At 39.6% G+C, this 144,179-nt stretch overlaps 1 protein-coding gene across 2 annotated transcripts; it reads right to left on the reverse strand.

Moving 5' to 3' along the window:
- Positions 1 to 5,964: 5,964 nt before the first annotated feature.
- LOC137502853 (gastrula zinc finger protein XlCGF57.1-like) lies at positions 5,965 to 73,584 on the reverse strand. 2 transcript variants are annotated; one of them, XM_068229984.1, is made up of 5 exons: positions 73,451 to 73,584; positions 69,316 to 69,443; positions 43,580 to 43,660; positions 37,420 to 37,502; positions 5,965 to 6,168 (listed from the first exon to the last, which is right to left on the reverse strand). In XM_068229984.1, the coding sequence occupies exons 2-5, from the start codon at positions 69,379 to 69,381 to the stop codon at positions 6,129 to 6,131; spliced, it is 270 nt and encodes an 89-aa protein (XP_068086085.1). In that variant the 5' UTR covers positions 69,382 to 69,443; positions 73,451 to 73,584; the 3' UTR covers positions 5,965 to 6,128. The 2 variants fall into 2 exon arrangements, with proteins under 2 accessions (XP_068086085.1, XP_068086084.1); XM_068229983.1 differs by lacking the exon at positions 5,965 to 6,168 and adding an exon at positions 9,264 to 13,523.
- Between the last annotated feature and the right edge of the window lie 70,595 nt (positions 73,585 to 144,179).

Raw genomic sequence — 144,179 nt, forward strand, 5'->3', positions numbered from 1 at the left:
TTTTCTGGTATCTGGGAGTCTATTTCTTCTGCAAGCCTGATTGTTAAGATTTTCATGAAGATTTTGAATGATGTATTTTCGAGGGCTATACCTCGATATGAATCAGGACTGTCAATTTCTCCTTTCTTAAATATCATTTTGATTGTTGACAATCTCCATTGCTCTGGAATTTCCCCGGTGTGCATGCATGTGTTGAATCGTTCTACCCAGTAGTCTAGCATGACAGGTAGAGAGTCTTTCAGGTGTTCTGTGCAAATGCTGTCTGGGCCGGGGGCCTTTCCATTTTTTGCTGCTGTTATTGTATTATATATTTCCTGCCTCGTTATGGGGATGTGATTTCCCGTCATTGTTACTGGAGTTAATTCAAAAGCTGTTGATCGGTGTTGGAGGTTGAGAATGCTTTTGAAATGGTTTTCCCATGACTCCATTGAGATATTATTTGTTACTGAAGTTTTTGGTTTCCTAAGCACTAGGAACGGGTCATTTTGGGCGTTTGCAGCACGTCTCCTGGAGTCTTCCTCAATGTACTCCGTTCTTGTTTTCTTGATTAGTGATTTATATTTCCTTCTTTGTTCGGCATATTGGGCCAGGTGACTCGGGTTCGATGTGTTCTTCGCTCGATGTAGTGCCAGGAGGGTCTTTTTCCGTTCATTGTAACAGTCTTTATTGAACCATGGTTGTGATCTCCTTACTTTCGTGTGAGTTTGGCATGATTGAAGGGTTCTTGTACACATTTCCACTGCTTCAGTTAGTTCATGTCGTTGAACTAATAGCCTTGCTTTATCTATCTCATCACCGATATGTCTTAGTTTCTCTGGATCTAATTTCCTGGATATTTTCTTACTTGGTTGTATTGGCAATTGATCTTTATGAGTAATTTCAAAGACTGTCGAGATTGGTATATGTTTCCTAATCGGAACTATGGCTGAAGTCCATAATGCTTTTTGACTGAATATTTTAATGTCTGCACCTCTGTAAAAGACTAAATCTATGGCGCTGCTTCCATTCGAGGCTATGTACGTTTTCATGTAGGGACTGTTAACAGAGCCTCTTTAATCAATTCTGTTCTGACGGTCGGTTTGTCTATTCTTGCATTTAGGTCGCCTGCGAAGATTACTCTATCATCTGTTTGCGTTTGTGACAAGGCCTCTGTTATTCTTTCGATTGTGTCCTCTGTTGACATATGTGGTTGAACATACATGCCAATGATTGATAGTAGGCTGGTCTTTACGGTAATTGTGTTTTCTTCTTTTATTATTTGTTTTATTTTTCCTAAGTTCGGTTTGAGAAAGATGGAGACCCCTCCTGATGGTCTTCCTGTGGTCTGACGAGCGAAAGAATGAATTCTGTAATATCCTTGAATGTTGAAATCCTGTGTTAAGAATGTTTCTGTCAGTATAATGGCGTTGTAGTTGCTTAATGTCTCTATTGGAAAGAGAGGCAGAGCGTTTTTTATGCCTTCAATGTTCCATAGGAGCATATGTGTATGTTTATTGTAGTTCTCCTCCTTCAGCACGGTTTACTCTCCGAAAACGAAATCTTCTTACGATTGTTCTATTTGGCCAGAATTCCGGTCGTACAGCATCTTCAAGGAATTTGAAAGGGAAACCTATTTTGAAGGCCTTGTTTTCACTTCGTGTGTGAAGTTCTTCGCAATGGATATTATCTTTAATTCCATTTTTCTCTAGGTACTTCTTAACCTTCTCTTCTGTTGCGTTTCCCTTCAGATTGCCTAGGTAAAGCCATGCCATTTTGTCAGCAGCTTGTAGATCATCTTCTTGAACCCTTGTCCCTCTGATGGTTTGTGTGTTTCTTTTATTTATTACAGTTGTCCATTCTGGTTCTCCTCTATAGTTATGATCGTTATCCCTTCCGTCTGTTTTGTTATTGAGTACCGCTACTTCATTATCCTTGTGAGTAAGCACTGCATTCCTATTGAGGGTCTGCGTAACTTTTTCTTCAATAATTATATTTATTTTATTCGTTATGAAGTCCATCATATATCTTACGGTTTCTTTTAAATCCGCTAGATCTGTAGATTCATTGTTCACGGCTTTCTTTTGCTGAATGAGCTGGGTTGTCCGTTCAAGTAAATGCGAGCTTTGCATTCCGCCGTCAGATGGTTGAAGTTTCTTGTTGTTGCTGTTTGTAGGTTCTTGGTTGTGGCCGGGAGATGAAGCTATTTGTTCCGAGGTCGAGCTACCTTCTCCTGCTTGGGTGTGGCCGCTAGATGGAAGTAGCTGCCAGTTGGAGTTACTTACAGGTTCTTGGTTGTGGCCATCAGATGGCGCTAGTTGTCTCGGAATCAAACTGTCTTCTCCCTCTGATACGTCTTCTCTTTGGTATTCCATAACCTCGCTTTCAGAAACGATCATTTCGTTGTTCTTGTCTTTCACTACATTAGTTAATATATCAAAGCAGTTTCTCAGATCACTTACCGCTTTTAGTATCTCTTCTTTCTTCTCATTTTTAAGGTAACCACCTGTTTCTGTAATATTAACTAATCGTTTTGAGAGCGTTCTCAATCCGTGTTTTCATCTGGTCCGCCATTTTCACATATCAATCAATGTTCTGATCACATGTTGAAGTTAACGACATCGAGTGCAATGTTCGATTCTAGTCTTGACCACTTATTTAGTGTTCTGAACAAATCAATCAATGTTCTGATCACCATGTTGAAGTTAACGACATCGAGTACAGTGTTCGATTCTAGCTTTGTTATGTTTCAGTCACTTCTTTTGTAATCAGATCTTCTTAGAAAAAAGGTATCCCCTGACATGTTGTATCGAGTACAGTATTCGATTCTAGTCTTGATCACTTATTTAGTGTTCTGAACACATCAATCAATGTTCTGATCACATGTTGAAGTTAACAACATCGAGTACAGTGTTCGATTCTAGTCTTCAATTACTTCTTTGTAATCCGCAAGTCTAAACATGCACAATAATGTTATTGCTGCACACTCATATCTTGGCGATGCATGCTAGATAAAGCTATGCCTTGACAGAGGTGGAGGAGGTAGAGAAGGCGGAGGAGGCAGAGGAGGAGGAGGCTATAACAACCACGGCCATCTTGTGTAGTAGCCTCTAAGCGCTATCTTGTTTAATTAGCGTCGGGAAGGGCATCTTGTCTTAAACTAAGTATAATCCCCTTCAAGATGGTAGATGAGAGGTTAGGATCGCGAATGCACTGAAGTTTTACAGTTTAATGATAATAGCTAATGGAATTTTTTAAATAACCCGCCCCCACATCTCAAAGGTAGTAGCTGAATATAGCAGCATGGTGCTCTGTTGATTAAAGAAGGCAGCTTGTCAAAAAGCACACAGAATTTCAAATTCCCGCCACCACATGTCAAATGTATGTTGCTAAAGATAGCAGCACGATGCTTTGTTGATTAAGGATGGTCACAGCCACACGTAATTTTTTTAAATTACCCGCTACTACGATAAATATAGCAGCACGATGCTCTGTTGATTAAAGATGGCGGATGACTGCTGACGGATTTTATCAAATTGCCCGCTACCACATGTAGCCGTAAAGATAGCAGCACTGTGGTATGTTGATTAAAGATGACGAATGTCAGCTGTAGAAAAGCACGTGGATTTCAAATTACCCACCACCACCACATTTCAATGGTAGTAGTTAAAGAGGGCAGCACTGAGGTTTGCGATGCAAGATGGAGGATGACAGCTGTCAAAAAGCAAGTGGATTGTAAATTACCCCCTTGTAAAATTTAGTACCGTAAATATAGCAGCACTGAGGTAAGCGATGCAGGATGGCAGATGACAGCTGTCAAAAAATCGCGTGGGAATTACCGCCACCACATATCAACGGTAGTGGCTAAAGATGGTTGATTAAAGATGGTTGCTGTCAAAAAAGCACGTAGAATTTTTCAAATTTCCCGCGGTGCCGTAAAGAGTGTAGCACTAAGGTAAGCGATTCGAGATGGTGGATCACAGCTATCAAAAAAGCAAGCGGTTTTGTAAAGCATGTGGAATTTTTAAAAATTGGCCGCCACTACGTGTCTAATTTTGTAACTATAAGGTTTAGCCCCGTCAAGATAGCGTCATTGAGGTTAGGGATGCAAGATGGAGGATGACAGCTGTCACAATGCACGTGGCTGTCAAGAAAGCACGTGGCTTTGTTTACAAATTCAAATCTCGCGACAAAATTAAAATTTCCCGCCCGTGAGGAGGAGGCCTCTCTCGAGAGCGTGAGAAGGAGGAGGAGGAGGCCTCTGTGGAGGGCCCGGGGAGTAGGAGGCTGCATAACTGTCCACTTATACTAATTGTTACATTTCCGTTCTAGGCCATAGATTTATACAGCCCTGCCCAATCATGCATTTATATCGCATTCTGGTAGAAGCTAGGAAATTACAACGAACCATTAACAGAAAGACGGTCGCTAGCTGAAATAAATGTTTGTTAGCCAAGGATGTATCGCGTGTCTGTGGAGGGGGCCGTGACTTCAAAACATATGGGTACGATACTTCCCTTGTCTTGTGTCCTGCGATGTTGCTAGAAGTGCGTGTCGACTGTCGAGAAGTCGGAGCTGCAATCAAAGGTCTTCACGAGTTGTAGATTTTACTCTTCGTTCAAGGTGGTTAGTGAATGATGATGATAATAATGATGTCATCCGTTCAGTCAAATCCGACCGTCGGCGATTCTATGAATGAGCGCTCTCCAAGTTGTCCTGTTCCACACTGTCTCCTTCAGTTGTTCCAGGATGAGGGTTCTGTCTGTTTTAATGGTGTCCAACCAACGTGTCCTCTGGCGACCTGGTCTTCTTTTACCGGTGATCATTCCTTGCATGACAGCTTTTTCCAATGCATCTGAGCACATAACGTGGTTAAAGTGTGCTATTCTCAGCTTCATAATGTTACCAACCAATGACAAACAATGGCTCTAAAACTGCCTTTTTTGTGATTTATGTACACCACGGTATTCGTAAGAGTCATCGCCAAACCAGAGCTCATAAGCATCGATCTTCATTTTGTCTGCCTGTTTCAGCGTCCAGCTTTCACACCATTCATGAACAGTGGAAATATAATAGCAATGACTAATCTGTACTTGGTAGCCAAACCTGTAATTAATATGGAGAATCTTAAAGAGGTAGAAACAGGGCATTTGTGAACAGGTTCTGTAATAATTGCAACCGTTAACGTGGGCGCTGAACTAGAACTGCTAATAAAATTTGTGCTAAGGGATATCTACTTACGACTGGACGAACTAACACAACAAAACTCTGCGCCACTCCTCCAGAGAGAGAGACAGGATTGTTATTTAATAATGAAAATAATGTTACTGGGCCAATCGGCCTGGCCGTTGTTTAGGAAGGACCTGTTTAGTAAATGTGCTACTGTATACATGAGAAAAGTGTGGAATCAAACATTCCACGATAATCTGTCAGAAAATTTAACCGCTTTAAAATCTAATCTCAGTGGAAGAAGGAAACTCAGAAGACTGAAATATTTAAACTTAATTTAAACTCTTCCCGAAAGGAATGCTCCCCCGAAATACGAAGGTATTACAAAACCCATATCACTACAATAAGAAAGCTTACTATTAAAAAATACATTCTTCATTTTGCAAGAAATAAGAAACGAAACAGTTTTATTGCACAGCTAAGCAGATTATTTGTGAAGAAAAAAGGGCGGCAAAAGTCTAACAAAATGCTGTATGGAAGAGAAATGTAAAAATAATTGCCAACGACGATATTATTCGAGTTTCTAAAGTTAGTGTAATACAGCTTCAGAAATAATATAAAATGAAACTTCTAGGAATGTAGAAAGAGAGTCAACAGCCACCACACCGCATATCTGGATTACTTCTTTGTAAACAAGTAAAAACTGGAAAATAACTTTAAACTCCCTGAGGAGAATTAAAATTTACTTGTTGATATTCAATTACAGAGACCATATGATGTAAATTTTATGTGGGATGAAATTACATTTAAAAGGTCCGTCCATGGTAACTGGTACTATTCATGATTTCTGTACAACTAAATTGGAATGTAAATAATAATATCCATGCCTATAATTTCTATTGCTTATATACCTCAAGATGCCGTCGCATTTGTGTTGTTTTTCTGCACATGAATTCCAGTCCTCTAATGTCTCAATTTCTTGTTTACTGCAGTATGAAGATTTTGCTCCTCTTATGTCCTTTCCTAAAATTAAAATAAGGATTTAAACAAGTTGCCTGATTTTGCCCTTGTGCTACCCCTCATGATATTATCCGTCTCAATTACAAACAGTACGTGTGACTACACATTTAATAGATTTCTGACAACTTCACATTTTGTAGATCGTAGAATATAGCACAGTTATAGAGGAAATAAATGTGCATAACAGTATTTTAGAGTGTCATCGAGTTCGAAGGGTGGAACTGTGGGTTGCTGAGTGACAACAACATTGTTCAATTCAAGTCTCAGCTTATGATTTCACATAATTAAACATTTAAAGATATTTCCACGAATCTAAAGTCTAACCAGCCATACTCCACAGTAAGAGGATAGAAAGGCACTACGATGGACTTACTGGGCAAACAAACTTTCAGGCACAACAAAACTCTGCGACACTCCTCCAGAGAGAGAGACAAGATTGTTATTTAATAATGAAAATAATGTTACTGGGCCAATCAGCCAGGCCGTTGTTTAAGGAAGGACCTGTTTAGTAAATGTGCCACTATAAACATGCGAATTGTGCAGCCCGATAGGAGAGTTAGTGAAAAGGTAACACGGACGATTGTACTGCTGAGAATATTTGCTATTTCATACAACACTATGGATGGGCCTAACCCAGAGCGAGATAACCCAACAACAACAGGGTGATAATCGTAACATGAACGGTCGTGCTAGGTCCAGGAGACCTAGAAAAACAGTTATGTAAACCATTTTAGTGATTAATCTTGCACTAGATATATTTTACAATAAAATGGTATAATATCAATACCCTGAAAATATTTTTAGAATAGTCGAGTCAATAAAAAGTAAAAATATCCACTGAAAAATAAGCATTACATTCAGGGATCAAAACACACACGGATATGAGAATTTGTAAAAAAACAATATTTACTTAATATATCCATCTGTTGGCAATATTTTCCGAAAATGGACGCAATGATTTTCAATATCGCAAGCGTAATGTAACATGTAAGTAACATAAAAGTTCCAACTTGGTCACATTCCTTAGTTTTTCTGGCTTTATCAACATAGCTACCGGCATTTGAGCCTTTTGTGATCACCGTATCACTGGGATTAGCTATAGGTCCATATCCCATGTCTTCTTCTTCTACATCTCCTTCAATAAATTAGATGTTTGATTCAATATTACTGGTTATCAAAAAATCTGGGTCAGCGTTTGAATCGTCAAATTCATAATTGAAGAATATTAATGCTATTGTTTATCGATGATATGAACGTGGTAAGAGCTTTGAAACTTAAACAGGAAATAACATTGTCAGGGTGTTCGGTACGTCAACGGTCGGGACGGGCCAGTGAGACCCACTGGCACTAGAACTAGTAGTAAAGTCGTGGTGGTTCAACTCTTTTCGGGCACACCCCCGATGGAGGTGAGCTCTATGTACAATTTTAACCACATACCAGCCTTCCTGCCACTCTTAAATTTCTGGAAGTACCAGAAATCGAACCGGGACCCCCGAGGATGGCATCTAATAGTGCTAACCGTTACGCTACGGAACTGCATCGCATTCTTATCACCATTACAGGAAGGTATGCAGCCGTCTGAATGCCGAGGCCTTGGTGTATTTGCAAAATCTCATACTGCTCGGTCTTAGGGGCAAATCCCGACCATTCTACGGTTAACAGACTTTAAACGTGATGGGTCTTCAGACATAAACATATCTGCATGTGGAATACAGGAGTGTAGCTGTTCTATAAAATCCTTTTAGAGATTAAGACTTGCTGAAAATAACGTTGAAACATACAAACAAGAACACGAGCGTTTGTATTTCAGAGTGTATTTACAAAAAGAACAAACGACAAATGATACATAACATCAATGTAGATGTTCACTAAAGTGAGCTACCAGGTCTGTCCTTAAATGGGACTTGTGCGAAAATAATTTTTATTCACTTACTAAAATGGTTTGAACGTTCTGAGAGTAAGCAAGTGTGTTCTTCTTAAGGAAAGATTTCTAAGAAAATCTACTACCACTCTTATTACAATGGCTATTCTCGAGAGTGAGGGAGCAGGTGTTTATTGAAATTTGCCTTTATAATGAACCACGCACCTTAATCGTTACAAGAGTGAGAGAGGTATGTGAAGACTTCTTACAAAATTCACTAGAAACGTGTGACAGAGATGTGTAAGAACTTTTCACATAATTCTTTAGAACAACGTCCACGTTCCACAGCACAAGTCAGCACATGTAGTTTTATTGCAGACTTCAGGAAATTTACCACCACAATGATATCAACAGTGTAACCGTAGCTTGGGATGACTCACCGGAAGTTTTCCAAGACTAGACCCTTCACTAAGGCTTTTACCTTATTCGTAACATTAGTGTGAACATTTTCCGATATATGTGACCACGTGCATTCGAAGATTAGATTACTTGATAAAATTAACACTTTCTTTACAAATTTTTAGGTGCTCAACACTCAGGTTGGTTTGAAATGAAATATCAGGTGAACGTTCACAACAAGAGTGCGGAGGCATAGCAGTGTGGCAACCGTCCAGTGTATGTGTGTTCTCAAAGATATTGTAAATCCACTTTCTTTTCACGAAACCTCTTAACACATGCGTTAAAAATGTAGGTGCCCTTCATCATGCGCAAAAGTGTGTTTTCGAAGTTTAGATTCGGTAGATATATTTATACTACATTGAACACTCTGATGTGACGCCTATATGTAGGAGTAAGTAAGCGCGGTCTAATTCACGCAACCTGATCTACGGTATACATAAGCATACGCGTATTCTACTTAGTATTTGACGAAAGCTTTTACCACATCGTTCTCAGCAATATGGGCGACCTGCAATATGTCTTGACATCTGTTGTCGAAGAGAACATTTATAAGAAAACGTATCACCACATTCCTAGCAGGCCTATACACGCGCACCAGTATACGTAGGCCTGTGTTGTGGAAGTTTAGACTGAAGAACAAAATAATATGAACGCTCTTCAATACGTATAAGCAGGAGTTTCCGAAGATTAGACTTGGTAAAAGACATACCACCGCATTGATTACAAAAATATGGACGCACTCCAGTATGTGTTTCTGATGGTGCGAGTGCTGAGAAAACTTAATTAGGTCATTAATGGGGGAACATACGTAAAAATGAATAAAAATAGCAATTTTTTATTTGTTCGTAATATGTCTTAATATACCAGAATTTTAATTCCAAAATATTACATTTCAATGCTATCTGCAAATAAGAGAAAAATTAGTATCTGTAACTGCTTGTATACTTCTGTAGGAAGATTTCTTGTTTCTATTAGTCTTACGCAGAATTTCCACGTGTTTGTCTTTCATCCACGGAAAGCTGTCATCAAGAAGGTTGTGGAAGAGTATGGCTGCCACATTCTTCGTGTTCCTTTGTTGACAACGCGTTTATTTACATGTGTTGCTGTGGTTTCATAACCGATTTACCATGTGGTGATTTTGTGAGTTCTGTGTTATATAAATTAACACTATTCCTTGAGGTGAACGTAGAATTTTTAAGAAAGTTAAAATGGACAGTGCTTCTCAGTTTACGGAAAAGAAATAGAATATACCAGGGCAGGTACAGAACAAGGTGCCGGTATGCGTAGTACTTCGAGCAAGAAATCCATTGCTGCCAAGACAAAAATAATGGAGACAATTCGTTCAATGAATACAAGATAGAAGAACAATCGTCAAGTGATTTTAGATCCATAGATTTGAGGATTCTGTCAGAAGTTATTCGTTCCGCTTGCGCGTGTGCTAACTGCGGTGCGCGGGATTTGAAGTTTAATGATGGGGAAGAGAGGATTAGTCTAGTCTCTGTTATATTTGTATTGTGTTTGTGCCCTTAGACAAAATGTGACAGTATAGAAGAAGAGAAGAAATGGAAAAGTGAGCATATCAATGTTTGCTGTGCAAATTAGTCAAGCTCCAGTGGTAGGATGGACCCAGTTGGGATGAAACTTATTTTACAACAAAGTGTATGCGAAATACATTGGTGATGGTGACTCCAGTTCAATGTGAACCTTATGGCCCAGATTGTAAGGCTCAATAGTTAGAATGACTTGAGCGTGTTCAGAAGAGAATGAGGGATTATTTCAATATTGATGAAGGGACTCAGGGGTCAAAAACATGAAAATAGCAAGCCCCAGGTGGGTGCTAATTGGCTTACTGATAATGAAAGACATACTTTGCAAGTATATTAGGGGAAGGCTATAAGAGGGAACTCTGGAAATGTGAAGGACATGCAAAGAGCTGTTTGGGCCATTTCTTTTCTGAAACTGTCAATTGACCAAAATCCTATTCATAACCTATGTAACATTTCATGATGTAAATTCAAACAACCTGAGGAAGCAAACACTGCTTATTCCCACAAACATAATCTGCTTGAAACTGTGATGAATGTAGTAAAAGCTACCTTGGGGTTCTGGCAAATTCAGTTTGTTACAGAAGTGTTTGCATCGCAGAAACCAGAATCATAACAAAAGTTTCAACTCCTTTATATGAAAGAGGTCTCCCAAAACTGTATTTTTCTCTTCAAATGGGGTGGAAATAGCAGCATACGATGCATGTTCAGTGGTGAGCAATGGAAATGTAGGGAGGATGTAGACGTTGAACAGACTAGGATTGCAGCCAGGATCTTTCACAGTGTCAATACTAAAGGACATAGATAACAGGCGAATAGCTACCGCTGAAACCACAATGATGAAATTGGAAACTGAAGCGCCTCAGGTTAGAAACTCAAGGGGGAAATAGCTGGAGGAGGAAGAGGGAACTGGGAAATATGGATATGGTCTGCAGTGATTCATTAGATGAATAGTAAGACCACACAGACAATTTGAAGATTTCCATAAATTATATTTTTTTGTTTTATGTACCTTTCGCAATACACTTTTCGAGATACGGTGACGAAACTTGGTATGATTCTATAAACCATTATTATAATGAATAACTTCATTGAAAATATTTCGTATTTAATGGGGTAAAACGTCATTATATTTTCTTCCAAATTTAGTCCCTGAAATTTCAACTGCTCTAAAAATATTAGTAAATAATATATTAAAACTTCGGTCCATATATATCTTCAAATTGTTCTTATGATATTAAGTGTCAAATTATGTAACTTAGAAATCGATGGTTTTCTAAACAGGGTACATTTTAAAGGTACATGTTTCACAAAGTTCAATTAGTATTCCTAGCATAGGCACGATTTAAGTGATCACCACAAAAATTAACACAAATATGCCCAGAGCCCTGATAACCATGCATATCAAGTTTTGTAAGTTATTCTTATATCTCTGGTAATTAATATAATTCATTTACTGGAGTGAAATTTTCTATACGCTCCCCTTAATCACACGAATGTGCACACTCAATAGTATGGTTGAGCAAATGTTGTCGAAGGTTAGACTTAGGAGAAAACTCATTATCGCATTGATTACATAATGTGAGAATGTGGACGCTCACCCGTATGAACGAGCATATGTTTTCAGAGTGTATGTCTCCAGGAAGGCTTCCCACCACGTTACTGTGAATGTTCGCCAATAGGTATAACAATGTGGTCCGTCAGGTCCGACTTCAGTAACAACTTCGTATAACACCGAGTGCAAGAATGTGGGGGCATGTCAGTATGTGTAAGCATATGTTGCAGAAGGTCCAACATGAGAGGAAATTCCTTATTGCAGTGAAGGCAGGCATTAGATAGTATGTGTAATCATATGGGTCCGAAGGTTCGACTTCTGTGCAAACCTCCTATTGCACAGATGGCAGGAATTCGGTTACTGCCCAGTATGTGCAAGCATGTGTTTGTTCAGATTGCACTTGAGAGAAAACGTTTTCCCACAGAGCTCACACCAATGTGCCCGGTCTCCAGTGTGAGTAAGAAAATGTCGTTTAAGATTTAAATTTTCGAGCGAACTTACTTCCACGTTGATCACAAACGTGTGGACACTCATCACTATGTTTAACCATCTGATTGCGAAGCATATACTCCCGTGGAAACTCGATATTTCACAGAACACAGGAATGTAGAAGTTCATCAGTAGGAGTCAGCACATCTTGGTTAATATTAGACATTAGATGTATATTATTTTCAAATTGTTTAGAATAATCTGCGGGATCACCAGCGTGTATAAGGAGATCGCGACGAAGACTATACATATAAGGGAGCCTCCTATCACATTCAACAGCCGAAGGTGAACGCTCCACGGTGTGTGTAAGAATGTGTTGTTGTAAACTAGTTTTCTTTGAAAAATGCCTACCGCATTGATCACATAGATGGATACGCTCTTTAGTATGTGTACGCATGTGCTGCTTTAGGTTTGATTTCTGTGAAAACCTCCTATTGCACAGATCGCAGTAAACGGTTTCAGCCCAGTATGTGCAAGCATGTGTTGGTTCAGGTTGCCCTTGAAGGAAAACTTTTTTCCACAGAGCTCACAGCAATATGGATTGTCATCAGTGTGAGAATGAAAATGTCGTTTAAGACTAGATTTTCGAGCGAACTTACTTCCACATTGATCACATTCGTGTGGACGCTCTTCACTATGTTTAACCATGTGATTGCGAAGCATATACTCTCGTGAAAACTCGATATTACACAGAACACAGAAATGTAGACGCCGAACAGTACGAGTGAGCATATCTTCGTTAATTTGCGAGACATGAGGAAACTGGACCCCCAATTGCCCAGAAGAATCTGCACGATCACCAATGTGGTTAAGTACATGACGACGAAGAGTAGACTTATGAGCGAAGTTACTATCGCATTGATCACATGAATAAGGACGCAGGCCGGAATGAGTAAGACTATGTTTTTGTAAACTAGATTTCAATGAAAATTTCCTACCGCAATCATCACAATCAAATGGACGATATTTACTATGAGTACGTATATGCTGCTGAAGGTTTGACTTTTGCGCAAACTTGAAATTGCACTCCATACAGGAATATGGACGCTCTCCTGTATGAGTGAGTATGTGTCGGCGAAGAGTTGTTTCGTGTGAATACTTACGACCGCATTCTTTACAGGAATGTGGACGCTGGCCGGTATGAGTAAGCATGTGTCGGCGAAGGGTCAACTTGTGTGTAAACCTGCTACCACATTCTTCACAGCAATGTGGGCGCTCTCCTGTATGTGTTAACATATGTTGTCGAAAATGGTATTTCAGCGAAGTCGTATAACCACACTCCTGGCAAGAATGCGGACGCTTTGCCCTATGAGTGTGCAGATGCTTATAAAAAGCCGATTTGTTGAGAAAATTGCTTCCACACTGAATACAGCAGTGTAACCGTTGTCTAGTGGTATGGAATGGCCTTTCATCCGAGTCAGCTCCGGTTAATAAAGCTACATTTTCAAGTCTAGAAAACAGAAAACTCAAAGGCTATTATATTTTCCAACTAAGATAATTAAATCAAATATAGTAAAGAGAATCAAGCACTAAGTATGTAACAAATTTGTTTCTGTTCACATTGCAAGGTAAGACACAGCACTCCAAATCTTATTAATTTCAGATAAAGGCTCTAACAAATAACCCCAAATAATATTCACTTGCCAATGTGGCTATATAATTTCGCATTTAACCTTAGTATATCCGAACAATTCAAGAGATTCCAATATGGTAGAAATGATTGTGAGAATGCTACTCTTGATGGCTTCCCTACATGCCTTCTTCAAGTATATATATATATAACTGAAACACATCACATTTAGTATGCCAAACAATACATTGAACCGTATCCCCTGTCATAAAAAAGGCTAGCTTCAGTGAAAAGAGCAGCTGGTACTGTTTGATATAAATGGTCGAAGGTAAAACAAGCAAAAATATGATTCGTACTAAATTAGTATCTGGACACGATCTAGATCATTATTCTAGTGAAAAAGAACTCAAATATAAGGGCTATAATGGATTTATTCAATGATACACATATATCAAACACATTAAATGTTACAAATTTTAAAAGATCGAAGTAAGGACCTGACTGGGCCGAAGAAAACCTCTGCCGCGCATAAGATCGGAATTATACAATAAGTGAAACAAATTTATACAAATCGGTTGACGTCCCGATAAACACATATGATTATAGGGGAAATGTACTTGGATGCGTGTTACATTCGAGTGGTTTGTCGCCGCCGCTAAACCCTCTAATTGCACGTCTAACGCTCGCAATATGTAAATTGTCCAAGAAAATGTCACGTTATCAAGAAAATACACTATTAGGCAAACACACACTAACTTGATATATACACAGTCCGATGCAAAATATATTCGGACACAGGGGCAAATAAACATCTTGTCCAGGCCATCCTAATCCCCCCTACAAAAGAACAACACTAACTCCAAACATGGCCCAAGCCATATGCAAATGAGAATGGTTTAGAAACTTTTCAATCCAGCTATTAGCTTACGAGCTAAAATAAATGCACAATTAAGCAACGTTGGTTGAGCAAAAACAGACAACAAAACGAATGTCACAACACCATCAGAAAAATCGTATGTAAAGACATACACCTGTAAAACATGGGATAATTATTTTCATGGGAGATCTATCGGGGTTCAGTTCGGATATGTGGGCCCCCCATGCGCCTTATCCGGCATAATACCTCAGACCTTCACTTTCACTGAAAGCAATGCACCCAGCTGTGACAAACAAACGCAAACACGGCAAGGTGGCGAGGAGGCTGCAAGTTACTTTGAATTCTAACAGGCTGGACTCATAACATACTCTGAAGAGCGGCTTGCTGTCAGTTGACGCCTTCATTCATTCACTGCAGACGGATCCCAGACAGCTTGGTCTGTCTGGCTTATGTCTCGGTACACAAGGCAAAGGTTCCCTTTCTCACAATAATAAGCTCGGCTGTTGCTTTCATACAGCACACATCACCAGTCGGCTAATTCGCATACGATAAAGCATCGATCCTAGCAAAATACATAGGGCTACTGCCTATCACAAACACGCATCTGGCTTCATTAGCCATGACGGGCTGCACGAGCCACTTGCTGAGCGTAACATGGGTTCGACCCCCAATATATTCAGCACAAATGGGAGCTCTAGCCACCTGGCTTCAGTCGCTAGGTACACTCTCCTAGTATCGTCCCTTCATAATGCTTACATAGGCATCCTCTAGCTTCACAACTCTCATCACATAAGCCCGGCCCGTATAAATCCCAAAATCTGCTTTCCCTGCGTATCTAAAGATCTTAATTCAATCGACGGTGTCCACAGCTCTGCCGCACATCATAAAATGGTGCCTGAAATGCATGTTGCATGCAGAGATGACAATAAATAAAGGAAAAAACATCCTCTACTAAACCTGATAACATGACACTCGCTCCCATGCGACATTTAAGGTTCAAGGTCTGTATCCAACAAATCTCAAATAAAATGGTAGGACACACAAAAGTAGAAACTCGTCAACAGAATATAAAAATCACACAAAACTAACTCTATCCTAAATCTTCCCTTTAATTCCCAACTATCTATATAATGTACTCACGTCACATGCTAGTACATGCAATAGCTTCTGAACACATTTATTTTACTGAAGTTCACTCAAGACAAAAGCCTCTTTGGCTGACTTTAAATATGCACAAATATTTACATACGAATCTAATATGCCTATAGTATATACCTGACAACGACAAGCTAACAGACATTTGAAATTTTAGTTTTGGCGACAGTAACCAGCAACAGTGATAGCATGACCGCTGGTGTCATTCAGGCCTTAGCCTGACATCTCAGCAATCTCCAGGAATCGAAACCTCGTCCTCTCGAGTCCAAAGGCGGCCATGATTCTCCAGAAGGTCTTGGTACTCTCCAATGCATTTGTTGTGGAAGTCTTCTTCTTCGCCGTTTCTTTGTGCAATGAGCACATGGATTCCACCCCTAATGGTTAGGTTGCTATATGCCAACAAACTGTGCAACAGAGTCATAGTTAATATGCACCATTAGATTACGGGAACGAATCCCGGGCAGTTTTCTGTCCTTCACAACGGCAATATTAAAGACAGTATGCACACGACATACACGCATTCCGCGCCCGCGTCCCGAAGATTCGTTGCTAACGTGAACAAAGGAAATACATGAGAAGCCTCAAGTATAACGAGGAAATCACTCTCAGTCTGAAATTAGCAACTTATAATGTCATTCACCAGCCCGCACCCTGGCAACCACTCAATGACGAATGTTTTAGACAAAGGTGTATCTCCAGATCACTGTTTATACTACTAGGCTAGCCATCAGTGTAACCATGGATTATGGCTAGTAAGAAGAATTGTGCGAGGATGTTGTTCATCCTCAAGAGCTCCTTCATTTCTACTTTATATATTTGACTTCTTTCTGTGGATTAAGTACGACTGCAGCAGACAAATTTTTGTGAGTATGCAACATGAAAGCTCCAAGTAAACTGTAAGTTAACTTCTCCGGCATCAAAGTTTTCACCACCTAAAGCTCTGTTACTTCGTGAAAACCTACCCCTCCGAATGTTCTCTGGCCTTTAAGTGGTGCTTTGGAATTCGTCTGATTCTCAAAATTAATGTAAACTACAAAAATCTATCTCTTGGTAATTTTCCTATTGAAACATGGGTTTCTCATTTTGTATTTTTCAAAACGCTTACCCCAAACTTCGGTTATTATTATTGTTTAATGTTTAAAATAATGTTTTCGGGAGTAATGCGTTGGTACTGTTTTGACCCTAAAGAAATGTATCAATGATTTGTGTAATGCCTGAAAGAGTTCCCAGAAGCATTTATTTCTAGTTTTTGGTCCCTTATGGATTCTATTGATTTCGTGATTTTCTTTCTCTTAATTTTATCTTTTTAGTGGAGATTCATTATTCTAGATTCTCTTTGCTCTTTCATGATTCCCATTATTGTGGAATTCCTGGAATTGGTGCTTCCTTGTAATTTTGCCTGCACCGGTAACCATGCTGATGTTTACTGATTTGAGTATTGTTGATGATTGAAGGACTTGATGTTGTGGCAATATCATTTTTCCCTGAAATGAATTCTGTATCCTGCACTATAATTTGCATGTAGCTTGATTCTTTTCAAATGTTTTAAATATTTTTTCCCTTAACCTCTGATTATTTTTGTCCTCCTTCGAATATTGTTTTCTTTAGCCTATTTCTGGCTCATAATTGAAATCTTATTTATTGCTGATGCATGTGAAAGCTCATGGCATGAAACTTGACCCTCCTCAATTGTATCTAAAAACTTTAAAGTGTGACTGCTAAATCTTTTTGAGGAAATTGGTTGAGATCAAGGGTCAGTAATTGTACGTAGGCAGTAATTAATCTACCAGATTACATTTCTTAATTTACTTGAATGGCGGCTGTATCTAAAATATTCGAGTTACCTTTTAATTGTTTTTCTTTCCAAATAAGTTTTAATTAACTTTATTATGTAGCAGCTCATTGAGTATTGATCCTTCCCATTTGTTAAACGAGTTTTAGTACTTTAAAATTAAACCTTTTCAAACTCAGTACCTGGTTGTCTTCCTTTCAACTAGTCTTAACCAATTAATTCTGTACCAGTTTAATTCAAGGTATCCACGGCAACTCCTTTTGTACTGAAGGTAAGTTTTCCTTTACTTTGGTCTTTATTCGTGTGGGGTATGTGCCCAGTCATTCGGCTCAACTTATGTATTGTTTTACCTTGTCTTCTACTTGTACCAGCTCAAAGGAATGTACTGGCTGGTGCAAAGTTCAGTTCACAGTACCAAAGGTCACCCTCCAATGTTATGCCTCTATGTGAAAAGCATACGCCTTACTCCATGCCCCTAGTTCCATTAGCACAATGTGTAGTCACCATCTTGTTTTAAATTCACCTTGAGTCCGAAAGATCACCCTCCAATTATTCACACCTAATAGTAAAGCAGACGTTTTAGGCCTTAAAACATGTCCCTAGTCTCATCAGTACAATGTGTAGCCACCATTTTGTTCCAAGTTCAGCTCCGAGGGAGTTAATGCTTCTGCACATTGCAGAGGAATGTTGTCCAGGTCAGAAGTAGCATGTAGTCAGGTAATTTTGAAGGCTGTTAATTACCTCAATCTTTGTAAAGTAAAGGATGGAGAGGGAGAGTGGTAATAGCTGAGCTGTGTTTGTTGTACATATTTGTACTTTTCCCTGGCTCATTTTTACCCATTTTAAATTTCTCACTGAACATTGAGGCAATGGCCTCAGGGGAGGCAACTATCGTCATTAGAGTAGAATGCATTTTGTGCTGATTTGCCCTGTTTACAATTAAGGTATTAACACTCGTCCTTGCAGTTGTTACTTATCTATGTAGTTTTTGTATGCTTCATGGATGAGTTTCTTGGTTGTATTCCTTATGCATTTATATTTGTCCCACATAAGATTGACTGTATCTTGTTTCTGTTTCTTGTAAAGCATATGAATTTTCCATATCATTTTGGTTATTTCTTTTCTTATCTGTGGAGAGTTTCTCTTCATAATGATGGGTAGATGGCTTCTTCAAAGTTATGATAGCAGTTTCCAGCCGGGTTTATGTAGATACAGAATTCTCTATTAAAATTCTTTTACTGGTGGTTTATTTTATTTTATGGTAGCTGTAGCTGCTAGGTGTTCAGAGAAACAGAGGATTAATTCTGTCTCCAGTACTGAGGATGGAGGGTCAGTAAGGAAAAGAGTTTTCATTACACAGGCTGGTTCAGTAATTAATTGTTCAAGGAGCACATTGTAGAATTCTACACTGGAAGTTGCTGCTAATGGACTGATGGAAATATGTAGGAAGTGAGGACGATCATGCTGCCAGAACACTTCACCAGCCTTTTAGATACTTTTGAATCAATGTTGTATTAAATAAGCATATAGTAGGTTCCACCTTTTCAATACATTTACAATGTTGTTATCTGAAGTTTACAACATTATTTATTACAAATTACAGGACATGTTTTGGTGTACAATTTTTAACACCATCATCAGCTGCATGAAAAGTGTATAGAAACTTGGCGATCAAAACAATGAACAGCATATTATCATACTTAACTCCTTATATACAGGCAATAAAATGTTGTCATAAATAATTTAACATCTTATTATGCTAGGTTAAAACTAATTGTGTGAAAAGGAGATTCTTGCTGGTCAAAATATAAAATTATTCATTTGGTATATGAATGGTCTTTGGTTCCTTAATGTCTATAATATTATACACTCGTAATATTGGTTTCACATGCGATCCTAAATTAGAGGATTGAAGTTGAATGCAGTCCGTTTGACTTTAAGATGTTCATTTTTTGTATATGTTATTTTGTTGAATTAAAAGTTCGTTGCATATAGAAGGATCATTAAAGCTGAGCCATCTTCTTATTTTTGTTGAGTAAAAACGTAGTATTTTTGATGCTGTATATGTAGTGGTTGAACTGTGATAATAATTTGCCCTATAGTTGTTAAGCGGGCTACGATTCTCAGTTCAATAGGCACCTGTAATGATGAAACCCTATGTTAAAGGAAAAGCGAGAAAGTTGATAGAGAAGCTGATTGAATTATTGAAATGCCTGACTCACCTCTAAAGCTGTATACCTCGCTTGACGGCTGCAGCACAGCGAGTATGTCTGCTTGTGTATTGTATTGTGTGATGAAGCATTAGAGAAGGGGAAGTAGGGGCAGTAAAGGGGGTGTTTGCAGAACATTGGCTGTTTAGGAGGACGTCCGGGGGGCGTTGTGGATGTAGACTGTTATACGCAAAGTTGTTATGTAGAGTACGGAAGACGTTCGAATTTTCTGGAATTTTTAAGTTGTTGAGTAATAGAATCAGACAATCAAATAATATCTTAGGTTTTTCCAAGATTTCGTTCAGATTAAGGTTGGCGTTATAATATTGATCTGCCGGGCTGAGTGGCTCAGACGGTTAAGGCGCTGGCCTTCTGGCCCCAACTTGGCAGGTTCGATCCTGGCTCAGTCCGGTGGTATTTGAAGGTGCTCAAATACGTCAGCCTCGTGTCGGTAGATTTACTGGCACGTACAAGAACTCCTGCGGGACTAAATTCCGGCACCTCGGCGTCTCCGAAAACCGTAAAAGAGTGGTTAGTGGGACGTAAAACAAATAACATTATTATTATTATTATTATTATTAATATTGATCTAGATGTATTAAACATGCTTCCGTAATGTCAAGCCTCTGTCCTTTAGCCAGTGTTTCCATGATCTCAAGGTCTTAATTTATATCTGCAAATTTATGTTTAAACTCATGGACATGCTGGCCTACCGCTGAGAATCTACGATATTTTACAGCGTTGAAGTGTTCGTGATATCTGACATTAAAGCTACGCCCAGTTTGCCCTATGTATCCGCTTCCACAGTCTCTACTTCTTTTGCAATCATTGCACTTGATGTGCTAAACTACTGATTGGTTGTATTTATTGTTGTTGTTAACAGTTCTGACATAGTGAATGATATTGGAGCTATTGTGCATGGTTTTGAATGCTATTCTTAAGTTGTACATTTAAAAGACGTTAGTTACGGGGTATACGTGTGTGTTGTTAAATGTGAAAGATATGTGATCTTTCTTGGGTTTGTCTATTTTTGTTAATTTGGTTTTGGGTTGTTATTTCATTTTGTGTATAATTTTATTGACCATTTCTTTACTGTACCCATTGTGTTTGGCTATGTCATAGATAAGTTGTAGTTCAATGTTTAAGTTTCCTTTTGTTAAAGGTATATTAAGGGCTCTGTGTATCACACTAAAATAAGCTGCTCCTTTTTGTACATTGGGATGGATGGAATCGTTTTTTATGGTGCTTGAAGTGTGTGTGGGTTTTCTGTAGATTTTGTAGGACAGGTGGTTTTCATTTCTGGTTACTGTTAGGTCCAAATAGTTTAGGGAATGGTTGTTTTTGATTTCTTTGGTGAATTTTTATATGGGGGGTCCAAGGTATTATGTTTGTCTAAAATGATGTTTACATCAGTGAAACTGTTATCGATGATGGCGAAAATATCGTCAACGAAACTACACCAGAAGAATATGTTATCTATTTTATTGATTGATGTGTGTTCTAGGTGATCTATGTAAATTTCCGCTAAAATACCCGAGGCTGGGGAACCCATAGGTAGGCCTTGCTGCTGGTAGATGGTGTCATGAAATTTAAAATAATTATTACTGATGGTAAATTGGAGTAGTTTTTATAAATTCTTCTATTTCTAGAATGCTCAATTTGCTGTAGTTCTTTAACTTAGATTTGATTATTTCTGTAGTTTGCTTAATGGAAATATTTGGATACATATTTGTTATATCAAACGAAGCAAGGAAGTTGTGTCATTCCATCTTTAATGCTTTCATTCTATTGCAAAAATCTATAGAGTTGTGTATTATATTGTTTCCTAGAGAAGACTAATGCTTCTTAAGAAATTTATGAAAGAATTGTGAAAGCTTGTAAGTTGCGCTCTTTCTATCATTTATAATAGGTCTCACTGGGATATCTTCTCTATGAATTTTAGGAAAGGCTTTAGCAGTCAGTAGTTGGGGGTTCATTGTTATAAGCTTTGAAGATTCTGTTTCAGTAAGAAGAAAGTGTGTATTCTTGAGTATGGTTTTGAGGTTTCTTTGTATATTATTGGTTGGGTCTTTACATTTAATTGAGAAGGTGTTGTCTTGGAAGCATTCTTTATTTCTTGTTAGGTAATCATTTTAGGTAATCATTCTTATTGATGATAACCATGCTGTTGCCTTTATCAGCTTACGTGATAAGTAAATTATTCTGTTTTATTTTGCTCTTAAGCTTATTTATATGTGATTTGTTGATGATGTTGTTGTTTGGTTTGGTATTATAGATTTTGTCAATGCATGATACACAGAGCCCTTAATATACCATTAACAAAATAAGACTTAAACAATGAACAACAACTTATCTACGACATAGCCAAATGCAATGGGTACAGTAAAGAAATGGTCAATAAAATTATACACAAAATTAAATCTCAACACAAAACCAAATTAACAAATATAGACAAACCCAAGAAAGATTACATATCTTTCCCATTTAACAACACACATATATACCCCGCAATTAACGTATTTAAAAAATAAAACTTAAGAACAGCATTCAAAACCACGCACAATAGCTCCAATATCATTCACAATGTTAGAACTGTTAACAACAGCAATAAATAAAACCAATCAGGAGTTTACCTCATCAAGTGCAATGACTGCGAAACAAGTTACATTGGATGTACAGGCAGAAATTTTATAATCCGGTTTAACAAATATTTAAGCACAATAAAGCATAACCACTATTCCTAATTAACCTTAAGATTATAAAGTGGCTGATGATGCTCAGAAAATGAAAGAAACATGTACCTTTTTTTATGATTTTAGCAATAAATTAAAGATGAAATCCTAATTTTGTAAGCTAGTTGAATATTGAACATACATACATACATACATACATACATACATACATACATACATACATACATACATACATACATACATACATACATACATTATCATTATAGACTGTTATGCCTTTCAGCGGTCAGTCTGTAAGCCTCTGTGAATTTCCTAAACGTCGCCACAATCCTCGATTTGCAACTAGTGTTGTGGCCTCATTTAGTTCTATACCTCTTATCTTTAAATTGTTAGAAACCGAGTATAACCATCGTCGTCTTGGTCTACCTCTACTTCTTTTACCCTCCATAGCAGAGTCCATTATTCTCCTAGGTAACCTATTTTCTCCATTAGGTGGTAAAATAAATTTATTGTTTTTACTTTCATAAGTTCTTGGTATTGGATAATGCTAGTGGATTTACCAGACACTTGTTTAAGAAATATTTATTAGACTTATGTATCTCCCTTGTAACCATGACTCCCTATTACCCAAACCCATAGTATGCGGAAAAAACCAAACAGAAATTTGAAATCAGCTCTGATTGCGTACCACCATTCTAATCAGTCTTGGTGGGATACATGTCTACATTGGCTGTCCTATGCCTTCAATTCTGCAACCCACGAGTCCCATGGTAGGACTCTTATGGAAATGATGTTCAGTTTCATTCCATTTTCACCCCTGTCAAACTTCCTTCATATTGAGGAACTGTTACAAGATCTATCTACCCCTTGTGACGTCCATAAGGTGTGGGATGAAGCCACGGCAATGTTAGATGTGTCATACAAGAGGGTATTAAAAAGGTATGACAAAGGGCAAAAACCCACTAAGTTAATGGTTAGAGATCAAGCATTTGTAAAATGTAATCCTACCAGTAAAGCTGTACAATAGTTTTCTTCTAAATTGTAACATATTGCAATAATTAAGTCCTGTATCGATGTTTGTTAGTGACCTTGTTGCCAAAAGAAGGAGAGTTCACTTATCGCAAGTGAAGCCAGCTTGAATCTTAAGATAATTGTGGTATTTGGTAGATGCTTTAATTCTAAATTTGAAATGTTGGTGATGATCGTCGTTTGTATGGAATTGGAACTATGGGTATGGAAGTTTGGAATCAATACATAAGTGTAATAATGTCATGGATGTTCCTTGCGCAATTCGGAGAGACTGGGTCTATTATCTCAACTGTAGAGGTCAGATATTTTGAAAAAGTGAAAGATGATGGATTTAAGTGGTGTGGACGCCTATGATAAATAATATTGTGCAATCTGTTGTTGGGCATTATATGATCGAATGTGCAAATGTATCATAATCTATAAGCTTCATTTCCGTATTGATTGTAGCTACAACATCAGAATAATAATGAAGCCTTATCAATACATTTATTTATATACTATTAGTTACAGTAATCACAGTACCGGTTTCGACCCCTCGAGGATCATCCTCAGCTGTCATATACAAATATAGTTATTAAAACATCACATAAGAAGGTGTTGTACATACATGAAAATTGACCAATTTGACAGGTCGTTTAAAATAAATTATATGTTTCTTCTTCAATTATAAAAAGATAACGTAATGTAAAAGACAAGTCCTTATAATGTTCTTGTTAATTTTGATAAGCATAAATTGAGATTTGTACTATTGTGTATGCAATAATGTTCTTAAAGTGATCACTATTTTACGTTAAATCTTATAATTAATTATGAAAAACATTTCAAAATTTTATTCTTCTGGTGATTATGTTGCTTATTTCACGATGTCCTTCAGTTGGTAGTATGTGTATCTTGAAGTGATCTGGATACTTTCTATGAGGAAATAGGTCGTAGTTTAATGTTTGGTTCGATGCATCGTCTATGTACTATATTCATAGTATATACTAAATGCTGCGTTAATAGTAATGCATATTGTAAGTGTAAAAATTTGTTGGGTTTGCGACGTGCACCTTAATATGACGTTATATACTATGTCAAGTGTCAAATGGTTAACATTTTTTAATGTCTTAAATGATAGCATGTGGGCTCCTTTCTATAAGTTGTAGGCTGTGATATCTGTAAGTAGATATGAAATGTATGAGAAACGGCGTTTAATGGATTTGTAAAGAGTAAAGTTTGTGTGTATTGTACTTACTCTGGGTGTTGACACTATGTGCGTTGCACGGCGGCATGTCGAGTTCTGTTACGTGTTAGTCTGTGGCGGCTGTAGAGGGGAAGTTAGGAGGGGTAGGAGGAGCGGCTGTTGGGGGAGTGGGATTAGAGTGGGAGGTGTCTTTAGGCAGTTTTTTTTTTTTTTGCTAGGGGCTTTACGTCGCACGGACACAGATAGGTCTTATGGCGACGATGGGATAGGAAAAGCCTAGGAGTTGGAAGGAAGCGGCCGTGGCCTTATTTAAGGTACAGCCCCAGCATTTGCCTGGTGTGAAAATGGGAAACCACGGAAAACCATCTTCAGGGCTGCCGATAGTGGGATTCGAACCTACTATCTCCCGGATGCAAGCTCACAGCCACGTGCCTCTACGCGCACGGCCAACTCGCCCGGTAGGGAGTTCTTTTGTATGTATTGGCTGTTGTTTCTTAACTCTTTTTAGATAATTACTTTTTAGGAGGGGAATAACTGCATCAAAAACGATGTTGGTTTTTTCTGTAATTTCATTCAAGTTAAAATTTGGATTGACGTATTGGTCTAGGTTTATGTAAAATTCTTCCATGATACTGAGCAAGGGGCTCTTGGGGTTGGTACTTAGGATTTGCATGTCATTTTCAATATTTGTAAATTTGTGTTTATGGTCTTCGATATGTTGTCCTATGGCTGAAAAATGTCTATGTTTTATTGCATTTATGTGTTCGTTCTATCGAATTTGGAAGTTCCTCCCAGTATGTCCTATGTAACTGGCCTCGCAGTCGTTACATTTCATGTGATAGACTCCTGAGTGGTTGTATCGATTTATATTGTTAACAGATTTAGAATTATGTAAGATATTGGCATTGCTGCATGTGGTTTTATAAGCTATTTTAGACCTCGTTTTTTAAAGATGTTCGTTATGGGATGTATATAGCTGTTGTTATAGGTGAATATTACGTTGTCCTTTTTAGTTTTTTCAGTTCTGATTAATTTGGATTTGGGTTGATTTTTTATTTTTTTATATCTATTCTGTCTGGCTATTTCATGGATTAAATTAAGTTTTTTATTTCGTTCTTTTTTTGTTAGTGGTATGTTGTAAGCTCTATATATCATACTATAATATGCAGCTTTCTTGTGTGCATTAGGGTGGGTAGAGTCTATTTTTATTGTATTGGATGTGTGAGTGGGCTTTTTATACATTTTATGTGTTAAATGGTCATCGTGCCTGGTTATAGATATGTCTAGATAGTTTATGATGTAATTGTTTTCTGTTTCCATTGTGAATTTTATATGGGGATCTATTCCATTAAATTGTTCTAAAATTTTGGTTTCATTAGTGCATCTATTGTCTATTATAACAAATACATCATCTACAAATCTGCACCAGAAAAGGATATTATCTAGTTTTTGGATTTCTTGGTGTTCCATGTGATCTATATAGATTTCAGATAATATACCTGATGTTGGGGATCCCATTGGTAAGCCTTTCTGGTGATATATAGTCATGAAATTTAAAATAGTTCCTGTTGAAAGCAAAGTGAAGTAATTTTATGAACTCTTCTATTTCAAGAGTACTAAGTTTGCTGTAGTTTTTAAGATTAGATTCTATAATTTTTATGGTTTTTTGTGTAGGTATGTTGGGGTACATGTTTATTATGTCATATGATGCTAGTCTATGGTGTTCTATTTTTATTTCTTTAGTGATATTGCAGAATTCTATTGAGTTTCTTCTTGTTTTTTGGCTAAAAATACGTAATGTCTTTTGAGAAATGTTTGAATAAATTGTGACAATTTGTAAGTAGGACTTGGTTTATAGTTTATTATAGGCCTCATTGGAATGTTGTCTTTATGAATCTTTGGGTATGCTTTAGCAGCGGGTAGTCCTGGGTTCATTGTGATGAGTTTCATAGTTTCTGTTCATTTAAAAGAAAATGGGTGTTTTTTAGTAACGTTTTTAGATTTCTTTGGATGCTGTTAGTAGGGTCTTTGTTTTTGACTTGGAAAGTTTCATCTTGGAAACAAGTTTTGGTTTTGGTTATGTATTCGTCTTTATCCATGATGACAGTTGTACTGCCTTTATCTGCTTTAGTTATTAGTAAATTGTTCTGTTTGATTTTGTTTTTGAGTTTTTTAAGTTGTGTATAGTTTTTGGTATCATGCTTGTTGTTCTCCTTACTGATACTATTGATGTACTGTGGTAATCGTTTCTTAATTTCATATCTGATTTCGTCGCGTTGTTCATGGGGTATTTTGTTTATGGCGTTCTCACTGAAACTGAGACCCTATTGGTGGAAAAACATCTAATTCCCTCCATGGGAACTTAGAATTTCCAGTCGGAATTGCTAGGCGGGCATTAATTCCATGTGGAGTTTCATCTCCCGTATGCAGTTATCAGACTGTAACTCTTAAACAGGCTTCTGATAAGTTCACCTGCATACACCCCCAGCGTCAGTGGGTAGGGTCTGACGCATCCCACTCTGAAGAGTCTAGTGTCAGACCTAAGACGAAACACTGGTTAATAGAGCAAACGCCTGAAAAGCCATACATCTAATTTTGATCTGACTCTTCTTGGACATCAATCTGGTCTCGAACTGGGTCCTGCATGTTCTCTTGGCAGTAATCCCATCGTCCCATGGAGTTTCCAACTTCATGATGGTGGAGCCGCTGTTGCTGTTAGCAGGATTCATTCGCGTCTCCACAGCCATCGTTTTTGCATGCAGGGCACTCGCTTCCACCACCGGGCCTCGAACTCCGGACTTCACAACAGTGGGCATCTCTTCGGACTCCTTCTCGTCCAGTTCGTTTTCGTCCTATACTTCATCATTGTCGACCTCGGTTTCGAGACAGCGAACTTCGTTTTCTGACTTTAACTGCTGACTCTTCCGTTCACTGAAATCTCTTTTCAGCTGGTCCGGGATAGAACTCCCTTCAGATCTCAGTTCACTAACGAGTTCGCTATAGGTAGATAAGATTTTATTTTCAAGCTCACTAAACATGCTTAGAAAAATCTGGAGCTGTTCGGAATTCATTTCGCTAGTAGAAATTTCTAACTACAAAATTCGCTACCAGGTACTCGATTCTGACACCAGTTTTAACATAAGAGTTTATCCACTAGTTCATCACACTTGTCCATCCCACTTCTGACGCCAGCTGTAACGGGTTGGTGGGGTAAACAACTGAGCACAGAACCTGGTAGCATCCTATTTCTAAGATTTATTAACTAAGCACTACAATTACAGATTTACACACACACACACACACACACACACACACAATTGCCGAGCTTACAACATACACAAGTACACGGTTACACACACTTACACGGTTCACGCTCTCTCTCTTAGCAGTTGTACTTCCTCTTAAAACAATAATCACCACCACCATCTCTCTTAGCTTCTCATGTTCCATCTACAATGACACACACACACAGAGTCATCGATCATTCACACTACACTCACTCAGTCACACTCATTAGCGCTGTCACCATCTACAGCCTACACGTCAGTCTTGCAGGTCGGGATAGTATATGCTGTTCACTCAATCCGTCGAACTCCGTTCGCAGTCTGCACACGTCGGCACCCACTTTCCCTTCGCTCCGATCAGAACACCCTAAGTTCTTCTCCACCAGCCGGATCCAAGAGACACACACACACACACAATGTCAGGGAAACAGGAACGAGTCAGCAGCTCCAACAGGCAGATACTCCATCAGGCTGACATCCCCAGCCCAGGCTACCAGCGAACTCAAACTCGGTCTCACTCACTCACTAAATCACTCACCCAGTCTAACTCTCACTGAATCCAGGCAGGTCGTTCCTCTCTTATATACCTGCGCTAGCCCTTCTTGAATAGTCCGGATGCTCGATGGATCCACGAACCTCGCGAAATGGAAGACTCCAGATTTATCGCGGAGTCATTTACATAATCCTCTGCTACGGGACCACGGGCAGAAGCGAGTGGGGCTGACCTAGCACTTAAGTGCTGCTCGTGATTGGCGCGGTTGAGTTAAGGGGGTGGGCCAAATACGGTGACGATTCGGGCCCATAGCAAGTTGGCATGGCGGATGGTATAACCATTAGAGTATTTTCTCCAGGAAATTTGTTTCACATGATGTTTTTGTTATTACATCTTACCGTCCTGGGTTCTGCTGGATAAGTATGGGATTGTTTTAGCATTCTCAATTCGTACTGAGGTCATCGAGCTACTTATACTCATCGTTGGTCATCTAATTCGAGGTGTTGTTTATAAACTTTTAATCTAATTTTGTGGACCATGAGAGAATGGATATTTTTCTGACAATTTTGTGGAGTTGGCTGTTTGTATGATTTCGGATTTGTTGGCCATCGTGATCTTTATCCACTCGACCTTTTCTGCCTTGTCCTTACCGCGGTGTTAATGGTAGTCATGTAACGAATCAATCTCCTTCTATCCTTGTGTTAGTCCTTGCCTGGTGTAGATGATAACTCTGTTGCGATGACAATCTTGATGCATCCCCAGCATCTAATATAGCTAGAGGTCTCCAATGGTTTTTGTAAAACAAGATACTCTTGCGTGTATTCTTGACATCATTAAGCCATGGATTCTGTGATATTCTTAAGCCTTGCCATTTATGTGTTACTACTCTGTCATCGTCTGCTTGGTCTTATATGGTGCGTACATGAGGTGTACATACAGACTTGCTGGAAACTATTAAAAGTTTTCGTTTCTGTAGTTTAGTGATTTGTAAATTAATCTATTTACTCTCTGATTTGTAGTTCTGTGACTGTCATCTTCTAGTATTGTTTGATTATATCCGATTGTGTCTGTAATTATTCTAGCTGGCTCTTTTTGGTCTATGAGTTTCATACTGTGGGTCTGTTTCTGTATGTCGTGGTGGTGGTGGTGGTGGTGTTTGCTACCTGATAATGTGGTGATTGAAATGTAATATAATCTACCTTAATGATTGTTGATAGGGGCCAATGACCCTCAATGTTAGGCCCCTTAAAACAACAAGCATCATCATCATCATCAATGATTGTTGCATTGGGTGCATTGCCTCATTAAATTGTTAATCTGTCTGCTTCCTAATTTTTCTTCTGGGAATGGTGTAACTTTCATAACTTGTGTGCTATGAATTGAGGTAACCATGCTTTTCTCTAGCTTGGGAGTACCCAAAACTGTGTTAATAGTGTAAAATATTGGTCTATGTCAAATTATTATTGAGCCCCGATTATCAGTAAGTATGTCTCTATTGAAGCTTGGTGCAATGTAAATTTTGAAAACTTATTCATTGATGTGCTTCTGGTATGAAAATGAACTCTTGCAGTATTGTGGTAAAGTAACTGAGTTGGAGATGTGTTTCAATGTATGATACAGAGGTCAAACAATAGGTAACCGACTGGACCTCTCCCATATTATGTCAATAGTGTATTTTACTGCTACTATATGTCAAGTAAAAGTATCAAATTAAGTTAAAACCTTCAAATGAAGATTTTTCATGTGATAACCTTTCAGTTGAAAACTGTTCTGCGGTGAGCTGTACGCTTTAACCCGTGCTGAATCCTTGTGGGTGGAGGCTATGGTGTGTTTATTACGTATTTTGGATATTTATAACTTGAAATTGTTATCAAGACGCAGTTTGGTGTGTAATTTGCATCTATCGATGCATAGTAATGATGTATTTCATGAGAAGAGCTAACCAGCTCTTAGAAGTACACACGACTGGTGTTGGGTGCTAAAGATCGATGTGTGTGTTCCTTCTGAACTGGGCCAACTGGGCGTGTACAAGGCATTACAAGGGTCATCATCTGTAGTATGCATTGTGGGGCAACAATTTTTTTTATTGTTTTTTATCTAATTGCTTGACCTGTTGAAGAAGACTCATTGTAGCTGTTTGCACATAGAAGTTTTATAACAACTGAATCAGAAATGAGAGGAGAAATGATGAAGATATTTGATCTGCGTTGAATTTGTCGCCAACTGGCAGCTGCGGCTAGTTGGTTGTGGTTTGCGTGATCATATTTTATGTATGCATTGGAAGACTGCAAGGCCGGGCCCACACTGGGATGCAGGCGAAGCAGCTAAAGCAGTGCAGAGCAGAGCAGATTTTTGTAATCCACACAAATCATTGCACCATCACAAGTTGACAGACAGGGCAGGACAGAACAGAGCAGGCCGGTTCTGCACCTACTTCCGCCTACCAAACGCAGTCTTCGAAACACAGTTTCCTGCACACGTGTCACACAGTTAGTTAAGAAATGGAGGAGAAAATTACCACAGCCGTTCGGTCTCACCATGTTTTGTAGGTACTATGTGAATCATGTGGACTACAATGCAGTATGTATGTATACGCATCGTGAGAAAATGGCTGAACAGAATTTAATGAAAATTGGCATGTAAATTCAGAGAATAAGGCAATACAGTCTAGACTATAAATCATTTTATTCACGCTGGGTAACAAGGTAACGCTAGTTTAGAGGAAGGCCTAAAATGTAATCTTCAAATATCTATGAAACAATCTGTGGCCGTAGTTCTCGCAACATTCGGTATTAAACACCAAGATCTAATGCTGATTATGGAGAGCATCATCGCCGACTCCGTTGCCGTCATCCACCATCACATTTATGTGAAGAAACAAGTACGGAAAATAATTTATCATGTCTTGTCAAGTATAAATGCAAACGTGTTCACAACAGATTGTAAATGTTGATTGATTTTAGTATGTTGTGTCTTATGGCAACTACATGAAAATCTAGCAGTACATTTGTAAATAAATACTTTTCCCTCTCCCCCTCTCTGATTCTATTAATGAATTTACCATGCAAGTAGGTCGTGCTGTTAGGATCGCCTTGCTATGAGCTGGGTCGGAACCCCACTGCCAGCAACCCTGAAGATGGTTTTCCGTGGTTTCCCATTTTCACACCAGGCAAATGCAGGGGGGGAGGGGGCTGTACCTAGGCCATGGTCGCTTCCTTCCCATTCCTATCCATATCCTATTGCATCGTTGCTACAAGACCTATCTGTGTTGGTGCCACATAAAAAAATAAAAAATAATCATGAATTTAGATTTTTTTTTCCTTAGTCCACATGAACGCCGAACATCGCTAACATAGACATAGTGTTCAGTCTTGTAAAAGGTCCTTGTTTTTATTGCAACTATCTTAAGGTGAACAACTGCATTGTCATAAGCACCATGGTAATTGTGAAGACTATCAAAATGAGAAAAATTGCGAATGCTTGAAGAAAAAGAAATCAAGCCTCTTTAAACAGAATGCCTCAATATCACAGAGGCTAAAGAAAACAGGTTCTTTCTGAAAACCAACGAGACCCTGCGTGGCAATGTGTGCTCACGTGCACTTCGCAGTTTCATAAGCTTCGCGCTGCCCTGCTCTGCTCTTCCCTGCGGCTAACTGCTTATAAATGTGCGCCGGGCCTACGTAAGTGCTCATACTCTTTTGGTCAACTGCATTTTTACTACTAAGATATCTCCAACATACCCAGGATGCTTAGTTCGGACTGAATTATTGAAATCAGATTAATAATTGCAAACGGGTTTGAATATTTTCAATCCAGATATATATGCTCTTATTACTTAAGTACAGTGTAATATTTTATTTTCCTTACTTATAACAATATGTTAAATTGTAAATTCAATGAATTCCAGGTAAAAATCAGTTCTTTTGCTGTATCACGTGATCTGTTACCATGGATAACAGTTTTAAACAAAAGGGGGCGTGTCATTGTCGATTTGAAACATTTGAATTTCTATGATTGTATCATATTGGTTCTGTTGGATGTGGCATAGTGCATTGTGATTTAAGTTTATTTGAACCAGACAGTACAATTTTAATTGAATTGCGTCCTCTTTGATTGTGCTTTCGAAGTTATTGGTGTATTTACCTTATGGGAGTACTTCCTACTTATGTCAACTTATTTTGTTGTGACATTTAGAAGTCACAGAGAAACAAGTCTCAACTTCAAAAAAGGCTTTCACAGCCGCAGATCTTATAATCACAGCATATCCATGTTGGTTCTATTGCTGTGATTATAAGATCTGCGGCTGTGAAAGCCTTTTTTGATGTTGTATCTCCAATGGGGGAGCGTTTTTTGAACGGAGAAATCTTTTCTCCTTTAGCAGGTTAGCAAACTTGATTTGCTAACTCGGCGGGGCCACACAGTTTGGTCTGCCACTGCTAAGCAGAGTCCTGGAGGGGCGTGCCATTCCAGCTGATGAGTCCAAATGGCACGTCTGGACGAAACTCTGCTTTATGCACACGGCCTAACCACCCAAAAGCTGGTTCTATTGCTGTGATTATAAGATCTGCGGCTGTGAAAGCCTTTTTTGATGTTGTATCTCCAATGGGGGAGCGTTTTTTGAACGGAGAAATCTTTTCTCCTTTAGCAGGTTAGCAAACTTGATTTGCTAACTCGGCGGGGCCACACAGTTTGGTCTGCCACTGCTAAGCAGAGTCCTGGAGGGGCGTGCCATTCCAGCTGATGAGTCCAAATGGCACGTCTGGACGAAACTCTGCTTTATGCACACGGCCTAACCACCCAAAAGCTGGTTCTATTGCTGTGATTATAAGTCTCAACTTATTATGAATTATTTTCCCTGGTAATCCAGTTCATCCAATTATTAATTATATTCCTGAAAATGGTGTGCAGGACGATTTCAATTCTAAAATATTGATATTACAAGTCTGGGAGACATTGGTGTATGGATTATAATTTACATTATCCATTGTGATTTTAATTGTGATATAACTCCTTTCAATTTTCATGATTGTCTTTGAGTAAGATTTAAATAATATCTTAAATGGGTGTTTAGATTCATTAAATTCCTTAAATGAAATTAGTCTACTTCTCTTAAGTCAGTATATTTCTTTGGGGTGTTGATCCACATAACCTCCTGGCCCAGTGTGTTTGTTATTCAAGCTTCCAACTTGGGACCTATTTGGTAAGTATTCTTTGCTTCAAATGTGTTGCTTTTGGTGATCCCATGTTGTCCAACTACTACTGATTGTGAATCACTCAGAGATGCAAGGTAGAGATGGGTAATCACACTGCGGTGTTGTGGCATTAAGCCACATTTTACCATTAAAAATATGACACAAACCCGGGAGAACACACATCACTATGGAGCTGCTTGCCCCATTTTGAATTATTTTCTGGATATTTTTTGTGATGAGCAGCAGATTTAAATATTAAAGAATAACATTCTTGCAAAACCAAACATTAGATTCCTTTACTTTCATCTAACACAGCCAGACAGGAGGCAGTGTTGCCAACCTTTTAATCCCAAAATATACCTTCCACCTGCCTCAACACTGAGGATGCCAAGGCCAAACTGTCGCTTTGAATTAAGCCCCTTTTTCTCATTTACTCACTTAATTTAACATTAATAACAATAATAATAATAATAATAATAATAATAATAATAAACACTTTATTAAACATCATAATTAATAAAGATACAGCACACAAATTGTGCATTGTATAAACACAGTTTGTCATATGTACTGTCACTTCTCACTATTACAGAATTTCAAAATAGATAATCCCCGGTTTTTGCATGTGATTACGTGATATCGACTGCAATGCTCATTGCACATCTTGCAAACACAGGTTTTGTCGGGGTCATGGAAGTATACTAACAATTTGTTGGTTGTTTTGATCCACCTTTTCAATACAAATTAGTTTGTGTTGCTAGGCCGTAATGTTACAACACTAATTTACCGGGACATGTTTCGCTTTATTCACAAGCATCATCAGCCTATACAATTGTCTCAAGGTTTGTCATATTTGGATTGTTGTTACAAAGAGAGCACAATTCTTAACTAAAATTCTCAATACTGAAATATTACTGTATTCTAGAAACCAACGCACTTTAGAAACTATGGCTCCTATATATTAACATCCAATATTTATATTTATGACTCAAATTTTAATACCAAATTATAGTTGAATCAATTTTATTTTAACATTGCAAACAATTTTTAGCCAAATTTTCAAATTGTAAAAAATGTGTTTTGGACGTCAATGTGTTATAGTATTAAGAGTTACTCCATTTTAACATTGCAAATCATATTGTCATAATTTTTAATGTGTATATTATTCATATGTTTTAAATATTGTTATCACTGAAATTAGATTTACATTCAATGTAATGAAATTTGTAACAACAATCCTAATATGACAAACCTTGAGATAATTTTATAGGCTGATGATACTTGTGAATAAAGCGGAACATGTCCCGGTAAATTAGTGTTGTAACATTACGGCCTAGCAACACAAACTAATTCGTATTGAAAAGGTGGATCAAAACAACCAACAAATTGTTAGTATATCATAGCATAGTTCAATATGGGTCTAATCATGAGATTAGTTACATGTCATGGAAGTACTCGGTGTTGCACAGTCTATGGTGATCCCCATGAACCATCATCAAGTTAACGAAATGTCACATGTCTTGATTAGTCTTTGTCTATGTTCTATTCATCATCGCCTCCGTTGAGTAGAAATCGAGCCAGATTTTTTTCCCTCTTCTTCACTCTGTCCTGCATTAATTTTTCCCAAGTATCTGTGGATGGAAACCCTCGCTTCATTCGGAGGTCCCCGATGAAGGTTTCCTTTGCAAGCTCATATGCAAGCCTTGATTTTGTATATTTTGATATTCCGAGTGTACTTTCAGGAAGCGCGACTTGACTGCTTCAATTATCTTCAGCTCAGCCAGACCCAATTTATCCCATATAATGTCCAGTCCATATGTGGCAATTGGCGCAATTTTCACATCGAATAGTTTCATAGCAGTTTCTAGTGAAAGCTTGGTAATTGTTTTAATATCATATATTGCTTTGGTGGCCGCCGTTGCTCTAGACTTTATGTGAATTCTATAGGTTGTTCTGTTGTTTGCATGGTCAGTCTTAGATACTTAAATGTATTGACAGTCTTGAGGACTGTATATCCTAGGTATATCCTGTCACTTGCGGCCTCTCGGCCACCTTTCTGAAATGTCATTTTCACTGTTTTCTCTGTGTTAATTTTCATCTTGTTATCTTTTGCCCACCTGTCTAGATTGTCTACAGCTTTTTGCACATCATGTAGGTAACTTGACCCAATGACCATATCGTCTGCATATAAGTATATTTTCAAATCCTCTATTCCTTGCTGAGTAAACTTTACCACATCGTACGTCGCAATGTTAAACAGCAAGGGGCTTAGTGGATCTCCTTGGAGAACTCCGTTGGCCTGCATGATCAATTTCGAAGTCGTGACTTGGTCATCAATTTGTATGTAATTTGTCGTCAGTATGTTACTTATCAGAGTCGTGAGCTTGTCTTTCCCCATTATTGCTTCCAGCTTCGCGATTATTAGTGGTCTGCTTAACGTTAAATTGAAATAATAAATATGGTAGTTCAACCTATTCAATACAAGTAAATAAGAGATGTAGAGATTACATTCTTATTTAATTAAAAGTGGAAATGGTACCGGTTTCGACCCCAGTCTGGGTCATCATCAGCTGATTATGCATAAGTAAGAAAGCTTTTGCATAATCAACAAATACTGCATGGAATTTGCCTCTTGGATGTCTGAGGGCTTCTTCAATGTCACTGATGAGGTTGTCACCTATTACACATGATCATATCAGTGTTATTGAATTAATGCTTCTTGGAATATTGTGATGAGTGAGTGAGTTGTATTTTGCATTTCTAGCATCATTGCCCATGATCACCAGATTTTGCAAAAACAGGGTCCACTTACAGGTTCAGGTGTGAAAACAATGATTGTGAAAGAGCAACCTCAGGCCAAGTTAAATGTCACAGAGTAATAATGACTTGACATTCAGACAATGGAATATCTCCAAACTGTGTGGAGCAGTGTTTATAATGAGGTGACAGAGGTGACAAAGAATAAACAACATACAGATTATGGAATATAACACACCTGCCTATGAGGATCACTGCTGGAGTTTCAGCCACAGGATCCCAAGATCAGATTTTCAAAGGTCAGAATAAATTTTGAGTATGGAAAGCAAAATGTGTAAATCAGGACATGGTCAGCTATCTGCAAGTAATCAGGCCTTAAAATATAGGAATGATTCCAGCTGTTATTCTTCCATCCAATTTTTTTTTTAAATATGTACCTAACTACATGAAGATCAAAATCTACTATGTCATCATAGGAGCCACTGTATTCTACAGCTCTGAAACTAAACAAGCCACAGAAAGTTACAGTAAATATATGGATATCACAGAAAGAAGTTGTTTGTGAAGTGTCACTAATGAAGGAAATTGGGGATTCTATAGAAGAATGCAGAGATGTACAGTGATATGAAAACAGACGGAATTGAGTACCTAATTCATGGCAGCTTGATACACTGGACTGGTCATGTTGCAAGAATGGCCAACAGAAAAGTCGTGGTCAACGAGACACCCCAGGAAAACCTATTACAATATGGACAGCAGAACCAGGATAGTAACATTAATAATCATTGTACTGGCTCATACACTGAGTGATGCCCTCTAGACGGCCTGCTCATTACTACGTAGATACTATGGGCTGAGTTATTTTAATTTTGTGGAATTTTCCCATGAGTCACAATCGAACCAACAATTTCAAACCAAGTATGAAGCTCAGGTGACAGAATTTGAGAATGATCTGGTTGGAGCTGTGCTCACTTTGAACATATGAAATAGGGATATTGAGGTCCACAATCCACCACATATCTGCAGAAGGAGTTACTGAGAACATAAATAGCAAACTCCATATTGTCGAGGGTTAGGGGTGTAACATCTAATTAAGCTAAACTGTACTTACTTGTCTTCTTCTTTGAAACAGGCCACCAGCTGACCAACTGTGCCTTCATCCACGCATATTTCATCCTTAATATCCATAGAAGGCTGTAAGGAATAAATATGCAAAGCAAAGTAAGAAATGTAGAGTAAACAGATAACTAGAGTAAAAGTTTATAAATAGACATGACATAGCTAACAAAATAAATTTCATAGTTGCACAATAAAAATATAAATTTCTTTGCCCAGTGTAAACAGGAGACAAACAAACAAGTGTCAAATCATAATTATATGAAGAACAGAAACAAGAAAAGGAACTCATAATAGGATAAGGGGGAAAGCACTGGAAGAGGTAGCAAAAGAAGAACAACTTGAGCGACAAGGATAATCTGCACATCTCTTGTCTTCTCTTCTTACAACATCCTGTCATCCTGTGTTCTTAAATGACTCGTCACATGTTTGTTCCTTGTGTCCCCACAGATGACTATGATTGTCAAGCAGACATACATTGGATCTTAACCTGAGAAAGGTCAATCTCTTGCCTGCCATGTCCAAATTTGGTCAGCAATTAGTCAGTTGTTGGACTTTTCATTGACTCAAGACAATCTTAAGGCTTTATCAACATTGACTTACAACATTTACATTCAGATTTTAAACCACAATGCTGGGCCATGTTTTCTAGGGATAACTACTGGCACCTCTTTCCAGGAAGTCCCAGAATTGATTCTCGGAGAAGTCGGAGATTTTACCAGACTCTGACGGCTAGTTGCTGGTCCAGTCAGCCTACATGAGAACAATGAAGGCTAGTTGCTGGTCCAGTCAGCCAACATGAGAACAATGAAGGTGTTAACTAATAGCAAGATAGAGTCCTTAGTCTAAAAAGCTAAGAATAATGCCAAGAAACTTTGTTGTACCCACTGCACATCGACTTATAAATATCAGGCCATCAGGTTGAGCAGAGGTCGCTCAGGAGGTTAATGCTCATCAGATCTGTATCGCCATGGGTTTTGCTTTGGTCTTTAATGGACTCTGTACAGAGAGTTTAGGACAACTTTATATGTTTCCTAGCCAAGAGCAGAACAGCCTAAATTTTTACGAATTATCATTCAACTGAAGTAATCTACACTTGACTAATTATGTACCTAGCTGATCTACCCATGCTTCCCTATGCAATTGTACATTGTATATAGAATTCCAGATTAGGTAGTGTAGATATTGTGAGTAAGATTGTATTAAATTGCATAGCTCCTAACGTTATCCTAGAAACGTGACAGGGAAGTCACAAAACATCTCTTTTTATGTAAAGACTGGGCTAGGGAATTTTTATTGTAATGGTAGGCACTCTTGCCAACCATGAGCCACAATCAAGTTGGGGAATTTTCATTATAATGGCAGACTCTCACACTCCACCTGACTCCAAAATACTGCCTTCCTGGTTTTCCCAACAGAAATCAACATAGGTCATTTACAATGATGAAAGTACGAATGTCACAATTACAAGCAATGCAATCATATGAAATACTCGATCAAATGGAAAACCACACATTTTCTCTCTTTTAACCAACAGTAGAACGCTGCCAATCTGACAGTCCAAAGTTCCAGAGCTGAAATGACTAGGCCTCAGATAGCTGTGAACACTCCTCTGCCATTATTCCGTTAAATGTGCATACTGCTCAATTGGATCAGTGCCCCTCAGAGTAGGGATTGAATAGCTGGAATGCCATGACGAACCAGTGTGTTACGAACCAGTTGTATCAGAAAATGTATGAATCAGAGGAATCATATGCAAGAGAAGAAAGTTATCCAACTCCCCTGCTATTTCCCACCAATATTCAGGCAGGCTGCTATACTCTGTATGCAGCAGTAATCCCACCTATCAGAGATGAGTGGCAGCATAAGCGACAAACAACTACACAAAAAACCAATGGTCAACATAATGTTATTATTGATCATGACCTTTCGATATTGTAGGTCTTCACATTTAGTTTCCTTCTGAGTCTGAAATGCCACACTTATCATAGTCAGTACAACTGAATAAAACATAAATAATTGGTAATTGTATTCTCTATAAATTCTGTGACGTAGTACTTTTCGTTCCATAGATTCTGCATTTAAGAATTAAATTTTATGCACCTTGCCCAAAACTACAATTTCATTCAGGGTGAACAGAATTTTTTATAGCTTTGACTGCAGTATTTTATTCTCCAAATCTATATATCGATTTCCATGAAATTCTGTTTACCTATTTTCTAATGGCTTGGCGCTGATATGGAGTTAGCAACATTAAGAAAAAAAACGGTCATGAATATCTCTGTTATCATAGCTGGTACAGCAAAAATGTATAGACATAAATGGTCAGAAATTTAATTCTCTATAGATTTCTTTATAGCTTTTTATTGATAGGACCACTAATAACATAAATATTTGAGAATTTTAGGCCTTCCCCTAAACTACCATTTTTCTCAGCATGCATTAAATGATTTATAGCCAAGATTGTAGTGGCTCATCCCCCAACCTCAGATACCGATTTTCATCAAATTATCTACAGTCGTTTTCTCGTGATGCATGTACATAGGCCTACATACAGACAGACAGAAATTACAGAAAAATAAAGAGTGCATTTCCTTGTTATTGTGGACATAACTGATATAGAAATACATTTTTTTAAATTCTAAGCAATGTACAGACAAAACTCTTATTTTATACTGTCCCCTTTATGGCGGTCGCTCAGCCGGCTGCCTGATAGTCCCACGAAACAAACGTTTGCAGAGCCGACATTGCTATATAGGGACAGTTCTTTTAAAAATTTATATTCGCAAGGCACTAGTGATAGGATAGGTGACAGTTGGCACAATGAAATGCATAACAAAACAAAATTGAAACTTTATTAACAGCAAAATCTGGACATCAAAAAAAATTAATAAACTTCTGAATTATTTTCACTGAACATGACCCAAGTAATTTACAAAATGTGCTTCTTTATTTCCTTGAATTACATTTGAAGGTATTTCGTATTCATTATTCACAAATGCTTCATTTCTGGGATCAACGTCGGATCAATATGACTTTCAAATCAAACAAAATGCCTCTTACTTAATTAATAATAGGGTACTCAAATCTCCATCTGCCAATAACACATCACCTTGAAATTGAGCATTCTACCTTTAGAATAGTCAACTTTACTAATCATAGTATTTCAATCTCATTGTTGTTAAATCATTTTATTTCATTAAATTATTCACTTTTTATTTATTTACTTAAATAAATTGTATCACGATATCCATCCTAAACTGTGCCAATGCTATTATGGTACATTTTCCAAAGTTTGTTAAATCAGCAAGGATTTAGATGTTTAGGCTTTACAAGTTTGTTAATTAGGTTCCTTTTAAGTCCTAGCTTAGCCTTACTAGTTCTTACTTAATAATTAGTAAAATTTTACTCCTATTCTCTTATTTATATTACCGTTTAAACCTATTTCTTGTAGGTTATGAATTTCATAATTGGTTCCATACTGAATTAAGATTACATATAATTTTACAAAGTTTATTCCACCTACTCAATACAGTATAATAATTGCAATGTCTATAAATACATTACAATATGTTATCAAGGGACTAGTTTTGACCCTAAGTGGGTCACCATCAGCCTAAAATAAGATACACTTTGATTTTTCGAAGTCCCAATGTAATGGAATTACAATTATTACCTGCTAGGGTACTATGTACTCTGCACTATATTTATGGGCTGTGAACCTGTCTGCATCTCTACGAAAACAATTTCGGAAGGAATGATCTTCCTTAATGGGTAATGGTGAGACATCTAGCGGTCAACTCAAACTTGAGGCGAGAGCTCGCTAAGTGGTGCTGCTATCTGGTCGCGATAAGTGAAGTTTGAGCTGACAATTAACTCTGAGGAGCAGCTGTTTAAATTATTGGATTCTTGTGGCTGAATTGGAAGAAGACGCTTCGCTACGGGTCCTGTTTCTTGGATAAAATTGTAAAGGAAGAAGGAAGAATGGTGCTGGGACTTCCAGGGTGATGTTTTCCCAATCTGGGCGTAAGGCCTGAAGAATTATGGGTTTTTTTTTTTTAAATATTGATTTTGATACATGCTAGCATCCGACCTTGTAAGTAAATCTTAACCGTTTCTGTACTGTTAACCTACCAAAACGAGAGTGCTGTAATCATGCTAAGAGACGTGGACACTTTTAAAAGGAAGGATATGTAAGAAAATCTACAGTTGGTTTTTGAACTTTTCGAGGTTGTTTTAAAATTCAAGAATTGAGTATCGGGTCTTAATCATATCTACGTTATTTTCATGTCCTCGGGGTTTCAATTTAAATGTATGGATGATACTTATTTTTCTTTTAATTCAGTTATTTCTAATTTTCATGTCTGTAAAGGTATATTTACGTTGAAGAGCTCTCAACTAATCTATCATGTAAGTAGTCTCTGAATAAGCTTATGGCGCTTGAATTTCATTTCCTTAATGTCATAATAATTATATTAATTATCTAAAATATTTTCAAGACATCTTGCCCAAGTATAAGAAAGAAAAGTGTTTTCAGGGAAGGCTTATCTAATGAGTTACTCGGTTTTTCAAGTTCTCATTTGATTTCGATGCTCGTCATCTGTTTCTGTTCGATGTCATAGAACGCACACGTGACTTTTGCCCTGCTGTGTTGAAACTGACATTTGAGGGTCAGTTGATTATTATTATTATTATTATTATTATTATTATTATTATTATTATTATTAATGGCTTGACTGTCATGTTTTTTCTGGGGAATGATCTTGCGTGCAGACAGATGTGACTGCTGTGATTGACTTATTTATTTGAGCTGAGTTACCGTCTCTTTGGGTGATATTGGATTAGTTATTCTACATCTGATTTTAATTGCATGTTCTTGAATTATTATTATTGCTTCGATATTTGAAATTGTGTGATTTTGTGGGTTATGACTATTTGTGGGGCAATTTGTTAACCGAGATACTTCATTAGAAGGTTTTCACCGTTCAATTTCTCAGAAACCTTTAAGATTTTCAGACTGTAAGGATTTAATTTAATCTTAATTTACTTCCAACTAACGATTATTAATTATTCTGAGGTGTTTTCTGTTCTTTTAAGAGGTTGACGCCTGAATTTCTATATTCTTAATTCTTTTAATTTATCTGAAAAGGTATTATCATTCCTTGAGTAATTATGAATTTTCACACATCAATTTTGAAGTAGGAAGTTATAAATAATTTGGATAATTAAAGGTTCTTTCTTAAAATTATTAACGAATTATTATTTCAGCCAAGTTTAATTAATTAAGCTTAATTTAAGTTGATTCACAAGACCTCTTGAGTTCAGAGCTTCCACAATTGGCGACGTTCTTTCTCTTTGGATAATGGTATGTATTTCTGATTTTATGTTAATTTATTATCATTATCTGAGGATGTGCCAACACTGGCATTTTTTTATCTTGTGTTGTGAGACTAAGACAATATTACATTGTGGAATAAAAATTAGACGAGTGAACTGTGTATGTGGTGCAGTAAGATACATATAAAAATGATGGAGTGGATGAAATGTTGATAGATAAAATTACGTTGTACTGATCAATGAAAAATGAAAAGTTTTCAGGTCTACATGTGTTGCAATTAGACTGTAAGAATAGTATCAGAATGACTTCCTACATTGATGATTAAAATTGCACGATACAAGTATAAAATGCCGGTATGAATACTAAGTCCAGATGCTTTTATTGAATTCTATGCTTCAGGTGCATCTTCAGGTAGAAAGTTGAATGTTTGCATGTTGAACATTGGTGCAGAGGGTGTCTGTCTTGCTTAAGGTCCAATATTTCTGATACGGAAAATAAATGTAGGCAAAACCATGCAACTATTTACGATATAATAGATTCTTCCTGTGATATGAGGATTCCCATTCCAAGTTGGAAACAAGAGAACCTGACAATAACAGCTGCTATATATTACCTAGCTCAAAATTTTGAACTACATAAAGAAAATATGAAAATCGTTTCAAAAATATTGAAAATCTCACTATCAATCTTCCCGAGTACCTTCAAAATGTCTGCTTTAAAATGAGGAATTGCTCAATGCAATCAATTCAGCAGTTTCTTACAAATTCTATTATAAGAAAAATGTAATTAAAATATTAGATTATATCAAATAAGTTACCTGTGTTTCACTTGGCTTGGCCAACTCTAACCTGGGTTCTTCTTTAAAATGTATCTCCTCTGATGTAATTTTATAATTGTCCTGCAAAAAAGTTAATATATTAGGCATATTTTTCAAGCACATCTCGAAATTTAGTTATATATAAGTGGGCTTAACAATCCATAATTTTCTAACAAATGAGTCAGTTTCTGTTTCATTATCATTTTTCAAAAAATTTCTAAGTCGAGTATCCTTAAAAACATGACAATTAAGATACCTTCAGGAGTGGAGAAATATCCTGTTTGAATGCTCAGAGATATTTTTGAAGAATAGAATAATTATATTATATAATATATATAATATATAATATAAAATAATTATGAACGATTAGGAAAATGTACATACATAGTTACAAATAATCTGCTCATCATAAACAAACCAATTATAAACTATTAAGAACTTAACCATTTATCACTGTTATCTTCTATATCCTGTACCGGCAAATACATCTCAGCAAGAAATATTTCCATATCTCCCTTTGCCTGTGAAGTGCTCAGACTGAAAGCAGGAAAGATCCTCAAAAGCTCTGCCATAGCAAGATATGTGTCATTGAGGAGTTAACGTAAGGAAAAGAAGAGCGAGTTAGTTTTTCATTGCTTTCCTCTCCTAGCCAGATAGTGCTGTTACATACCAGTTTCTCAGTTTCATCAAATGTACATACGAACCAAACATATGAACATCAACTTCATACCCTTTCCTAAGGGACCTGGCTATATAAGGAATGGTGTTATTCACACTGCAAATACCTCAGGCACTTTCAGATTATCAGAGTTTAGGACAAGACTCAGACACAAATTATCAGCGAAAACACTTGTTCTGGGCAATCCAGAGGACATTAAGCATTGGGCACACGGTATCTCAAGAGAGATGGATTCCTATCTTCCATTCTACATCATATGAAACGTGGAAAGGAAGTCATCAAGGACAAAAGCCCTAAATGACATGAACAATACAAACAATTATTCCTAGAGGTTTTCTGAACCACAAAGAGCTACAATATCATAGACGGGCCATATACCTGACATCAGCGATCCTTGTGAAGGCTTGAGAATATATGGACAGCCAAAAGGGATACTGCAATTTTTTTTTACGTCGCAATGACACAGATAGGTGTTTTAGTGATGATGGAATAGGAAAGGGCTAGAAGTAGAAACGAAATGACTATGGCCTTAATTTCGGTACAGCCCCACCATTTGCCTGGTGTGAAAACAGGAACCATTGCAAACCATCTTCATGGCTGCCGACAGTGGGGTTCGAACCCATTATATCCTGAATAAAAGCTCACAGCTGAGCGACGCTAACCACAGGGCCACTTTGTAAATACAGGGAGAGTGCATGGTGTATTAAGAAGCAAGAGGTTAGATTGTTGTCTCAAGAATGAAAGCTCTACATTCAGCAAATGGCTGCAGTAATCAGTGTAACGAATCCCACGATACATTTTGTTTTACTAAATGTTACTGAATTATAACTTACACTGCTCTTGCAATTCTTGTTTTTACTAAACCCATTTTAATGTTTACACAGAGAAAGTAATGTGAGAGGCAGTAATTATTTGATTATATATCCTATTTCCTTTTTAAAGACCAATGAATGAATTCAAAAATATGTTGTGAGTATGAAAAGAGACAAATTGAATCCCACCCAATACAGTAACTTATGATCTGCACACTTCAAAGATAAGAACACACACTTTCCATCACAGTTGCAAACAAAAAATAGAGTGCTCACTGCCAATAAAAAATAACCAAGAAAACCCAGCAGAGGCAACTCATAAGGAACATCGTCCTAAACATTTAAATTGGCGACTACTAAATAATTTCAAATTATTTACTCGTAATCACTTGCTACTCTTATTTATTACACATACATACATTATCATTATAGACTGTTATGCCTTTCAGCGTTCAGTCTGCAAGCCTCTGTGAATTTACTAAACGTCGCCACAATCCTCGATTTGCAAAGTATGTTGTGGCCTCATTTAGTTCTAAACCTCTTATCCTTAAGTCGTTAGAAACTGAGTCTAACCATCATCGCCTTGTTCTCCCTCTACTTCTCTTACTCTCCATAACAGAGTCCACTATTATCCTAGGTAACCTATCCTCCTCCATTCGCCTCACATGACACCACCACTGAAGCCGGTTTATGCATACAGCTTCATCCATCGAGTTCATTCCTAAATTAGCCTTTATCTCCTCATTCCGAGTACCCTCCTGCCATTGTTCCCACCTGTTTGTACCAGCAATAATTCTTGCTACTTTCATGTCTATTAATTCTAACTTATGAATAAGATATCCTGAGTCCACCCAGCTTTCGCTCCCGTAAAGCAAAGTTGGTCTGAAAACAGACCGATGTAAAGATAGTTTCTTCTGGGACCGGACTTCCTTCTTGCAGAATATTGTTGATCGCAACTGCGAGCTCACTGCATTAGCTTTACAACACCTTGATTCAATCTCACTTACTAAAGTACCATCCTGGGAGAACACACAACCTAAATACTTGAAATTATCGACCTGTTCTAGCTTTGTATCACCAATGTGACTTTCAATTCTGTTTAATTTCTTACCTACTGACATTAATTTAGTCTTCAAGAGGCTAATTTTCATACCATACTCATTGCACATATTTTCAAGTTCTAAGATGTTAGACTGCAGGCTTTCAGCAAAATCTGCCATTAAGACCAAGTCGTCAGCATGGGCCAGACTGCTTACTACATTTCTACCTAACTGAATCCCTCCCTGCTATTTTATACCTTTCAGCAGCTGATCCATGTAAACTAAGAACAGCAAAGGTGAAAGATTAAAGCCTTGTCTAACCCCTGTAAATACTCTGAAACAAGAGCTCATTCTACCATCAATTCTCAATGAACCCCAATTGTCAGCATAAATGCCTTGATTGATTTTAATAATCTACCTTTAATTCCAAAGTCCCCCAGTATAGCGAACATCTTTTTCCTCAGTACCCTGTCATATGCTTTCTCTAGATCTACGAAACATACACACAACTACCTATTCCTCTCGTAGCATTTTTCAAATACCTGGCGCATACTGAAAATCTGATCCTGACAGCCTCTCTGTGGTCTGAAACCACACTGGTTTTCATCCAGCTTCCTGTCAACGAATGATCGCACCCTCCCTTCCAAAATGCCAGTGAATATTTTGCCTGGTATACTAATCAGTGAGATACCTCGATGGTTGTTGCAATCCTTCCTGTTCTCTTGCTTAGAGATAGGTGCAATTACTGCTTTTGTCCAATCTGAAGGTACCTTACCAACACTTCATGCTAATCTTACTATTCTATGAAAGCCATTTCATCCCTGCCTTACCACTGTATTTCAGCCTTTCAAGTCTAATTTCATCTATTTCTGCTGCTTTATGACAGTGGAGTTTATTTACCATCCTTTCCACTTCCTTAAGCGTAATTTCATCATTTTCCTCCTCGCTATGAGCTTAGCTGTTCGCAACACCACCAGGATGATTTCCTTTTACATTGAGAAGATGTTCACAATATTCCCTCCACCTCTCCAGTGATTCCCTGGGATCTATTATGAGTTCACCTGAATTACTCAAATCACTGCTCATTTTCTTTTTCCTTCCCTTCCTAAGATTCCTTATTACTGTCCAGAAAGGTTTCCCTGTTGCCTGACCTAGCCTTTCCAGGTTATTACCAAAATCTTCCCACGACTTCTTTTTGGATTCAACAACTATTTGTTTCACTCTGTTTCGTTCATCTCAGCCCTTGTTTGGAGCCATTTCTGATAAGCCTTCTTTTTACATTTACAAGCTGCTCTCACTTCATCATTCCACCAAGATGTTCGCCTTTTCCCGTCTTTACACACAGTCCCTCCCAGGCATTTCCCTGCTGTTTCTACTACAGCATCCCTTTATGCCACCCATTCACTTTCTATATCTTGAACCTGCTTACTGTCTACTGTTCGAAACTTCTCACTAACCATATCCATGTAGTTCTGTCTAATTTCCTCTTCCTTGAGATTTTCTACACTTATTCGTTTGCAGACAGATTTCACTTTCTCTACCCTAGGCCTAGAGGTATTTAGTTCACTACAGATTAGATAGTGGTCTGTATCATCAAAAAATCCCTGGAAAACCCGTACATTCCTAACAGATTTCCTGAATTCGAAGTCGGTTAAGATATAGTCTATTATAGATCTGGTACCCCTAGTCTCCCATGTGTAGCAGTGAATAGCCTTATGCTTGAAGAATGTATTCGTAACTGCTAAACCCATACTAGCACAGAAGTCCAGAAAATGCTTCCCATTCCCATTAGCTTCCATATCTTCCCCACATTTACCAATCATCATTTCGTATCGTTCAGTTCTATTCCCAACTCTCGCACTGAAATCACCCATTAGCGCTATTCTATCCTTGCTGTTGACCCTGACCACGATATCACTCAATGCTTCAAAAAACTTGTCAACTCCATCCTCATCTGCACCCTCACATGGTGAATACACGGAGACAATTCTAGTCCTAATGCCTCCAACTGACAAATCTACCCACATCATTTGCTCATTTACATGCCTAACAGAAACTATGTTGCGTGCAATGGTATTCCTGATAAACAGCCCTAGCCCAGACTCTGCCCTTCCCTTTCTAGCACCCGTCAAGTATACTTTATAATCTCCTATCTCTTCCTCGTTATCTCCCCTTACCCGAATATCACTTACTCCCAGCACATCCAAATTCATCCTCTTAGCTGACTCAGCCAGTTCTACTTTCTTCCATAAGCCCCATTAATATTGACAGCTCCCCGTCTAAATCCATTTCGTTCGCCCAGTTGTTTCCAAGGAGTCCCTCGCCTGTCAAATGGGACTGGGACTCTGTTACTTCCATAGGTCTGAAGCTTGCTTAAAATGTTCTGAACTTGGTAAATTCATGAAGCAGGACGCTACCCTACTTGCACATAGTCCAAGTGAGGATCACTCCTCTAACGGGTTACGGACCTCCGGTGAATTGTATAGTCCTAGCCGCCTGAGCACAAGGAGGGCCACGACTCAGAATATGTCCGAGATGCCCACTCCCATTCCATAGCAACTGGTATCCCGACTCTCAGGATCACTTACTAGGCAACTCAGCCGTTGCCCATGGTTCACAAACTAGGACGTGACTACAGTAACCCACAACATGGACCATTCTTATTTATTATGCAATATAAAAGTGTAGTGACCTGGATGGCATTTTTTTAAATTGTTTTATTTTTAAATTACAAAACCAAGGACCTAAACTATGTTTTGCCCCAGCCAACAGAAAAAAGCAGCTATTGGTGCAGGCTACCAGGAAAATAAGACAGCTGAAGTATTGGCAGAGCAGACAAAGAGGAACAGGAGGAAAGTCTTCCATCATCAAGAAATCATTGAGGTCTTCACATGAAAATGATTCCAGTCTCAATGCTTTGGGTAGCTATTTACAAGAGGTGATCCAAGATTTTGTCAGGCTTCAGGCCAACCATACCACAGATCAATATCCCCTGTATCCCTATTGTTACCTCAGGAAGTTTTTTACACCACCACATCTTCAACATCTTTGTTACCGGGTAACATGTACAGATGGCAGTCCAGGTTTTACAGAGGAGATCTTTCAAAAGAAAGAAAAATGTTAGAGCTATTTCAGAAACAATCCTCAGAACTTACATGTTTGATGAAATGGCTGTTAGAAGGACTTGGCGTGGGACAATAAACAGTTTTGAGTCTATGTTGAATTAGGTCAGGGATGTTTAGACAATGGCGAGTATGAAGTGGCCAAGGAAGCATTAGACTTTATGGTCACAGCACTGAAGAGGAGCTCGAAAATACCAGCGGGCAGAGGGCCCAAAGAAGTGAAGTAAAATTTGGTGAGAAAGTATCTGAGAAAACTGCAAGAGACAAGAACATAAAGTCACAGTTGTGATGGGAATGGGACTAATAGCCTTAGGAATGAAGATTGTTAGACTGAACTCCCGGTGCTGTTTTCCTCATCCAGCAGACTCTGAACAAAAGGCATTACCTTTCCTTGATTCTGGAAGTGAATGGCCTGCACATTGTTTATAGATTAAGGAGAAAGAATTTAGAGTGGGTGAGGTAGAAGGTACGCGTTTCCTTAGATGCATAAACCTTTAGTAACTATGTGGCTAATACCCTTAAATTTTGCAGAGATCTAGGTCTTGAAGTATTTACTGATTATGAAAGTACCATTCAGTTTGCAATGTTCCTAAATCTTACATTCTGTTTAATAAATTCATGCCATCCTATTGGTAAGTGAACCCAGGCTGCAAACAGATTTATCAACAAGGCCAAAATCTGTACTGATATTGAAAAATGCACAAGTTATCATAATAATATTAGACTAACAGATGGTTCCTCCCTCTGTAACTCTAAGAAATTAACTGCAGTGAATGGTATAATTTCTGATTGGTTAAGTGTGCAAGGTCTGGCAGAAACATATGTCCGGAGAGTGATTTCTGTACTAAGATACCTCCTCACATGGAGATTAAGCCAGGATCACTAAGAATTATTCCACTCATGGATGAGGAACAGAGAGGGAAATAAAATGCTGCTCAATTTAAAACTTTATAAAGGAAGTGTCTCACTGGTCAGATTAGCCCATCTTGTAATTCTAATGTTTTCTGAAAGGTACTGTTTTATTGAACCCTGACCTTGTACAGACAATTCCAAAAGAAATTAGTTTTATCGGACTTGATCAAGATTATGTCACTAATTATGAAGTCCTTTCTTTCTATAGTGCATATGTTGATTATATTGCAAGCAGTATGGGAAAATGTATTGCTAAATCAATTAAATATGTGCTGTGTTTGCATCTTTCACAGTGTTACATAATATATGCTTCATATCCATATTGAAAGTAGTGAATTGTGGTTGTTTGAGTCATCAGTCCATAGACTGGTTTGATGCAGCCCTCCATGCCACCCTATCCTGTGCTAACCTTTTCATTTCTACGTAACTATTGCATCCTACATCTGCTCTAATCTGCTTGTCATATTCATACCTTGGTCTACCCCTACCGTTCTTACCACCTACACTTCCTTCAAAAACCAACTGAACAAGTCCTGGGTGTCTTAAGATGTGTCCTATTATTCTATCTCTTCTTCTCGTCAAATTTAGCCAAATCAATCTCCTCTCACCAATTTGATTCAGTATCTCTTCATTCATGATTCAATCTATTCATCTCACCTTCAGCATTCTTCTGTAACACCACATTTCAAAAGCTTCTATTCTCTTTCTTTCTGAGCTAGCTATCATCCATCTTTCACTTCCATACAATGCCATGCTCCACACGAAAGTCTTCAAAAACATCTTTCTAATTCCGATATCAATGTTTGAAGTGAGCAAATTTCTTTTTTTAAGAAAGCTCTTCCTTGCTTGTGCTAGTCTGCATTTTATGTCCTCCTTACTTCTGCCATCATTAGTTATTTTACTACCCAAGTAACAATATTCACCTACTTCCTTTAAGACCTCATTTCCTAATCTAATATTTCCTGCATCACCTGCCTTCGTTTGACTGCACTCCATTACTTTTGTTTTGGACTTACAGTATTTATTTTCATCTTGTACTCCTTACCCAAGACTTCATCCATACCATTCAGCAACTTCTCGAGATCTTCTGCAGTCTCAGATAAAATAACAATATCATCGGCAAATCTCAAGGTTTTGATTTCCTCTCCGTGGACTGTGATTCCCTTTCCAAATTTCTCTTTGATTGCCTTTACTGCCTGTTCTATGTAAACATTGAAAAGGAGAGGGGACAAACTGTAGCCTTGCCTCACTCCTTTCTGGATTGCTGCTGCTTTTTCAAAGCCCTCGATTCTTATCACTGCAGACTAATTTTTATACAGATTGTAGATAATTCTTCGTTCTCGGTATCTGATCCCTATCATCTTCAGAATCATAAATAGCTTGGTCCAATCAACATTGTCAAATGCCTTTCCTAGATCTCCGAATGCCATGTATGTGGGCTTGTCCTTCTCAATTCAATCCTCTAAGATCAGGCGTAAAGTCAGGATTGCTTCATGTGTTCCTACATTTCTTCTGAAACCAAATTGATCTTCTCCCAACTCAGCTTCAACTTGTTTTTCCATTCTTCGGTAAATAATACATGTTAAAATTTTGCAGGCATGAGATACTAAACTAATGGTGTGGTAGTTTTCACACCTGCCAGCACCGGCTTACTTGGGAATAGGTATAACAACATTCTGCCGAAAATCGGATGGGACTTCTCCTGTCTCATACATCTTGCACACTAAATGAAATAACCTTGCCATGCTGGTTTCTCCTAAGGCAGTCAGTAATTCAGAGGGAATGTCATCAATTCCAGGTGCCTTGTTCCTATTTAGGTCTCCCATTTCATCAGCATCAACAGCCTCTTCATGTTCCAGATCCAAATTATCTACATCTTTACCTTCATACAACTGTTGGATATGCTCCTGCCATCTTTCTGCTTTGTCTTCTTTCCCTAGAAGTGGCTGTCCATCTGAGCTCTTAATATTCATACACCTAGATTTCCTTTCTCCAAAAGTTTCCTTGATTTTCCTGTATGCAGCATCTACCTTTCCCAAGACCATACAGCCTTTGACATCCTTGCACTTCTCCTTCAGCCATTCTTCCTTAGCTACCTTGCACTTTCTATCCACTTGATTCTTTAATCGCCTGTATTCTTTTCTGCCCTCTTCATTTCTAGCATTCTTGTATTTTCGTCGTTCGTCAATCAGGTCTAGTATCTCCTGAGTCATCCACTGATTCATTGTTGATCTTTCCTTCCTTCCTAACATTTCTTCAGCAGCCCTAATAACTTCATTTTTCATGACTCTCCACTCTTCCTCTGAAGTGTTTCCTTCAGCCTTTTCATTTAGTCCTTGTCCAACATGTTACTTGAAACAATCCCTCACACTCTTTTCTTTCAACTTGTCTAGATCCCATCTTTTTGCATTCTTTCCTTTCTTCAATTTCTTCAACTTGAGATGACATTTCATGACCAACAAGTTGTGGTCAGAGTACACGTCTGCTCCTGGGAAAGTTTTGCAATCCAACACCTGGTTTCTGAATCTCTGCCTAATCATAATGAAGTCTATTTGATACAGTAGTGAATTATACACTTACAATATTTTATGACACCCTCCTGTCTAATACAAACTTCCTGGTAACTTCACTGAGAACTTCAGGCCATGCTGCCAATAGGATAAACATGGACACTGCACTAATGCAATTCTTATCTTGTATAGAATATGAGAATCTAATACCGTCTTATAAGTGTATAACTATTTCATAGTGAACAAGCACTGATACATGTAGATTGGTGCAGTGTAATGAGTCTACATGAAATATATCCTTTTCATATCATCATGGCTGAGGTGCACAGTATGGAAGATTGTTCTTTACCTCATTGCTTAGACGTTCCCATCTTCCTACAGGCGTCAGACAAACAACATGCAACAGGCCACAGTTATTATTATGAATGGCTAAATTAAGACGAGAAGGAACATTGCTTGAAAATTTTGCTTCATATTTATTCTAATAGCAAGACCCTTCATTAATAGGGCTGACTGATCAAAAATCACAATCACAGAGGTGATCTAAAAGTGAACCAACACTTAAATCAGATAGCATTTTTGTACATCATGCAATAAAGGCAATAAATGGACGATTTTATGTATTTATTTATTATTTTGTGCTGCATAAAAAATAGAGGACTCTTCTGGATAACTTCAAGCCATGCTGTCAAGGGCGGCAAACACGGACACTGAGCTAAAACAATTGTTATCGAAGCACACATTAAGTAATGACCTGTTCAAAGAATAATACATATATCTTCATTGTAGACTGTTATTCCTTTCGGTGTTCAGTCTGCAAGCCTCTGTGGATTTACAAATCACCATAACAATCACTTATTTCTAATGAGTTCTCTATCTCCTATCTTTAAATCATTAGTAACTGAGTCTAATTATAATCACCTTGGGGTACCTGTATTCTTCTTAGCTTCCTTGACTCCATCATTCTCCTAGGTAACCTATATGCTCCATTCACTTCAAATGACCCCACCACTGATGCAGTTCATGCATACTGCTCCATCTATTGAGTTCAATCATAACTTAGCCTTTATCCCATTATATTGTGTACTTTCCTGCAATTGTTCCAACCTATTTTACCAGCAGGCATTCTTGCTACTTTCATGTCTGTTATTTCTAACTTGTGAACATGACATCCTGAGTCCACTCAGCTTTCACTCCCGTAAAGCAAAGTTGCTCTGTAAACATACCAATGTAAAGATAGTTTCACCCAGGAGCTGACTACCGCCTGAGAGTACACACATCCTAAATATCTGAAAATATCTACCTGTTCCCCAATCTGACATTCTATTCCCTTGGATTTCTTACCTACTGACATCAATTTAGTCTTAGGAAGGCTAATTTTCACACCATACTCATTGCACTTATTTTCAAGTTCCAAGATAGTAGATTGCAGGCTTTTGAAAAAATCTGCCATTACGATAAAATGGTCAGCATATGCTGGATTGCTTACTAAATTTTCACCTTACTGAATCCCTCTCTGCCACTTTTTACCCTTTAGCAGATGATCCATGCAAACAAAAAAGATTTTTCAAAATTCTGGCACGCACTGAAAATCTGATCCTGACAGCCCCTATGTGGTCTGCTTTACATCCTACTTCCTCTGAACTGCTGATCTCACCCTCCCTTCCAAGATGCCAGTGAACATCTAGTCTGATATACTGATCATTGAGATACCTCAGTCATTTTTGCAACCCCTCCTCTTGCTTGCTTAAGGTAGGTGCAATTACAGCCTTCATCAAATCTGAAGGTACCTTACTAACACTCCATGAAAATCTTATTTGACGAAGCCATTTTAACCCGTCCTTCTCACTATGCTTAACAATTTCAGGTCTAATAACATCTATTCCTGCTGCTTTATGACAATGTTCTTTATTTATCATCTTTTCCCTTTCCTTAAAAGCAATTTCACCAACATCATTGTCCTCTTACACAAGAGTTGAGAAATAATAGTGATTACACAGGGATACTGCAGTAAAAACTATGTTCTATAACTAAGAAAAACATTTGTGAGAATAAATTTGAAGAGTATGATGCTGTACTGCAAGAATGGGCCAAAGATGGTATTGGTGAAGTCAGACATTATGAAGGGACTAGAGGTAAAGGCTACATTCTACCCCATCAGGGTGTACTTAATGACAGTGCAACAATGCAAAATACACTAATATTCGATGCATCCAGCAAAAGGAAGAGGGAGTTGTCACTGAATGACTGTATGAACAAAGGTCTGAACTTAACTGAACATATTCCCTCTGTTCTATTCAGGTTTAGGGAGACATAAGAAAGGCATTCCTAAAAGTGTCAGTAAAGAGGGTTGATTGATTTCTGTGGTTGGAAAATCATACTCATACGAGCTTCAAGGTTTTTTGACATCTTCATAAAGCGGAATAAATAATTACCTCAATTAACTTGTATTGCTATACCAAGACGATTTTAATTGGCTGAGTGTGATGAAGTCTTGTTAACTTTATACATTCTGTCATGTCAATATATTCAGTTACGCTGCAGTTTTATTGTTCAGAAGCAAGCATCACAAAGAAATCAGTCTGCAGCTAATATTCGTAAATGGGTGGATAGCAACATTTAAGAGAACAATAATACAATGACTAGAATTACATTCCTGCTCTATTGGTGTTTAAAAGTTAACCACTGTAAAAGAGAGTCTAGGCCAATTGATGTGCAATGCTATTTTTGGACATCACATTGATATGGATAAAAGAAGGGTGTCTTTGTACAATATAGAGTGAAGGAAATATTGACTTTCTCCCACAGAGCAGGGTGGCAGCATTTAAGAGGAAAACTTTATCAGCTGATCTGCCTTCACGAGGTTGCAACGTGGATGAGGTTTAAAGGAATCCAAGTGGTGGGAAGGTCCTGCCCCGGTGAAGCTGGGAGAAGAAAAGTGGCCTTGCGGTGAAGAAGCGGAAGTCGATCATGAAAGAGATAGGGAAACTGTGACTTATGTTGTTCTCTCTGGGGAGCCTCATTGGTATCTGAAATGTTTTTCTTCTATATCAAGTTTGCCAGAGTGGTCACCCGGATTTTGCAGTTTACTAATAACTAAAGAAGGAATGCGAGAGAAGCAGTCGTGGGAGAGGCAGTGATGGATGAAATGAAGGCATCAGAAATGATACTCATTTGATTAGTTGAAGTTTCAGGGGGAGATGGGATTTCCAGCTGGAAGTCACTTAAAAAGACTGTGAAGGATATTAGTGAGTAAAATCAAACACCATTGAAAGAAAAGGTAGTGAGGACTTCAGATGCCCAACAGTACTTCTGAGTAAGCATTGTCTGGTGCAACTTCTAATTCATGAGGAACGTGTGAGAGTGTTACACATTGGCATTCGCATGTTACAGTTGCGCTTGCGAGAAAGATTGCTGGTTATATGAGGGGGAAGGAGCAGCCAAGCCATGCTGTCAAGATGTGCAAAATGTAAATGGCGTGAAGCTAAGAAGGTGGATTCTCATCCTCAAACTCTATCAGAAAACAGATTTTAAAATGTTGTGGTATTTGAGGTGAACTTGCCAGACTCTTGATGCTGAAAATATGAAGGAAGGGATGGATTATGCTCTTTACAGTTGCACTTGGGACTGGTCAGCAGTTTCATAAGAAATTGATTTTTACAGAGTTTTTGACAGTTCATCCCTCGATGAGAAAGACTAAAATTTGTTTACAATGACAATAGAATAAATTTCACGGGTACAGATAATTTGTTTCGAACTGTTGACTAAAACCACACAGAAAGAGAGTCCACAATGCAGTGAAAACAGTAGGGGATTAACCCTTCGACAGCATGCTGGTACAGTGGTTGGTGGCAACATCTGATTCAGGTAGTAAAGAGAATATTCAGATGTATCCTCGGGAAAGCTTCACTGTGTTACGAAGAGATAATGACCCTACTGTGTGAGTGTGAAGACGTGATTAATTCTCTTCCTCTTAACTACTTGCCTGAGAAGCCTGGAGATCTCAACCAACTTTTACCTTGAAATTATTTTCATGACAATGTCTGCATGGGAATACTAGATTTAGATCAACTGGATTCTGTGAACTTATCAAAGAGACATTGATTTCTACTAAAGTTGCAACAAGATTTTGAGAAGAATACCTAAGTCAGTTGATCCAGAGGCTGAATAAGATGTCTACAAACAATGTAGAAGTGGGTGTGGTGCTGATTAGACTGAAGCAAAGAATTGGATCGACTGGCCATTAGCATTAGTGCCAGAAGTGTATAATGGGAAAGAGTTGGAATAGTTGTGAGGTTAAAAACATTGTCAGGTGAGGTAACTAGTCTACATCAGTGACTTCTGAAACTGTGAAGGAGAATGCTGACGACTGCCCCAGTATTTTTCACTCTCATGAACAGTCTGACTCATTAGACTCTCAAAGGGAGTAGTGGTTATGAGGAGTGGTCCACAAGTGAAACTCCCTAATAAATTAAGTTTGCGATTTCCTTCAATGTTTAACTTCTTATTTTTGCAGATTCTTTTAGGTGAGTGACTGCAATTAACAAATAGATAGATAGATACCCATAGTGTTTCAATTCTATTTGTGCTGCTCCTTTGAAACTGGCGAGGATATGAAGAACATTTTTTATATATTTGATTTTGCATCTCCTTGGAATTACTATCAATGACTTTACATACTATGAGTATGTATTCCTTGATTTTATGACAGCATGTCTACTGATTCCTGTGAATATAAAAACTGGTTAAGGGGAGTTTGAAAGGCCTATCATGCCAATGTTGAATAAGCCAAGAAAATTCTCCTATATTTTTGGAACCAATGATTATATGACTGAATATTTTACAGCTGACATTTCTATATTATTTATGTGGACTGAAGCAGAATTAAAATATAGAAACCAAAATAGTGGAAAATATTAATTTATTTAAGATGACATTTTTTAACAAATATTTTATAGATGGACACCCCTTACTTCATGTCCATGGAAACATGTGCTATGATTCTACTTCAATAAGGACAGTAAGATATAATAAAGAATCTCACAAAGTTTCATGTATGTATAACAAGTATTTTTTCAGATACGTGAACATTAATTGTAAAAGAAGTCATTTTAGAAAATCAGGTTTGAAACCTGAAATTATAAGAACTCACTCAGATTTTTAAATTAAGGCTCAAAAGCACCCTGCAGCATAGTCAGTATCCTCTTCCTTTTCTCAGAACCATTTCCTTTGGATGACCTTGCTGCTTTGATGTCGAACTCTGCTGCATGCTGTGCCTTGGCAATTCTTAACTTGTCTTCATAGTATGACGTCCAGGGTTGATGGTGAGATGCAATAACACTCTTACTCTTCCCATGTTCCCACCTTGAAATATTAATACAGCGTCACTGACTCCCCATTTCAAAGTTCTTAACCCCACAAATGAACACATTTTTGGGCACACGAGTCCAGATAATATTACTGAAAGACTTGTTGGGATTCTGAGTGTGAAGGTGTGGATGAGCTAGGTATCTGTAGATTGGCTTGATAACTTCCATAACTGCTTCAGGTATAGAATTATTGTGCTCAAAATACTCTCCTGAAACTTCAGGCTTCCGGATCCCAGTTCTTGAAAATGTTTGCCTAATTTAGATTCACCTGCACTGGTAGGGAGCGTGTCTGTCTTCTTGTTTGGTGACACATTTTGACAATCTGTTTCTTCACTGTTGGCAGATTCTACTTCACATAAACCACATGGTCTTGTGTTTTTCGTATGCTGGTTGCCACAAAACTTACGTTTCCTAAATAGACTAGCACTGCTAGGCATATTTATACTTTGTTTACCAAAATAAGTGCAATCAAGCTACACGGAAGCACTTCCAGACAAACTAATTCACATGAAATTCAATATTCTTTACACAAAAACAAGTATAGTGGCAGACATTTCAAACAAAGGAGTAACGAAAATTGAGCGCTGAGTATTCTCTATCAACAGGCGAAAACCACAGCCTTCTATGTGCAGTAGTTCAGAGGTATTCATAAATAAAGAGATGCATGTCCAAAACCAACCAGCCTGAGGGATATGCAAGCAATGTTATAAAATTAAAATACTCCTAGCACTCACAAAGAGATAAATTATATACCATTTTATTCATGAAACACTAAATAATATTGTAGGACTTATTTTGAAAAATGTCAATAAATTAACATTTACAATAAATTTACAATAAACGGGAAGTTCCTTTTAGGTAGAAAGGATAATTCTGACAGGCTATGTGCTCTAGGAATTAAGACTGTAAGACATTCACAATAAACAAAGAAAATAATAAGATCAACCATTTTCAATACTATATTGTCCCCGTTAAAATTGGCGATATTACGAATATTTTAACAAGTGGGAAGTGAAGATTTTATTGTCTGCTTGTAACTGCAGTATATCATTTGGGGAGTTGTGGCGAGCTGAGAACGAGTTTTTTTCGTCGTTCAGAGGGGTGACACACCGGCAAGACTGTGCCAAGGTCAGAGCAAACCACGTGACTGCCTTCGCACGCGCGCAACCCAGCTTGTTTCTGGAATAGTCAGAGCCAATAAAACGAGACCATCAGCCAATTACCGTTCTCGCTGAAGATCACACCTCCCTGGCTAATTAGATAAAAGGCCTTGTTTCGAGTAAATCGCTCTCTTAATGCTCTTAATGTTCTTGAAGCTGTTACTCTGAATATCCTTCGTCGTGTTGTGCTGCACCACATTCTCAGACCACATGGAGAAGTAATTTCTGTTCAAGTCGACGCCGTTCTGCTAGAATTTAGAGAAACCATTAGTGAATTCTATGGAATAAAGACGCCTAGGAGCCAAGTTAAGTGTGACAGTGTAGACGAGCTATTTATATTCGGCGTGTGCTTGTGCAAAGTACTTAATTTTGTCATCTCAGTTACAGCTTGTGACCGGCACTCTACGGAAGTCGTCGTAGAATTGAACATCTCAAGATGGATAATTCCGTAACCACCGACAACATCATTTCATCGAGGGACACCTGTTGCAGAGCCTCCATGGAGCTGTAAAATGTGAGGCGTATCTGGTAATTGGAAGGAGACTGACCGGAGGAGTATGCTGGAATAACTGACTGTCGACGAGAATCGAACCCCATCAAAACTTGAGTACCTTTTTAATTTAATTTATCTGTCTTACCTTTTGTACAACTAGAGGTCTTTCTTCTTAAGTCGTAGATCTATTAGTTTGTTGTAGTTAGAAATATTTCATTTTTCCACTTCTTAAGGTGTCGTGGTAGACTAGGTACGTGTGAATGAAATTTTGGAATCTATTAGAGTAGACATGTAGGTTGTCTTTGAATGACTTCCCATGCTTAAGGAGCTTTATATTTAATAATCACTGACCACACGATAAATCTACTTTCCTTGTAATGTTGAAAGTTACTGGATGGAAATTTACGTGTACATTTTGAGTGAACAGGGTCGAACCTAGTGTCTTTCAAGATCACTTGTTGCATTTATGATGAAGTCATCTAATTTTACGATATTCCATGAGGATCAGTAGATGTAATAATCACTTAAATAATAATAATATTAACTAAAGATCGGGTAAAACAGAAGTAAACGCTCGTGAGCCATAAAACTACTGTAGAGTCCTTACATGTGAGATTGAATGTGCTCTGTTCATGAAGGGTCTGGAATATGACCAATCCTGAGGGATACTTGTTGTATAATTATGCAGTTGATGAATTAATGATGTAATTTGACTTATTCTTGTGTATTGGGAGCGCAAGATAGAGTATAATTATTGGAGCACGTGTTGTGAGTGTATTTCGCAGGTAGGAAATAAAAGTAATACAAGTAAGGCTCACGCTTGTGGTAATTTCAACCTGTAGCCCAAATGATGGTAGTGCTTATGGATTTTACTAGAATCTTCCATTATAATTTCATGAATTACATGAACTTACATTGATATGTGAAATGTGTTTCTACCAAGTGATACCCATGACTTCGATCACTAGCCACTATAAATGAAGGATAATTTCAGTACACGGATTATTTCTGCTAGACATTACGCGTCCCGACCACCAACTCTAAAATTCATAAATAAACTTGCCAAAACAGGATTCGATGTAAATAATGTACATAAAAACGTGTTTCCCTAGTGTGAATGTGTGTGTGTATGTAAATATGTATATTTTTCTTGTGTCATGTTGGTTTCATTTAATTTTGATCTGGTCACGCACTCGCTGTGACGCAGATTACACTCATCGTTGTGTGTTGCCTTAAGAAATAATTTTCGTGCCCTTAAGGGAAAGTTTGATTAAGTTAAGTCGAGGAAGACTAGGAAGAATTTATTTTCTTAATTAGCGAGATTTAAAAGGAAAGATCACCTCGTTACTTTATGAAGGCACTCGATTTGTAAATAAAATTTATTTAACTAGCTCACACGTTGGTAATGTAAATTTCTAAAATTTGAAATATTTTAAGATTGATTTGAATAGAAATGAAATACAAAGATCAGAGGTAGAAATTTGTTAGCCGCATGATTAATTGGAGTTATGGTGAAAATAAGTCATTAATAATTAATTCAAAATAATTATTCTGAAATGCTAATGACGATCATTAGGTAAATAATGCAGTGGAAAATTAATAAGAACACGATCGTGTGACAATGAAACATGGGCTAATTAAATGATGAGAAATTAATAATAATAATAATAACCAGAATAATAATTAATTAATTTTGAGAATTTTGAAATCAATTTTCATTTTCCATTGAGGTTCATGTTGGTGTCAATGACTATTATTAAATACTGTAAATGACAAATTCAGTTAGATACCTCTTAAAACCACGTGTTGAGACTACTTTGAATTGGTAAAGCTTTGAACACATTTATTGTAAAACCCTCGTTAGCAAGACAGCTGTTAATCAATTATTTTTTAAGTTCTATGTTAATTTATTTAATCCTTTCAGTCAAATATTTTGATTTGAAAAGGCAAGAGGCCTAATTTTTCTTTGGTTTCATTACAGCACAGTAAGGCTGGAGATTAAGAACACGTGTCACTCTAAATCGAGGAAGAAATGCAATATTATGAAAGTTCTATTTTTGTAAACACATCAGCAAGAGTATTTCATTTGTTTGTTTGCTTATGTGAATAAATGTCAGAGTGTTGTTTTAACATTTCTTTTTATCCTGCTTGGTCATCAATCCCTAACTACCCTTAAATGCCTCTAGAAAGTGATAGCCAACGATCGAACGGTCCACCTTGGGATCTCTCGCTCGATGGCTGGGCTTAGCTCGGGAAAAATGGGGGCAATATATTACGTGAAAATTTCTACTTTTCTCTTAAATCATCGCTTTTATAAACTTTTGGTACCTGTTTTGACAAAACTGTATGTCATTATCAGCCTAGGACAAAGATAATAACATACATTGATCGTGTCTCTTGTAGTAATACCGTAATAGTAATATAGAAAATATACATCTTAAAACTAAAATAATATTTACACATATAAGCTGACAGTCATTTTATTGTATTAATGACCTACGGTCGAGCATATCCGATATATCTTGGCATAGGGAAGAGAGCTCACTTTCGCAGCAGAATTAGCTTCCATGAGATTCCGCATAATAAAATGTAATGATATCCAGGATTTCTTAACTACATTGTCCACTTGCTCAGACCAACTTAATAGTAACACCTAAATACTTACAACTATCCACTTCAACAACACTCTCTCATCCAATTTCATAATCCCCCTTTCCCGTCATTTTTTTTTACTGAAACACAATTTCTTGCTTTTTCCGCTGTGGATTTTCATTTGATTTTAACGTGCCCTTTCTTCAATTGTATCTAAATCCTGCTGAATCAACAGTTCATCCTTCTATGTCTGTATCTCCCAATATATGATGCATTCATCAGCACAGAGGCACACTTCTAATTTTATTGAACTAGGCATATCATTCATGAAAAGTGAAAAGAATTGGCCCAATAATGCTAACCTGAGCCACACCAGACCAAACACTTATTGGAGAAGATAGGGTTTCTCCCACAGGTACCCTCTCAGTCTTCCATTGAGGAGATCTCATGTGCATTTCATAACTCTGGTGACAATGCCTTGTTAAGGAGGATGTCATGTGACACAAGATCGAAAGCCTTAGCAAAATCAATTACTATTGCATCAATCCTTGACCTACGGTCGAGCATATCCGATATATCTTGGCATAGGGAAGAGAGCTCACTTTCGCAGCAGAAGAAGCCTTCTCTACAACCATACTGCCCCTTAAATATCATTCCAGATGAGTCCCATTTTAACCTCAAATCATCTACTATTAATTGCTCCATTTGTTTGCATAGATTGACATAAAACTTACCGGTCTGCGGTTATTCAAGTCGCTCTGGTCACCGCCTTTGAGAACAGGAACAACAATGGCCGATTTCCGATCTTCTGGAACCTTCATATTGTTCAGTGATATATATATAGGGTAGGATCGGTACAGCCCTGAGTTTAAGTGTCTCTCCAGAAATAGAATCTGGCCCACAAGATTTACTTCTTCTGAGTTTAGAAAGACCTTGACGCAATAATGAAGCTTTTAATTTGGAAATCATAATTACTTTTCAGAAAAATGTACCTGAATAACTGGGCCACCGGGTTAAAAACCTTTGCGTAATGCTTATTTAATACTTCCGTTTTATCTATATCTGTTGTTGCCAGTAAATAGCCTCCTATAGAAAGAGCAGGAACTGACTTGTTCTCTCCCTTCAATCTTCGTATATGTTTTTAAAAAAGGGTTCCAGGAATTCTGATTTTCTTTCTGGATATTGTCCAGATATTTCTCTGAAGCCATTTCATTTTCTGTAAGCAAAAGCTTCACCAAACATCTATACTCTGCTTTGCACGCATCGTTATTATTTCTTCTGTTGAACGCTCTCCTAGTCTTATGTTTAAACTTCTTAACAGTTGCAGTGTAGTACGGCGGATCTGTATTTTCCCTAATTATCCTTTCGGGAATGAATTTATTAAGTCCAGTATTTAAAATATTTTGAAGTTCTCCCAAATGTCATCCATCCCCTTGCCCTCCTTTAAACAATTAGCACAGCACAACCTCAGAGAGTTTTGAAAACATACAGAGTTCCCCTCGCATAGCACTAAATAGTCTTAGAAATTCTCACACACCTCGTATTACAAGTTTCCCAACAGAAATCGAGTACCACTGCACTGTGGTACCTAAGCCCTTGAATTACATCACAGGATACAACTATATCATCTGGTCTGACTAGAAAAACATCTTAAGAGTGCTTGTTTACAATGTGTTCTTTGTAATGTCTTGGGAAAAGCCATTATTGAACACTAATAAGTTAACTGCTTCCTGCGATAGGCCCAGTAGTTGACCCAACCCAGTTTACTGACGGTACATTTAGATCACCTGCTATAATAGTTCTTTTCCCATAACTTATATTTGCACATATCGATTCTGAAAGACGTCATCATGTTTAAACCTGATTTTGGCAGGCGATAAGCTCAAAAAAATTTTATTTTGCAGTCATCACGAACACATTCCTACGTACTGCTTCACTCTGTCCTAACACAAATGAAAATTCCCCCTCCTTTAAACACTCTATCCCATCTAAACATTAGAAATTTTGACCAGAATATTTCTGAATTATATATATTATCCGATTACCAACTTTCCGTTCCCACAAGTATATCAGAGTCACTCGCAACAACTAATTTTTCGAATTTTCCCATTTTATTACCAATACTTCCGCAGTTTACCTGCAATAATCTATGAAATTAACCTGATCTGGTATCACTGCCTCTCACAATGTCCTGTTGGTGTTCCCGATGTCATTGTAGTTGCATCGAAACTGCTCGCATCGTGGGTCGTCATACAGCTGCCCGTTCTGCGCCGTCATCCGTAACCCTCAGAAAGAGTGCATCAAGTCTTACCATTCCCCACTGGTTCAGATGAAGTCTATCCCAGCTGAATTCCCTGTCATCGATCCAAATGTAATTTCAGCCGATCTTCTTCCATGATACATCGGTCTCCTTAGTATACCATAAATAACAATTTTTGCCTTCGGAAACTTTTGTTTAGTCAAGTTCACTAGATCATAAATGGCCCACTATATGTTCAGTCTGTTGCCTTTTAAGTCATTAGTTCCTAACTGGAGAATTACTACTTCTTCATTCCCTCTGCATTTGTCCTCTATTTTCCTGTTCAACTGTTTTGCTCGTACTCCTGGCGTGCACATCACTTTCGCTGACCTATTTTCCTGTCCCACATGCCACACGATAGAATCAACTATCACCACACAATTTACAGATTTCATAATCTCGATAGATGAATGGATGCCTACATTTCTGCTATACACTTCCCATAACTACTTCTGTAGCTCTGCATGAGATTACCTTCATTTCATTCCTGTTGTAGTTCATCAATTCTTCTTTATCGCTAGTCACATTCCCAGTCATGAAACCCTTGCTAGATGCAATCCTTCCCTTATCACTGCCCAGGGACTGTGGCTTGCCACACTTGAAATGAAACCACATATCACACTTAGCACCTGATCTTAAGATCCCCTTGCACCCCATACACTTCACGCTCAAGTCCACTACATCTTCTAAAGCTGGTTGAACAGGGCCCAGGTTTCGCAGCAAGCCTCCTATAACAAGTAATGTGGTAATGAGTGCCAACGATACAACACTCCCCGGGTAACTTGCTGCTGCAGGTCCGCATTTCAGCCCCCTGCCTGATTGACCATGTCCCGATTTCTGCGCGCCAAGCTGATGCGGAAATCCCAATCGCTGCACAAACCTGCTTTAAGCTGAAGATCTGTCAAGATCGCTCTTGAATGAGTGTTAATGCCCAACTGCATGCTGAAGCTGGGAAGGAGAACTCGTCGGGGACTGAGAAGAGATGGATGCAGAAGAACTCGGATCGATAAACTCTCCTATCACGTGTTCTTCTCTCTCCCTCTGTATGAGTTGGTTTGACAATTGTTTTTTCTTTTCAATGCTTATTCCTCCATCTTTGATTTGCCTCATATTAGATTCAAGACAAACCATCAAGTGACCGCTCCTGCTATCCCAGAAGATACCAAAGCAGCCTTAATCGTCATCTCCAACAGACACAGAATGCATCTGCTTGTTTTACAATCCCAAAGCAGCCTTAATCGTCATCTCCAACAGACACAGAATGCATCTGCTTGTTTTACAATCAGAAATAAAACCATTCGTATAAATAACCTCACCACTTCACTGGCTCAAAGGATAAAGGAGACCTTAAGGGAATGAAAAAGTAGACCGCAAAGCCTAAACAGCACCCAGCTATCTGTACATCATTTCCTATAGCTCAATACCAATGACAAAAAGCAGGAATTTACTGAAACAATGAAAATCCATAGCCAGTTGCCAGTCATTCAACCAAGTCAGGAATGAAATGAAGGAAGCCACCATCTAGCAGTGAGGATAGGAACTGTGCTGGCTGCCATAGCCTGTTGCCCTCCTCTGGGGAAATTAATGACTGACAGATGAAATGAAATGACATTGGAATGACTGTTTACAACAGGGAAGACCAGTGAACTGAGGGAAGACTTTGTCCAGTAAAAACCTTGCATGGATTAAACAGAGTTTAAACCACTGAACCCAGTGGTGAGAGCCCAGCATGCTGCAGCCTAAGCCATGGAGGATTTTACTGAAGAAATATCACACCAAAATCTCGACTGAAACATATATCAACTCACGGAATGCTTCTCACACTATTCATTCCAAGTATTTCACATAGACTTTCTGGATATTTCGTGCCTAATTACATCCACATGCAATTCTTTATAAAGCAAGGCTTCTTCAGATCACCCATCCACAGAATGAACACAATTACTTCACCACTATGTGACAACCCAAAGAAAACAAAACATATGGCTTGCCACATCACCAAATAATGTACCCTCTTTGCAAGGGAATATCCTACTCTACCATAGTCTCTTTGCCTATCTCAAGAGCAAACATCACATCAAAATTCACAGCATTTAGGATTCAAGAATAAAACAACTGCACTGTCATAAATAACTCTGTAAAACACACTGGTAAACTTTCCATCTGCTAAATTAAATATTAAAAACAAAGACCCAAGCAATGTTTTCCATCTCCTGACAATATAACATTATTGCGATAAAAAAATGTTAGCAATATTGCATTTAAAATATAGCAGGTCATGGTTTCTGGAAAAAAGTTCACTGTCAAATTGTTACCATTATCAAAGGGTAACGATAGGTCCACCTATTCAGTACCATTAGACTAATATTATATCTTACATAATTGGTACCAGTTTTGACCTCACAACATTAGGTCATCTTCATCCATGATCAAATTTTAAATTCATGCATATATATAACCACCAATAAAAATTACAAATTGTTATCTCTTAAACAAAACCTAAATCCAAAACAGTAATGAAATGTGTGAATACACATTTGAAATTGAATCTAAAATAACACATTAAAACTGTTGTGACTGGTGTTGGACTATGCCAATATCCTTATAATAACCAAGTATTCTTGAGTATTGAATTGATCTTGGAACTGATATTCATTGTCTGTATAGTGGACCCATTCAATCTAAAAAATATGCTTTGTTGAATATATGAATAACAGTACATAAATTCTTTTTTTAGAACATGCTTTCCGTTGCACCGACGCAGATAGGTCTTATGGCGACAATGGGATAGGAAAGGCATAGGAGTGGCACGAAACACCCGTGGCCTTAATTACGGCATTACCTGGCATGAAAATGGGAAACTATGGAAAAACCACCTTCAGAACTGCCAACAGTGGGGTTCAAACCCATTTTGTCCAAATGCAAGCTCACAGCTGTGCGCCGCTAATTGCATGGCCATCTCACCCAGTAAACAGTTTACATATAGCAGGGGTGGCCACTAATCTTAATTTTGGGAGCTGCAAATTTAGGAGCAAATTTAGGAGACAAAATTGTGAGCATGTTCAAAAAAATGGTTTATAAAATGAAGACACGTTTTTCATTTTATAACAAATGAAGGAACATTTATTTTCTACACTACACAGAACATTATTGTTCAGGTACACATTAAGGAATAAGATTTTGCTTTTGAGAAGTGCTTTTTCGAGTGTTCATAACTGCTGTTAGTTTTTTAAATCTGGCTGATAATTGGTAAGCACAGTTCGCACAAGTTCACTTAAATGTTCATCAGTTAGTTCAGTTCAATATTTAGATTTAATGAATTTAAGCGTTGAGTACAGTGATTCACACTTATAAGTAGTTCCAAAGATTGAGATAAGTCTCTCAGCCCACTTTTTTTAGTGGGTATTTTTCTTCTGGAACATTTTTCCAAAATTCTATGGTAGAAATGACACTTCGTTTGAGTCCTTTTGGTCCTTTGTCATCTTGCAGTTCTAGTAACTCCAACTCTACAGCTGCTGTATCCTTTGTTATTGGTGATGAATCAGGACAGCCATCGCCCACAACATCAACAGCAAAATGATTTTCCTGTTATGAAAATAAAGATTTAAGTGATCTCAAATCATTAAATCTGCCATTGATTTCTTCAGCAAGGCCAGAGATACTACACATGTAATCTCCAGTTTCCACCTGAACATCAGGAAGGCTTTCAGTAATTTTCTTCAAACACCTGAAGTGACCAAATGTTTTAGTCTCAAGGTCATTTCCCAAAAGCTTTAACTTGCTATGAAAGCTAAATACAGTCTGGGCCAAGTCAGGAATAAGTTTTTCTCTTGCTTGTAAATATATGTTTAGTGCTTTTAAATGCTGACCACATCTGTAAAAAAAGAGACAAATCTAGCAATCACTGGGTGCGAAGAGCCGCATGTGGCTCGCGAGCCTCGTTGTGGCCAGCCTGGATATATAGCTTTGAAGTGGGCATTCACAACCTAAATAAGTGGCCTTTCCATCAGTTGTGGTGATTTCTATTGTTTTAATTTCAGTGTGATGTGAATGCCCCATGCTCCTCGTAATTTATGTGCACTCAGCACAGACACCTACACCAGACTGGATGCCGAGAGGGAGCAGAGGCATAGCTATCTTTAATAATATTAATCTAATGGTATTGAACATGTGGATCATCCTCTACTCTTTGATAGTGATAATTGTCAATACGCACCATAAAAGAATTCGTAACGCACAAGTTATCATTATTGATTCTATGTTGTGCAAACTAGCTATGGATTTGTAAACACTGAAATAATGGAAATCCAGCCCGCAAGAGGCTGATGTATTTGAGCACCTATAATACCACCAGAGAAAGGACTTAATATGCCAACTTGAAACCAGAAGCTAAGCCCACCACAACCTCAGCTACTCAGACTGCCATTTTTCCGAACAAGAGGTACAAACCAAAGGGAGATGAAGAGAAACTCATCTGTTCATCAAAACCTAATGAACGAATTCAGCTTTCTGATATTCTGTGCAAAATAAAAGATGCATAATTTCAAATTCTGTATTTATGTAGTCACAAAAAATATTTAGTAAATTTGAGATTAGGATACAAATATATATGTACCTTAAGAATAGACAGCAAGACAGTCATATATTTCCTGAACAAGAGATAAAAGTATAGTTATGTAACCAGTCAAATTCAGACAACTGCTAAGGGTTTAATTGTAATCACTATACAGTTATCTGCAATGACTTACACATGAATTAGTTGATGTTTCCTCAAAGCATACTGGTTCCTCTTTGATCTTCACATCCAAGTCCATTTTAAACAGTGTGTGAAAGTTTAGATGGTTCTGGAATGCAGATTACTTCCACAGATCTTGCTCTGAAACATGAGCAATAAACACTATTACTCCTGTTTTGTAGTAAAAAAATGTAGTTTTAAGTCGCTGTTGATATTGTGCTCATAGCCACAGGACCTCCATTTTTACCTGGAAATTGAACATCAGGGATAAGCATTTTGACTGAAAGAACATCCCACACCCACAGATTGAGATTAGTTTTCACATCACTTGCGAAAAGCCAGTGACTACGCAACTTACACATAACCCACTACACAGGGAGTCTAGTGACTGGTGTGATATACTTTCTCATATAACCCTATCCTGCGCTACGATGCAGATGTACTCTAGTGTGTTCATTATATTTTGTCCTCTATACCCCAAATGACCTTCTGTCTTAGCAATTTGTTTTCATCACACTGACACAGATAGGGCTTATGGCATTATGGGAAGGAAGTGACATTGGCCTTGAGTAGGGTACAATCCCAGCATCTGCCTGGTGTGAAAATGGGAAAGCACGGAGAAACTGTCTTCAGGACTGCCACAGCCACTTCCTTACTACTCCTAGTTCTTTCCTATCCCATCATAACCATAAGTCCTTCACCACCCTGTCACCCCGCTAGCTCTATGGGCTATGTTCATTCTGTACTGTCTTTACACTAGAGTCCAACGGTAATTCAGTTACATTATACATTTTTAAGTAAGTATTAGGAATGTTCTGATATAGTTCATTGAGTTTCATTTTCAATCCACAAACATTCAGATAGTAAATGGAGAGACAAGCATTTTTTTTTTTTTTTACACTTACAAATTATGTAAATCATCCTGGATGATAACGACAATTGTGTGTAAGCCCTCTGCCCCTTGTATCTTAACAAGCCAGTTTCTTGCACAGCTATAGGCATACTTCTCTCAATGCACAGTTCTCACCTGGACTAGCAGCCCTTTAAACCCCATCACACATGTTGAATTCAGTAGCAGTTTAGCCAGATTCCTTATTGATCAAACAAATTATATGACAGGGGATAGCCAGGTACTCATTGGCAACTTTATTGGAAAAGTTGCAACCATTATTGATTATGTTACAATATATACAATACAATACAATAAATTTATTTTGTCTGGCAAGATTAAGGTCATTGGGCCCTCTCTTCCATCTAACCAGAAAATACAGTGTTTACATGTGCAAAATTGAAATAAACACACAATTGAAACATCTTGTAACTACTAAACAATACAATATTATGATAAAAAATAAAAATATGATAAAAATAGGAGAATGATGATGATGGTGATGATGATTATTTACACAATTATGACATGATTAGCTAATTTCTACTATCCTTGGTAATAACAGTGGGATTATATAAAGTCTATAGTTTGAGGAAGGCTAAATCTACAATATTTCCATAGCATTACTTAGTAGGTAGCGGTGACAAAGTTGCCTAAAACTAGCAGGTGAGGCTCCTCTGACAGAGACGGGTAGTGCATTCCACTGTCATGCTGAAGAAATAACAAATGAGTTTGTGTATCGTATCGTGCGGTGAGGTGGAATAGATAAGAGTGTATCAAATTTTGACCATGTTCCAAAACTGTGATTGGATGAGAGGTGGTGAAATTGACTGTACAAGTAGGGAGATGAGCATGAGGAGAGTATTCAACGAAGAAGGCATAAAGCATGAAGATTACGGCGCTGTTTGAGTTTTAGCCAACCGAGTTCATCGTAGGCAGGTGTAACATGGTCGAAGTAACGTAGGTCACATACATAGCGAACACAGGCATTTTGCGCGCGTTGTAGTTTGTCGTTAAGAGTAGCAGTCAGGTCGTTGCACACCGCGTTACAGTTGTCGAAATGAGGTAATACCAGAGTGCAAATGAGGCGTTCTTTTAATACTCGAGAAAATATGTTGCGGAATCTTCTAAGTGAGTTAAGTGTCGCAAATACTTTCCTGGAGATGCAGGTAACCTGCTGCTTCCAAGAAAGATGTTCGTCTATCATAACGCCGACATCTTCGACAGATTCACTGAAATCAATGGGTGAATTTTGCAGGTAGAGTCTTGGTAAAGTGAATTTGCTTATAGTTTTTGAACAAAGCCGAGAATGTGAAATTATTACAGCTTGAGATTTTACGTTATTTAATCTAAGTCCATGCATGTCAGTCCAGTTACAGATTTCGTGTAAGCCTCTATTGAAATTTTTTATTTTATCGGTTTGTCTTTCTGGTTCACAGTTCAAGTATAATTGTATATCGTCAACATACATGTGGTGTCTGCAGCTGTTTACCAAGGATGTAATATCATTGATATACACAGAAAATAGAAGTGGTCCTAGGACAGACCCCTGTGGAATGCCAGGATGAATATTCATTATTGATATTTCTTACACACTGCAGACGACTGCAGAGGTATGAATTCATCCACTGAAGACTGTTTGTCGAGAACTGGAGGAGTTTAAATAGTTTGGAAAGTAGTATGTCTATGTAAACAGAGTCAAAAGCTTTAGAGAAGTCAAGAAGAGCTAGTATGGTAAATGTATGCTTGTTACAACAAACAGTTCTTAACTGGCTATGAACTACTTTGTTACAACAAACTGTTCCATGATGATGATGCTTGTTGTTTTAAGGGGCTTAACATCCAAGGTCATCGGCCCCAAACTGTTCCAAACTGGCCAGGACCTCCTTAAAAATTATCTTAATGAGGATATGCAAATCAGAACGCTTCCAGAATTGATTGTTATCAATGTTTTGTTGGAATTAGCAAATGACAACTGTAAACTGTATCAAAGCCATCTATGAATTGTTACAGAACTTGTAACGATGGATGATGGAAAACCTCACTATTGCAATGAGAATTACTCTTTGTAGTCACACCTCTTACTGGTCGAATTAAATCTGCATGTATAGACCATGCAGTCCTAGCTATTGAATGAGAACTGCTGGCATTGGCTCCAAAATGATTGGGAAAGTCGTTAGAACATCATGAATTCAGAACTCACAGTTCAGAATCTCTGCTGGAACAGCATGTATATTACTGCGCATGAGCAGGCTATTCAGAATCAATTCGGTACCATATTGGAGCTAATTTGCATATATTATCACTAAGAACGACAGCTGGGTAATATTTAATGTAGTCAGCCTACATTCAGCTGAAAAACAGAATTATCTGCCGCTGATCTTTTGTGTTTAAGTACGAAGTGAACAATAAAGCTAAACTTATTTCCTATCAGGTACCGTAGGATATTAAGTTCCTTATGGAGATGTTGAAGACTGAGACTACAACTTTATTAGCAATATGTTCAAAGCTTTGGACATAGTGTAGAACGTAAGAAACTGCAATTTCCTGATAAAGAAATCTGAACAGAAACTGCACAACCCACAGAACGAACCTCGACAAGCTGATTCAGTATGTCGGAGATGCACTATACAAAACAAATGAATGCGAACATTAAATAACAACAAGCCAACCACTTCGAAAGTAAACCCGAAGTAGTGAATAGAGCTTCACGTAATTGTATAGCTAGTGCGTCGTTCCTCGACTGTACACATACACACCCGGTAAAATTCACTTATCTCCAGCTAACTACTGTACATACATAGAAGCCATTAGTCACCTGGGACAACCAAGACCAGCCATACATTCAGACCACAGGACAGAATATACATGGAGCGCGTAACCTACCGGGAGACTGGAGACAGAAGCATACACCGCCAATTACCACTATGTTCATTCGCAGTCTAGCATACAAGTCTGCCGTTACACTTCCTTACTGTTGTAAATCTTGTGTTGCAGCATCGATATGTGGACATTATGACTGATGGTCTTTGAAAGACTTATTTCTCCGAAGAACCTTATCTTTCTTCCCTCTATTGGCAGACGTACAAACCATGCGTAGAAGAGTGTCGGAAGCCAATGTGTTGGATTAACGTGACACTTCTCAATGCGTGTACATAGCTTCGCCCAGAGGTATGCCAAAGGTAGAAATTCAGTATGACTTCCCACACTTTTATAGCATGATAAGGATGTAATATGTTAGAAATATTAACTGGAATACCTTGTAGAGGAGAGATGTGTTCACTGCGACAGCCAAGAATCCACCGACCGTCCCCCAGAAATAATTTTGCTTTTATATCCTAATACAAACTATCACGCGCCATAGTCCACCGCCTAACTACGCACCAGTATTTCCAATTAGTGCTGGGAGAGGAGGCTGTCCTCCGAGTGATTGAATCGGTAGTAGCAAGTGAAGCGCTCTACCGGTATTCTCCGGTACTACTGCGGAGAATTGCGGAGGTATACGGAGGGTGGCGGAGGAAACGGAGCGAACGTCCTCTGCTCATTCAGACAAAACACTCCTTGCTGTCAGTTGCTGCGTGTGACGGGTGAACTTTCTGGCACAGTTAACTTCACTGTGTAGCTAATGCCACGAAAACCATCAGTTGTTTGGAATTTTTTCGATGCAGAAGGCGATCGGAAGAAATCTGCCAGGTGCAAATTATGTGCGCGTAGTTTTTCAACGGGAGGCGGCACATCTAATTTATTTGATCATTTAAAGAGGAGTCATAAGAAGTGTTTGGAACCAACAACGGAGCAAAGTAGCGAGGTGTACGCCCCAGGCAGTCAAGAGCATAAGCGGTTGAATCGGAGTTTGGCTATGTTTGTTTCTATAGATATGCAACCGCTCGACATTGTCCGGGATGAAGGCTTCAGGAAGTTTGTTAACGATTTAAATCCGAGGTATGAACTACCATGTCGCCGAACTCTGTCTGAGGTAGGTGGAAAATGAACTCATATTGCACCATTTTACAATTAATTGCCAGCTATTTCTGTGATCGATACCTACGTTATATTTATTTTTTCTTAGGGAATTCTCGGCGAAATATATGACGAAGTACGCAATAAGCTGAACATCGAACTGGCAGCAGCAAAACATGTAGCTTTAACGACGGACTGTTGGACATCTTAGACAAGACCCGTACATAACTGTGACTGCCCATTTTATATCAGAGGCGTCAAATGCACTGATGTCCGCATGTCTGGCAACGGAAATTCTGGAAGGAAGTTATACCGCGGAGCATATCGCTAGCCGCTTGTCAGACATCATCAATTCTTGGGAGCTGTCTGGTAAAGTGCCAGCAATTACTACAGATAACGCTGCAAATATGGTAGCTGCGGTACGAAAGTTAAATATCCGCCATGTTCCCTGTGTAGCGCACACACTTAATTTGGCCATAAGTGATGTGGTAAAGAGCACGTTCCCTTTTCGTACGCTTTTGGGTACTTGCTCAAATATTGTCACGCATTTCAAGTAAGTGTGCCCACAACAGAAGTAAAAGTAAGATTAGGGTTCTAAGTTTTGAAATGTTAAACTCAAGGTATCGCCGAACTATGGCTTATAAAAGTATATTTGCTCCACGCCTTCTCGCAACGCTGCTAGTTTTTGTTTCCTAATTTTTCTTCTAGGCAAAGTACTGTTGCAAGCCATAAATTAAAACATCAACAGTTAGAGTCCGGTAAGCAGCCACTCCGGCTTATTCAGTACTGTTCGATCCGATGGAACAGTCAGCTTGCCATAATGCGCCGTCTGCTCGAGGTAAAGGACCAACTCATAGTGGCTCAGTCGGAACTTGTGAATGCGCCGCAAGCGCTGACAGGTGAGAATTACGAATACAGTGTAATGTATTGAAAATTCTGTCTTTTTGTAACTTTTTCCAGCTGACGAATGGTTGACCTTAAAGGAGTGCGTAGCAATTCTAGACCCATTCAAAACGATGACTACCATGTTATCCGGAGAACTATACACGACGTGTTCTCACGTGATCCCTTTGGTGCAAGGATTATTTCTCTCTCTTTCTACGGAAGTAGAAAAACCAGCTACCACTGTCGGACAGATGGTCCTCGAAGCAAGCCTGGAAGCCGTAGCAACGCGACTTTTTGCATATGAAACTCGTTCTGTGACAAGGGCGGCAACTTTTCTTGATCCTAGGTACAAAAAGGATGGATTTCGAATACCAGATCATGCAGAAGCAGCACGAAAACAGGTTAGTGTTACTAACTTATTTTGAATGGAACAAAAGCACGATGTGTTCACTGTCTATATAGCCTATCCCTTTCACAAAACCAAGCATGTGACCATTTTTCAGGTTGAAGTCGAGCTAAGGACTACGATCCAAAGGCGTGATAGGCTACAAGCAGCAGCAGAAAGTTCAGCATCGTTGGAAGAAAAGCCTGCTGTAGGAAGAAACGAAGGCAGACGTAATCTCTTAGCGTTTTTGGATGCAAAGCTGGCCCAGAAGCGACGTGTTGCGACGCCTACGTCGAATACCACGATACTCCTAAGGCAGTACGTGGAATTAGAGCCAGAGCATAGGTTGACTGACCCTGTCAAGTACTGGGCTCAAATGGCGAACCAGTCGAATCCGCTTCATGAAATAGCTGGATACTACCTTTGTATTCCAGCTACCTCTGTCCCAGCGGAGAGAATGTTTTCTGCTGCCGGACAAATAATCACAGCAAGAAGAAATGCTTTATCGCCAGAAAGAGCAAACACTTTGCTTTTCTTACATGGAAACTCAAAATATTTCTTCAAGTAACGCACATAGCCTTGAACTTCGTTTCTTCTTGACTGAAACGTTTATTTATTTATTTATTTATTTATTTATTTATTTATTTATTTATTTATTTATTTATTTATTTATTTATTTATTTATTTATTTATTTATTTATTTATGTGTTTGGTGTATGACTGAGTCTCCGAAGTAATTGGGGGCATTATGAGGCTGCCTTTTTATAATATACTTCTCTTTAATATACCAAAAGATTATTAATTATTGTTACATTAAATGATGTATCGGTATTATATGATATACGGTAGTTTCTTCATTCAAAACAACACTACTACATCTGTTGCTTAAAAACGGTACCATACGTAGCAGTCCAACGGCTTGGCCGCGTTAACACTCTACTTAAAATAGGTTATAGTAATACAAACTTCTCCGCTCCTACCGCTCCTTTCCTTGCATAACGGTTTTAGCGGAGGAAGCGGAGGCAACGGAGGTAATCGGAGGTACCGATTAATGTTGCGCGAACAACTGCTCCGCTCCTACCGCTCCTTTCCCAGCACTGTTTCCAATGGGTGAGACTAGAGGTGTGTCGTAGTGATGGGTCGTTCGTGAACGAACTGACTCTTTTAAACGACTCATTGGAGAGAGCTAGCTCCCTCCTTGAGAGTCGACTCTTGTAAGAGCTAGCTCCCTCCTTGCTCCTTGAGAGCTAGTCGTTCAATTACGAGTCGACTCTTGTATGAGCCAGCTCCCTCCTTGCTCCCTGAGAGCTAGCACGAGCAGACTCTTTTATCAATTGCGACTCCAAGAAAGAGCTAGCTCGTCACATCGACTCTCGTTCATTTCTAGCCAATACCATGCTTCAGATAATCACGTGACATACAGAAGCCGCTTTCTTTTTTATAGGCTGCCCAGTCTACAGGTAGGTACAGTATAGCCTCTTCCCGCATTCAGTCAGAGTCAGTGCTCTGAGTGCAGTGGTTGTGGTCTGTCTGCTAGGTACGTTTTTGTGCCATAGTTCTGGCAACTTGCAACCTAACGAAACAATGAAATGAAATAAACAACATGTTATTGAGCAATACTTACCTGTTCACTTCCTGTATGCACTCATAATCCATGAAGGATGTAGGGCCTAGTATAGATCCAGTAGGTTAGGAGCAAATAAACGGCACGAAGTTCGGGTTAACTAACCTCAAGTAAGCACGACAGTCACTATCCAGAATACTGAATATACCACTCGGCAAGTAGAAACAGCGTAGTTTTATTGTCTGAAATAATTAAGAAATACTCTGACAAATCCTCACCTGTTTCTTTAATGCGGTCGTAGTTATGAATTAACATATTGCCAAAATCTTTCGGTTTTACGGTACAGTGGATAAAATAATATACCGTAGTTTTAAATCGAATTAAGGCAAATAGAAAATAACACTAGTTTTGGCTTTAAAATATAGGCTAAATAACTCATACCAAAGTGTATACCGCAGTACATTTCCAAATAATTATTTAGTAACGTGTAAGGAGTCCGACTCCTTAGATGGATAGTCAGCATTGAGGCCTTCGCTGCAGAGGGTCCCGGATTCGATTCTCGGCCAAGTCGGGAATTTAATTCTTCTGGCTCGGTAACTGGGTGTTTGTGTTTGTCCCAACACTTTCCTCTTCATATTCAGACAACACACCACAATACCAACCACCATAGAAACATGCAATATTAATTACATCCCTCCGCATAAGGTTAGCGTCAGGAAGGACATCCGACCGTAAAACAGGGTCAGCCGGGCTGAGTGACTCAAACGATCGAGGTGCTGGCCTACTGACACCAACTTGGCAGGTTCGATTCTGGCTCAGTCCCGTGGTATTTGAAGGTGCTCAAATACGTCAGCCTCGTATCGGTAGATTTACTGTCATGTAAAAGAACCGCTGCGGGGCTAAATTCCAGCACCTCGACATCTCCGAAAACCGTAAATGTAGTTGGTGGGACGTAAAGCCAATGACATTATTTATTACAAAACAGGGCCAAATCCACATTTCCGGAACAGTTCGCACTCGCGAACCCACAAGTGTAGGAAAAGTGGTCGAAGGAGAAGTAGGTAGTGTAAGGAATGCCAATATATCGAACATATACTTCTCATACGGTTCAATCGTTCTTGAAAAAAAAAAATTGAAGAGAGTGTGACCATATTGTACGCGAAAAAAAGGCAAAATGCTATGCGTACTGCAGTATACTTGGTTATATGTACATTTGTGCTGATAGTAGTTTCCATTATTTTCGTTAAAGATCGCGTTTAATTAGTTATGTTTCCTACGCTGCATTAATGCATGAAAGAATCTGTTGTTTAAACGCAGAGAGTCTAGTGAGAAACTTTCTGTAGCTCCAGACGAAAGAGGATATTTTGATGACATCTTTTGAGTGAAATGTAAACTAGGTGAACAGGAATATTCTTCTTATGCTTATCTAGACTGCCGGGGTCGAACGGAAGTTTTGCCAATATCTCGAACATACGTCCCGTACGGTGCATTCAATTTTGAAAGACACCATTTTAAGGAGAATGGAACTTAGGCAAAGTAATATTAGATGTCATCAATCAACACTGTATATTTGTGATACGTTTCTTCGTTACTGTGTATAAAACTTCATCATTGGATTAATTGCGAATGTTGCCAGCAGTGTACATTTGTTTAATTCCAAGAGTAGCGTGCCAAACTGGGCATAGTATTGCCATCTGTTGTGGGAAAGGTGAACTATCTTGCGCCATCTCGCTCCTTCATATAAAGACGGGAGTCATGATTAATCTAGAAAATGTAAAATCACACTATTTTGGGCTTTTATGAATCAATAAATCATGGCTTAGTAGATACTATAGTAACATCCCATTACATTTATAAACAATTATTTATTAACGTGTAAGTATTGCCAATATCATGAACATACGGCTCGTCACGGTGCATTCAGTCTTGAAAAGCATCATTTTGAGAAGAGAGGAACATAGGCAAAGTAATATTAGATGTTATCCATTAATACTGCATATTTGTTAAACATTTCTTCGTTATTGTATATAAAGCTTTATCGTTAGATTAATTGCCAATGTTGCCGGGAATGCATATATTAGTTCATTTGTTTTCTTTCAAAAGTAGCAAATACAGTAGAGATTGTATTTGAGAGTAGCTTTCTAAACTGGACATTAACGTTAATAGAGTATTAATTAATTAATAGATTAGCCATCTGTTGTGGGAAATATAAACTATTTGCGCTATATCGTTCCTTCCCGGAAGTCATACAGAGCGACCGGAAGTCATAAAGAGCCGTCTGCCCTAAACTGGATGAACGAATGAACGAACGAACCTGGAGCGGAGAGCGGCCTCTGACTTCCTCGGCTCCCTCCTACCTTCCCGCTCCCAAGAGTCGACTCTTTTGAACGACTCTCAGTTAGGAGCGGGAGCGAATGAGCTAGCGCCCTCAAAAGAGCTAGTTCCACCCATCACTGTGTGTCGGTACTGCCGTACCGGTACACGTCACCTATTCTCCGAATGGAGCAGTGACAACCTGCTCCAGGATCCTCTTCTCTACCGGTCCACTGCCACTGTGACAGTGTTGCGATGCGACTCGCAGTTTGCTGCTACCGGTCCACTGCTACTGACAGTCCTACGCTGCGACTCGCAGCTTGCTGCATTCGGTCCACTGCTGTCTGCTACTGTGACCACACTGTGACAGTCTTGTGCTGCGACTCGCAGTTTGCTGTACCGAGAAGTGTCGTTACTGCTATTCGCAAACGGTCCAGTGCCCAGCCGTCATCGTCCCGTACCGTTAGGGAGGTTGTGACAAGAACAGGACGGAGACCTATCGGTATGGTGTTCAATATTTCATGCGAACGAAATAAATCCACAGTAATCTACTTCAGCATTAAAACGGTTCTACAAATAATAATAATAATAATAATAATAATAATAATAATAATAATAATAATAATAATAATAATAATAATAATATATTATTGTGATTATTATTAATGACTGTGTTTCTTAATATAGTTAAACGTTACTTTTAATACAATAACTAATCATTTAATCTGGCGAATACGATCAATACTCATTTTATTATTACAACACTGAATACCTTTTTAAACGTCAGATATTTCAAAATTATCATCGGCGATTTCTAAGCAACATTATAGGTTGGGAAGTAACCGGGTAAAAGTAATGGGATTACTTGTAACGATTACATTTTAAAGAAAATACTTGTAATCGTTACTTTTTCCAGAAAGTCTACTAGTAATTTACTTCTTGAAATAAAATTGTGTCGGGCAGAGTAGCTTGTCGCCCTGTGGGTGGGGACGGTAGAATAACACCCACGGCAACCCCAGCCTGTCGTAAGAGGCGACTAAAAGGGGTCCCAGGGGCTCTGATCACTGGAGTGTGGGTTGGCGACCACGGGGCCCTTAGCTGAGTCCTGGCATTGCTTCCACTTACTTGTGTCATGCCCCTCACTTTAGTCTATCCTATCCCACCCCCCTTGGTCAACTCTTGTTCTTTTCCGATCCCGACACTATTAGGTTTGCGAGGGCTAGGGAGTCTTTCATTTTCACGCCCTTCGTGGCCCTTGTCTTCCTTTGGCCGATATCTTCATTTTTCGAAGTGTCGGACCCCTTTCATATTTTCCCTCCGACTATTGTTATGTAGAGGATGGTTGCCTAGTTGTATTTCCTCTTAAAACAATAATCACCACCACCACCGGAGTAGCTTGGTCGGTACAGCGCTGGCCTACTGACCCCAACTTGGCAGGTTCGATCCTGGCTCAGTCGGGTGGTATTTGAAGGTGCTCAGATACGTCAGCCTCGTATCGGTAGATTTAGAGGCACGTAAAGGAACTCATGCGGGACTAAATTTCGGCATCTCGGTGTTTCCGAAAATCGTAATAGTAGTTAGTGGGACGTAAAGCGAATAACATTATTATTAGTAGATTTACTGGCAAGTTAAAGAACTCCAGTAGAACAAAATTCCGGCACCACGGCGTCTCCCAAAACCGTAAATGTACTTACTCGGACGTAAAACAAATAACATTATTATGTATGTATTTATTAATTGAAGATAAAAACAATATTTTCGATACTTTCAACCTACCACCAGTGTGCCATTATCGAATCAGATAAGACAGGCGTGACCATGACATAATCGAAGAACAAAGCAAACCGTGCATCCGCTGACTGCGTAAGCCTACTATGCTATGTTCCTCAGATGGCTGGACCGGTAGCGTGTCACCGCGCAGCCATGCTCCTCAGCTACATTTGTGCTTGTACCGGCTGTCACTGCACCGGTAGCGTGCCACCGCGGAGCCATGCTCCTCAGCTCCATCTGTGGCTGGACCGGTCTGTCACTGGACCGGTAGCGTGTCACCGCGGAGCCATGCACCTCAGCTCCATCTGTGGCTGGACCGGTAGCGTGTCACCGCGGAGCCATGCTCCTCAGCTCCATTTGTGCTTGTACCGGCTGTCACTGCACCGGTAGCGTGCCACCGCGGAGCCAAGCTCCTCAGCTCCATCTGTGGCTGGACCGGTAGCGTGTCACCGCGGAGCCATGCTCCTCAGCTCCATCTGTGGCTGGACCGGTCTGTCACTGGACCGGTAGCGTGTCACCGCGGAGCCATGCTCCACAGCTCCATCTGTGGCTGGACCGGTAGCGTGTCACCGCGGAGCCATGCTCCTCAGCTCCATCTGTGGCTGGACCGGTAGCGTGTCACGGCGGAGCCATGCTCCTCAGCTCCATTTGTGCATGTATCGGTAGCGTGTCACCGTGGAGCCATGCTCCTCAGCTCCATCTGTCTCTGGACCGGTTGCGTGTCACCGCGCAGCAATGCTCCTCAGCTCCATCTGTGGTTGGACCGGTAGCGTGTCACCGCGGAAACATGCTCCTCAGCTCCATCTGTCACTGGACCGGTAGCGTGTCACCGCGGAGCCATGCTCCTCAGCTCCATCTGTGGCTGGACCGGTAGCGTGTCACCGCGGAGCCATGCTCCTCAGCTCCATTTGTGCTTGTACCGGTAGCGTGTCACCGCGGAGCCATGCTCCTCAGCTCCATCTGTGGCTGGACCGGTAGCGTGACACCGCGGAGCCATGCTCCTCAGCTCCATCTGTGGCTGGACCGGTAGCGTGTCACCGCGGAGCCATGCTCCTCAGCTCCATCTGTGGCTGGACCGGCAGCGTGTCACCGCGGAGCCATGCTCCTCAGCTCCATCTGTGGCTGGACCGGCAGCGTGTCACCGCGGAGCCATGCTCCTCAGCTCCATCTGTCACTGGACCGGCAGCGTGTCACCGCGGAGCCATGCTCCTCAGCTCCATCTGTCACTGGACCGGTAGCGTGCCACCGCGGAGCCATGCTCCTCAGCTCCATCTGTCACTGGGCCGGTAGCGTGTCACCGCGGAGCCATGCTCCTCAGCTCAATCTGTGGCTGGACCGGTAGCGTGTCACCGCGGAGCCATGCTCCTCAGCTCCATCTGTGGCTGGACTGGTCTGTCACTGGACCGGTAGCGTGTCACCGCGGAGAGATGCTCCTCAGCTCCATCTGTGGCTGGACCGGTAGCGTGTCACCGCGGAGCCATGCTCCTCAGCTCCATCTGTGGCTGGACAGGCAGCGTGTCACCGCGCAGCCATGCTCCTCAGCTCCATTTGTGCTTGTACCGGCTGTCACTGCACCGGTAGCGTGCCACCGCGGAGCCATGCTCCTCAGCTCCGTCTGTGGCTGGACCGGTCTGTCACTGGACCGGTAGCGTGTCACCGCGGAGCATTGCTCCTCAGCTCCATCTGTGGCTGGACCGGCAGCGTGTCACCGCGCAGCCATGCTCCTCAGCTCCATTTGTGCTTGTACCGGTAGCGTGTCACCGCGGAGCCATGCTCCTCAGCTCCATCTGTGGCTGGACCGGTAGCGTGTCACCGCGGAGCCATGCTCCTCAGCTCCATCTGTGGCTGGACCGGTAGCGTGTCACCGCGGAGCCATGCTCCTCAGCTCCATTTGTGCTTGTACCAGTAGCGTGTCACCGCGGAGCCATGCTCCTCAGCTCCATCTGTGGCTGGAACGGCTGCGTGTCACCGCGGAGCCATGCTCCTCAGCTCCACTTGTGCTTGTACCGGTAGCGTGTCACCGCGGAGCCATGCTCCTCAGCTCCATTTGTGCTTGTACCGGTAGCGTGTCACCGCGGAGCCATGCTCCTCAGCTCCATCTGTGGCTGGACCGGCAGCGTGTCACCGCGGAGCCATACTCCTCAGCTCCATTTGTGCTTGTACCGGTAGCGTGTCACCGCGGAGCCATGCTCCTCAGCTCCATCTGTGGCTGGACCGGCAGCGTGTCACCGCGGAGCCATGCTCCTCAGCTCCACCTGTGGGTGGACCGGTAGCGTGTCACCGCGGAGCCATGCTCCTCAGCTCCACCTGTGGTTGGACCGGTACCGTGTCACCGCGGAGCCATGCTCCTCAGCTCCATCTGTGGCTGGACCGGTAGCGTGTCACCGCGGAGCCATGCGCCTCAGCTCCATCTGTGGCTGGACCGGCAGCGTGTCACCGCGCAGCCATGCTCCTCAGCTCCATCTGTGGCTGGACCGGTAGCGTGTCACCGCGGAGCCATGCTCCTCAGCTCCATCTGTGGCTGGACCGGCAGCGTGTCACCGCGGAGCCATGCTCCTCAGCTCCATCTGTCACTGGACCGGTAGCGTGTCACCGCGGAGCCATGCTCCTCAGCTCCATCTGTCACTGGACCGGTAGCGTGTCACCGCGGAGCCATGCTCCTCAGCTCCATCTGTGGCTGGACCGGCAGCGTGTCACCGCGGAGCCATGCTCCTCAGCACCATCTGTGGCTGGACCGGTAGCGTGTCACCGCGGAGCCATGCTCCTCAGCTCCATTTGTGCTTGTACCGGCTGTCACTGCAACGGTAGCGTGCCACCGCGGAGCCATGCACCTCAGCTCCATCTGTGGCTGGACCGGCAGCGTGTCACAGCGCAGCCATGCTCCTCAGCTCCATTTGTGCTTGTACCGGCTGTCACTGCACCGGTAGCGTGCCACCGCGGAGCCATGCTCCTCAGCTCCATCTGTGGCTGGACCGGTCTGTCACTGGACCGGTAGCGTGTCACTGCGGAGCCATGCTCCTCAGCTCCATCTGTGGCTGGACCGGCAGCGTGTCACCGCGGAGCCATGCTCCTCAGCTCCATTTGTGCTTGTACCGGTAGCGTGTCACCGCGGAGCCATGCTCCTCAGCTCCATTTGTGCTTGTATCGGTAGCGTGTCACCGCGGAGCCGTGCTCCTCAGCTCCATCTGTCACTGGACCGGTAGCGTGTCACTGCGGAGCCATGCTCCTCAGCTCCATCTGTCTCTGGACCGGTTGCGTGTCACCGCGTAGCCATGCTCCTCAGCTCCATCTGAGGTTGGACCGGTAGCGTGTCACCGCGGAACCATGCTCCTCAGCTCCATCTGTCACTGGACCGGTAGCGTGTCACCGCGGAGCCATGCTCCTCAGCAACATTTGTGTTTGTACCGGTAGCGTGTCACCGCGGAACCATGCTCCTCAGCTCCATCTGTCACTGGACCGGTAGCGTGTCACCGCGGAGCCATGCTCCTCAGCTCCATCTGTGGCTGGACCGGTAGCGTGTCACCGCGGAGCCATGCTCCTCAGCTCCATCTGTGGCTGGAACGGTAGCGTGTCACCGCGGAGCCATGCTCCTCAGCTCCATCTGTGGCTGGACCGGCAGCGTGTCACCGCGGAGCCATGCTCCTCAGCTCCATCTGTGGCTGGACCGGCAGCGTGTCACCGCGGAGCCATGCTCCTCAGCTCCATCTGTCACTGGACCGGCAGCGTGTCACCGCGGAGCCGTGCTCCTCAGCTCCATCTGTCACTGGGCCGGTAGCATGCCACCGCGGAGCCATGCTCCTCAGCTCCATCTGTCACTGGACCGGTAGCGTGTCACCGCGGAGCCATGCTCCTCAGCTCCATCTGTGGCTGGACCGGTAGCGTGTCACCGCGGAGCCATGCTCCTCAGCTCCATCTGTGGCTGGACCGGTCTGTCACTGGACCGGTAGCGTGTCACCGCGGAGAGATGCTCCTCAGCTCCATCTGTGGCTGGACCGGTAGCGTGTCACCGCGGAGCCATGCTCCTCAGCTCCATCTGTGGCTGGACCGGTCTGTCACTGGACCGGTAGCGTGTCACCGCGGAGCCATGCTCCTCAGCTCCATCTATGGCTGGACCGGTAGCGTGTCACCGCGGAGCCATGCTCCTCAGCTCCATCTATGGCTGGACCGGTAGCGTGTCACCGCGGAGCCATGCTCCTCAGCTCCATCTGTGGCTGGACCGGCAGCGTGTCACCGCGCAGCCATGCTCCTCACCTCCATCTGTCAATGGACCGGTAGCGTGTCACCGCGGAACCATGCTCCTCAGCTCCATCTGTGGCTGGACCGGTAGCGTGTCACCGCGGAGCCATGCTCCTCAGCTCCATCTGTGGCTGGACCGGCAGCGTGTCACCGCGGAGCCATGCTCCTCAGCTCCATTTGTGCTTGTACCGGTAGCGTGTCACCGCGGAGCCATGCTCCTCAGCTCCATCTGTGGCTGGACTGGTAACGTGTCACCGCGGTGCCATGCTCCTCAGCTCCATTTGTGCTTGTACCAGTAGCGTGTCACCGCGGAGCCATGCTCCTCAGCTGCATCTGTGGCTGGACCGGTAGCGTGTCACCGCGGAGCCATGCTCTTCAGCTCCATTTGTGCTTGTACCAGTAGCGTGTCACCGCGGAACCATGCTCCTCAGCACCATCTGTCACTGGACCGGTAGCGTGTCACCGCGGAGCCATGCTCCTCAGCTCCATTTGTGCTTGTACCAGTAGCGTGTCACCGCGGAGCCATGCTCCTCAGCTCCATTTGTGCTTGTACCAGTAGCGTGTCACCGCGGAACCATGCTCCTCAGCTCCATCTGTCACTGGACCGGTAGCGTGTCACCGCGGAGCCATGCTCCTCAGCTCCATCTGTGGTTGGACCGGTAGCGTGTCACCGCGGAGCCATGCTCCTCAGCTCCATCTGTGGCTGGACCGGTAGCATGTCACCGCGGAGCCATGCGCCTCAGCTCCATCTGTGGCTGGACCGGTAGCGTGTCACCGCGGAGCCATGCGCCTCAGCTCCATCTGTGGCTGGACCGGCAGCGTGTCACCGCGCAGCCATGCTCCTCAGCTCCATCTGTGGCTGGACCGGTAGCGTGTCACCGCGGAGCCATGCTCCTCAGCTCCATCTGTGGCTGGACCGGTAGCGTGTCACCGCGGAGCCATGCTCCTCAGCTCCATCTGTCACTGGACCGGTAGCGTGTCACCGCGGAGCCATGCTCCTCAGCTCCATCTGTGGCTGGACCGGCAGCGTCTCACCGCGGAGCCATGCTCCTCAGCTCCATCTGTGGTAGGACCGGTAGCGTGTCACCGCGGAGCCATGCTCCTCAGCTCCATCTGTCACTGGACCGGCAACGTGAGTAGTATAATACAGGGATTCGGGCGCCGCCTCCGCCTCAGGGCTCCCTGGGGCCCTCCACCTCCGCCTCACGGGAGGCCCTCCCAGAGGCCCCCTCCGCCTCCGCCTCACGGGGGCCCTCCCAGACGCCTCCTCCGCCTCCGCCTCCCGAGGGGCCTTCCCAGAGGCCTCCTCCGCCTCACGCGGGAAATTTGAATTTGTAAACAAAGCCACGTGCTTTTTGACAGCTGTCATCGACAACAACGCATCGCTAACCTCACTGCTGCCATCTTGACGGGCATAAACCTCAGTGGTACCAACTTAACCTAACTAGCGCGAGGTAAACAAAGCCACGTGTTTTTGACAGCCACGTGCTTTTTGACAGACAACAACGCATCGCCAACCTCAGTACTGCCATCTTGACGGGCCTAAACCTCAGTAGTACCAACTTAACCTAACTTGCGCGAGATTTGAATAGGTAAACAAATCCACGTGCTTTTTTGACAGCTGTCATCCGCCATCATTAAACCACAGAGCACTATGCTGCCCTCTTTATCGCAGTAGCTGCAAATTCGTCACCTGTCATCCGCAGTGCTGCCATCTTAACGGGCCTAAACCTTAGTGTTACCAACTTAACCTCACTAGCGCGAGATTTTAATCGGTAAACAAATCCACGTGCTTTTTGACAGCTGCCATCCGCCATCTTTAATCTATAGAGCACAGTGCTGCCCACTTTAGCTACTTACCTTTGAAATGTGGTGGCGGATTATTTGAAAAATGCTTTTTGACAGCAGCCATCTTTAATCTAGAGAGCACCGTGCTGCCCTCTTTAGCTAGATACCTTTGAAATGTGGTGGCAGGCAATTCCACATGACAGCAGCCATCTTTAATCAAGAGAGCACCTGCTGCCCTCTATGTGGTAGCGGCAATTTGAAAAATTCTACATGCTCTTGTATGGAAACAAACTCACGCGCTTTTTTGAGAGCCGTCATCCGCCATCTTTAATCAACAGAGCACAGTGCTGCCCTCTTTGGCTAGATATCTTTGAAATGTGGCGGCGGTAAATTCCACGTGCTCTTGTTTGGAAACAATCCACGTGCTTTTTTTGACAGCTGTCATCCGCGATCTTTAATCGACAGAGCACCGTGCTGCTATCATGCGGGCAATTTCGTCAGCTGTCATCCGGCATCTTTAAACCACAGAACACCGTGCTGCCCTCTTGCGTCAGCTGACATCCGCCATCTTTAAACTACAGAGCACCGTGCCGCATTCTTGCGAGCAATTTCGTCAGCTGTCATCCACCATCATTAAACTACAGAGCACCGTACCGCACTCTTGCGGGCAATTCCGTCAGCTGTCATCCACCATCTTTAATCAAGAGAGCGCAGTGCCGCACTCTATGTGGTGGTGACAAATTCCACATTCGCCATCTTTAATCTACAGAGCGTCGCGCTGCACTCTGTGGTGGCGGATAATTTGAAAACTGCCAGAGAGCATCGTGTTGGTATCTTTATTCTTTGACATGTGGTGGCGGCAAATTCCACATCCGCCATCTGAGAGCAGCGTGCTGCGTTCTTGATCGTAGTAGCGGACAATTTAAAAAGAACATGTCAAGGAATACCTTTGTTCTAGGAGAAGAAAAGACTACAGTTCTGAACGGCTTGCGTAAGATAGCGATTGTGTTAACCTCCTTTTCCCTGCTCTGTTAAGGCATAGCTTTATCGAACATATAACGCGATCTTACACATAAGACAGCATGCATATCGCGTACCTGCAAGTTTAGACTTGAACACATAATACTGTTTATAGTTCGACGTTGTTGAACACTGCATTGCATGACTAGAATCGAGCACTGTTTAGAAAGAAAAACAAATTATCTTCTCAGCATACTTACTAAGCTGCTCTTTTTCCTCTATCAAGCTACATCTCTATCGAACACACATTGCAAAAGGAAGAGTATTGCCAGTTTAGACTTGAACACATACTACCGTTTATAGTTAGGTGTTGTTGAACACTGCATTGCAATCAAACACTGTTTAGAAAAAGAAAAATTTCTCTTCTCAACACGAGCTAGACAATAACATACTTACGAATCTGCTCAGCACCTTCTTTCTTGCTTTTCTTCTTTGAGTAATAAACGAAACTCTATCTTGCAAATAAGGAGCGGGAGGAAGGTAACACCTAACCTAAAATAAAAGAATATGCCAATTCTACATTATTTATTTACATCTTGTATGTACAAGTTTTATCTCGAATCATTTTACCCTAGTGATGTTTGCGTACTTCTCCCATTCTCGATGCAATTCTTGTATGTACAAGTTTAAACTTGCCGTACTACGTTCTCAGCGTACCTCTCCCTATCTTTATACAATATGTACAGTGAATTGTGATGTAAGACAGCGTAACGTAAGTACACACCTCTAGCATAATGTTTACACACATCTGCTTTATGTAAAGTAGTACCTATCAATACTACTATGCCCGCAGGCTAGAGTGTTGGTAGAATTGGGAATGACAAACCGTTTGCAATCATCACTATTAAGGGCTACCTTACTAATTAAATGAGTGTACAACTGGTGCTTCTTGCTTCTAATGACAGACATTTGCTTATGCAAAACAGGAGGATTACTTTTAATGCAATTGTTATAGTTTTCAAAACTTAGCTGATTCTAAACGACATTCTTTTTAACCCCCTTCAATCTCTTTATTTGTAGTTCATTTAAGCGTTTTATGCAATATGACTTGGATTTAGTACCTACAAATGAATCGATAATATTCCCAGCATATTCATCTTTCATTTTACCTAGAACCTTTTTGTTCACTAGCGGCAGATGATATTGATTATTTGCAGGATAGTTACTTGTATCAAACCTACCCAAGTCTGGCTTTATATCATTGTAATAGTCATCAGTTTTGATTTGATAAATAAACGAATCGGTATCTGTGTAGAGCAAATGCGCATTACACGCGTACTTCCTCATCATATAATCGTAATGGAATTCATACAAGAGTGTTTTAGCCAATTCAAATACTGCAAAGCCGACGTAGGTAGGTTTGTCGTACTTAACCTTAACACGATTCATCTGTATAATAACTAAATTCTCATGTATGATGGTGCAGCTGTGGAAATTTGGTTTCTTATTAAATAGTTAGCACCATACCTTTTCTTAATATTTTCCCAGTTTGTAATCAATTTTACATCAACGCGTTTGTCAACATTTTCCATAGTCTTACCAAACACACTGTTATTTATGAGCTTGCAGAAATCTTTTTCAAACTCGTTAACCGCATTCGTTCTTAAATTATTGTTCAGATCGATATATGGCTTTAGCCACGGTGACTTATTAAATTCTAGTACGCGATGAATTTTGGATAACTTCAAACCATGCTGCAAACACTGTTTTAAATTTCGGTAATGAATGATATACTTAGATTTATCACACAAATTAGCAATTAGCATTTTCGTCGTTGATGCGATGTACGGGGACATCACATTTTCAGGGCAGAAATGTAAGTCATTATGAGAAGTGTGTAACGCTTTAGGACACTGTAAGTCAACTTCGAGAAAATAGCCTTTATCAGCTTCATCGCCTAGGGCGTGCAGCTGTAAAGCATCAATTTTGCACTGCGTTAGCCAGCGGAAACCACTCACCGGTAGATGCTGACTCATCGCCCACCCATACTAATTATTAGCATCGAGATAAACGATATACTGAGATTCCTGACTAGAATCGAAACTCGGCATGTACTTATTATTTGCTTTAGAATACCGCCCGCTGCACTGACTTAGACCGCCTCGAATAGATGATTTTATAAAGTGCAGAATATCAATATCCGTTAGCAGTTCCAAATTCACCTGCGTGTATTTTAACATCGCATCCCAACTTAACCCAGGCGCAGTAAAATACTGACATGGGTCAAGGCTGTAGGTTTTCTTGCAAACACAGCGAAAATTTTCAAAAACATCAGCTAACAAAAGTACATCCGTCTTTAAATATAAATCGGAGTATTCACCCAGCGTTTGAATGTGGAACTGCTCCCAGATGTGTAGTGCATGTAAATAGTCATCATCACTAATATCCGCTGAATTCAGCGAGCTGTAAAAGGATTGTTTCGATGGTAAGGCACGTTCTTCGATGCGTTCTAAGCAGTCGAGATATTCATAACAAAAAACACCCTTACGCCGAAGTAAATTAAACTGCGCTTCTTCAGGAAAAACGCGTCGAATTTCCGTAAATTGTTCTGGCTGTAAGTGACTAGAAAGTTTATCGAGGCTACTCGCCATAAAGCGAAAGGAGTCAAGGAATCTCAGTTTTATAGAATGCTCCGCATCTACTTTTACAGACTTTGCAAACGCAATGTACCGATCTTTATTCTGAGGGATTATATCTACTTTTTCATCTGAAGCTCCAAATTGTGAAATGATGAAATGTGAGTCGTAACCAGATAAGTTATGAAAAATCACAGGGATAAATTTAGGAACTCTGTACTTAAGATTACAGCTATAATGAGCGGCACATCTGTAGAAACCAGTTAAATGATCATGATCAAAAACTTTAGGGTCATTTTCGGAAAATTCCCCATCACAAATGCTACACTTTGTAGCACGTTCATGATCATTTAACTTAATTTCGGTGAGTGGCTTCATAGGAATATTACTATTTAGAATACGACCAAGACGAACTGCATCACTTTCAAGTCTTTCTAAAAATACTTTAGCAGCATCAGGTCCTCGATACAGCTCTAACTTGTTAAGCGTACTATCATAACTACACTTGATGTAATACGCGAAGCTATACGGGACATGCATGTGCGTAGTATTAGTGAAAGAGTTGTCAGGATTAGGTAAGCATGTGTTGCATGGCGTGAGGATGGCTTCAAAGTCTGCATAAATCACGAACGGTACCCACATCTGCTAGTGAAAATTTGTAAATTTTAAAATATTATTGCCTGTAGTGGGTATCTCTGTACGTACATGATTGCAGTCATTCTTGGAATGCTTCGTTAACTGATCTTCAGTTCTAAAATACTGCAAGCATCCATCACATAGCCACTTTTTACACCTTTCTTTTTTTTTTTTTTTTTTTTTTTGCTAGGGGCTTTACGTCGCACCGACACAGATAGGACTTATGGCGACGATAGGATAGGAAAGGCCTAGGAGTTGGAAGGAAGCGGCCGTGGCCTTAATTAAGGTACAGCCCCAGCATTTGCCTGGTGTGAAAATGGGAAACCACGGAAAACCATCTTCAAGGCTGCCGATAGTGGGATTCGAACCTACTATCTCCCGGATGCAAGCTCACAGCCGCGCGCCTCTACGCGCACGGCCAACTCGCCCGGTACACCTTTCTTTGGACAACTGACTACCAACAAGTCTACTCAGATTTATAATCCAGCAAAAGTGGCTATTTTCACTGTTTTCAGTATAGAGTAAGTTAACATGGGTACTCTTCTTATGACATGTATAATACAGAGGACCTACTACAGACTTTTTCTCTACACCATACACATTAATGCTAATGTTATTTAGTTCCTCAAAGCTCTTAATATCCTTTACCTGCACAGGAAATTCTATACTATCGAAATTTAGTTGCGTTGAATAGTGTGGATACGATGATATTCTCTTAGCTACGTCTGATTTCGCAGGATTTAAAGCCGACATCACCGCCCATGCAAAACATGCTTCATCATTGTTTTGGATGTTTACAACAGCTTTTCTTTGCTGAATCCATGTCGGCAGCTCGATGTGCGAAGATCCACGCATAGGATTGTACTTATTGATGTTAACTTCTAGATACATTATTTCAACTAAAGCCCACCCTGATTTCTTTTCCTGAAATGCCTCGCTCTTAGTTGAAATAATGTTAGAGACATCCCTAAGTACATCACCAAAATTAGTCCACTCACTTATGACAAAATTCTTCGTATTAAATGATTTAATGTCCGTTATTTCGGATTCATCCGTGCTTTTAATGTACAAGGCGAAAAGTTCAAAATTAACTTCAAATAAATTACGATTGGACAAAGATTTAGCAAGAAGCTGTTGTACATCCGGTTGAACGAAATTTAAAAAGTTTGAAGTGCTCTGAAACTTTTGACTGGTGCGAATTCTGTAACTAGAAATCCTACTTTTAAATGCTGTATTAATTTCCTCGATGCTTGCGTTACTACCACTTCTACACGCATTATTTTTATGCTCATTACTCCGTAAGTGTCCCTGAAAATGTGAAGATGGTACATCAGTGTTACAGTGCTCGCAGTGAATAGTTTGAGGTTCATGATTTTTTCTAGGTTTTTTACTACTAGTACTTTCTACAGCTACATCCGTTTTTTTACGCTTTTCTCCTATTACCTGAGAGCAAGTAGATACCTGATGTGCTTCTACTAAGTGAGCCTCGTATCGCTCTACGTTAGCGAAATACACACCACAAACTTCACATAAAGGAGATGTTATGCTAGGGTGTTTTGATTTTATATGGCGCATAAAGTTATCTCGCCTTGCGAACGTAACGTTGCACTGCCCGCAGGAAAACGTATCAGATGCATCACGATGTTTCGATTTTACATGACGTGTGAGGATGTCACGTCTTCTGAACGTTTCGTCACACTGCGAGCAGGGAAACATCTGAAAAGAGAACAACCAATAGAGATTAGCCTAAAGTTGCGATGTTCAACGTGTAGAGGTCGGACATGGCTGTAAGTTTGAAATTGTAAGATTAACCTCTTCTACAGCATGAAAAATTGAAGAGAACAACTATTTATCAATAGACTAAAGTTGCGATGTTCCGAAGAAACCAAGTTTCAATCTATAGAGGTCAGACATAGTTGCGAGTTTGAAATTATAAGATTAACCTCTTCTACAGCATGAAAGATTGAAGAGAACAACTATTTATCAATAGACTAAAGTTGCGATGTTCGGAAGAAACCAAGCTTCAACGTATAGAGGTCGGACATTGCTGTGAGTTTGAGTTTATAAGATTAACCTATTCTACAGCATAAAACATTGAAGAGAACGACTATTTATCAATAGACTAAAGTTACGATGTTCGGAAGAAACCAACTTTCAACCTATAGAGGTCAGACATTGCTGTAAGTTTGAAATTATAAGATTAACTTCTTCTACAGCATGAGGATTGAAGAGAACAACTATTCATCAATGGACTAAAGTTACGATGTTCGGAAGAAACCAAGTTTCAACCTATAGAGGTCGGACATTGCTGTGAGTTTGAAATTATAAGATTAACCTCTTCTATGACATGCAGATTAAAGAAAATAACTATTTATCAATAGACTAAATTTACGATGTTCGGAAGAAAACAAGTTTCAACGTATAGAGGTCGGACATGGTTGTGAGTTTGAAATTATAAGATTAACCCCGTCTATAGCATGAGGATTGAAGAGAACAACTATTTATGATTAGCTTAAGGTTACGATGTTCGGAAGAAACCGAGTTTCAACGTATAGAGGTCGGACATTGCTGTGAGTTTGAAATTATAAGATTAAACTCTTCTATGACATGCAGATTAAAGAAAATAACTATTTATCTATAGACTAAAGTTGCGATGATTTAGAAGAAACCAAGTTTCAGCCTGTTGAGGTCAGACATAGCTATTGCACCAAACCGCGTCCAGGTGGGATACACGAGTATCCAGACTAGCTCTTAATAATAATTTCATCTGCCAAATATTCCTGGGTTGTGAGTTCCGCGTGAGAAAGAACACCGATGGCCTACGGTAAATCCCAACCTATGTAGATGAACGTCTTCAACTCGCTATTAGTCGGCTACCGTACATGTATGATACCAGAATTTATCGTAAAATTCAGATTCTCGTGGCTTGTCAAGAATTCAGTACATGTCATCATCATAATCGCAATCAAATTAGTCATTATAAGCTTATATCTATTACTTACTCTAAGTAGACATTGAAAGAATTTAATGTTTCCACTACTCAGTTTTTATTCATAAATTTGTCTAAGTATGAGTTGAAATAAACGTAGATTATCTTGAAAAATCATTTACATTATGGCTGGTTTCCTATGCAATCAGCATCTAAATACAATAATGACGTTGCCTTGAAGAAAATAGGTTTAGGAAAATCTCAAACAAATAAATGAAATTAGGCCTCATTCTTCTGTATCCTAGTTTTGGCCTGTCAAAGACTTGTATTATAATTAAGTAGTATCCAAGGGATTCAAATGAAAAGAAAAATAAATAAATTATATAATTAAGTAAAATTATTCAACAAAATTGTGAAACTTGGATAATTGTAATAATTGTAATAATTAGAATGATTGTAATGATTGGATGCATCCAAAAGATTCAAGTAAAATAAGCTATATCCCTACTATATACAATGTTCAAATTGCAATTAAAATGCGGAAAACGCAAAGAAAATGGTCAATAATTATTCAATTAATTAATTAATTAATTAATTAAGATTTGGAATCTCTCAATATTAAGCTAAGTTGCTTCTCAAAATCATCAAAATTCACTCGTCTGAACCTAAATTCACATGCAATTACAGAAATGCATATCACTTGGTTGAAACACTTCACATCAATGTCCACGCACAGTAGGAAAATCGTGTGAAAAGATTAATGTCTGGTCATTAGGGATTTCCTCTATTTGAGGTTCCAAATTATTCAACGTTTCATATTTCGTGCTAGTTGGCCTCCATATAAGCAAATCTAAGTCCACTTTAAGTCGTAAGCATTCTCAAATTAATTCCATCGTAAGGCTTATATGGCTAAATCATTCAATTATTATTTTAATTCATGGTTAAAATTCAGTTAAAGTGCGTATATGACTTAACATAATATTACCAAGTGTATTACACTTAATATTCCAACGAATAATACCATGGGTGGAAAAATTGACACATAGGAAGACTCTATCCTCATCTAAAATCCACATATGAAAGTCTAAGTTACCAGTGATGTCTTATATTGCTCCCATAAAATCATAAGTTGAATTGCCGTAAGTGAGAATATATGAAAACAGTCGTAGATATGTCAGTGAAGGCCTAAATATTGACGTAAGTGACCTCTCGGCTCTTCTGAAGATCCTACTTACTCAATTAATTCTATAGTGATGGCATTAAGATCGTATCCTAATCTGTATCATATATATTAGGGAATAAAATAGCAATCAGAAACAGTACGTTTCAATACCTATACCTTAGCATGTGCAACCTACACATACTACCATCTCTCGAAGAAATACTATGACCAACTTCCTAAATAACAGTAACTATCACCATCAAAATACACTAGCAACTCATATGCTATTTACATTCACCATTTAACACTTCCATTATCGCGTAGCATTTATAATCGAAGCACTCGTTTCATCAACAAGCAACATATGTGCCATAACCAACACGTATATAAATCATTATTATTACTGTCATAGTATCAAAGAAACAGCACATCGTAACCTTAAAATTGTGCCACTATATTTCATTGTAACACTCCCTAAATACGATCTTTACGCTTGCTATTTGTTAAAACCATCACGCATATAAATATTAGCTTCCTCTTAATACTCTAACACTTCACTGACAACGAATTATGAAAAATATCAACCACTTCTCCACTATCATATTGACAAACTTACGAACGGCATTCACTGGTATTTTAACGCCTATGTTTGGAATTTACGGTAACTTTGGATGAATACCTATTTCCTTGTGAGCACACTCGTATATTAACTACGCACATTATATATTAACCAAAAGAATAAGGTTTTCTACTTACGACACGACTCAAATGGGGACTTATCTTTGCTTATTGGATTTTTGACTTCCATCTCGCTGTTGATCGTCATGGGATGGTAGGCCTCGCTCCATGGTTCGGCTTAAGTAATAAGGTTCATCTCGTCATCACAGCTGACTACTGTGCTCCTGGATCATCCATCTCGTCAAGCGTCACCATAGCCAGAGTAGTCTTTGCCTCAGCTTCTTAGAACATCATGTTGGTCTTCATTGCGTCAAGGACAGAATAACACAAGGCATTAGTTGATTTGTACATGGTAATCTGCTTAGTAATGTTAATGTGATCAATATATTTGTTTTCTGGTCCGTCTAATTTGCCTACAAGACTCTAAATATTGTCTTATTTCAAATTGCCTTGCTCGCCGAAACGTTGTGAAATTTACGTGCTTTTAGAATTGCACTCTATTTTCTGTTTAATTCAGCTCTCTTGACGTTGTGCAGTATCGGGCAAATAAAATGTTCCGAGCCCAACCGTGACGTAGTACAACTCCAACTTGACGTTTCTTATCAGCTGGTCTTTAATCTCACGTATATGTCAATCACAGCTGATGTTTTGCGGGTTATCGTAGATTTGATCTTATCTCCAACAGTTGATTAAAGACTCCGATTAGTAGTGGGTTTCTTTACGCGATTCCGTCTTTCTTCAATGCAGTACTCAATTGATATTTGTTCTAATGGAAGACTTTTTTTTCAATAATCGATTTAAATAATCCGCTCTCGTCATTCTTTCGCACCGCCTTCTAAAAGTGGTTCTTTCCGTGATTGCCGGTTGAATTTATTGTCTCTTCAGTTCGTACCGCTGTTAATTACTTTTATTCTGATCCGTTAATAGCCGAAGCGCCATTTTGTTCCAAATACAGCAACTATAGAACAGTGAAATGGCACATTTACTCCTCCCACGTTGATTTAAATATATGGCTTGCTATATATTTATCTTATGTATCTCTAATATCATAATGGGACTTTTCACTGTTCATAGTTAGAATTTTGAGAGCATTACTGTAAGTTTTTAGATGAATTGGTTCGTTCTTGTCATACGCCATTCCACTTCTCATTCCTTATTTAACTGCGTCATTTGATGGACTCTAATCCCTTTGTTCCTTGAAATATAACTTAATATTCGCCGCATTGTGTATTCCTTTCTTCTACCATTCAGATCGTGAACTTCGTACGCATTGTTCCCAAATGACCGATGTATAACAAATGGTCCATCGAATAAATGTATGAACTTTGCAAATACTTTAGTGGATACATTCGAGATTGCTGGCTTCTTTACTAATATAAGGTCTGATTTCCCACACGTCTACTCGTGTTTTAATAACTATGAATTTTGAAATTTTTCATTGCGTTTTCAACATTTTCCTATTTCGCCTTCTAATTTGAAATCGGCGTTTTCTTTTTGCTTGTTGGCCTTTCGCTCTCTCCCCTATACTCAAATTCCTTTGTGTTGGGATTGAGCGCCTGTTCTTCCTGTCTTCGCTTCTTGAATCTTTGTAGTTCAAGACTCTCGGCTCCTTCCACGTCAGTATTTACGTCTTGATCTCTGATAGCCTTTTCCCATTTAATTTTATCATTTCTGGCCTCATTCAGTTCCTCAATGTATCTTCGGTTGTAACTTTCCTTTTCTTGACTATCCCGAACATTCCTTCTTTCATATCGGGGTCTCTCTCTGAAATTGTTTCTTCCTCTGCCATCTCGATACTGGTTCCTCAGTCGCATATTGGGCTTATACCTTATATTTCCCATATATGTCCCTTGACCATAGGCTCCTCTCCTGCAATGACATTTTTCTTCCTCTTTTCTTCCATTTTCTGGATTACCCCATTGTCTTTTTCTATTTATATTTCTACGTTCTTCCAGAGTATTTCTACTCGTGTCATCTTGCGTAAGTATGTTAACAGTTTCTTCACTGTAACCGTTCCTAGCTATCCTGTGAGGATGTGGTACCGTAGTCATGTCAATCTGCCTTAGCGTTGTCTCCATTTGTACAGCGGTTACCGGGTTAGCAGTAGCTAATAATCGTTGAACGTCTAACGGAAATTGACGTTGTATAGTCTTAATTGCTTCGAGTTCGCTGGGTGGTGAATCCAGGTCCTGAAAACGGTAAAATTGGTGGGCAAAGAAATCGCTGAACCCTGTTTGACCATTTGAAGCATATTTACGGGAATAGAGTTCTAAGCGTAGGTTGTGCTGAATGTCTGGATTCCAGAAGCGCTGCAAGAATGCTGTTTTAAAATCGCTGTACTCGTGAAAAGTATATTTGAATGCTTGGAACCACAAACTAGGATTTGCGTCCAAGTGTTTTTCTACTATTTTCAGTTTCTTCTCCTCTGGAATACCATGCTCTCTAAAATAATCATCCATTTCCCGAAGAAAACGTTTTGGTGACATACTCGTGGTGTTATTAAAGTGTTTAGGCCTATCGTCGAATGTCTTTATTACGTTTATTATAGTGGGACTCCCACTGCTTCCATTCTCTGTACTCCTTTCCACAATACTGTGATTCGAACGCGTAACCGGTATACTTGTACCTTCTCTCTCATTTATCTGAAATTCCACGTTCTTACGACATTCGTCGTTGGATATCGTAACGGTCCTTCCATGTTCTTCATCTCGAATCTCTCGTATTTGAGCTTGTATCTGCCGAAGTCCTTCCTCAGATTTACTAATCCTCTGATTTAGTTCTTCTTTGTTGTGCTCGATCTCGTCTCTTATTTCCGTTATTTTACTTCCAATCTGGTCTGCAGCTTGCTCGTATTTCTTTTCCAAATCAGCATTCGTTGTCTGTGTTTCGCCGCTTAACTCTCCAATCTTCTCCTCACATTGTTTCCATTTCTCTTGGGAATCCATATGCAACTTCTCCATATTGTCTGTCAGGTTCTTTATCTCATTCTCCTTTAGAGATTGTAGATAGTTATTGTTCCCTATCATCTCTTTCTTGATGTCATTTATTTCTTCTTGTATTTTCTGGTTCTTCTCTTCCACTTTTCCACTAATTTCTGCTTTCCATTCTTCCATGTGGTTCTTGATCTTGCCCATTTCTGATCCTATTTTCAAGATCTCTTCTTTCATCTCCGTCATTATTATTCCGTGTCTTTCTTCTTGCTCCCTATATACCTTTTCCATCCTTTCCTGATATTTGCTCAATTCTTCCTTCTGCTCCTGATGACCTTTCTTCATTTCCTCCTTCATCTCCTGCTTCATCTCCTCCATCATTCGCTTCTGTTTCTCTTCCTGTGTACTAATGATTTCTTCCTTCATTTGCTTCTGTTTCTCTTCTTGTTTACTGATGATTTCTTCCTTCATCCGCTTCATCTCTTCCATCATTTGCTTCTGTTTTTCTTCCTGTTCTTCCTTCTGCTTTCTCTCCTTCTCTTCCTGCCTCTTCTCCTTTTCTTCCTGTTCTTCCTTCTGTTTTCTCTCCTTCTCTTCCTGCCTCTTCTCCTTTTCTTCCATCATTTGCTGTTGCTTTTCCATCATTCCTTTTAAGATTTCGAACATTCCCTGTTGTTCTTCTTTCTGCTTTCTTTCCTTCTCTTCTTGCTTCTCCTCCTGTACCTTCTGGTACTCTTCAAATTGTGCTTTTAATTGGCTTAACGTTGACATCTTTACTTTTACGTATTATTTCCGAGTTCTCTATTATTTCAGATAATACTCTAATTCTGCCCTAATTTCTCTATAGTTCAATATTCACAAATGTTCTTATTCTTACTCACTCAACTGTACTGATACAATGCTTAAATATAGGCTTAACTACTCTGACTAGGCTTTGCTTACGAGGATGACCCAATTACTCCATGAAATATGAAACATTTACCCTAATGACGAAGATTCCAAATCTTAATTCTGGCATAAATAATTAAAAAGGTTCAAATAACTCAATTTCTTACCATCTACTTCCTATATCTAAGTTATTTCATAATAAATTGTGACTAACATATTAGCAACATCCCTTAGATTCACTTACAATGTTTATATTTACAATTATAAAGTCTTCATATTCTACCTCAGCTTCCTCTAGACAGAAATTCGATTATTTCCAGCCGTCCTGAGATATCTTCTTCATCTCATCCATCCGTTTCTTTTCTTTTTTTTAAATCTCTGATTATTATTATTGGGCATCTACTCAACTTCACAGTCCATTGTCCTCCTGTGTTTTCTTCGATCCCAATATAAAAATTTATCTGGTCAAACGACAACTTCTTTTACCAGATATAACTAAATTTTGCACGATACCTCCACTTTTACTCCATCACCTGGTCCATACATTCAAAATCCTCTGTCAAATCAATTCCTAAGATACCTTTCCTTGTTATCAAGGCTCTCTCAGTAAAATTTTAAAACTGCCACATGTTTGCGTAATTCTACAAGACTCGACAACTCCATTTCTTGACCTTAATACCTTTCTCTTCATTATGAATATGACGTAGCATCACATGTACACGGTCTGATGACCAACGTCTCTCTCCCACGGTGTCTTTCTCTTGAATTGCCCTACTGTTGTGGCGCCAATTTACTACCAGTTTTGGCGACACTTTGCTCCCACGGTGTCTTTCTCTATTTGCCACACGTATGGGCGACAATTTACTACATGCACCAACCCGCGTCCAGGTGGGATACACGAGTATCCAGACTAGCTCTTAATAATAATTTCATCTGCCAAATATTCCTGGGTTGTGAGTTCCGCGTGAGAAAGAACACCGATGGCCTACGGTAAATCCCAACCTACGTAGCTGAACGTCTTCAACTCGCTATTAGTCGGTTACCGTACATGTATGATACCAGAATTTATCGTAAAATTCAGATTCTCGTGGCTTGTCAAGAATTCAGTACATGTCATCATCATAATCGCAATCAAATTAGTCATTATAAGCTTATATCTAGTACTTATTCTAAGTAGACATTGAAAGAATTTAATGTTTCCACTACTCAGTTTTTATTCATAAATTTGTCTAAGTATGAGTTGAAATAAACGTAGATTATCTTGAAAAATCATTTACATTATGGCTGGTTTCCTATGCAATCAGCATCTAAATACTATAATGACGTTGCCTTGAAGAAAATAGGTTTAGGAAAATCTCAAACAAATAAATGAAATTAGGCCTCATTCTTCTGTATCCTAGTTTTGGCCTGTCAAAGACTTGTATTATAATTAAGTAGTATCCAAGGGATTCAAATGAAAAGAAAAATAAATAAATTATATAATTAAGTAAAATTATTCAACAAAATTGTGAAACTTGGATAATTGTAATAATTGTAATAATTAGAATGATTGTAATGATTGGATGCATCCAAAAGATTCAAGTAAAATAAGCTATATCCCTACTATATACAATGTTCAAATTGCAATTAAATTGCGGAAAACGCAAAGAAAATGGTCAATAATTATTCAATCAATTAATTAATTAATTAATTAATTAAGATTTGGAATCTCTCAATATTAAGCTAAGTTGCTTCTCAAAATCATCAAAATTCACTCGTCTGAACCTAAATTTACATGCAATTACAGAAATGCATATCACTTGGTTGAAACACTTCACATCAATGTCCACGCACAGTAGGAAAATCGTGTGAAAAGATTAATGTCTGATCATTAGGGATTTCCTCTATTTGAGGTTCCAAATTATTCAACGTTTCATATTTCGTGCTAGTTGGCCTCCATATAAGCAAATCTAAGTCCACTTTAAGTCGTAAGCATTCTCAAATTAATTCCATCGTAAGGCTTATATGGCTAAATCATTCAATTATTATTTTAATTCATGGTTAAAATTCAGTTAAAGTGCGTATATCACTTAACATAATATTACCAAGTGTATTACACTTAATATTCCAACGAATAATACCATGGGTGGAAAAATTGACACATAGGAAGACTCTATCCTCATCTAAAATCCACATATGAAAGTCTAAGTTACCAGTGATGTCTTATATTGCTCCCATAAAATCATAAGTTGAATTGCCGTAAGTGAGAATATATGAAAACAGTCGTAGATATGTCAGTGAAGGCCTAAATATTGACGTAAGTGACCTCTCGGCTCTTCTGAAGATCCTACTTACTCAATTAATTCTATAGTGATGGCATTAAGATCGTATCCTAATCTGTATCATATATATTAGGGAATAAAATAGCAATCAGAAACAGTACGTTTCAATACCTATACCTTAGCATGTGCAACCTACACATACTACCATCTCTCGAAGAAATACTATGACCAACTTCCTAAATAACAGTAACTATCACCATCAAAATACACTAGCAACTCATATGCTATTTACATTCACCATTTAACACTTCCATTATCGCGTAGCATTTATAATCGAAGCACTCGTTTCATCAACAAGCAACATATGTGCCATAACCAACACGTATATAAATCATTATTATTACTGTCATAGTATCAAAGAAACAGCACATCGTAACCTTAAAATTGTGCCACTATATTTCATTGTAACACTCCCTAAATACGATCTTTACGCTTGCTATTTGTTAAAACCATCACGCATATAAATATTAGCTTCCTCTTAATACTCTAACACTTCACTGACAACGAATTATGAAAAATATCAACCACTTCTCCACTATCATATTGACAAACTTACGAACGGCATTCACTGGTATTTTAACGCCTATGTTTGGAATTTACGGTAACTTTGGATGAATACCTATTTCCTTGTGAGCACACTCGTATATTAACTACGCACATTATATATTAACCAAAAGAATAAGGTTTTCTACTTACGACACGACTCAAATGGGGACTTATCTTTGCTTATTGGATTTTGACTTCCATCTCGCTGTTGATCGTCATGGGATGGTAGGCCTCGCTCCATGGTTCGGCTTAAGTAATAAGGTTCATCTCGTCATCACAGCTGACTACTGTCCTCCTGGATCATCCATCTCGTCAAGCGTCACCATAGCCAGAGTAGTCTTTGCCTCAGCTTCTTAGAACATCATGTTGGTCTTCATTGCGTCAAGGACAGAATAACACAAGGCATTAGTTGATTTGTACATGGTAATCTGCTTAGTAATGTTAATGTGATCAATATATTTGTTTTCTGGTCCGTCTAATTTGCCTACAAGACTCTAAATATTGTCTTATTTCAAATTGCCTTGCTCGCCGAAACGTTGTGAAATTTACGTGCTTTTAGAATTGCACTCTATTTTCTGTTTAATTCAGCTCTCTTGACGTTGTGCAGTATCGGGCAAATAAAATGTTCCGAGCCCAACCGTGACGTAGTACAACTCCAACTTGACGTTTCTTATCAGCTGGTCTTTAATCTCACGTATATGTCAATCACAGCTGATGTTTTGCGGGTTATCGTAGATTTGATCTTATCTCCAACAGTTGATTAAAGACTCCGATTAGTAGTGGGTTACTTTACGCGATTCCGTCTTTCTTCAATGCAGTACTCAATTGATATTTGTTCTAATGGAAGACTTTTTTTTTCAATAATCGATTTAAATAATCCGCTCTCGTCATTCTTTCGCACCGCCTTCTAAAAGTGGTTCTTTCCGTGATTGCCGGTTGAATTTATTGTCTCTTCAGTTCGTACCGCTGTTAATTACTTTTATTCTGATCCGTTAATAGCCGAAGCGCCATTTTGTTCCAAATACAGCAACTATAGAACAGTGAAATGGCACACTATGTGTGTTTGAAATTATAAAATTAACCTCGTCTATAGCATGAGGATTGAAGAGAACGACTATTTATCAATAGACTAAAGTTACGATGTTCGGAAGAAACCAAGTTTCAACGTATAGAGGTCGGACATTGCTGTGAGTTTGAAATTATAAGATTAACCTCGTCTATAGCATGAGGATTGAAGAGAACAACTATTTATGATTAGCTTAAGGTTACGATGTTCGGAAGAAACCAAGTTTCAACGTATAGAGGTTGGACATTGCTGTGAGTTTGAAATTATAAGATTAACCTCGTCTATAGCATGAGGATTGAAGAGAACAACTATTTATGATTAGCTTAAGGTTACGATGTTCGGAAGAAACCAAGTTTCAACGTATAGAGGTCAGACATACCTTAAAATCTTCGCGCTGCAAACTGTTACTCGGATGAATAAAATGCGTGCGTTCAAGCCTGAAACTCGAATGATAATATTCTGGTCGTACCTAAAAAGAAGACACATATATGAATGTAGTGTAGGGTACATCAGCTAGCCTAGCTATCTTTACAACTCAAAGTTCGAAAACATACCTAAAAAATGCACGTGCTGCAAACTGTTACTCGGATGAATAAAATGCGTACTTTCAAGCCTGTAACTCGAATGATAATATTCTAGTTGTACCTAAAAAGAAAAGAACAAACATATATGAATGTAGTGTAGGGTACATCAGCTAGCCTAGCTATCTTTACAACTCAAAGTTCGAAAACATACCTTAAAAATGCACGTGCTGCAGACTGTTACTCGGATGAATAAAATGCGTACTTTCAAGCCTGTAACTCGAATGATAATATTCTAGTTGTACCTAAAAAGAAAAGAACAAACATATATGAATGTAGATGTTTATTACCTAGCGTAGTTGCTTTGCAAACAGTAACTAACAGTTCAGGCTTACCTTAAGCTGAAGGCTGAAGAATAATATTCACAGCGGACAGTACTTAGACGGGAGATGTGCACGTAATAAACACATACAAGGAACTGTGAGCGCTTCACGCAAACTGCAGCGAGTAAATATGCTGCTTGTTACCAAGCGGATATCAAGAATTGCAGACGTTTGCAGTACAGTTAGAACGAAATGTTTATGCAACAAGAGCTCTCCTGAGGGTCTTACGCTGAGTTCTGCAGGCTGACGTATTTAAGCCGGGATCGAACCCGCTGTTGATGCCGAGGTGCCAGAATTTAAGAGTTCTGCAGCGGATCGAGCCATGGAAAGTTAGCGCGCGATCCTCGACCTCTGGACTTAAACGGGAGGGTACTAAGCTACATCCGCGGTATTCCTTACCTGTAGGCACTTAAAGGTATTGAGCTAAAACTACATTTAGCTAGATCATGTAATTACACGTTATGACGATCGCGCAGGTCCCTCGCCTAGCATTTGCTATTTTTTACGGCTTCCGACAGTAGGAGTTCGAACCCGCTATCTCCAGAAGTAGCGAGAATGATTGCGGGTACAAGAGTGTTGAAGGTGATTCATTCGTCGGATGGAGGCGATCCTACTGTTGCATATTACATTCTCAGGTAGTTTCGAGGGCGTGCAAAAAGCCAGAATTAAGTAAGGGCTGTTGATGGGGACGTTAAACCTTGTACAGGCTCCTTCGAAAATGATTGTGAGTACAAGATGTTGATGGTGATTCTTCTGTCGGATGGAGGTGATAAGCTGTGTGCAGGCTTCTTCGGTAGGAGTAGGCTATGTGCCGGCACCGAGTTTTACCCTCTCCCTACTATTGTATACTACATTCTTAGGTAGTTTCGAGGGCGTGCAAAAAGCCAGCATTAAGTAAGGGCTGTTGATGGGGACGTTAAACCTTGTACAGGCTCCTTCGAAAATGATTGTGAGTATAAGATGTTGATGGTTATGTGCTGGCACCGGGTTTCACCCTCTCCCTACTATTGTATACTACATTCTTAGGTAGTCTCGAGGGCGTGCAAAAAGCCAGCATTAAGTAAGGGATGTTGATGGGGACGTTAAACCTTGTACAGGCTCCTACGAAAATGATTGTGAGTATAAGATGTTGATGGTGATTCATCTGTCGGATGGAGGCGATAAGCTGTGTGCAGGCTTCATCGGTAGGAGTAGGCTATGTGCTGGCACCGGGTTTCACCCTCTCCCTACTGTAGTATATTACATTCTTGGGTAGTTTCGAGGGCGTGCAAAAAGCCAGCATTAAGTAAGGGCTGTTGATGGGGACGTTAAACCTTGTGCAGACTCCTTCGAAAATGTTTGTGAGTACAAGATGTTGATGGTGATTCATCAGTCGGATGGAGGCGATAAGCCTTGTGCAGGCACTTTCGGCAGGAGCAGGCTATGTGCCGGCACTGAGTTTTACCCTCTCCCTACTGTAGTATATTACATTCTTAGGTAGTTTCGAGGACGTGCAAAAAAGCCAGCATTAAGTAGGGGTTGTTGACGGGGACGTTAAACCTTGTGCAGACTCCTTCGAAAATGATTGTGAGTATAAGATGTTGATGGTGATTCATCTGTCGGATGGAGGTGTTAAGCCTTGTGCAGGCTTCTTCGATAGGAGTAGGCTATGTGCCAGCGCCGGGTTTTACCCTCTCCCTACGGTAGTATATTACATTCTTAGGCAGTTTCGAGGGTGTGCAAAAAGCCAGCATTAAGTAAGGGCTGTTGATGGGGGGTGTTAAAGCTTGTACAGGCTCCTTCAACAGGAGTAGCCTATATGCCGGCGCCGTGCAGGCTCTTTCAATAGGAGTGGGCTATGTGCTGGTATTGGGTTTTAACCTCTCCGTACAATCATAATATTTTATGTTAGGAACTTACACGAGCTAAATGCTACACGGCTAAGAAAACGTTCCGTGAGTTACAAGTGGCTTATCAGGACGCAGTGTCCTCGTTCAAGGTTAGTACAGCCGGAAGCCGAGTGTACAATTTCAGCTAACACATGCATTCCGCACTTCGCTCTGAATGACTGCGCCGATACAACTTCAAAGATAGTGTTCTATGCGGTAGAACAAAAAAGTAACCCATAGCCTATTCCTAAAGCTTTACACTGTAAATGTTTGGAGCTCCTGTTTTTACAGCTAGATGTGGTTTCTAACGTAGCAGGGCCGGGATTAAAGTATATTTTACAGCCGAGTGCCTCCTCCTGGCGCAAGAGTTTAAATCGCAAGAATCTGTTTTAAGGCCGGTTGCCCTTCCTGACGCGAGATTTTAAATCACAAGAATCTGTTTTACAATTGGATGCCCTTCTAGGATTTTAAAAAGCAGTGTCTAGCCTCTTACATAATACACTATTGTTTTACGGTACGGCCGGTTGCCCTTCCTGACACAAGAATCTGTTTTACAACTGGTTGGCCTTCTAGGATTTTAAATAGCAGTATCTAGCCTCTTACATCATACACTATTGTTTTCGACCGGTTGCCCTTCCTAACGTCAAAGAACTGGGATTAAGGATCTGTTTTACAACTAGTTGCCCTTTCTAACACGAGAATCGGGGTTTTACAGCTAGATGCTCTTCTTAGATTTTAAAAAGCAGTATCTAGCCTCTTACATCATACACTATTGTTTTACGGTACGGCCGGTTGCCCTTCCTGACGCTGAAAGACCAGGTTTTAGACAGTTACCCTTCCTGATGTAACAAGACTAGGATTTATTTTTAGAATGCACTTGGCTAGAAATAGCTACACGAAATTATTATATAGAAAGAGAATTGCCGGCTCCTACGGTTTGGTTTAGTGTGCTTGCCTCTCACCCGGCAGTCTGGGGCTCGATTCTCTTAGAACGAAGGTGCACTCCAAACATCATTCAATGTTCTGATCATATGTTGTATCGATTATATTCTTAATCACTTCTTTTGTAATATAATCTTCAAGTATTCGATAAAGCTATGCCTTAACAGAGCAGGGAAAAGGAGGTTAACACAATCGCTATCTTACGCAAGCCGTTCAGAACTGTAGTCTTTTCTTCTCCTAGAACAAAGGTATTCCTTGACATGTTCTTTTTAAATTGTCCGCTACTACGATCAAGAGCGCAGCACGGTGCTCTCAGATGGCTAATGTGGAATTTGCCGCCACCACATGTCAAATAATAAAGATACGAACACGATAATCTCTTGGCAGCTTTTCAAATTATCCGCCACCACAGAGTGCAGCGCGACGCTCTGTAGATTAAAGATGGCGAATGTGGAATTTGTCACCACCACATAGAGTGCAGCACTGCACTCTCTTGATTAAAGATGGTGGATGACAGCTGACGGAATTGCCCGCAAGAGTGCGGTACGGTGTTCTGTAGTTTAATGATGGTGGATGACAGCTGACGAAATTGCTCGCAAGAATGCGGCACGGTGCTCTGTAGTTTAAAGATGGCGGATGTCAGCTGACGCAAGAGGGCAGCACGGTGTTCTGTGGTTTAAAGATGGCGGATGACAGCTGACGAAATTGCCCGCATGATAGCAGCACGGTGCTCTGTCGTTTAAGGATGGCGGATGACAGCTGTCAGAAAAGCACGTGGCTTTGTTTCCAAACAAAAGCACGTGGAATTTACCGCCACCACATTTCAAAGGTATCTAGCTAAAGAGGGCAGCACTGTGCTCTGTTGATTAAGGATGGTGGATGAGGGCTGTCAAAAAAGCGCGAGAGTTTGTTTCCAAACAAGAGCATGTAGAATTTTTCAAATTGCCGCTACCACATAGAGGGCAGCACGGTGCTCTCTTGATTAAAAATGGCTGCTGTCATGTGGAATTGCCTGCCACCACATTTCAAATGTATCTATCTAAAGAGGGCAGCACGGTGCTCTCTAGATTAAAGATGACTGCTGCCAAAAAGCATTTTTCAAATTATCCGCCACCACATTTCAAAGGTAAGTAGCTAAAGAGGGCAGCACTGTGCTCTATAGAGTAAAGTTGGCGGATGACAGCTGTCAAAAAAGCACGTGGATTTGTTTACCGATTAAAATCTCGCGCTAGTGAGGTTAAGTTGGTAGCACTAAGGTTTAGGCCCGTTAAGATGGCAGCACTGCGGATGACAGGTGACGAATTTGCAGCTACTGCGATAAAGAGGGCAGCATATTGCTCTGTGGTTTAAAGATGGCGGATGACAGCTGTCAAAAAAGCACGTGGATTTGTTTACCTGTTCAAATCTCGCGCTAGTTAGGTTAGGTTGGTACTACTGAGGTTTAGGCCCATCAAGATGGCAGTACTGAGGTTGGCGATGCGTTGTTGTCTGTCAAAAAGCACGTGGCTGTCAAAAACACGTGGCTTTGTTCACCTCACGCTAGTTAGGTTAAGTTGGTACCACTGAGGTTTAGGCCCGTCAAGATGGCAGCAGTGAGGTTAGCGATGCGTTGTTGTCGATGACAGTTGTCAAAAAGCACGTGGCTTTGTTGACGAATTCAAATTTCCCGCGGGAGGCGGAGGAGGCCTCTGGGAAGGCCCCTCGGGAGGCGGAGGCGGAGGAGGCCTCTGGGAGGGCCCCCGTGAGGCGGAGTTGGAGGGGGCCTCTGGGAGGGCCTCCCGTGAGGCGGAGGCGGAGGGGCCCCTGGGAGCCCTGAGGCGGAGGTGGCGCCCGAATCCCTGTATTATACTACTAACGTGTCACTGCTCCAGTCGTGTCACTGGAGCAGTTGGAGCTGTGACATATTATTTCTGGACCGTCACACCTCTAGGTGAGACCAAAGCCTACTAGATTCTAGAAGGCCTGGACAGAGAGCCAATTTCTTGCATTAAAAGCGTGGTAATAGTTTTTCTCTTTCCCACCGCTAGGTTCGCGTTTACGTTCTGTTGTCTGACGCGAATTCTATGATTACGTGTGTTACTGCAACGTGTTTTATGAGAAGAAATAACATATTAAACTTCCTTTTTTAAGGCAAGGCCTTATCTAACATGAAATATGAAGAGTTTTGTCCCTTTTTCATTTATTTGGTCTCACGATTTGCTATATATGGATGGTTGCTGAGATGCACTTAACATTTGTTATGTGCTTCCAAATTACCGTCAAGGTGGTGGTGGTGATTATTGTTTTAACAGGAAGTACATCTAGGCAACCATCCTCTGTATAACACTAATCAGAGAGAGAAACTGGAAGGGACCAGACATTTCGAAAAATGAAAGTATCGGCCAAAGGAAGACAAGGGCCACAAAGGGCGTGAAAATGAAAGACTCCTACTCTTCCGAAACCTAATAGCGTCAGGTTCGGCAAAGAACCAGAATTGACCAAGGAAGGTCGGATAGGATACATGAAAGTTAGGAGCCTGGCACAAGTAAGTGGAAGAAATGCCAGGACTCAGGTAAATGCCCCGTGGTCGCCAACCCAAGCTCCAAATTTCAGAGCCCCTGGGTCCAATTGCCGTCAAGTTTCTCTTTCCATTCTGTAGGTTAAGATAGTTTGTGTGCCTAACTGCACATCTGACACAGCAAAGAAATTATACACAAATATAAATTTTCACCTTTTTCCTACAGATCCGAGTTTAGGGGACAAATGGAGGCTTGCTATTTCTCGACAGGGCAGCAGAAAAGGATTTCTTTGGGCTCCTAATGATAACTCCAGAATATGTAGCTTGCACTTTGTCGAATCAGATTACAGTGTAAGTACAGTGAGGGGAATTCTGCTCCCCGACAAAGTGCCGACGCAAATTCGTCTTCTTCTTAAAAATGTATTAATGTATACAACGCAGGCGTTAGAATATCTCGGAAAATGTAACCTTGTCCGAAAGCTGAAATTCCGTACCGCTCCATAGTTTAAAGAGACTTTTCAGTGCTACTACTGTGATCAAGCACATATCACATACGTTATACTAACAACATTTTTCAGGCCTGTTCTTGATACTAATGCAAAGAAAGTGACTAAAGACTGTGATTTATTAAACAAATTCAAGAGAGAAAAGTGTTGAAATTATAGAAATAGGGAAAAATCGTGCGAGTACTTCTATTTAGGCCCATTTCCCTATTCTTTATTCTTGTGTGATAATCAAGTGCAAAATGAAAGAAATATATGCCTAGTGTGTTCTAAGTTGTTTTATATATTTATATCTGATTCACACCGGGCATAATGATAATAGAATGTATTATTTCACGTTATTGTATGAATCTTCAATTTAAGGATATAGACAGAACATGAGAACAACAGAACATAAACGCGATCCAAGCGGCCATTGCCTGAACTACTTTGTTCGCCCAGAAATGTGTCGGCTTGTCCAGGCCTTCTATTATAGCGTAGGCAACGGTGAGACACAATGCGATATGCAGGGTTGCCAACACAAATCTCGTTTTATAAGCTAGACCATCATCCAATATGAGCTAGAAAAAGCTAAATCATAACTAGAAAAAGTAAAAAAAAAGCCAAACTTCTGTAGCACTGCTTACCGGATAGGGAATTAAATTGTTCTTTGTTCTGTTCAATTAGCAAATTACTATAACTGCAAACCATGCGCTTTTAATTGTGTACACTGAGCTAGTCTTGGCAGACTGGTTTTAGACAACAAAAAAAGGGAAGATAAATAAATATATTCCTTTTTTTCCTCCACAAAAAGATGGGAAAGACAGTTTATACAATTCTTTGCAGAGTACAGACCCAACGATTGCGTGAAAGGTTTATCACTAGTCTGGCTAAGAATATGTAAATACAAAGTACCATTTAAGTTGTAGCATTAACGTTTAGTGAACCTCTAATTTTCAATTCATTAATTGCATTATTCCAAGCAACGGAATTCTTAATATTGGAAAGTTAAAAAGAATATGTTTATAAATGAGTACATTTCTGTGATGGAAACTAAATAAAACATAACTGTGCGTACGTTACATCATACAAATGGTAATATTTGCAAAAAATTAAAGAACTTGCTGATAAGTCAGTGTACTGTATAATTTGGAATGCCGTAAATCGGGATATTAATTCCTCCTAGAAAACGTAGATGGGATCATAAATAATGCAAGATATATTTTAAGGTCAAAAACCTAAAAATATGGGGAGACATACAATCTGGTAATTCTACACTGAAGACTACTAATAACACAAGTTCAGTTATATTTTAACGAAATTACTTGTATTACAATTACCTGGTGGTAATATCCGTTAGAGTGTGGTTCGAGTAGAGCATGGTGATGGTCGTGGTGGTGATCATTGTTTTAAGGGGAAGTGCAAGTAGGCAACTTCTATTAACATTAATCAGAGGTAAAAAGAGGAAGGGGTCCGACAATTCGAAAAATGAATGTATCGGCTAAAGAAAGAAAAGAGCCACAAAGATCGTGAAAATGAAAGTGCCTCTAGCCCTCGGAAACCTAATACGGTTGGAGTCGGAAAAGAACAATAGTTGACCAAGGGAGATCGGACAGCATAGATCAAAGTGAGGAGCCTGGCACAACTACGTGGGAGCAATGCAAGGACTCAGGTAAGGACCCCTAGGTCGCCAGACCACGTTCACGATTTAAGAGCGCCTGCGGCCAAATGGCGTGGGGATATATATCCCTTGAAACGTAGGTTGAGGGACGAGTTGACCAACTCTCCGACAGCTATATATACTGTACCTGGACTCCATGGAGTTTCCGTAGAAGTAATCAGTGCAATTAACATGTTATTCATGTGCAGACAAAAGAGGAGCAGAATTGCGAGTTATAGGAAACTTTCTATTTCGTAAGTGTGAATTAACACAACGCGGGCAGAAATGAAGGTATTCGAACAACGCATATTCAGCGCATTTATTTACTAATGGTAGTAAATTCTCATATATGGGTCTCACAAAAACGAACCATGTCGTACGATCAATCGAGAATGTATTTCGAACCAGAGTAAAAAATAAAGAGTGCGAACTCCAAACCTAACGCCCTTATATCGTCCCTGGGCAACTACACCATCGAAGGCGTCAAATATAAGAGACCTAAGGTCATCCTAAAATAAGTCACCCTAAACGGGTGCAGGTCACATCCTGACCAGTGCGATTTCTTAACCAGTGCCGCACTTCCCTCATCAGCGCAATGAAACTATAACGCTATGCAGCAATAGCACGCAAAACCTTAATTTGATTGATGGGCAGTAATTCTCAACAGATAATTGTAGACTCTAATCGTCCTTTGCTTCACAGAGGATGGTTTCATGAGTCGCTGCCGAACGAAGGACAGTTAATTGTTAGAGGACACTTCAGGAAGTAGTTCTGAAAATAGTGTCCCTGTGTAGCTACTTGAGGCCACCGGCAGTGCCATTGCACTATGGGAGATTTTCAGCAGCCTCCACGGTATGTACTAGCCACGTGTTTTGGTACCTGTGCTACTTACCAACTGATGAGCCCAATTTAGCACACTGGGGCGAAACGCTTGCAAGCAGGAATTAGCTGGAAAACATGTAATGCTCAATAACGGACCAACTATATTGCTATTACAAATTTACTCATTCGTGACAAATATTTCAGGTTCCCTATGGGAATCAACATCTATACCATCTGATGACCAGGCAGGCATCGATTTTTGAAAATGAGACAAACTCTCTCATAGAGCACTGGCACTGCCGGTGGCTCCAAATAACCTACGCAGTGTCCTCCACGGTAAGCACTAGCCATGCGTCTTGGTAGGTGTGTTATTTACCAACTGACGAGCCCAATTTAGCACACTGGGGTGAAACGGTGGCAATCAGGAATGAGTCAGCTGGGAAATTTATAATTTCCAATAACGGACCAACTATACTGATAATATAAATTTACTCTTTCGGGACAAATATTTCAGGTTCCCTATGGGAATCAACATCTATATCATACTTCATATCATGAAATGAAAAATTCACAAAATAAACGTGTGAAGCATGTTGTACTCTATTCACTTATGATTCTTTTGATAGTTCAATACATAAGATATTATTTGGACGGTACGGTATGTATTTTTGAACCAATTTATTATTTTCTGTTTACACGTAAATATTATTGGTATCTCCGTGTCTGACTCATTGGCTGAATAGTCACCGTTGAGGCGTATGGTTAAGAGGGTTACGGGTTCGATTCAGGTCGGGTCGGGGATTTTAATTGCGTCTGATTATTTCTTCTGGCCCGGGGACAGGGGGTTTGTGTTTGTCCCAACACTCTCCTCTTCATATTCAGACAGCACACTACACTACCAACCACCACAGAAAAACGCAATAGTTACTACGTCCCTCCATACAGGGTTGGGGTCAGGAAAGGCATTAGGCCGTAAAACAGGGCCAAATCAACCTGCGACCCTACAGATTTGGGAGAAGACGTACAATAAACTCCGCGTACATAGGATTTGCTTCCCATTTTCCCAGTTAGGATAGGCTTAACTGCAGCTTAGAATTGTGTATTACTTCGGTATTCAGTAAGTAACGGCATTTTATTTCCAGTTAGGGTTTTGTAGGATAAAAGTATTCCACCACTAAGTAGTATTGTATTTGTAGTAGTATATTAATTAACTTATTGTCGTGTGATATATGTGTACTATCCTAGACAATATTTCTTTCCTTTCATTTTTTTCACATTATAAGTTATTTTATTTGCCTTTCCTTTTATTTTCATTTTTCCGTAAAGAATGGCTAAGGAGTGCAAGTGTAGGATCTGTGGATGTGGCCAGTCATTAAAGAGTATGAGGGAGGAGTTGGAGAGTTTGAAGGAGGTAATTAGGATTCTCTCAGAAGACAGGAAGGAAGGTAGGCCTCCCTTAACAATGTACAGGATACAGTAGGTGTAAACGATGTTTGGGTAGGAAAGGGAGGAATTTGTAGAAGACATGTGGTCTAATGACCTTCGATGTTAGGCCCCTTAAAGTAACAAGCATCATCAGCGTCATCATCGTGCCCATTAACAACAGAGGAGGACCAGTGCAGCTGATGGTTTAGCTGGATAAACATCAATCCCGGCAGATGAATACAGAATAAGAGAAGTTGTCACAATATTATCAAGTGAGTTTTACGTTTTCCTTGAATAATGTAGACTGTGTATAGATGTTTGGAGTGTAATAAGTCGTTATATCAGCATAACATAATTCAATATCGAGCAGTTTCTCACGAGAGATCTGAAATGTGACATGTTTAGGAAGGTGATAGGTAGTCTTCAGCATGGATAAAGTTTATCTCAAGCTAGGGAAGTAGCAATATAATAGTATAATATTTTGTCAACGATATCAGTCAATCATAAACCACGCCATTAATTAAGGAGTATATGATGAGAATAGGGTATGATAGGTAGTAATGTTGAGATATAGAACATCAGATTCGTAAAGATAAATCATTTATCGCCATTAATAAAACAGAGGAGGTTATATATGGATGCATGTGTATAAATAAGGAACATATTTGCCGAAATGAGAGATAGATATTAATTCGGGGAATGATTTTTGAAAAATGAGTTGAATTATGCGTTGCTGTGCATTGAATAAAAAATATTGTAATGTGGTGCGGTAAAAGTATAAAGAGTAATATGTGAAAGGAAATGTGAGATAGTAGAATATTGATATATGAAGGAAGGAATTGCTGAATTGTGATGATGATGCGAAGATATAAGAAGGACTTATATAAGTGTAGTTTAGTGGCGCAGGCGCGGATCAGTGGTAGATATTGTGTAGTAATGATGTTTACACAATGAATAATCCATATCGCATAACAAATGGCAACACTATGCGGTATTTACGAGCTATTGGTTGGGATTGGTCATCAAGATAAATCCTGATACCCATGATTTTCACTCAAATAGCAATTTCAATGATAAATTCATACTATTGAAGTGACATAAGGTTATTATAGCAAGCTTTTAGTGACATGAGTAGTCTGTAATGTCTTCCTAATAATATTTTATAATTGATAATGACCTAGAATTTTCATCCATGCTATTCCCTATAAACTTACACAAGACTGACTGGATTTTATGAAATGGTATACTAGAGTTGCAATTTAATAATGAAGGTACCATAAGTATTTCGGACAAGTTCACTCATTTCCACAGTAGATATTGAATGTGTTGGTGATTATTAGTAATTTATTAGATAGTAATTGATATGTAGCCAATGAATGCTACACAGGGTTGAAAATAATCTTATTCTGTATGTGTCTAATTTAAAGAAAACATCCAAAAGCATTCGTTCTTAATATCAAAAAAGTGAGTTAATGATCAAATGAGACACATTGCTGTTCCAATCCATGCAGATTTGTAAAAATGTGATGTATTTTATTTTATCATGAGGTGTAAAAGCAAAGTCGAATTAACTACCATTTCAATCAATATTATGATAATTCCTCCAATGAAAAAATATTGTGGAATGAGTCATTTTGCAGATAATATTTCAATTCCATCAATAATTTCAAACTGTAAGCAAATCTTATATTTTAATTAATCCATAATATTTATGTTCTTGAATAAAAAATAATTGGTAAGATATGTTCTATTATCAATTATAGATTATCGCTATAGTATGTAAGTTATGATTATGGCAGCATTAATATATATAACCATCACCGTAATTGACAAGTAGTAGAGACGTCTGTTAGATTTATCTTGAACGAGCTAAAGTGTTGCGTTGAGAATTCTTCTCTGGATTCACATTAAAAATACATATTATTCGTCGCAAACCCTGAAATGCCTACCAACCCTAACCATGGATTTTTCCTTAACTCCAAGAGTCTTAGACTCGGGAAATAGCGCGAGAAAAATATGCCGCCCAACATGTGGGAAATAGAGACGGAGACGCGTATACACAGATCAAGAAAAATCTGACGCACCTGTAAGCTGAGGTGGGACAGTGAACTGGAACTGGATGTTGTGTGTTGCAAGAAGTTAGAGTTTGAAAATGTCGAAGTTTTTGTATTTAACATAACTGTAAGATTTTATTTTGTTCGTAATATTTTGAGAAATGAAGAAAAAAGAACTCTGGACTTCTCTGGAATATTTGTTTATGTAGCTGAAATATATGTGTAATAATTTTCTTTCAGGCAACAGTAAAATATGAATTTAGAAAACTTCAAGATTGGATTGTTAATATTGCAAGGGTGATAAAGTGATTCGTATATCATGATGTAATTTGGTAACATTTAATTTGGAACAGCTTATACCGCACGCGCGGTTAGGGATGTTGAAATACTGATGTAATTTATCTAGCGTCTGTAGACAGGAAATGGCCATATATGGTTATGCGAATGTATTGGCAAACAAGAATCTAGTGGAAATTGTTTCTTATTGGTTGATTGTAATCGGGCCATATCCGGTCTTCTTGCCGGCTTAGGAACAATTTTGCGTATGCTCGGCGTCATTTTCCATCCGACCGCCCTAGCGAGCGTTCGCGCTCGAGGGCTACCCTCGGGAATTCCTGCCTTTCCGAGGTAAGCGTTATTTCAGTGCTATTTTCATGTTATTATCTATGTTTTCTGATTTAATTTAATTTAATTTAGTTCCTTTGCGTTTCGGCATTTTCTTGGTTAATGTGATTTTCAAAGGTTTAATATTCAACGTGTCTTGAGTTTGCCCTAGATTCTCGCTTTCGTAATTTAAAGTCTTTCTCCTGTCTTTTAATCAACTATCCTTTCATTTGTGTTTTGGTTTTGTAATCATTCCGTTAGTCAAGTGTATAAAGTATCTGCAGCTCTGTTATGTAATTTAATCTCTTGTAATTTTGGTTATTTGTTATTTTTAATATAATTGAACTAGAGGGTGTTTCATGTAAGTCTTTTCTTCCCCATAACGTCATACGTTCCATGTGCCTCGTTAAGGGCTTCCCGCACGTTCCACATCCTGTCTTAGTTGTCACTTTAGGCCTGTAAGTGTTTCATATAACTTATTTGCTTTAGTTTTGCGTATTTAAAAGATACTCGTCACGCTTCTATGTTTTGATGTCAATACTCTGCCACTGCTTTATTTACAACTATTTCCTTTGTCATATTATTAAGTATTATATTATTTACTACTGGTATTACCTGATTATTATTATTATTATTATTATTATTATTATTATTATTATTATTATTATTATTATTATTATGTTATTTACTATTTCTATTATTATTTTTATTTATGTACGCTCGAAAGAGCGGTTACATTTGATATCAGAGCGTGTGTTATGGAAAGGAGCGAAGGCTTACAATGATCATCCTCGGCTAACTTTTCTAAAATTAATTTTTAATCTTAAGTTTGAATATAGGAATAGGTTGTAAGTGTTCCGTGTGTGTTCTTAATTCCCGCTTTTGTTTTTCATGATTCTTGCGCGAGTTCATCTCACCACGTATTTTCGTTCCGCGATGTGCAGTCTTGTGTTACTGTGTTTACTTGTAATTAACGGTTGGAGAAAATGGTGTGTCACTATTTGTAACAAGTTTTTGGTTTCGTTAATTTCAATAAATTTTCCTGTGTGGCAAGATTTCACTTGACCACGTGTTTTGTAGTAAAGTGATATCTTCACATTGCATGTGCTGTGTTCGCTTTCCGAAAGTCTTCTTTGATAAATTTCAATAGGTTTGATTATGTCTAGTTTTCTTCCATTTGTGTTCCGATTGTAACATTTGGGTAATTTCCGGTTGTTTTAAACTACGTCGTGAAATCATGCTAAGTATTGTCTCGATAGTGTATTTGGTACTGTACTCCCGTGTTTGAATTCATGTTTATCTCTTGAACAGCTGAAGTGTCTTGAAAACAGCTGAGCGTTTGACCAACTACGAAGTGTACACACCCTACATCCTAAGTTATCGAGTGTCGCGTTCTGCTTGTTTTCCTTCTAAACCACGTAAATTGTAGTGTGAATTGTCAGTGATCATTGTGTTCTGGTTAAATTTTAGCGCGGAGTTTCCTTAGTTTTTCTGTAATTTCTCTTTTGGTAAATTTTCGGCAACAATTTTGAGGTTATGTTGTAAAGTTTCGTATATTTCTTCGAGTGTTTTCCTGTTCGTAAATCTCGTGTTTCGGCAAATTATTTTCTAAATTTTGTTTCTTGTCGCCTGGTATGTTATATTTGGTACTGTTCTACATGTGTGATCTAAAGTAAATTTTACGTCATGTTTTAGCTCAGTTTAAATTTAAATTTCCGGTCATGTGTTGTTTTTGGTCTATTGCTGGATCTGGGTTCGTTTCCAAGTAGGTATGGGACTATTTTGGGGACTGTTTCCCAACTAGCTGCTAAATTCAAAAGTGTCCTAGTTTGTTTGGTGCTTTTCCATCGTGTAAGTGTCTGTTTCCTTGTCACGTATATTTATTTACCCGTGTATACCTATATTTGCTAGGGAGGGTTCTATGAGGACTTGGATAGGCTCATAGAGTGACACGTTTTCACCATACCTTTAGACCACGTAATGCTGAGGCTAATTTTGGGCAAAATTGACGGGTTACGGATCTGCACTTGTGCTCGTAACATGTTCGAAATCTAGTGTATCTTGTATGAGATTCCTCGTAATCTTTTTCTTGGTATTAGGTGCCTAGATGGAAAATGATGTCCCTTGTGATTATAAGAATGATTACTAGGAAGATTTTCTGCAAATGTTCATTTTGGTGTCCTTATGCTGAGCCATAAATTATTGTTAAATTCATAGTAGGTTGGCAGATTGTCAAGATTTTCTTTCGGTAATTTTAAATTTGTCACTAGCAAAATTTTGAAGGTATCGTGATTTAGCTAAGCCTTTTAGTTAATTTTCCTGATTGTTTTGTCTTGTTCGATTTTATCAATGTTAAAATTTCTTGCATTACGGGTTCGTGTCTTCTGAATTTATGTACTCAGTTTGTAGAAGTATGGGATTCTCTAGACTGAGTACGGTTCTAAATTTGTAGCTGTGCTGTATCTGTCCTACGATTTTTGAATATAATTGTGCCTTGGGTAGGCATGTGTGAGTGTACTGAGACTTAGAGCTTAAGAGTCTCATTGTTGTGTGATGAGTTCAAGGGTACTTGAGGTCATGTTCTGATGTTCTGTCCTTTTATTTTGTGGGTACTTCTTGATGTGTCATCGCACAGGTGTTTTGTTTGTGTGTGTGTACTGTATTTTGTGATGTGTGATGAGAGTCAGTATTGAGGTCGTCCGTGCCTTTTACCATTCTTTGGTTATGTTGATTCAGGGATCGTCGCACTTGTTTTGGTAGTTTGATGTTGTCTGTGTGTATGTCGAAGGACAGATAAGCTTGGTAGTTTTGTGTGTCGTGCGGTTATCTGGTAATCTCTGGTATGAAGGTTGTACTTGTACCTTTTTTATTTCTTATATCAGTGAGTTGGATGTCTGCATGTGCACTCTTGCATCGCTTTTGTTTTTATTTTTGAGTTCCTGTTGATAAAGTAATATGATTTTCATTTGGTATTCCTGGCTTAATTGTGTGACACGCAAAATGTAATGTGAGTTTATCTATGTAAAAATTTATGAGTACATGGCATGGTAATAAATAGTGACTTACTAACCTCAATTCATTGAAGGTGGTTGCAAGCCAACGTAATTTAGTACTTATTTCCCAGTTTTGAGTTCCCTTGCAACAGTTTAAATTCTTCCTTTTATTTGGTTGTTTTTCTTAAGGTGGGGTAATTAAGAATGCACACGGTAACTTAATTTGGTAGTTATAAGGAATTAGTTGTAAGCAAATTTTAATTAATTGGTGCGCAGCAGTTTTCGGGTTCTATATTTAATAATTTAGTTAAGTCACTTTAGTTGTAATGGGAAGGGTTATTTATAATTATGTTAGATATAATTTAATGTAATGTCTTTTGGGCTAAGGTTAGAATTTTATTCATATGCTTAGTTAAGGATTTTTTTAACGTTTTGGATACTAGGGTAAACTCTGGCAGATTTCCTGTGAATTGTTTAACTTATCCTAAATTCTGAAATAACACTTGCCAAAGGGGGCTCGGGTATCCAAGAACTATAAGAGGGACCTCCCGAAGGAGGCTTGTTATTGTTACTAAAATAAAAACAAAAACCCACCCTCGAAACTCAAGGCTCCTCTTAACGTCAGCAATAGTTCAGGCCAGTGGCCTAAATTTCTTCAGTTTCAAGTTTCTGCTGCGTTTGCTTATGTTCCAGTGACTGCTACATCATGGACTCTGTCCAACCTGGGGTGTCTGCTTGGGAGCCTGCAACGCACCTATTGGCCACTAATATCTGAAGGTGGAATTGGAAGATGGTTTTGATGGCGGCAGTCTGCAGTGCTGCGCCAATTACCTTCGCCTGTTTTGGGCCAATTCACTAAGCTGGTGGGCTGTGCTGAGGCTGTAAGTGAGCTATGGTTGGACTGCAACAGGGATGGAGACGTTGGCAACGGCCACGGTCAACGCCTTCGTTTGACAGCGATACCAACGCTCTACTTGTTTTTGCTTGTATGGACGTTCCTGAAGAGAACGAAGAAAAAGGTGTGGTGTGGTGCAATTTGTGGTGTTGAATGAATCTTCTAATCTCCATTAATCCTCCCGTTTAAGTTCATTTAAATTTGTTATTTTTATTATTTTATTTTTGTCGAGCGGAGCTCGACTTTGCGAGGAGGAGTATGTAAGCTGAGATGGGACAGTGAACTGGAACTGGATGTTGTGTGTTGCAAGAAGTTAGAGTTTGAAAATGTAAATTTTTTTAATTTAACATAACTGTAAGATTTTATTTTGTTCGTAATATTTTGAGAAATGAAGAAAAAAGAACTCTGGACTTTGCTGGAATATTTGTTTATGTAGCTGAAATATATGTGTAATAATTTTCTTTCAGGCAACAGTAAAATGTAAATTTAGAAAACTTCAAGATTGGATTGTTAATATTGCAAGGGTGATAAAGTGATTCGTATATCATGATGTAATTTGGTAACATTTAATTTGGAACAGCCTATACCGCACGCGCGGTTAGGGATGTTGAAATACTGATGTAATTTATCTAGCGTCTGTAGACAGGAAATGACCATATATGGTTATGCGAATGTATTGGCAAACGAGAATCTAGTGGAAATTATTTCTTATTGGTTGATTGTAATCGGGCCATATCTGGTCTTCTTGCCGGCTTAGGAACAATTTTGCGTATGCTCGGCGTCATTTTCCATCCGACCGCCCTAGCGAGCGTTCGCGCTCTAGGGCTACCCTCGGGAACTCCTGCCTTTCCGAGGTAAGCGTTATTTCAGTGCTATTTTCATGTTATTATCTATGTTTTCTGATTTAATTTAATTTAATTTAGTTCCTTTGCGTTTCGGCATTTTCTTGGTTAATGTGATTTTCAAAGTTTTAATATTCAACGTGTCTTGAGTTTGCCCTAGATTCTCGCTTTCGTAATTTAAAGTCTTTCTCCTGTCTTTTAATCAACTATCCTTTCATTTGTGTTTTGGTTTTGTAATCATTCCGTTAGTCAAGTGTATAAAGTATCTGCAGCTCTGTTATGTAATTTAATCTCTTGTAATTTTGGTTATTTGTTATTTTTAATATCATTGAGCTAGAGGGTGTTTCATGTAAGTCTTTTCTTCCCCATAACGTCATACGTTCCATGTGCCTCGTTAAGGGCTTCCCGCACGTTCCACATCCTGTCTTAGTTGTCACTTTAGGCCTGTAAGTGTTTCATATAACTTATTTGCTTTAGTTTTGCGTATTTAAAAGATACTCGTCACGCTTCTATGTTTTGATGTCAATACTCTGCCACTGCTTTATTTACAACTATTTCCTTTGCCATATTATTAAGTATTATATTATTTACTACTGGTATTACCTTATTATTATTATTATTGTACCGGGCGGTACACCTCCACTCCGCTAATTTAAAATGTGCGCCTGTGGAAACTCCTCTGCTGGATTAAGTCTGAACTTTATTTACCCTATTAATTTTCTAGTTTCTCAGAAGATGTCACCACCTGGAAATTTTTGAGTTTGTGAACTGTGTCATTTTCGACGTACTTTTGTTTTGCTTGAAGTAAGAAGTGTGAACTTTCTCTTCTAGAGGACACCTCTGAAAAACTACAATAGTGCACCCTAGTGGGAAGAAAAATAACTGTTCTTTGGAGAAAATTTTATTTCAAAAGTTTGTTCTTTGTTAAATTTCTTTCTGTTATTGTTTAAGTTGGCTGTATACCCCTCTCTTTCCCCTTGTTTTGCATTTGACCAATCCCGAATTTCTGTTATTAATTTCTGACCAATCATTGGTATCTTCCCCCAACTTGAATATGTTTCTATACCCTAGCCAATAAAAAGTTTGTGGGAGGGTGTTTTCTTTCCCCTAACACCTAGAACCTTCCGCGAGAGGATATAAACTGCTGATTTTTGGGTCTCCGGGCCACTTCTGTTCCATCTTTCAGTGTATTAAGTACATAGCAGGAGGCGGGAAGCGCCTCTTTCTCCAGCAGCGGTCAACTATAAGGTAATGGCCGATTAATATATTCTTTCTTTGCTAGCTCAGCAGTTTAACTCTCGGGGCGGGTGCGAAGCGTTCCACCATGTAACCTTTTCCTAAAATGTAAATGTAACTACTCTTTTCATCTATTCTCTTGGAAAGCTACATTCTGGGATAGAGAGTGCTAACCCTCTCGACCTCCCACTCATATTGTTTTGAGGTGAACTTATTTTTCTCAACCTATTCTTCGTTAATGTAAAACAAATTGTTCTCTTCTTAAGTCACCTCTTTAGTATGGGATTAGCCCTTGTATTAACGGCCTAGCGCCAAGTAGGTCTTAATCTAGTATATTAGGAGTGCAAGTTCGCCTCCTCTCAAATTGTTATTTTAGAGGTCATTTAATTAACATTCTTTTCGTTTAATAGACCTCAGTAGATTGGGTATTTTACCCCTGTGTTTATGTCCGTTGAGGACAGCTTGAAGGTGGAGTTTGGTGTGGCCTGGGAGAGGCTTAAATTTGAGAGCGAGTGGCTCTTTTGAAAATTGTATGTTGTATGCCTCGAGGAGGCTTTTCAGTGTAATTTGGAGCAAGGGCTCCTGGGTATGAATGGGGTTTTCTGCCCCTCTGTTAAAACTTGTGTTTGGGGTAAAACTGAGCTGATTGCCCAAGCATTGTGAACTCGGGGCGCGACCCCAAATTCTGTAAATATTGTAACTACCTTATTTTGACTTGCTATTCTGTACCTGCCATGCTTGTTACTTATTTATTTTGAAAAGAAAATATAACCGTATTAAATTTTAAATTTACTTTACAGGCACTATAATTTCGTAGCTTGAGATCCATTCACACCCGCACCTTCTTTCACCTCTACCTACCGCTAAAACACGGTAACAAGTGGTAGCAGAGCGTGGTTGAATGGGTCTCAATTTAGCCCCTTTTGACGGCTAAACATTGTTTGTTCCGAACTCTAACTATTTTCCCAGTTGCTGGAATTTTTTGAGTTTTTCAAAATTGTTCTGTCACCATGCCCGGCCCTCGCGATGTTCTCCATCTTAACTATTTGCGCAAGGAGGAGTTGATCTATGAATTAACTATCAGAAATGTGCAATCTGGAGGCACGGTTGCAGTAGACACTAACAAGCTTAGAGAGTCCCTTGATTTGCCCATTTCCATCCCCAATTTGGGAGAGAAAGAAATTGATGACTCTCTTTCCACGATCGTCGAGAATATTACTGGGCTAGCTTCTATAGTTAGTTTTTTTGATGAAAATGATCCGTCTCCTAATCAAATTAAGCGTGTGCAAGGCAGGCTATATCATTTTTCGAATAGGGTTAACGATCTGTTGTCTCTAAAACTGAATGACGTTCAGAGGAAGGAAGCTAGTACGCTCCTGGAAAATATTTCCGAATTATCTAGTAAGGTCACTCAATTGTTAACTGGGGAAGTTCCTCCCAAATCTGATCAACCCACCATAGTGAATGCAGGTAGTGAGGAAGCGCCTCCCAAGGGAGAAGTTAATAGGATAACCGTTGCTGCTCAAACTATCCCTGCCCCATTGGACAACGAATCTGAACGTCGCGCATCTTTGAGTAACATCCGTTCTGAATTAACTTCCTTGCCATTGAAACCTTTACCTACTATGTCACCCGGGTTTAGCAGCTTGCCTCATCCATTGGCAATGTTGCTCAGAGGTATCTCTAAGTTTTCCGTTAATACCACCAGTGATGTAATTTCTTTTTTAAGATTTCTAGTTGAATTTCAGGATCATGCCCTTGTGTTTTCTCTTTCTCCATGTCAAATTTCGCAAATTATCTATCCGTATGCTATTGGTATTCTCTCAGATAAAATCGTAAGAGCCATTGCCGAGCAATCATCTATTGAGGATTTCCATGCCCATTTGCTAGCTAACTTCATCCCGGCTAGGGCCAGGTCCTCCCTTATTCAGAAGTACTATTACCGTGTACAACGCTTGGATGAAAACTTGGCTGATTTCATACAGGACATTAAGTTTTATACTAGGGTGTTTGCTCTTCATTTCCCTGAGGATCAGATTGTACAAGCTATTGTGGAAGGGATTTCACCACCCTACAGGTCATATTTGTGTTTCGCGGCGTGCCCGCAAACTTTCTCTGAACTTGAAGCGTTGGCCGTCTCAGCGGAAGGAGTTAGATACGCCGATTCTTTGCGTGTCGCGAAAGAACCCCCGCCTTCCTTTAGTAATACTCGGCCTCCACCTCGCCGACCAGTCAATCCCCGTAAATGTTATGCTTGCGGGTCGCCTGACCATCTGCGCAACAAGTGTCCACTGATCAAGTCAAGTGGGACAAGGAATGGAGCCGGGTCATCACAAGGCTGTTTTAAGTGTGGGGCCTTCTCACATATCGCCAAGAATTGTCCAAACTCAAATAGCACCCCCTCCTGCTCAACTTCTGGTGCAAATTCCACCTATGCCAATACTAAAAAGTGACTAGTGGCTTCGGCTGAGTCGACTAATCCATCTTCCCGAGACTCAGCCCCTAGTAAACAGGTTGTAAATGCAGAGAACGATCAGCCTTCAAATTCATCTTTTGAATGCCCTAAAGAATGTCTTAGGATTGCGGCGGATACCCCCGCACCTGTTCCTTTTCTTAAGATTGAGTTAAATAACGAGCCTATAACAGCTCTCTTAGATTCAGGCAGTGTTTGTTCGATTATTTCGGCTGAATGGTATTCTAAATTGAAAACGGTTTGTAAACTTCCTAACTATGTCTCTTCTCCTGTTCAATACGTATCGGCTAATTCATCTCCATTAGAAATTCTAGGTTCCTTACTGGTCAAAATTCGTATTTTTAAGTTTACATGGAAAGTTAAATTGTTTGTGGCCAAGCAATTGTCTTGCCCCATTATATTGGGAGCTGACTTTATTTCTCACACTGGTCTTGTGCTCGATCTCCAGTCTAGGTCGTGCACATTCAAATTTGCTTCTAATTGTAAAATCCCACTATTAAAGTGTAATTCTGTGTCATGTTCTTCTATTTCGCCTACCCAGGATGAGATGTTGTTAGACCTTAGACATCTACCTGAGGAGCAGGCTGATAGTATTCGCAAACTGTGTCTGTCGTTTCCCGAGGTGTTCTCTGATACTCTTGGTGTTACTGACCTTATTGAATACAAAATTGAGGTCACGGATACGATTCCTGTCCGTTTTCCACCTTATAGGCTATCTCCACCTAAAATGAAGGCTCTGAAAGAAATTATCGATCAGATGTTGAAGGATGGTATTATTAGGCCCTCTAAGTCGGCGTATTCATCGCCTATTTTTCTAGTCCCGAAACCCCAAGGAGGCTTCAGGCCTGTCATTGATTACAGGGCTCTCAATCGGAAGGTGGTGTTGCAATCTGTGCCCCTTCCTGACCTACATTCTTGTTTTTCATGGTTTCGTAAGGCCAAGTTCTTCACCATCTTGGACTTGAATCAGGCCTATAATCAAATTCCCCTTGCCGAAGAGTCTAAACACCTTACAGCGTTTGCCACGGACTGGAATTTATATGAATACAACCGCGTACCTTTCGGGCTCCCCACGGGGGCAGCTGTGCTCACTAGGCTACTAGATAGGGTCTTCTCCGACATCAAATTCGAGTACTTATATCACTACTTAGATGATGTCGTCGTATTTTCAGAGACTTTTGAAGAACATCTAGATCATCTGCGAGAAGTTCTCGATCGCCTTCGTAAGGCTGGGTTAACTGTTAAGTTGTCCAAGGTTGCCTTTGCTAAGCCCTCTATGTCATTCCTAGGGCATATTGTGTCACCCGATGGTGTAGCAGTCGATCATTCTAGAACACAGGCCATCCGTGATTTTAAACCTCCCAAGGACATTAAAGGTATCGCCAGGTTCATTGGTATGGTGAATTTCTTCAGGAAGTTTATTCCTAACTTCGCTAATAGAGCGGCGCCCTTAAACCTTCTTCGTAGGAAAGGCATCAAATTCGAGTGGGGACCTTCTCAACAAGCCGCTTTTGAAGACCTTAAATTAGCACTTTGTAATGCCCCTGTACTTGCTATGCCTGATTTCTCGAAGAAATTCATTGTCCAAACCGACGCATCGTCGTCGGCGGTAGCTGCAGTCCTTCTCCAAGAGACTGAACTAGGGAGGCGCCCCATCGCCTATGCATCTAGGACTCTCTCGGCTCAAGAAGCAAAGTACTCCATATATGAGCTTGAAGGTTTGGCAGTCTTATTCGCCTTAGAAAAGTTCCGTCTCTATCTGGAACACGTCAAATTCGACCTGGAGACAGATAATCAAGCCTTAAGCTGGGTCTTAGGTAGACCGCGTCGTACTGGTCGTATAGCCCGTTGGGCCATCCGTATTTCTGCCTTCCAATTTGATGTTAGACATATCAGAGGTATCGAAAATGTTGTTGCTGATGGACTCAGCCGTATGTTTTCTAACGACGTCGAGACCCACGAACCGGTCGACAGTTCATCACCTTCCGAGTCCATACTATCTGAGGTTAATGCCATCCTAACAGATGCTCCCATGCTTTTTAGGGATATCGAGAAATACCAACGTGAAGATCCGACGCTGGCCCCGATAATGGAAACCCTTTCTTCTGGGGAACATGTTGTCCCTTATGTTCTGAGGAATGGGGTTCTATGTTGCCCTTCGAGGCATGATAAAATGATGAAAGTTGTTGTTCCAGCTGTTCTTGTACCTATGATCTTCAAATATTATCATGAGACCCCATTAGGGGGGCATCTTGGTATCTTTAAAACTCGTGAAAAAATTCGTGATATGTTCATCTGGAAAGGTATGGACGGTGAAATCCGTGAACTAGTAAAGGCTTGTAAATCCTGTTTGCTTAGTAAACCGACCATGTCCACCAAGGTAGGCCTCTTGTCTTCTCAGCAAGCGTCGCGCCCCATGGAACGCCTGTATATTGATTATGTAGGACCCTTCCCCCAGTCAAAGGGTAATGCCAACAAGTTCATCTTTGTGTGTGTAGATGGTTTTACCAGATTTTCTTGGTTATTTCCGACTAAGCTGGCTACCGCTCAGTCCACCATTACTTGCTTAAATTCTATTTTTGCTTCTTTTGGTCCGTGCCAATATATGGTATCTGATAATGCTAAGGCTTTTACATCTAATTTATTTCGTAAATTCTGTTTTGACTTGTCCATCTCTCATGTAACTACTTCGGCTTATTACCCTCAACCATCTCTGGCTGAACGGGTTAACCGTAATCTCAGGTCCGCACTTATTGCCTATCATCATGAAGATCCTTCCAGGTGGGACACGTCCCTGCATTGGATAGCTTTTGCTTTGAATTCGGCGGTTCATGAATCTCACAAGTTTACTCCAGCTTCTTTGATGTTCAAGTTTGTTCCCAACACGCCGCTCTCTAACCTCTGGTCTCTGAGTGACATTCTACCCGAGACAATAGATCCGGACAACATTAAAGATCTTTGGAAGAAGGCTAAAGCCAATCTTAAAGTGTCTCATGAAAAGGTTAGGGAAAGGTATGATCGTGGACGGAGACCCACCCCTTTGAAGGTAGGTGACCAGGTTATGGTCAAGAATTTTGTTCCCGCGGGCAAGCTTGCCCCCAGATTTCATGGGCCATGCATCATTCTCGATTTTCTTACTCCGGTTACATTGTTAGTAAGCAATCCAGCCACCGAGAGGATATCTAGGGTTCACCTGTCCCAGGTGAAACCGGTGTAAATTTGTTTCAACTTGCTTCATATAATTTGATAGGAATATGATGGTTATATTTTTTTCTGAGTTCCACTCTTAAGGCATTCTGCTCCTTCTATTTTATTTTATATGTAAGCATTTCTTGTAAACCTCCCCCGATTGTTAAACTGCCATCCTGTCCTTGTCACGGCCATTACCACGCTCCCGTCTCCTGCTCCACTACACACAGTGGCTGGCTTAGATGAAATGCCATGGATATCTGCACGCCGCTGGCCCCTCAATCTCTCTACATGCCTGTGCCCTCAAAAGAAAAATGATGGTCCAACACAATTCTGCCGCCTAGCTTTAATGTTTCAGTGCCCCCGCAGCCGCGCGGCGCTGTGCCGCGGCTGGGTTCGAGGACGGGCCCCCTCGGCCCCAGCGAGGACGACATGTGCACGGCGAGCCGGAGCTCTCCTCCCGGCCAAGGCTGATGTGCGGCGCACGAGCTGCTACTTGCCCGCAGACTGTATATGTTCACCGCGGGCGCGGCGTGCTTCAACACCTCTGCTCCCCTCATAGTGCGGGCGAGCGGTATCTCAGGGTACTTGAGGGGTCCGAGCGGCTTCCTTTGGACGCAAGCTGTAACGGCCGGTCTGGCCATCCAACTTAGCCTACATCAACTACATAGACATTCCTGTTCAACCTTAATACCGTTTCATGGGAATTCAACAGCAATATTTGGTGGACATTGCAAAATTATTCTTCAGTTTTAAGTATTAAAAGTTTATCCTCAGAATTCAACTACTACAAACAGAAAGACTTTACTTCACTTGCAACAACAAAATTTTGAAACTGAAACAAACCAAATTAAGAAAATCTCATAAATGCTTCTGCAATCTATCTTCATATTCACATCATAACTTGGAACTTGTTTCAAACTGACTTCATGTGTCATCCCTCGAGGAACTTTTGGGGGGGGGAGGTCTGTACCGGGCGGTACACCTCCACTCCGCTAATTTAAAATGTGCGCCTGTGGAAACTCCTCTGCTGGAGGAAGTCTGAACTTTATTTACCCTATTAATTTTCTAGTTTCTCAGAAGATGTCACCACCTGGAAATTTTTGAGTTTGTGAACTGTGTCATTTTCGACGTACTTTTGTTTTGCTTGAAGTAAGAAGTGTGAACTTTCTCTTCTAGAGGACACCTCTGAAAAACTACAATAGTGCACCCTAGTGGGAAGAAAAATAACTGTTCTTTGGAGAAAATTTTATTTCAAAAGTTTGTTCTTTGTTAAATTTCTTTCTGTTATTGTTTAAGTTGGCTGTATACCCCTCTCTTTCCCCTTGTTTTGCATTTGACCAATCCCGAATTTCTGTTATTAATTTCTGACCAATCATTGGTATCTTCCCCCAACTTGAATATGTTTCTATACCCTAGCCAATAAAAAGTTTGTGGGAGGGTGTTTTCTTTCCCCTAACACCTAGAACCTTCCGCGAGAGGATATAAACTGCTGATTTTTGGGTCTCCGGGCCACTTCTGTTCCATCTTTCAGTGTATTAAGTACATAGCAGGAGGCGGGAAGCGCCTCTTTCTCCAGTAGCGGTCAACTATAAGGTAATGGCCGATTAATATATTCTTTCTTTGCTAGCTCAGCAGTTTAACTCTCGGGGCGGGTGCGAAGCGTTCCACCATGTAACCTTTTCCTAAAATGTAAATGTAACTACTCTTTTCATCTATTCTCTTGGAAAGCTACATTCTGGGATAGAGAGTGCTAACCCTCTCGACCTCCCACTCATATTGTTTTGAGGTGAACTTATTTTTCTCAACCTATTCTTCGTTAATGTAAAACAAATTGTTCTCTTCTTAAGTCACCTCTTTAGTATGGGATTAGCCCTTGTATTAACGGCCTAGCGCCAAGTAGGTCTTAATCTAGTATATTAGGAGTGCAAGTTCGCCTCCTCTCAAATTGTTATTTTAGAGGTCATTTAATTAACATTCTTTTCGTTTAATAGACCTCAGTAGATTGGGTATTTTACCCCTGTGTTTATGTCCGTTGAGGACAGCTTGAAGGTGGAGTTTGGTGTGGCCTGGGAGAGGCTTAAATTTGAGAGCGAGTGGCTCTTTTGAAAATTGTATGTTGTATGCCTCGAGGAGGCTTTTCAGTGTAATTTGGAGCAAGGGCTCCTAGGTATGAATGGGGTTTTCTGCCCCTCTGTTAAAACTTGTGTTTGGGGTAAAACTGAGCTGATTGCCCAAGCATTGTGAACTCGGGGCGCGAAGCCCAAATTCTGTAAATATTGTAACTACCTTATTTTGACTTGCTATTCTGTACCTGCCATGCTTGTTACTTATTTATTTTCAAAAGAAAATATAACCGTATTAAATTTTAAATTTACTTTACAGGCACTATAATTTCGTAGCTTGAGATCCATTCACACCCGCACCTTCTTTCACCTCTACCTACCGCTAAAACACGGTAACAATTATTATTATGTTATTTACTATTTCTATTATTATTTCTATTTATGTACGCTCGAAAGAGCGGTTACAGCACCAATGTGGTACTTGAAAGAGGGAAATGAAAGATAACCAAAACCAAGAAAAATTTGACACCCAAAGTAAAAAGACGAGAGCATTTTTTTCGTTTCAACGCGAGACACGAAAAGGGAGGAAGAGAAAAATAGACAACAAGAACATGTTGGAGACCAAAGAAAAGGCAAGAAGGAGAAGGCAACGAAAATAGAAGAAGGAAAACAAGGATAAGTTTGTGCCACAAGATGAAGTGAAGAGAAGGGAAATTTGACCCAAGGAACGAGAAAAATATATACTACTGCATGCAGGAGCAGAATGAAGAGATAGATAATAATAAGAAAGAAGAACAAGATTTGCCAAAAATTATGATTATTTAATAGAGTAAGATAGTTGCATATAATAACGTAGAATTTAAAATTTATAATTATATGTAATTTAAGTTGCATTAAAAATTATAACATTGAAAGGGATATAAATTTGTATGGTGCTAAAACGAATGCTTTTCTTAAAAACCGGGATAATATATGTTAATCGGTATGCGGGAATCCAGACTGTCAACCCCAAATGAATTGAAATATTGAAAAGTATAGTGTTACTATAATTAATATAGAGGAAAATAAATTTTAATTATTTTGTTTAAGTAAGAAAATAAAGAAATCAATTACGATCGCAATTTGAAGAATATCGAAAGGAACAGGAAGAGAGGCTACAGGAGAAGGATGAAGAAATAAAGTTTCCGAGGGAATAGAGAAAGCACGAGAAGGACAGAGAGGAATAATAGGGATCTGAAAAGAAATGATGAAGGAGCAAGAGGAGACGCAACGAAAGCAACTGGAAGAATTATTTGGAAATTTACAAGAAGAATATAAACAGAAACAAGAAGAATATCGACAGAAACCAGAAGAATTTCAAAGAAACCAGATGGAAGAAATAAGAAACATGGAGAGAAGAAAAAAATAAATGATTGAAACGGATATTGGCAAAATTGGAAGACAAATTATGGAAATTAAGAATGGTCTAACGAACCTCCGAAGTGAAATGATCGAGACCATGGAAAGCAAGAACAAATAAATACATGAGAAGGTCAACAAGATCAGTGGAGAATTGACAGATAATAATAATTGATTCGCGGGAGAAATTCAATCAGTGTGAAGAGAAAATAGAAAATATAAACGAGAGCGTACAGATAACAAACAGAACGATGGAAGTAAATTTTATTACAGCACATGACCTAAGTGGAGACAAGATGGACGTTATGAAAGAAGAGATGGAGAGAAATGAAAATGGGGCGGAAGAGAGGATGAACACAACGGAAGAATGAGTGGAAAAGATACGAAAGGAAATTCAAAACATTAGAAATGAAGTACAAGTGACAAAATCAGTCATATCAAGTCTTACAGATGGACAGAGTGTAATGGAGTTGTAAATTAATGAAAGGGCAGGAACGCCCACAATAACAGGCGAAATGTAACAAAGTTACAAAGATATATTAGTAGGAAACAATAATAATGTAAGCCCAGCCACAAAAACATTACTAGAACGTATGATGATCGACGTAAGGACTTTAATAACTCGGTGAATATGACACCAAAGAGAAACCTGCGTGATATGGACGAATACTTTCGAGAAAACATGATACCGAACGGGAAAAAGCTTAAAGTAATTGAAAAACACTTGGATTCTAACCAAAATTTATGGTACCAAGCATTTAAATATATATACCATGATTATGAGGATTTTAAGGTAGCATTCTTAAAACGTTTTTGGAATCCGGAGATTCAGTAAAATCTCAGATGGAGCTGTATTCGAAGAAATGTGCATCAGTGGGACAGACAGGTTATAGCGATTACTTTGCCTACCAATTCCATAGATTTCAGGATCTAGATTCGGCGCCAAGCGTATTGGAGACAATAAAAACAATTCAGAAACAGTTTCATCCAGAAATACAAAAATTGCTTGGAGCCGCAAATTTTGAATCTGCAGTTGAAATGGAAAGTATTCTTAGGCAGCTTGACGTGACTTCAGTGCACACGAGAAGCAGAGTAACCAGAAATACGAATGGCGAGAAAGTTAAAAAGGAAGATGTGAACAGAAATTCATTTGCAGAACAGACAGAAAACTGTAGAAATCCCGGAAGGAAAGAATGGAATGAGAGTGGAGAACGACCAAAGGAAGATACTGAACCATTCTGTTCACTACTTAATATGCGATATTTAACGCAATTGTAATATTGCGCAACATGTTTCTTATTTCTTCCATCTGGTTTCTTTCCAATTCTTCTGGTTCTGTCGATATTCTTCTGGTTTCTGTTGTATAGAACACCGGAGCTTGGAGGTGGTTCCCTAGGAAGGGTGTGACCATGCATGAGTGGAACAGAAGATATGCTGGGGAAGGAAAGAGAGATAAGAACTTTGTTTTGGGAAGTACTATGCCACCCTAACAACATTTAAAGCGGGAAGAGTCAGGTTCACCACGTCAGGGGAATCGAGTGGTATCAACTCTAAATGAGGGTTTTCCAGGATAATGAAATGATGAAAATTATCTCCAGAATTTTATGAACATATGAACATATATGAACATATATTATGAACATATTGATATGTCTTCCCTATACCAAAGAAACCTGGAACTCTAAAATGTGAAGAACATCGCACCTTGAGTCTGTTGTCGCACATGTCAAAAATATTGACAAGAATAATATATAACCGAATAAGCAATAAAATTGAACCACACTTGGCTGAAGATCAGTTTGGATTTAGGCGGAATAGAGGCACACGAGAAGCTATTCTAACACTACGACAGGTTATAGACAAAATGCTAGACGTAAGGAAACCTTTGTTTATTGCATTCGTGGATTTAGAAAAAGCTTTTGATAATGTGAACTGGAATATGTTAATGAAGATTATGACTAGTGTTGGTTTAGATTTTAGAGATAGACGAATAGTATACGAACTCTATAACAACCAAAGAGGCATCATAAACATAAATGGTGAAGTACGGGAAGCTTATATAAAGAAAGGAGTACGACAGGGATGTAATTTGTCACCAGTGCTGTTCAACCTGTATATTGAGAAAGGAATTGAAGAATGCAAAGAGGAAATGGAAGGGATAAAGATAAATGGAGTAGAAATCAAAATGATACGATTTGCTGATGACATAGCTGTCATAGAGGAGAACGAAGAGAAACTACAAAGTGCATTAATAAGAATGAATACGATATTGAGAGATAAGTATAACATGAAAATTAATACAAAAAAGACCGAAATTATGGTATGCAACCGCCAGCATATTGCAGTCGACATCAGAATTAGTGATATACCACTAAGGCAAGTAAATGCTTTTACCTACTTAGGAAGTAAAATCACTCCAGATGGAAAAAGTTCAGTTGACATAAAGAGCAGAATTTCCCAAGCAAAAATTGCTTTTTACAAGAAAAGGATACTACTTACATCAAGGAATTTAAATGTGGAGACCAAGAAGAGTTTTATTAAGTGCTATGTCTGGAGTGTGGCCTTGTATGGTTCAGAAACGTGGACTATTAGTGCACGTGATAAGAAACGTTTGGAAGCATTTGAGATGTGGTGCTGGAGGAGGATGGAAAAGATCTCATGGACAGAAAAACTCACCAATGAAGAAGTTCTTCGACGAATAAGTGAAAAAAGAACCTTTTTAGCAACAATAAGAAAAAGAAGAGACCAGTTAATTGGCCATCTCTATAGGCACAATGGATTTATAGTTAATGTCATAGAAGGAAAGATTCAAGGTAAAAGAGGAAGAGGAAGACCCAGACTGCAATATGCAAGACAGATCAGAGATGACGTAGGAACAGGCTCATATGTGGAAATGAAGAGATTAGCGGATTACAGAGAAGAGTGGAGAAGACGAATTGCTGCCAACCAATCTTAGGATTGAGAATTAAGAAGATTGATATGTCTAACGCCATTAATAAGTGACTAAATTGATAACTTCGCATTAATCTAATCTACAGTGGGAAGCTGTTTAGTGGCTGCATACCAAACTCAAGTGTGTTTGGAGTGAGTTCACCCGCCGTTGCTTCGCTTTTTTGCTCCCTATAAGAGATGCGAGATTGGCAGGGATTCATCTCATTCGACGGTAAGATTGCTGCTGGTGCGTGTCGGGGGTCTGTCTATGTTATTGCGCCATTAACCATTGTCTAAAACAATGACTTAAGATTGCATTTGGAGTGTTCAGGATAATTTCATTTGAACTGTAGATACGTGAATAACAGTTTTTCTAGTGAGATTAGAGTTGATTCGTCATAGTGTGGTCATGGGCGTGTAATTAATTGATTTGAAACTTTGCCCTTGGCATAGACTTCGTCACAGAAGTGGTATGGGTCAGCTCGTAGTATGATTTAGGTCGTCGGTAGACTGTAATCTGTGAACTGAAATTATTTCTGTGTTTTTGAAGAACGCACGTGTGTAGTTAGGTTAGAATAATCAGTTTAAAATAGGCTATGAACTCATGTATAAATAAGCCTTGACACACCTTAGTGCGTGTAGTTTTTGTTGTTTTGTTTTGTTTGTTGTTTAAAGTGGCCTAACATCGAGGTCATCGGCCCCGTGTAGTCTTAATGACACATAAAACTATGTCTAAAAATTCAGTACGATTGAAGCTGCTTAGTATACGCCGGAAATCAGTGTCTGTATGACAACTGTGCTGTGCAGATAGATAATTGAATATGTCATTCTGGTAATTCGGGAACTGGGTTTCAAGACCGTGTGGACAGGAACGACAAGGCGTAGCATCAAGATGATGCCGGTAACGGATCAACCCGAAGACATCAGTACGAGGACCAGGATCTATAAACAACATCGTCACCATGCTTGGCTGAATGACATAGCCGAGTCCTGAAGGAGGGAGGAGAAGGTCACCGAATATGAGATAAGTGAACCAAACTTGTAAGCATCTGGTAGGATTAGAGACACTTACGCAGAAAGTTATCAATTAATTATGTAAGTAGTAGTCAGGTAGGCCCTTTGGCAATTATAACAAGACTTAGTCATGACGTAGGAGTCTATCAGGCCATTTTGTTAAGATGATTTGAAGTCGCTTACGTTTTTAATGTACATAACTTATCATTGGGGAATTCGCACCGTATGTTATATTATTTTATGGGTGATCCAGGAGCTAGGAGTAATTTAACGTTGTTTATCTTAGTGTTAGGTCACATTTTTCTATACTTTTTGACTTATATTTTGATGTAAATGAGGGTCATCTAAGGAAAACTTGTCACACTCTGAATCAGATAGGATAGCAAGATTAACGAAAGGTTGCAGTTGCATGCTGCATGTGAACGATTTATCTGCATGTTTCACTACGATTAAAGTCGGTGTATAAAATCCACGTTGTAGGCCACGTAATTAAAATTTATGACCAAGTCTTGCACTGCAAAAGATATAACTCGAACCAAGGGCTAGAGAGCATGAAGTAGCGCCATGTGTGAAAGCGCTGTGTTGTTATGAAAAGACTTAGTACAGGATAGTACTATAAGAATTAGACCCGCAAGCGATCTGGTAATCAAAGGGAATTGGTTCCCCACTTGTAAGAATTGTGTACAGTCTCGTATGTTTGTCCAGAGAAGATGAAAATGAAAGCCCTTATGTGATGTCGAGTCCAGAAATGCAGCTGGGACAAGGTCAATGTTTGCGTTGTTTACCCTCCCAGTCCAGATAACCAGGTCATTGGCACAGATACTGCACCCGGGATGTTCGGCTATTTTTAAAAGCCGCAGGCTGTAATGCATTCTTTCTTTTTCAGGCCGAGATTTATTCCTGACAACGATTTTTTTCTTTCACATGCTTGTTCATATTTGTATGTATTTCGGTATGTGATATCTCTGTGCACTAGTAGATTTGATATTAATTATTAGATTGTCTGGTAACTATGAAGTTTACCTAGAGGATATGGGTTCACACTGCTATAATTTTTAAGTGGAATCGGGCCACAAGTAACTTCAGTGTTTCTGTTTATATGTAAATATCTCCCAAATGTAAGGGAACCTTAATGGTGAATTTATTTCTGCGAAACGTCCCTAATCCTAGGACCATGTTTTCATTTTTGTAGGTGCAGTGCTGATGTTCACCGAAGGACTTACAAACCAGTTCCTTTGTTCATCCGTCAGCATGTCGGCATAGTTTTATTATTATCCTTGTAAATTATAAATGTGAGCCGTGTATGGCATTTAATCTTTGCACCACGAGTGTGGCCTATTGTAAAGAAGTATTGTTACAACAGAGATTTATGAATTGACTGTGCTTTGTCAGTTAAATAGCTAAAATTATTACAGAGTTCCTCATTTCCAAAATGAAAATTATTAGAGTAATATACCTGTCCTATTATACTCTCATCACAAGAACCCGAAATGCCTTTTCGCCTGTTGAAGCTAGTCAGGTGTAATTTATTTTATGAACAGGTAAGCAGGTAAGTTATGGATCTACTATTGTCTCATGTCTTTGATCCTTTCATTTTGCCCCGAAAGGTATATAATACTTGATGTCAATGTAGGGAGAATAATCAAACAGTTGGAATATGTAACGGCATTAGTAGATTCGTGCCATACTATCGATCAAATAATCGATTCAGAAATAACAGAAATAGAGTAAATTATCGAAGAAGACCCATATATAGTGTAGTGGTATAATTTGGAGACTATGTAAAATTACCGCTACATCGCAAGAACTACTGGTGCGGAATTTAAAAGCAGAAAGGAAATCATTATTTAACTTGGCGCCAGGAAAAACAACAAAACAATTGGATATAAATAGCTAATTTTCATGCACATTAAAGACCTGATTGACTAATTTATATATAACGGCGGACAATCACTTAGTTATTGGATGTTAGTGGTACATTGTTATTTACGAGCTGAGTATTGGCGAGTTTAGCCGCTCGACTTTCTACTGTTTATGAAGCGAACTCTTGTGCCGACCGCATGAAACGGGTTGTTATGAAGTGACTCTCCAACAGGCAAGATGCCGGTAGAATTAGCTCCTGTAATTATGGCCTTAAATGGGCAGTGTGTATCCTCGAACCACCCTAGCTGATTATCTAGTGCTTCTTAATCTGTAAAACTTGTGTGGTGGGTGGAATTTTAACTACTTGGACAAAAATGTGTTCTATGTGATCGTCGCTTATTCTGCTGTGCGTGCCTGTTCCCAAGGCATTACTGTTGTTTCCTATAGTAAGTTATGTGAAGGATTCACCTTATGCATCATCGTCATCACCTTGGTAATTCAATATCTGTATGAATTACCTCTCATCTGTGGGTGCCTGAAGTGTATCGCTACATTGGAACTCCGGTATTGAGAAATTCAAAATGTCGGAACGACGCGTGATATTTTTTTACTACATTGCACCTGAGAGTGACTTTCGGCATCGTGTTTGGTAATTTTTAAAGATGCGAAATTTCCTGTGCTGATAATTATCCTCTAATGTGACATTCAACGTGTCCATTCAATTAGGTGGAAATTCACTAATCGAACAGTGTAAATTAAAATTGTTGGAAGGGTTGTGGTAACGGTTGGCGCGCGATCTTGATTATCTGCAACCCAACTGGGTTGATTGTTACTTATCTTGAAGAGTTGAATGTTGTCAGAAGTTTCACGTCTGCGTAAAAACTGAAAATTAAGTGTTTTTTTTACAAATTGAGAGATCTGTTCGTAAGGCCTTAAGGGAAATCACTTCGTAATAGTTCATTGTAAATGTAATGATTTATGATTCTGTACCAAAGTGAATACCGAAGAGTGCTTCTAGTTAATTTGTCTTGTTATCTGTGCCTTCCTTTAGATTTTCTTAAATTTTAATACTTAATATTTTTATTATTATTATTATTATTCTTGTTTCGTATTGGCCAGCTAAGGATCACGACATTCAAATATTGCATTTTGGAATGGGCTTTGATGTTTGCCCAGTACTTGCGCATCCTCAGGCTGTGTTGCTCCTTCCTCTCCTTTGTCCAAAGGGCGCCAGTCTTCTTTGTTGGTAGTCTGTCCTGGAACTTCTTATGTTTAAGCATCTTCCTGAGTGCTGTCCGATCCTTTAAGATTCCTTCTGTTATTCCCAGTTCCCCTAGATCTTTTTCCACTTCGATCAACCATGGTGACTTGGTCGTCCTATTTTGCCAGTAGCTGAGAATCCGGTTGGTCAACCTGATAGGATGCATCCTGTAGACGTGTTCATAGAATGCTAGGCGTCTCTTCCTTGCTACATTCGTTATTCTTTCACAGTACTTGTAGAGCTCTTGGTTAGGCCGTCTTTTATAACTGTCCCCTTCCTTGACTGGCCCCAGTATATTCCTCATTATCTCTCTTTCCCGGATTACAAGTTTTTCCATGAGTCCCTTCCTGCTGAATGTTAAACATTCTGAAGCATATAAGGCTTCAGGGCGGATGACTGTCTGGTAGTGCTTCATCTTAGTATTAAGAGAGAGAGACACTTCTTATTATAGGTATTCTTGGTCAGTTGGTAGGCCATTTCAAGCCTGTTATCTCGAGTTGATAAAGCTGTTCTTTCAGAGAGATTGGATTCCAACCATTCTCCCAAGTACTTACACCTGTTGGTTTTCCTGATCTCTCCCTGTTCCAGATGCAACGTACAAGGAGATTCACCGATGTTCGTGATGAATTGTGTTTTTTAGAGAGACACATGTAGCCCAACCTTTGCTGTTTGTTGTCTGAGAACATTTAGTTGTTTCACTGAAGTTTCTATTGACTTAGATATAAGGGCCAGGTCATCGGCATACGCCAGACAGTCAACATTGAGCTCATTGCGCTTAAGTCCCAAATAAATGCCACTTGGAATCTCCATTCTAGCTAACTCCTTTCACCACTCTCTTATCACTTTTTCCAAGGCACAGTTAAAGAGGAGAGGGGACAGACCATCTCCCTGTCTCACTCCTGATTTAATTTCAAAACTTTCTGATATGATTCCTCTGAACTTTACTCGTGACCTGGTGTTGCTTAAAGTCTGTTGGATTAGATTATGGATCTTCTCATCAAGTCCTAGTTCCTGGAAAATCTTCATAAGAGTAGGTCTGTCTACTGAGTCATACGCCTTTGTAAAGTCGACGAAAATGACAACGTATTTCTTACCGGCACTTTTGCTTAATGTAATACTGATTGTAGATTGAGTATCTGTTCTGTACAAGAGCGTCCTTTCCTAAATCCTGCCTGGTACTCTCCTAATTGTGGGTCTAGTTGAGGTTCGGCTCTATTTAATAAGGCTTTAGAGAAAACTTTGTATGTGACAGGTACCAATGAGATTCCTCGATAATTATTGATGTCAGTCAAGTCTCCTTTTTTGTGCAAGGGATGAATCAATGCAGTGGTCCAGTCACTAGGTAATGTTTCGGTCTTCCAGATGTTTTGTAGAATTTCTGTCAGCTTGCTTAGAGTCTTGTCTCCAGCCAGCTTCCATAGTTCGGCTACTATTGAATTTTCTCCGGATGCTTTGTTGTTTTTCAGAGACTGGATGATTTGTATTACTTCTTCTTTGGATGGTGGTTGCGAGTTTGGTTGCTTGATGGTGTCTTGGTAAGTAAAAATGGTATAAGGTGATTCACAATTAAGGAGATCCTCGAAGTATTTGGCGAGAAGGTGGCAATTGTCAGTGTCATATTAGTCTATCGTCCCATCTGGTCCACGGAAATGGAGACTAGCTGGACTGTAGTGATTAACGTTCCGTTTAAAGCTTCTGTAAAAGTTTCTGGTGTTGTTCTTCATGAAGTCATCATCCAACTGTGTCAATTGGTCTTTTGTGAATTGCCGTTTCACTTGTCCGATGATATTGGCAGTTATCATCCGTTGCTCTATGAACTTCTGTCTGTTCTCTTGTGTCTTCTGTGAGTTCCACTTTAACCAGGCCATCTGTCTCTGCATTAGCGCTTCTTCACGTCTAGCTGTCCACCAGGCATGCTTCTTCTGTTTTAGTACTGGCGCAGTCTCTGTTGCTACTTTCAGTAGATTTTCCCTCAATTCATCCCAATCTCTGCATTCTATTCTTTCCATTTTCTCTGTAACCTGTTTGCAAGTTGCAAGTTTTTCTAAGTCAAACTTAGTAAGTTTATCTGACTTGGTTCTTTTAGTATTCCTAGGTAGAAATTTCAGCTTTATTTTGGAGAGGTAGTGGTCGGAGTCCAAATTCGCTCCTCTTAACACTCTTACATTCTGGATCTCTCTATAGGCTTTCCTTGCAATGGCAACATGATCTATCTGAAATTTCCCTAAGAGGTTGTTGAGTGACGTCCAGGTCTTCTGTTTCCTTGGTAGTCTCTTAAAGCCCATTGACTTCATTACCAGGTTGAAGGCTTTGCAGTGTCCCACTAGACGCTCCCCATTTCTATTTGTTCGTAAGTGAGCTGGTTATTCTCCCACAATGTTCCTAAATTTGCGCTCTTTCCCTAACTGTGCGCTGAAGTCCCCGAGTAGAATGTATGACGTTCTGGGACTTTGCTGATGATGTCCTCTAGTTCTTCCCAAAATTTGTCGGTACTTTCAGGGTTACGTTTATTGTCCTCATTGATAGGTGCGTGAACATTTACTGCAGTGTAGATCTTGTTTGTGCACCGGAAGGTTAGAAGGGACACTCGACTATTGGGCGAGTTGAAGTCAATTACCAAGTCCAGTATTTTATGGCTTACAGTGAACCCAGTCCCCAATTGTGGCACGTTCTTCATTCTCCTGCGCCCTACCTTTCCCTTAAAAATACGGTACCCCTGCGAATCAAAGGCATGCTCATCTGTATACCTGATTTCCTGTATTGCTGTGAGTAGTATCTTGTGGTGAGTCAAAGTGTCAGCTAAATGCTTCAGTTTGTCTAGCTTAAGTAGTGAGTTGATGTTCAATGTGGCGAAATAATTATGTTCCTTATATTATTATTATTATTATTATTATTATTATTATTATTATTATCTCTTATTTTCATTGCTTCATATTCGTAGTTTCGGTTTCCGAGGCTGTCCACCGTTAACGGCATTGTTGTGGAATGCTTCTTGCTTTTGTTGATTCGATAACGCATTGTTTAGCGTAACCAGGAGTTTGTAACAATGCTTGTGGTGTGCTGGCGTACTTTGTTGTGTTATGATCTTATGCCGTTCGTTTGATGATGAGGTTCTCGAGATGAGTTTTAAATTATTTCAGTGTTATTGTGTTTCCTTATTATTGATTTCTTTCAATCTTTTATCGATTCTCTTTTGAAGCGGGCTCTTCCTTAATTTTATTTGGGCCTAACTTATGTTACTTCCGGACATTGCCATTCTGATTTGGGAACGCGGATAGTTGTTACCGTAAAGCCCTTCTGCGTTCACTAAGGTATCTTTTGAAACCGAGGATGTGCGGTCGTAGGGCCTGTTGGCAATTTATTGTTTTTGAAAAATAATTTGGAAGTATTTTTATATTTGTAAGTAATGTCGCGTAACTAAGAACTATTTTGTTAATTAGGTACATTTAGGGACGGCAGTATCCAGGAATGGTGCACCTTATTTATAAATTTTAAGAGTACTCATTATTCTAAATTTAATTTTAATACCGAGCTCGGAAGGTAACATTATTGCAATAATTCTTTTTTTTCCAATTGCAACCAAGTGTGGATTTAAAAAAGGGGGTCTTTAAGCCATGTTGTTTCCAGTGTGTTTGGGGACCTTCAGCTAATGGTCATGTATTTGAGTAGTTTCTTGGAGACCTACTTGATAAATAGGTACTTGGTTTTCTGTCAATTATGTGTTCTAGTCTTAGTTAGTCCACCCACCCGTTGGTTTTTCTTCTTGGTTTATATTAAAATTTGGTCCTTAAAGTGTGATAGTGAATTGCTCTACCCTGGTAACCTCTTCCACCCTCTGTTATGGTCGTGGACCTATTGGCCCTTGCCCTGATACCATCGCTTCCCTTTCCTCTGTTTGTGAATTATCGAGGGCCTTCTCTCCGTAGCTGGCGTGATTCCGCTCTGGGGAGGCACCTCTTATCTCTTTGGTGGTTGTGCTGACAATCGAAGACTTGGGCTGCGGTGTTGTCACTTCTGTGATTTGATTGCCCTTTTCTTCGGTTGTCGGTACGCCACAATGGGAGAAGACTAGTCAATAATTACAAAGAGAGGAAATATAGGAATAGGCAACATATTCAAGACCTAAGGGCAGAAAACCAGGAAAAGTGAAGTGGAAAAATGCTATTAAAGATCAAAATACAAATAGAGATATTGCAGGGGCAGAGAGGTTAGAGTTGCAGTTGTACAAGCGAAAGGAAAGGGAAGATCAAAGATTAAACCAAAATGCCCAACTTTCGATACAGGTTCCCAGAATAAAAATCTCCAATCTGAGAATAGAAGAAAAAATGTATAATATGATGAATAAACCAAATAACAAAATTGAATATTGGTTAATTTCACAAATAGAATCTTGGGAGATGAATCCAGATTAGTTAGTTGAAGAAGTACCAAGGAATAGTAAAGAAAAGCAAGTTCACTTACCTATCATCGTAAGAATAAATGACTAAGAACACATTGCCTAATCGAATCAGGAGCAAGCATAAGTGTTATATCACATGCATTCTTTGACGAAGTGAATCAAAAGACCAAGTTACCGATGATAGCAGTGGCGAAAACAAAAATTTGTGGAATAATACCAGATAAATCAGTAGAAAGTAAAGTACAGACCTACCTTAAAAGAAATTGGAAGGTGACATTCGAACATCATTTTATGATCATGAATAGAACCAAATAAATCATCATCTTAGGAATCGATTTCATGGTAGCTACAGAAATGACCATCGATTTAAAGTAACAAGAGGAAAGATTCCCTATTACCGAGAATGACGGTGTATAAATAAGTGTAAGAATCAAATTGAATGAAGATACATGGGATGTTGAACACATGAAAATTGAAGAACAAGAGGTACAGAGTCAAGCGAAAGATTGCACACTTCA

This window comes from Anabrus simplex, chromosome 13 (genome assembly GCF_040414725.1).
Source record: "Anabrus simplex isolate iqAnaSimp1 chromosome 13, ASM4041472v1, whole genome shotgun sequence".
NCBI classification, from domain to species: Eukaryota; Metazoa; Arthropoda; class Insecta; order Orthoptera; family Tettigoniidae; genus Anabrus; species Anabrus simplex.

What these genes read in the sequence shown, in the direction of transcription:
- LOC137502853 (XM_068229983.1), bottom strand. Translation starts at nt 69,381, where the DNA reads ATGGACTTGGATGTGAAGATCAAAGAGGAACCAGTATGCTTTGAGGAA. An exon ending in AAACATCAACTAATTCATGT is followed by an intron (nt 43,661 to 69,315) that starts GTAAGTCATTGC and finishes ACTTTTTTGCAG; the next exon opens with GACAATTATAAAATTACATC. An exon ending in CCAAGCCAAGTGAAACACAG is followed by an intron (nt 37,503 to 43,579) that starts GTAACTTATTTG and finishes TATTCCTTACAG; the next exon opens with CCTTCTATGGATATTAAGGA.